General features: G+C 39.3%; 1 protein-coding gene across 3 annotated transcripts; it reads left to right on the top strand.

Annotated features, from left to right (window-relative positions):
• The first annotated feature begins 1557 nt into the window (after positions 1 to 1557).
• GABRG1 (gamma-aminobutyric acid type A receptor subunit gamma1) lies at positions 1558 to 68031 on the top strand. Of its 3 annotated transcripts, XM_030042640.1 has the most exons (9): positions 1567 to 1991; positions 19184 to 19332; positions 28579 to 28646; positions 45534 to 45754; positions 48608 to 48690; positions 49994 to 50131; positions 50253 to 50405; positions 54332 to 54543; positions 59505 to 68031. In XM_030042640.1, exons 1-9 carry the CDS (start codon positions 1687 to 1689, stop codon positions 59781 to 59783), a joined length of 1608 nt encoding a protein of 535 aa, XP_029898500.1. In that variant the 5' UTR covers positions 1567 to 1686; the 3' UTR covers positions 59784 to 68031. The 3 variants fall into 3 exon arrangements, with proteins under 3 accessions (XP_040978600.1, XP_029898500.1, XP_040978599.1); XM_041122666.1 differs by lacking the exon at positions 28579 to 28646 and having other exon boundaries at positions 1558 to 1991; XM_041122665.1 differs by lacking the exons at positions 1567 to 1991; positions 19184 to 19332; positions 28579 to 28646 and adding an exon at positions 43957 to 44616.
• The last annotated feature ends 53865 nt before the right edge of the window (positions 68032 to 121896 follow it).

The raw sequence follows: 121896 nt of genomic DNA, 5'->3' as shown, positions 1-121896 counted from the left end.
ATAAACCTAAGGACCATGGCTATTTTCAGGGCAAAAGGACTTCCCAGAGAGAAAGGGACTTGAGGACGGGCTGTGCTTATTTTCTTACTGAGGGGGACGGCGATCCTGCTCCTTGGAGCCAGTGCCACCAGCTGCAGAAGGGGAGCTGCTTTTGTACTTACTCTGTAATAAATGCATATTCTCTTCTCTGAGCTCATGCCTCTGCCATCATGCTAGGACGCTGCCTGCTGTGTTAATCCACCAATAAAGAGACCTCAGGTCAAACAATAATATGTGCCTTTACCTTCTGCCAGTACCCCCAGGACCGGCTATTAATTTTCAAGTCGTTGAATTTTCACTTAATGTACTGCAGCTGTCTGAAGCGTGGTGAGTTTCTTTGACATTAAAGCAGCTGTAAGCTGTATGCATAAAATAATAACCAGATGATGACGTGTAAAGAAGCAGGAGAACCCAAACCAAAACACTGCCTTTCATCAGGATAACCGCTGGATGGGGGATTATTTACATTTCTGTGCAGTTACATCTTGACTCAAAGGATGATGATGACGACTATAAAACGGTTTGCTCCTTACGCTGAGAATCATGTAGCGCAGGTTACTCCAGGAGTGAGTGCCCCGTAGAGACCTGCAAGCGGGGACATCTCCGGGGCCAGGGAATTAGGGTGGGCAGAGATTCAGGGGTCATCCAGCCCTGGAGCCGTGCAAAGAAATAACGCTTTATTTAAGCGCTACTCCGGCCGGGACGTTACCGCCTGTCCCCACGGCCGGCGGAGGGGGCTGCAAAGCGCGGAACCTCCGGCGCGTCTCCGCCACCGCGGTCGCTTTTCCTGCCTCGGGTTTGGTTTTTTTTTGGGGGGGGGGGGGGGGGGTGTGTGGCTATTTTCCCCCGCAGATCTCCCGCGAGAGGCAGGAGGAGGGAGCAGCAGAGGGGAGAAGGCAGGCGGGAGGGGGAAAAAAAAAAAAAAAAAAACAACAAACCAAAAAACCCCAAAGCCTTTTGCACGTCGTAGCAAGCCCCGGCGCATTTTATAGCGCAGCACCGCGCATCGCCCGCTTTCCTCCCCCTTCCCCCCCGGGGGCGCTCCGCGGCCGCGCAGAGCCGCCTGCAGCCTCCGGGCTTGCGCGACTCTCGTTTCTTGGGTGCGCGGAGTTCCCGCGGTTGCACTTGCGCGCCGAGCCTCCAGCACGGCTTTAGGGACCGTGCTTGGAGGGGTGGGCCCCTTCTCCTGGGGACGGACGAGGGGCCGAAGGACAGCCCCCCTTCCCCACGGCTCCCCAAAATCGCGGTCGTGCCGGACGCGGGGCCGCGCAGTCCCCGCGGGTGTCCGCGCACATCCGCCGGCGCTTCTGCTCCCGGCTGCGGGTCTCCGCTTGGCAGGGCCGAGGGGCTGCCTCTCACATTGCAAGCCGCCCTCTGAGTAGCTTTAAAAATAAAAAGATTTAAATGTATATGTATGTGTAGCTTTAAATATATAGTTAGCATTTTATATTTTATGTGTATATATGTGTTACGTGTATATATATATATATATATGTGTAAGACCTATTTTATTTCCCTCTTTGGAGAAAATAGCAAATCACTGCCACCCTTTCTCCCAAGCATGTTTCCCTTCTAGTAAAGGAGGCTCCACCTCTGCTAGGGATTGATTCGCCCAGCAGTTTTTAGGATAATTTATGGAGCAACCTGATGAGCCTATTGGGCGAGTTGCTCGGTCCTTGTAGAGTGGGTTCCTACCTGTTTGGGTGTTTTATTTTTTTTTTTCCCCTTTCCTTCCCTTCCCCTCCCCTCCCTCTGCCTGCCGGGTGCCGGGGGGGGGGGAAGCACGGTGGGATTGGCAGGGTCGCTATTCCCCTGCCTCTCCGGAGAAAACTCGGGGAAAGGGAGAGCGCCTTCACGCTCATGGATGCGTGGGGGGGACCCGCGCCCCGCTGGAGCCGACGCCGCGGGGCCCGCCTGCTGCTGCTGCTGCTGACCGTGCGGCTGGGGAGCGGGTGAGTACAGCGGGGACCCCCGCACCGGACCCGGCCGCCCGCACCCTCCCGGCGGGAGGGTGCGGGCGGCCGGGGGAGGGGAGCGGGGAAGGCGGCGTGCTACGCGCCGCGAAACTTAGAAAAAGAAAGAATAAAAAAAAAAAAAAAAAAAAAAAAAAAGGTAAGGTCCCGGTGCTGCGGCGGCGGCTCCCGCGGGGGGCTGCGGGGGAAACCGGCACCGGCAAAGTAAAACTTCGGCCGCATCCCACTTGTTCGCTGAGCGAGTTGGTGAGTCCGGGCTCAGCTCGGTGCTGGGAGAAGCGCGGCGTGCCCCCCACCTCCCACCCAGGAGGGCGGCGGGGCCGCTCCGCTCCGGCCCGGTCTGGTCCGGTCCGGTGCGGTGCGGTGCGGTCCGGTCCGGGGCAGCCCCGCGGCCCGAGGCGGGGCGGCGGTGGGGGCTGCCGCCCGGTGCGAGGAGCTCCCCCGCAGCGCCGACACCTCCCCGCCGCCGCGCCCGCCCGTCCCCGCTCGCTCGCCGGCTGCTGCTGGGAGAGGAGGCTGGAGTTTGGCTGGCGAGCGGCTAAGGCGCTGGTGGCTCCTGTGGAAGAGGCTGGTCCGGCGGTCGGCGGTACCGGAGGGGCACTGCTCGGCTGGCGGTGCCGGTATGTTTTTGACCGTGCTGCCCGCGCAGCGGGGCATCCTGCGCGGCACCGGCTTGTGCCTCGGCAGCCCTCGGGAGTGGGATTGGGCCCAGGCGTGGGATGATGCCCGGCAGCTGTTCAAGTCCCCGAAGTTGGAAACGTGCGTTTTAATGGAGAGTTATAAAATTGATCTGAAGGGCTCTGAAGAAACAACAGTTTGGTACTGCTGGGTAAATGTGTTATTAGTGCCCGGAACAACTTAACGAAAAGCAACCTGATCTTTCAGCTCCATTAATAATTCAGAGCTAATGCGAACCATTCCACAGGTTATACTCTCATAAAAATCACAAAGCAGTGCTGAAAGGGTGTTCAACTGCTGCCCAGTGTGTCTTTTTCATGATAGACCGAATTACCATTCTAAGAGGATATACCAAATGTGTAGTATAAAGGCTGGCACCCCCCCCCCCCCGCCCCCCAAACAACTGTTAGACATTTTTTTAAGTCTGTCAGACTCTAGACCCCTTCCCCATACTGAATGATGATTTATCAATCTGTGTGAAGCGTGTTGATCTCAGCTTATCTCTCATCTTCAGAAGGCTGCTGTGTTATCCTAGTCAGAAACACCCCTGGTTATACTTTTCTTAATCTGTGTCTTTTAAAACCTTGGTATATTATGGAAATATTTTTCAAAAGCGTTGATGGAAATTATACCAGTGCAGCTGTGCATCTTCAGAGTGTTTCTTAATGAACATATTGTACCTGAGGTATGAAAGAAATTATCAAGTGGTTTGAGAGAAAAGAATATGCATGCTAATTTATCAGTTCAAAGGCTTAGTTACAAAGGAGGAGGACTAGCTAAAAAAATGTATAATTTTTTTGTTTGTCAAAGTGTGGTTGTGATTACAGGACTGGGCGTAGATTATTACATATACATCTCATTAACAGTAGCATTTATAAAAATAAGTTGATAAGAAGTCTTCAGTGAGAAAAAGAGGTAACTTACATGCAGTAGTTTATTTTGTGTTCCAGAACATCTCAGATAAAATGGAACCTTTGGTATAAATATCCATGTATCTGAATCAACTATTTCCAGGCTTGCCTTTCATTCAGAGGCTACAAGGGAAAATTGTGATTGACAGATTTTTGTTTTTCTTTCTTTTTTTTTTTTTTAAGTGACTACAAATGGACATGTTTTTCAGATCGTGATTCTCTGGTATGTAGTGCATTACAACTCAGGGGTGTTTGCAGAGAGCTCAGGAGCTCTGGCGCCCTTTAGCAGCCTGCCGCAAAGTAGGATGGAAATACAGTTTTTCTGCTTCTTTGGATGCCTTTCTGTAGTTTCAGCCCAAGCTTTTCCTTGAAGTTCAAAGTCAAACACAGAAGTAATGCTTTTCTCAAGAATAGACCAGGTTGCACCAATTCTGGCTGTTTTTAGGAAAACATCTTGCAGGAGCCAACCTACATTTTCAACGCATACTTGTAGAAGATTGCAAATTGCATCACTTAGAGTATGCATTTATACACAAAGTACTTTGTGCTGAGTGTGAATAAAGTTACTTCAGGCGTAACAAATGGAGCTAAAGCCTAAACAAGGACATTGGAAGTTGAGTCCAACCAAGAGTTTATCCTTTCAATGTACTGCCCCAAAAGCTGTAGTGTGACATTAGACTGAACTTCCCTCACCAAAGGGATTCATTGCAGTTGAACTCTAACCCATAGAACAGTTGTTTTCCCCCAGTTCTGTACATGCGGCACAAAGAGACAAGAATGGTCAATGCACTTGATGTAGCTTCATGAGTCAGTATTTTGAAGGACTATTTTTGTCAACAGCTGACATCTCTTCTGTAGTAGAAATTGGGCTGCGAGCCTTTCTATAAGGTATGTGCAGGAAAAGATTAGTTACCCAGCAGTCACTGCAGTCCTAAATGTTCGGCAAACCCATTATTCTTGTTGAACTCAAATAAATAGATAATTCATAGGGAGAGCATAAGAGCTGACAATATAATTAATATTATTTCCTTTGTTCTAGCCATACAGGTGCAGCATAACTGTAACATTTCTTCTAATTTATACTGCTTTAAATGGTATGTGCTGGTCAGCATCCCTGACAGTATATTGTAAGCTTAACTTAATTTTGGCCATATCTTCCCTTCAGCTTTGTAACCTGATGTTCTAAAAAGCAGTTATAAATGCTCCATTGCAATGTAACTGTCAGCGGGTGCAAATGTCAACTAATCTTTTCTTTTCCATTTCAAAATATCTCTTAGGAAAACACTTATATAATACGGCCTACGTTTTCCTCTCATATAAATTCCTGGATCAGAGTTAAGCCCGTCATAACAACATGGGTTTCTTGATAATAGTGATTTACTGTTTCATTTGAACATCTGTGATGTTTATTCATTATTGTCCTCACTCTTATGTGCTTTGTTCATGATGTGACAGTGAAGAACTTGTTATTTAGCAGTCCCAGTGGTTTATTTTGTTAAAATGTGGGAAACGTTTTATTTTATGGTTAATTTTATTAAAAGTTTATTAATATTTTCTTTTGTTAGTATAAGTTTAATGAGACATAAATATTGAGAAATACTTGTATTCTTTGCACATCATTTTCTTACAATGGGTTTAAAGAAAACCTTCAAACTATGGCAATCCATTAAAAAAAAAAAAGGCTTTCCTAGTAAATTGAAGTACAATTTAAATTACTTTTAACTTTCGGTTTGTTAAATATGCCTGATGTTAAATAAGAGCACCCTTACTACCAATTCAAGCCTTTCTGAGCTTGATAGAAAAGGTTACAGGTAAGCACTTGTTGACCTTGGTCAACTTGTTTCTGAATCCATAAGTCTGGCCACAGAGTAAATTACAAGGGTGTCAGGGGACCTGTGGTTTTTATTTGAAGCTGTAGAGGAATTGTAATAATCTGGGTTCAATACAACACCTAGTTTCTATGGCCAGTAAGTAGGACTACTTAAATGGACTTGGCATATGCACTATTTGAAAGTGAGTTGCCTTGGTTTGTGCCATCATATATATATATACACTAAAAATGTCACGTATGTTGAACTCGCAGAAAAACAAAGGTGAGCATCTACCAAGATGGGTAAAGAGCCATTTTTGTAGTACCATTTATGAGAGAAGAGTACTAGGGCTTTTTTAATTACCTGCATAGCCCTTTCTTGCACTGCTTATTAAACTGAGTGTGTACTTAGGTGAAATAACAATATCATAACTTATTTGGTAAAGAGCGGCAGAGTGAAGTGATAATAATAAATGACAGTATGTAGCACACTGACAGGAACCTTTCAAAGAGTGGTGGATGACAGTGTCGTTAACTTTTATTTCTTAACAATTTCTCTGAATGGTAATAATTTGTAAGGAGTAATTCAGATGCAACTGAATTAACCTGGAGATGACATGGAAGCCCCGATGTTGCATTTTTACACAGGCGAACATTTTTAATAAGGCTGAAAATAGTGTGGTGAGTTCAGTGGCCTACCAGCCCATGTAAAAACTTGATTCTACATATCTAAACTTAAAATGGTAAATCATGCAACAACACCGAACTAATGGAGGTAACTGGAGAGGCTAGAAAGGTCATCAGGTGTTGACGTGAACAGAATTTACTTCAAAGAAGAGGGAAATCTCAGTGATATGGCAAAGATGGAAAGAAATAGTTTCCAAAATATGCTTTCACTGGTGGATGTTCAAGTCAGTAGGATCTGTTGTGATAATCCAGTCTGATATCAGAATAAACAAAACTGGAGAATCTAACCTGGCTTCTGCATCATGTTTGCTGCTTCAGTGTAACTGTTCTAAGTCCATGCATAAAGATTTGGTGAGGAGGAATCCAATGAAGTATTGTACAGTATTTCTAGTCTGAGGTTTCTCTGGCTGCCAGCCAGTGGATCTCTTGCCTTCTTCTGCCAGCTGAAAAAGCCTGATTTTTTCCCAGTACCACCTGCCACAGCTGGCTCAGCCACTGGATCCCACATCCATGTCTTTGTGGGGAAATCCAGGTCTTGGTTCATCCCTCCAGTTGTGCAGGGCAACCTCAGGGTGCAGACCCGTGGCTGCAGCTGCTCTTCAGAAACAGAGTGTGGTCTGCAGCCGTCTGCTCTTCAACAGGGAAACCAGATCTTCCTTACCCTGTGCGCCCAAGTTTTGCCTTGACAAGAACTCAGAGCACCTCAAATGAATCCTGAAAATTCTTAAAGGAATCAGCATTTTGGTCAGAAAACATCCTGCCGTCTTTCTCTTTCCAGCCTAGTCTTTCATGATATGTTGTAGATTATTTGCTGAGAGAAACCTCCTCACCTCTCGGAGATAAGAAGCTGCAGTGCAGTTATATGCCAAGCAGTTGTTGCAGGATGAAGGATCTAGTCCAAAATGAAAGTTTTACACAAATGTGTCGCAATCGGAGATACACTACGCAGAGTGGAAATTTCCATTGAATTGGATTTACCCATGCTACAGTCATACTAACTACTGTTAGAAGTATTTCCCTGGTATATGTAGTTTAAAAGACAACTTGATAGCAGCTTACATTTTCCTCTCAGATAAGTAAACTGAGCTACTTACATTTCTTCAGAAAATGTTAAATTGTTTGTTTAACCATTTTGTAAACCCTTTCCATTTTTTCTTTGAAGAACAGATCTCAAAAATGGGTAGATTATATAAATATTAGCCTCATTAATGGCAGATACACACAAACTACTTCATACAGCTGAGATACGCTATCCCAGGATTAGCTCCAGTACTGCTCCGGTGTACCTCATGTTCTTTTTGCTTTCTTCCTTGATCCTCAAATCCTTTTCCTGTGTCACTGCATTCATCTCTGATAACGTGTGAATGGCTAATTCTGTGTTTCTAAATTCATATGCAGTTACTTTTTTTATTTTCAGGAAGACAGACAGACATAGTGAATAGGAAAGACCTGAGGTAACATGAGATACATCCCCTTTGGATTAAATTATTTGGGGTTTTAAATAGATTGTTAGTCCTTTCATTTAATATGGTTTTCTTCTTATTTAAGGCAGTGTACCATGAGGGATTAAGTCTTATTATTATTAATGTAATATTATGGTCCAATTTATCTTTCAGAATAAAGTTCAGCTGGATGGAATTTATATTAGGAAAAAGTTGTACTATTAATTATTAATTTAGGTGGCTAACTCTGTCAGTGTAAGTCATGACAAGTTTTTTTTCTTCATTGTCTGATGCCATATTTACATGGCAGAATAAATTATGTAGATGTTTTTAAAAATGAAGTACCCTCAGTGTTTTCCCTGAGGGAGAAAGGTACTTGATCTCACCAGCATACAGCCATCGAATATGTAGTGGATTGTATCAGACCTGCTGCAGGTGAGCTATGGACCTGTACCTTAGGTTCTTGCTCTGTCAATGAGAGCCATCCAGCTGATGATGGCCTGCAGGTTGCATCCAGAAGGGGACAACTCTGACAGCCGTTAATTTTAGTCACCATCTGACAAGAGGTGTAATACTCCTGTTGTAAAAGATATGTGTTATATTCAATACACAGTAAATTACAGTGGAGAAGACATGATTTTGCTTGCAGAGAGAGAGTGCAAGCTTTTTATTACATGGTTTAGCTATTTACACTAGCCCTTATGGAGTATATTCACCTCTTTGTACATTTATTCATTAATTTCATTGACCTTTGGATTAGTCCATAATTGCCTAATGACAGTTACACTAAAATTTCAGTAGAACCCATTCACTGTATTTCTCTTGGGGACATGTTGTCATTGCCTAGTTATTGTAGTTGTATGGCTTTTTCTATGATGTTAAGCCAGATTCACCTACATGCCACAATTATGGTGCACAGTTCGGTGCAAGTCTCTGGTTCTGTTGCTACTTCAGTCTATACATATTTCTTTACCTCCTGTGGGAGGAGACTGGTAGCTGCTCACACGTGTACCAGAAGTTGGAAGTATTTCAAATAAGCTTGTTTTTTGTGAAGACTGTAGTAGATTCCTAGTTACCTCAAGATTTTGCAGGAAATATGCAATGAGTTGTGTTAGGACAAATGTTCACCTGAATATGTTGAAATATCAGCTCCTTAAGTGACTGAAAATGCCTTAAAAAGGAGAGCTCTTTTTATATATTTCTTAAGATGCTGGTGACATTTTAAAGTAGAAATCTAACAAAGTTGACTTTGCAATTTGATGAATGTTATAGTGGCTGTGTGATGGCATTTAATTAGGGTAACTGCTTCTTATTGAGGTTATGGTTCTCAGCATTCATTTATGTTAGGTTTGTTTTAAGTCTATTTTGACACTATGGAAAGTGTTTCTTGGATCAAGGCACTTAACCCATCAACAATATATCAGTTCATTCTGAACTTGATGACAATTAACCTTTCATCAGTCAAGCGTAGATAGATATCTGCAGTCTCTTGAACAGGGTGGTGACATGTGGCGCATGGATTTATTTGTGTCTGTCTTTGTGTGATGGTTCTAGCCTGAAACTCCCAGGAGATCTGATACTGCTGTGGTTAGTACACATTTCAGATATCCAAAGAGGTGATGCCTTTTCATCACCATGTCCTTCCTTAGCAGCCTGGGGATATTTTGTCCTTTATTTAACACTGTTTGTCCCTTTTCAGTTCTATCTGCTTAAGCTCTATAATTTACTATTGTTGTCCTTTTATTTTCTGTTCTCTGAATTTTCATTTATTCCCTGCTGTTTGGTCTGGATGAACAGTAGAATATGGCTGTTTACATTTTAATTATTTGATTGCATGATCTGGCCAAAACCCACAAAGAAGGTAAAACTTACCAACTGAGAAGATAAGACTTACCAATTTACATTTCTAGGTTTCATTCAAATCCATCTGAAATAAATGTCCCTAAGAATTTTAGTAGGTTTAGACTTCAGTTTCAGTCAACGCAGTACAGATTATCCTAAGGCCTACTTTATCTGCCTGATAAATTTTATGTTTTGTTGCATGCAATGGCTGGAAGGCTTTTCTTAGAAGACATTTTGTAGAGGAAGTTGAATATATATTTGTCTGAAAATTTTACAATGACAAAATGCTCTTGATCTCTTAAATTAAAATATAGTTGGCATAAGGGCCCCTACTAATTTTTCAGCTAGCATTAGAAATGTTTGTACTAGAAAAAAAGGAAGGACCTACTTGCTGAAGATAATGGGTACTTTCAAGTACTTTCCTAGGCAAAGAACAGCTTTAAGATATTGTAGTAATGATTTTCTCAGAACAGAGGAAGAGGTGTACTTACACTGCGAGTTGGGGTGTTACGATCAGTAAGTTACCCAGTTTTTGTAAGCCGAAACAAAACACAGAACAGATTCTGAAAGTCTGTAATAAGAATGTGGAATAATTGATGTGAGGAAAGAGAAGTGACCTTGCTTGTCTGGGGTGGAACAAGAACTGCTCAGAGCATCAGGAATGACGATATCAGCATAGCCTTTCCTGAAGATAATTTTTTTTTTCCTATGTTGAAAGATTGTTTTTACCAAATTCATATGTTTGGGGGCAGGGCTGCTGTTCAGAGGGAGCTGGAGAGGCTGGGAGAATGGGTTGACAGGAGCATTATAAAATTCATCAAGGATGAGTGCTAAGTCCTGCACCTGCGTGGGAAGCCCCCCTCAGCAGGACAGGCTGGGGACTGGCTGGCTGGGGAGCAGCTCTGCCAAAAAGGACCTGGAGTTCCTGGGGGACATCATGGCGCCTTGGCCGCAAAGAGGGCCAGCAGCCTCCTGGGCTGCTCAGGAGGTGGGGGGAAGTGATCGTCTCCCTCTGCTCAGCACTTGTGAAACCTCATCTAGATACTGCATCCAGTTTCGGGTTTAAACTGGAGGAAGCTCAGCAAAGGGATACCAACCTGGTCAGGCAGGAGCACTTGCCCTGTGAGGAGGGGGCTGTTCAGCCTGGAGAAGAGATGGCTTTGGGGGGACCCAACAGCAGCCCCCCAGCACTTATGGGGAGGTGATCAAGAAGACAGAGGTAGGCTCTTCACAGTGGTGCATGGTAAGAGGATGAGCACAATGGCAATGAATTGCAACAGGGGAAATCCCAACTAGGTATAAAGAAAAAAATTCACTGTGAGGATAATTAAACAGTGGAACTAGCTGTCCAGTGAGGTTGTGGGATCTCTGTCCATTGAATTTTCAAAGACCCGACTGGACAAAGTTCTAAGCATCATGGTCTGAATTCAGTATTTGCCCTTCTTTGAGTAGAAGTCAACTTCCAAAGATCCCTTCTAAATGACATGATTCTGTGGAAAATCGCAGGAATCGGCTTGGGTGGTTTTTTTGTTTGGTTGTTTTTGTTTTTTTTTTAGTATAGTTTGCTATCTTGTGCAAGGTTCTTGCTCTCTATTGTATACCATAAAAGGGAGGGATGCAGAAACAAGTAGTTGTTTCCATCAGGTCTACAAAACTGGGAAGACTATTTTTGTGACCAAATATGGAAGTAAAGAGCTATTTTTACTAAGATGGTAAAAGTGAGATCACTGTACTAATCAAGCTGAATATGTTTGAGAATCCTGCAGCTCTGAATTGGCACAGAGAATTACCTGTACTTGGATAGATAGATGTGAGGAAAATTTTCAAGTGATTTCTGGACTGCAACTTGATAGGAGTAGAGGTGGCAGTTATACTGGTCTGAGCATATCAATATTTGGATGACCTTTAAGGTGAGAAATTTAACTCTGTATTATGTGAGAAGACTGACGGATAAAGAATATCTGTGATGCTTTGAGTCCAGATGATAATTTTTTTGAGATCTTTAAAAGCCATTTGAATTAATAACAAATTTGACCAGTGTAATTTCAAGTAGTATGTAGCATTATCTGAAAAGTGATTTGGAGGAGAGCAATTTGTGTGGATCTCAGAACAAAATTGTTCTTCTGGAACACATCTTTAATAATACCTGTTGTTCTTAATGTTAAAAATTCACATTTCTATAAATGTTCTTTACAGTCAGATTGTGGCTTTATTAAGTGTTCAGAGTTAAGTCTGGTTGTATTGTTCAGTAATTTCTGTTTGGATTAGTTTTTGTTCTATTAGTATCACAGAGATGTTGAAGATCATTTTATAGAAATGTAATAATGCTTTTAAGTGAAGGTCTTGCTGGGACTAAAATTAATTGTACTGAAGTTATTGTGTGTGGGAGAAAATGTTTCATGTCTTTCAGAGATGTACTTCAAAGCTGTAATGACTCAAAAGAGCTTGATCATCTGATGCTTGTGATGTGTATTAAGATATCACAAGTTTGATAGTCTAAACACTCAAATATGTAGGCAACACTTTTCATTACAGGGAACGAACAGCAGAGGTACCTACTTTTATTCTGGTAGTGCTATGATTGTTCTTTTTCTTTTTAAAACAAAGCTTTACTCATTTAATATGAAGTGAACTTCTTTATGTAGCTTATCCTAAAAATCTAATGTTTTTTTCTGTATAATAATTTCTAATATTTTTTTCCCCACACTTTTCCATGATAATTTTACTGCTGACTTAAGGTCCATCCCCTCAGTAAAAACTCAGGAAGGAGAAGGGAAAGAAGAAACAGGGCAGGAAATTATAAATAGCCAGGCAAATGTGAGATTAGAGAAGGCGAAGAGCACAAGATAGTATGTGTACCCAGAAGAAGAATCAACTTAACAGTATGTGGTAGGTATACCGGAAAAAAGATGTAGGGAATAAGTAAAACGTACTTCAGTGGGAGAGATAAATACATTTTGACACACAAAAGAATATGCCAAAGTCTGACAAGGCAGGAGTGGGAAATAGATTGACAAAAGCTTCTGAAATGGAATGGATGGAGGGAAGAGAAAAGAGATTTTTGTCAAGAGAGTGTCTAAACCAGTTTAGGAAGGTTGAAGATGAAGGAATACAACATCAGTGACTATATCCCACAGGATTAACAAGAGCAAGTAAGGCTTTCTGTAGACGTATTTTCAGTAGCTGCATTTCTTTGCTTGCAGTTATGCTTATTTTCCCAGAAATTTTCTGTGATGAATAAAGCATATCAGTGAAGAAGCTGATGATGAAATGCAAAAGAGAGTTCATTTCTGCAGAAATGTGATAGAACTGATGAGTATGAAGCTGTTTCATACTCATCTTGAGAGATGTTTAAACCATCCACTACTGACAGCTAGCAGTGGAAGTAAGCTTTTAAGAAAATCTTTTGAAGAAAAATGTAATTGTGTCCTATTCTAGCAGTCATGACTATGTGGTTCTGCTGCTATTGCTGCTACTGAGAAGAAGTAATATTTGTGTATGTGTCGGAGTCCCAATCCTTTTTCAGCTTCTGAAGGATACTACAAGTCTGTCTGAGGCCCTTGTTTTATCTTAGGAAGATCCAACGAAATATGTAACTATGTATTTTAAATTGCTGACATAAGAGTAATTACTCATTCCTACCATGTTGAAGTTGCATTTTGCGCTCTCTGTCAGGAAGTTTCTTCTGTCTCAGGCACTGCTTAAAGTTATCATCCTTGTTCAGTTTTTTATCTATACCTGATCCTATGCTGTGGTCATTCATGTGACACATGCCTAAGTGCTTGCTTTTTTAGCTTCTGAATTAGAATCACCACCAGCCTCTGTAAAAATGTCTGACTCTGGATGTTGGGGTGCAGTGACCATGTTTTGTTTTTCAGCCATGTTTTAGGTCTTTTTTCATGTGTGGAATTTGGCTAGGTCAGATGCCCTCTGAACTCTCATTGATGAGGCCATGAAATATACTTCTTTGCTACATACAAGTATATCATGTTTGGTGTTCTGGAGTAAGATGGTGTCTGGTTAGATGTCTGATTGGTTGGAAACCTCCCCCAGAAACCTTGTCTGTCTTGACTGACTTCTTATGAAGCATTGTCTGGTTAAATGCAGTATTTTTACAAACTTCTGAAGCTGTATTGCTGCTAAGAAAGTAATCTCCCATGTTTACAATTTGGGAAACATTACCATTTTGTCTAAAAGTAGAGAGAAATAGTTGTTTGTGTTTTTTTAAAGTACTGGAAAATAAAGGTTAAATTGTATTATACTTAGACAAAGGACATAAATGTAATATGCTGGGAAGAACAGCCAGTGAATAACATCTGTCTTAAGGCATGTTTTGTGATTTACGTGTCACTGTGCCCTACCCCTGTATTGCTAAAACTCCTGAAGCAACTGCTTTTGGCTGCTGTTGGAGAAGATCCTCAGCTAAATGAACTGACAAACACAACTAGTCTTATTGGTTTCATTTGCATGTGTAAGGCAAAAAGAAAAATGGTATGTTCAGCACAGAAATTATCTGAAACACTGACTTTCCTTCTTATTTATTTATTAAATAATCATCAGAGTATTCCTTGTATGGAAGGATCATTTTATCTCCAGATAGACAAAGCCACTGCGCAGGGTTGTTTAAAACCTCATGGCCACTGAGGGCTTGATTGAGTTGCTTGCACATAGGCATGAAGTGTCAGCGGAGATAACTAAGGTTCCCTGCCCAGTCTCTCCTACTTCTCCAGAAGTCTACAGGTTCCCCATAAATCAACCCCGCTTGGAGGACTGGGCACCCTCGGGTGTCTTGGGTGGGAATAGGAGCCTGGGAATGGACAGCTAAATTGATCCTTAGCGGTGTTTAAATACTCCCACCTATGCTGTACATGTACTTCCATGTGTAATACTTTGATATGCATGATGCAAATAGCAGTAGGAACACTCTCACTTTATCAATTTTTTTCCAGTTCATTACATAAAGTGACAGATATTAATTGCAACTTAAAACTCATCTGATTGGTTTTTCTCATATTTAAAGGAGAACAAAGACCTATGGTATTAATGTCTGAAGATGAGCATGTTGCCTGATGTTGAAAAGACATATTTAGTCATTAGTCACTTGTGCTCAGGGATTTATTAGTCATGGTAATGTCTCCAATTAGTTGAAGGTCAGAGAGCATAATTAGGGCACTTTTTGCCTAATTACTGTTAACTATATACATGCAGTTTATGGTTGAGTTTATGAGGCTAGCTGAAGTGTTATAACAACAAGCACGTTAAGAAGTGAGGTCTCTTTCTTATTTATAAAATCATTAAAATCAGGATTAACACCCGCAGTAATAGATGTAAAATAGCATCTTGCCATGGAACAGAAATGTTTTAATGTCTGATGTCATATTTTTGTTCTAAATCATCGTCTCTCCAGACATTCTGAAAAAGATGAGCTGAGTGAACTTTGTTGGAAAAAAATATATTTTACAGTAAATGGAGAGGACCAAGTATTATGTTCTGTGTATAGCAAAATAACCTTTAGATGAACTCAGAAAGGAAGAGAATTCCTCTTTAATTAAGTTTGCCTTTCTTCCTGGGCTTGTGAGATAGAGGGGAAAGTGCTACCATTAAAGTGAGGGTGGAGTTAATTGACATTAATCTTCATGTGTTTCTTAGATTTATTTTAACTGCAGAGAAGTAAAAAGGTGTTCAGCCCAAGTTAACTGTTACTAAATATTTGAATGGCATACCTGAAATTTACATTTTATTTTCTGGTTTGGAATGAAGTTTGCTGTTTTCTGTCTTTCCTTCTACCCCATTCCAAACCCTGGAGGAAAAGTTGGACTTTGCAATGTGAGACACACAGAAACTTGTGTAAAAGGTCAACAGTTTTGACTGATCTTGTTTTCCAAAGTGAATGTTTCTTTAAAGAACATGGTTTAGCAGCCTCGGTTGGATCCTGGTAACACCATCTCAACTGATCCTGCTGACTGTGTAAATCTGAAGGGATTTCTACCTTTGAAACAGAGTAGTTCAAATCGATTTAGTATGACAAAGATCAGTAATTCAGATTCCTAGAAATGAATATGTACACACTGTCTGTCCTGTTGCCTTTGTGTGCCTAGTGCTCTTTTGGAACAGTTTTATGCAACTCCCCAAAACTGTCTGGATTGAGAATTCAAGTTGGCAGGTGTTGTGTGCTCTGCTTCACTGGAGGGCATACAGAAGACTTTCTATATATTCTGGTCACTTGCTTTTTCCAGCCAGCATCATTCCTTTCTTATCTCAGTCCTGTGGCTGTGCGTCAGTGGCTACAATTTAGGAATCAAAAGTGTAGAACTGGGTACCATCAGCACCCGGCATACTGCAGAGACATTATAGTCTTTATTGCATGCTCAGTGGTCTTGGGCACATTTTAAAGAAGAGTTAAAAAGGTGGTATTCTGGTAGCAAGATGGGTTAATCACAGTCAGTCATCTCTGAGAAGGCCAGTAAGATAGGAATAGAGAGAGTAAGAATAGCTCCTTTCACTGTGTAGAACAGTGATAGTCCAGTTCCTCCACATTTGGTTATATTAATTTCTGGTTTGTGTTGGTTCCTTTGCTGGTTTAGCTAATGGATTAGTGAGCCACAAGCTCTTGTTAACCTGGTGTATTGGTATGGAAGTCTAGTGTATTTCTTTGCTAGAAGTTGGCACTTTTTTCTAGATAATTCTAGATAATTTTTCTTTTGGGGGGGACGACGACACGGCATGATATTTTCTAGATAAATCCAGGTAGTTCCATGTAAATAGTAGGAAATACTCATTTTAAGCCAAGTCAGACACAAAGTAAAGAAATGTTACCTGTAATAAAAGTGCCTCCTTAAATGGATTTACTTAGTAGTGGCTGGAAAAGCTGTCAGATGTTGGGATGCAATTTTTCCCTCTCCCCCTGGAATTGCATTATTAATAGCTTTCTGTAAGCTGTCAGTGTCCTCATCTGTATACCTATTTGTAGTTCAGAGTTTTAAAATTGGAGGAGGACCAGAGGTCCTCCAATCAAGCAAGACAGAAAGTGAAAATCTGAAATGTATTTGTTTTTTTTTTTTCTTGTTAACTTTAAGTTTATTTAAATACAGTAAATAGCCAAAAAGAGAGAAGTGAAGAGCAGGTGGCTCAGAGAGGTTGTGCTGTTTCCATCCTTGGAGGTCTGCAAGACCCAATGTGATCAACCCCTGAGCAACCTACTGTGACCTCAGAGCTGGCCCTGCTTTGAGCAGGAACCTGGACTAGAGACCTCCCATGATCCCTTCCCACCTGCGTTGTCCCATGAATCTCTAAATAAAATTAAGAGCTATTCAAAATGTCAAGACATTTGAGTGAGTGCGAGGTATCATGGTTGTAACTCCTCTTGGGTTTAAGTGGGAATGGTATGACCTCTTGTACTTTTCATCTGGCTAAATCTATGCTGTTCTTAATAGCAATGTGGAAAGAACATTAAAGCAGGCCAAAATTGTGTCACCATCACTTCAAATTCTCTGCAAATAATTGGGCTGATCCTGAGAGTCAGGTGCCCTGGTCCGTACAGAGCTCTGGTAGTTTCAATGTACCTTCTGCTGTTTGTGGGATGGAGGACAAAAAGAGGAAGAAGAAAAGGTCAGTTTTGTAGTGGGCTTGTCTCTTACCTTAGAGAGCTGCTTATAAATTAAGTTTTACTCCTCATCATCTTAATGCCCCTGGGGAAAGGCTGGGATTGCCTCTGCACTCTTAGCAACCGTAAGCTAATTTATATAGTAATTAGATGACATAAAGTGCAAGCAGACCAAAAATATATATGTAAAAAAAAGCTGCCTGGTAACGAAACATGAAAGAGATGGCAATAGGTAGCTTTGAGGGAAAAAGAGTGTACATTTACAAAACTTAGCTTCCTACTTCTTTTAGTGCTCCCATTAGTGGGATCCTGCTAATGGGAAATGTTAAATATTTAATATCTGACATTTCTATAATGTCTATGTAGTGCAGTAAAGATTAAGTATTTTACGGTGCATTTCAATTTAAAAGAATGAAAGCACTTTTCAGACTGTTACAGGGGAAGCTGTCAGTGAACCTTGTATTTAGATTGCATATTACTTTCAGCTTTAATAGACTCTTGTGACTTGTTTGCAGCAAGCTAGGTATGAAAGTCCCGATATCTGAGCAGTGCCTTGTGTTCATCCTCTGGGAACCTACTGAGCTGTGGCAAGCTCTCTGTTGCACCTCCCAGATTAAGCAGGCATGCCAAAACCACCGAGCAGTTTCCACAGCCATGATAGTCTTGATATTCAGTGTGAATATCAAGTCTTGATCTTGAAGTCTTGATCTTCAGTGAGACTTGCTAGTGGCATCTGAGAGGTGATGCAAGGTCTTACGAATACGGACTGTTTTGGTGCATTGCCACAAAGGAATGCAATAAGTGCCAGGTGTGCCTACTCCATCTCTGTCCTTTCCTGACTTTTTCTGTCCTTTCCTCCTGAAGGTGTAGTGTTGTCTCCATATGGAACATGCTGGTGGTCTTCATTCCTGGAGGAAATTTACTGAAAAATTCCACCCTTAGTTTTGGGGGCAGTGTATGTTTGTGTAGTTTAGAAGCCCTTAAATCCTTTTCTGGTAATATAGCAGTAATATTTTCAGGTTTGGTGTACAATACAGATTGGTATGAGGACAGTAATTTAATTCCTTTCTTTTACTGGAATATCTGTGCTTATGTTAACATTGGAACTGATTTGTATGGATTGCATAGGTTCTGTAATAACTGCTAGCCAGTGTCCGTTTGTGAAGATACATTGTGTGACTGTCAGAGTTACTGCTGTCAGTCTGATGCACTTTGCTTGACTTGAAGCCCATAGCGGTTCCCTGAAATAAGCTGGATGAGTAATATAGATTGCAAGCTTTAGCACTGGAGGAATACTTAAGTCCACACTCATTTGATTCAAATGGAAAGAAAACTACTTCCAGGCATTCTTTGACCTTTTGGTGATATCTGAGTGAATCTGCAGATGCAACCAAGGTATTGTGATTTTTTTCTAACGACTTAGTGATTAACTATATATTTCTGCTTATCTAATTAAAAGAGAGGCAATAAATGAATGTGTGTTTTCTTTGTGCATTTGTTGCATCTTGATAAAACAGGTAGCTAACAAATGATCTTCTTAACTGAAAGGAATGGTACAGCATTTTAACTATACCATGTGTACATGCAGATACATAATTGACATATGACTGCAGCTTTTGTGAATGTTTAGTCATAGCACATGGATGTGATGTTTGTTTGCTTTCTTAAAATTTGAATGGAGTTGAATAAGTATACAAGTCTTATTTTTTATATCATAGCTAGAACAGAGGCTACTACAAAGGAGATTCTATTAACGTTCTTTACACCAAGATGTATCTATTACCATGATTAAGCATCTCTTAGAAATATTAGTACCATGACTTGAAAATTAAATACATGGGGGAAAAGCTTGGGAATTACATTTTGTGTTTTAAAACAGGAAAAGGCTGGCAGTAAGAAGGTGCCTACTGCTGCTTTTATGGGTTTGACTCATGGCTTGAGTTTTTCTGTATGGGTGATGTGTTAATGCCTCTCTTGACATGTTTATTAGCTTACACTCTCTACTGCCATAAACCAAAATGTTGGTGTTTTAAATAAGGGCCTGCCTCTTTCTGTTGGCACCAGAACACATTGGATTTTTATAAAGTACTCTAAATAGTGTTCAATATTTTATCAGTTTCTTCTTCACCTCTTGTGTATTTAGTTTCACTGTTTGGGGTTTTTTTTCCTAACCTTGTTTTTTTATTCATACACCATAGAGCTGATAAAGCAGATGATGAGGATGATGAAGATCTAACAGTGAATAAAACATGGGTCCTTGCACCAAAGATTCATGGTGGGGATGTAACTCACATACTGGACTCCTTACTTCAAGGATATGACAATAAGCTTCGGCCAGATATTGGGGGTAAGCCCATAAAATAATTCAGTGTCTAGAAGATATGAAACAGAGATGGCATGTGTGTTGTCAAAGATGGCAAAAATCCGCTTAATGCAATTTTAAAAATTTGATTTAGCAAGCTAAATATAACAGCAATAAAATGCAATGGTTTTCTGGAACTGGTGAAAATAATGTTCTATGCAAGAGTAGATTTTTTATGTTCTGTTTACATTCTCTCTTTCTTATGTAAAGTATTGCTTTTTGGGGACATCTATAATTTTTGGGGCAATCTATAATAAATCATTAAAAGGCAATTACAGTTTGCTTTGCTTAACTAGGATCTTCTGACAGAAAGAATTGTAGATATAAACCAGCCATGGTTATTTAAAAAATTGTTCTTGAGTCTGTAGGAGTTTATTAAAGAATTATTCCTTGATAGTGTTACTCTTACGGTAGAAAATGCATTTTAAATGTGTATTTTGAGCAAATTTAACTCAACACAGTTCTCTTCTTCCCTTAGTTCAGATTTTTAAAAGCTTCATAAGAATCTAAAAATATAATTTAGGACTACATCTTTTCTAGAGGAATATAGGAAGGAAGACTGCATTACTATAGATCAAACTTTGCAGCTAATAGGAAGGCAATTTTGTCTTTCAATAGTCAAAGCATCAATTTGCATATAACTGTTAAGTGTAAATATTTGGAAGAATCTTGTGTTGAAAACATGGAATACATGAAACCTTGCCAGCTCTTGTCTGCCACATGCATGCTGGATCAAACTAAGAATTTATTTTCTCTGAGGTTATTTTCTCTGAACTGTGAAGGGAGAGGTGGAGGACATAATTGTTTGTTAAATACTTGGCATTCCCTATCAAAGGAATGCCATGTAAGTCTGTAAGCTGCTTATACCATAAACAATACAACAATCTAGACTTGTTTCATTTATGTAGGAGAACAGAGAGATGCAATCTCAAACGAAGTATTTTCTTTTGAAAGCGTCTGACAAATTGTTTTCTTCCCCAAATTTCTTAGTTCTGTTTTATTGTTGACTGTTACCCTGAAGATGTTGAATGGCAATTTTTCTCTCACTGTCATAATATAATCACATGTGAATCTCATGAAGTTTGTTGTAAGTCTTTGCCTTCATGTTCATTTAATTGAATTCCTGCAAACATTTAGACAACAAGAAAGGTCTTCCAGCATATTTTTCCTTAAATTCTCAATGTGTGACAGATGTATAGCATTACTTTTTTTTTCCTCCAACTGCTTGATGCAACATACAGCAAAGGGATTATGAGGGAATAAACTGTCTCCACTAGGATTCCTTCTAATGATTAACTGGTAGATGGGGATGAAAGAAAAGAGAATTCTGTTTCTCTTCTCTCCCCATAAAACTTAGAAATAAATGGAGAAAAAATAGAGGAAGAGGAGTTTATTCTGACATGTCAAATGGATTTAGATGGGCATGGAAGAATTTTGGTGTAATCCTTACCTTCATTTTTCTGGTTATGTCCTGATCCTTGATAGGGTAAGAACTCTGACTTTTTGTGAGTAACTCAATGTACAACTTTTTGGATTCCAAATATCAGTTCCTGAAAGAAGATACTTGGTTCTACCTTCTCTCACATAAATGCTCCCTTTCTTTTTCTTCTTCACTTCTTGATGCAATACTTCTGTACCAATCTGACCTTTGCTACCTGGGACCTGCCTCCATCCAATACATTAAAACAATGTTCATGAATAATCAGCCAGAGTAATGAGAACAGGAGACATTTGGGAGTATTCACTTTGTTGCCAGGAGAACAAATGTTAAGACTGACTCTCTTATGGGTGGAGGGGAAGTTGCAGACTTCTGCCACAAGGCAGAAATTTTGGACAACATAAGGTAAAATTTCCAACTTTGGGTGAAGGCATCGCATTCTGTCCAGCTGCTTGGGAACTGCAGCAGATATGTAACAAATAGAAAAACAAAATCAGACTATAGTGCATTCATTTTAGTCTGCTTCAATTATGTGGATAAAATCTGGTGTCAGATTCCACATCTTCAGAGTATGTGTCAGTACTTGTACAACAAGGTTATTGAACTGGAATTCTAATTATCTTTCAAAGCAATAATATCCCACAGAACATTTTTGCTATTGAATTACGAAGCTCAGTTACAATAGCAACATTTTTTGTTTTGAACCTGGCCTTTTTGGGTTTGAATACCAGAGCAGATTTTTGTTTTCTTCCTGATGTTGACACAGAATTTCAGCATCTCAGAGTGAGATAAGGGGTTTCATTGTTAAACATGCAGTTAGTTGAGGGAGATGATAAAGGAGACCCAAATGAAAATTGAAACATCAGAGGCAATACTGAAATTTAATAGGAGAATACCACACTGTCATTTTCTGTTTGTCTCATTCAAATATCCACAAGTTGTAGTGATTTCTTAACTGCTACCCTTTGCTATGTTTATTAATCTTACTAGCCTTTAACTCAATTTATGTAATATACTTTGAGGTGTTTGGAGCATAAAGGAACTAGTATTAAAGTATCTTCTGCTCAGTATGAAGTAATAGTAGCTACCAGATGAAGTCTCTTATCTGTAATATAAATCCCTTTAATTACAGATACAACCTTGGAGTGTTGATAAAGTAATAAAGCAGTATTATTCTCAATGTAATGTTACCTTTTGGCTACTTGATTTTATAACCACACTGTTTTAGCTTCAATCCTGCATCAAACCAGCTGTTATTTTTCAACTTTCCTTTTTAAAGGAAAGAATTCTGACTGCATACTGTTCCATCTCTCACACCTTAGGGACACTGATATATTAATATTAGCCTATCAATGTACAGCACATTTTTTCCAGCTATGTCTCATGTCCAGTGTTGTGTATTATATTGGTGAAACACAACTGATCAATCTGAAAGTTTAATTAAAAATAGGGAATAATCGTCATGTATCTACAACTCTAATGGAGTGTTTTCAACCAACAGTTTGAGGAAAGTCATCACTGATAGAATTTTTAAGAATAGTGAGCATGATTGCTCATGGACATAGAGAAATTGGGTACCTAGAGAAATTTGGATAGTTGTAATTGCCCTATAAGCAGGGCATGGGTAAGTAATTGCGTCTCAGTGCACTAATGTGAAAAGCCATGTACTCAGGGATATAAAGGATACATGAACAAAAAGTGGGCTTTCAAGAGACTAATAGAAGCAGTAATTCTGAAAAGATAAGGATATTAGGGGGATATTCTGTTGAACAGGTGCTTTTAGTGTAGCATTGATGAAAGGATGATATAGGCAGGAAAGTAATAAGCCCAAATAAGCAGGAAAATATCAAGTAAAGGTAGAGAGCTATGTATTCTGAGATGAAGAATATTTTGCAAGAATTGAAGGAAATTGAAATACAAGAGCAAGATGTAGAAGAGCATATGCAGTGACTGTTAAAGGTACTGGATGTGTGCACTGCATAGAAAATGATGGAAATAATAAAACTGGTGGGGTAGGAGTATTTGCTAAAGATGGGTTTCTTTTAAATGAAAAGGTAAAAGAAGAAGTGTAGAGAACAGGGCTCTGCTTTCATCAAAATCACTTTGAAAAAATTCTTCAGAGATGGAGCTGGAAGCCTGCTGTAGACACTTGAGGATGAATTTTCAATATAGATAGCCATATAAGTAATACCCTTAGATAACTGGTAAGGAGAATTGTATTATTCCATTAAAAACTATTACAAATTGAAAGCCTCTGTTATTTCTGAATGTAGTAGTCACCTAATTTATTTGCTGAATAACTGCTTTATCACCAAGAAGAGACGCTTCTTTAGGCAATTAATGAGGAGTTAGAGAAAACATGCTCAAAGAAAATAAGCCTGGATGAAATTATCAAAAGTGGTCTTAGTTTAAATTAAATAGCATGATAAGTAATAATTAAAAAAGGTGATATATCTTAGACCTTCATTCCAAAATGGGGAATTGTGGTAAAGTATGGGAACTGGTTAGTAAATTCAAATGGACTAACACACCATTGGGTAATACTGAGGATTGGAGTAATGAAAATGGAGCAATATTAAGCAATAAAAAGTAAAAAGTGCAATGTTCTGCCCTTTTACAATAATGATAATAATTTCTGTCAGGAGATGGGCATTTATAAACTGAAAATAACTGATAAGGAGAGCTCTTCAGTGTAGCAGGCAGAGATATTTCAAATATCAAAAGCTGAAAATTGGGCCTGGATAAATACAGACTAAAAAGAGGCACTTTTGATAGTGAGAGCAATTACTAAAATAATTTTTCAGTGACTGAGGTAGATTTTTATCACTATGATTTTTCTAATGGAGAGTAAACAATTTTCAAAATACAGATTTTGAACTCAAACTGGGGTTCAGAATATGCTTGTGTATTGGGTTTGCGTGGCAAGGTTTTGGTAGTGGGAGGGCTACAGGGGTGGCTTCTGTGAGAAGCTGCTAGAAGCTTCCCCCATGTCTGACAGAACCAATGCCAGCCGGCTCCAAGACGGACCAGCCACTGGCCAAGGCCGAGCCCATCAGCGGCAGTGGTAGTGCCTCTGGGATAACAGATTTAAGAAGGAGGAAAAGTTGCTGCTCAACAGCAATTGCATCCAGAGAGAGGAGTGAGAATATGTGAGAGAAACAACCCTGCAGACCCCAAGGTCAGTGAAGGAGGGGGAGGAGGTGCTCCAGGCTCCAGAGCAGAGATTCCCCTGCAGCACGTGGGGAAGACTATGGTGAGGCAGGCCATCCACCTGCAGCCCACGGAGGTCTGCAGTGGAGCAGATATCCACCTGCAGCCCAGGGAGGACCCCACGCCGGAGCAGGTGGATGCCCGAAGGAGGCTGTGACCCTGTGGGAAGCCCACGCTGGAGCAGGCTCCTGGCAGGACCTGTGGACCTGTGGAGAGAGGAGCCCACGCTGGAGCAGGTTTGCTGGCAGGACTTGTGACCCCGTGGGAGACCCATGCTGGACCAGTCTGTGCCTGAAGGACTGCAGCCCGTGGAAGGGACCCATGCTGAAGTAGTTTGTGAAGAACTGCAGCCTGTGGGAAGGACCCACGTTGGAGAAGTTAATGGAGAACTGTCTCCCATGAGAGGGCCCCCACGCTGGAGCAGGGGAAGAGTGTGAGGACTCCTGCCCCTGAGGAGGAAGGAGCGGCAGAGACAACGTGTGATGAACTGACCAAAACCTCCATTCCCCATGCCCCTGCCTGCTGGCAGGGAGGAGGAAGAGAAAGTTGTGAGTGAAGTTGTGCCCAGGAAGAAGGGAGGGATGGGGGGGAAGGTGCTTTTAAGATTTGGTTTATATTTCTCATTATCCTACTCTGATTTGATTGGTAATAAATTAAATTAATTTTTTTCCCCAAGTTGAGTCTCTTTTGGCTGTGACGGTAATTGGTGAGTCATCTCTCCCTGTCCTTATCTCGACCCACGAGCCTGTTGTTATATTTTCTCTCTCCTGTCCAGCTGAGGAGGGGACTGATAGAGTGGCTTTGGTGGCCACCTGGCATCCAGCCAGCCAAGGTCAAGCTACCACAGCCTAGGGTTATGCAGCATCATCACTTACTAGAAAGGTAGAGGTCCCTGCCTGCTGAGAGTGACTTCTTTCCACGTCTTGTTGCTTGTCAGGAAGTTCATTCTTGCTCTTGAATTCCAGGCATAATTGTTGCTTATTTACTATATTTATTGCTTGGGACAAGCCTGTCCTTATCTATGTGCTTGTGTTAGATGATGTTCAATCCCAGTAAAAACTTTTAAACCAGAAGAAAAGTTTAATCTAGTGAAGAAAAGTTGTCAAAGCAGGACATCAGAAAGTGTGAGTAGATGTCTCTAGACCGGGCTTAGCAAACAGGTTCTCTGTGTGCTTCAGCTACATTAGGAGCTGATGAACTACCCCTTGGGGGCAGCTGCCCCTTGCTGCTGTTTTCTCTCTCTCTTTCTCTTGAGTGTGCAGTCTGCTGTCCTCTCACCTTCTTTCTTTACTGTAGCCTGGCTCATATTGTCTTCCAGTGTAAATATTTAAAGTGTACAAGTCCTTTCTCCCCTTCCTTAGAAGCTTCTTTAAGTTTACACTGTTGTTTTGCACTTCACGCAGGATGTGTTAAATAGCCCTCTTCCTACTCATAGTGTTTTCAAGGCTGATACCAAATTTTTGAAGTAAAATAAGAAGCATTCACAGAAAAGTCTTCTCAAACCATCTTTCACTGTTAGCTCTTTGTGGAGAGTGAATGAACAACAGTAATTATATGGATGTCAAATTAGTGTCAAGAATGTGTTTTCCTCCAGCATTTGTCATTTCCGTGGACTCGTATCACTTCTAGATCAAGAACACGAGAAGAATGAATTCTTTCTTCTAATTCACAGAAGTACTTTGTTCTGTACCATACAGAAGAACTAAGGTAACAAAACAGCTTCTTCCAGTCTTCTTGAATTGGATCTCTTTCTCTGGATCATTTGGGTCAATTAAAATAATTTCAACAGAGGCAGATTATCAGACTCTTCACTGGTTCTTAATAGCTCTAATAATCTTACTCAGAACAGTATGGAAAAGGCAAATTGAACTCCATGGCACATTACAGGAGAGCCCTTGTGGCAGATCAAGTACTGCTCGCTGCAAGCTGGAATTTCATAAAATTGACACAGCCCCCATTAAAAACTGGCTTGCTGACAGATCTCAAAATTTAGTTGTTAATAAGGAAATATCAGTGGCTGGGCTGTCCATAGTAGGGGTCTCATAGGAAAGTCTTGGTCAAGAATAATGATATTTTGAATGATTTCAGCAATGAATTTTTGTAGCAAAGTTGGCAGATGACACAAAGACTGTTGGAAAGGGAGAGGCTGTATCTGCAGAGTAATCAGCTCCTTCAGTAAAACTGGAGATACAGAAATGGAGAGGGGAAAAAAAGAAAAGGAGGTGGGGGGAAGGAAGCCCGTGGGTCATATTTCAAGGTGAGAGATTCTGCATAGTAAAGCAGTGATTTAGGGGAAAACTTAGATATTTTATGTAGTATAAGCTATGGATCCCCTGAGCATTGTCCTGAGGTAAGTCCCCTCTTGAAAAGGAATACAACAAGTAGAAATCTCAAAATGTTCAAGCAGCACTGATAGCACTGTTACAAAAATTTCCAGTTCCAGTGCCCACATTTCAAGATGGATCTGGAAACAATGGAGCAAGTTTAGAAGTTAAAGCTGAACAGATTATCTGTAGGTTGCATTTGGAGTATGTGGTGTACTGTTCAGCATACTGAAGGCAAGTTCGAGGTGACCTTAATCACTGTGTATAGGTACTTGTGTCTGAAGAAGAGGTTTGATATGTGGCTAGGCAGTGCTGAAACTTGGAGTCAAAGACTTGAACCTCAGAACAAAACAAGATTTTGTAACACTAAGGAGAATTAAACATTTCCTACTAATATGGGGAAAAATAGTGTATTCAGCATTGCTTGAGTAATGAGGCAAGATACACTTTTGATCCACCTCCTTGTCTTCTAGTATAGCATTGGGGTTGCTGCTATATAGATAAATAGGGTTGCAAAACTAAAGGAAGAAGATATCTGTTTGCGAGATGTGGTGTATGTAAAATACGTTACATTATACATATGTGTATATACACACATGCATTATATACTTTTTTTACTCTGCTTTTTCAGTCTGTATATATGAGTTCTTGTGTTGCCCCCCTTCCTCATGAGCCCTGCAGATACTGAAAACATTTGCAGCTCAGGAAGTACTTACTTTTTTTCCCCCAGGAAATAAATTGGTTTCCAGAATCTGCTTAAACTTTCTGTGAAGCATGCTGTGGACAGGATAGTGATCAAGTGACTCTGTGCTCTGTGGTCGTACAGAAAATCCTTTGTGCAGCCTCACTGGTGTGTCTTGCTGTCAGGCTCAGGGTCACACCAGTAATCGGATTTTGAATCAGGGAGAATTTCCTCCCAAGTGAGATTGGCAGGGAGAAGGTATCTGAGGATATGTAGGAAATGTATCTTGCCTGTCATTGTAGCTGGCAAGGCTGTTAATGATACTCTGTTTCTTTCTGTGTGTCTGTTCGAGTTTTAGATTTTTGAGATTTGAAAAATCCTCTTACTTAAGATTTTAGGTTTGTTATAGAGCACTTGGGCAATCTCTGATGGTTTGCAGTATAAAGAAATCAAATCTGATGACCTAGGGTCCCACTCCTATGAAATCAAATTGCCGTTTTGTTTGTACCTTCCCCCTTTTCCATCTGCAGATGGACAGAGATGCTTCATTTTAATGTGCCACATGAAAGAAATACCATCAGAGCTTTATTATTAACCCTCTTCATTCCACTGGGGACTAGGACATATGTCCTTGTGTCCACGTTCTGGCTCTCCAGTACAAGCTAGAAGAAAATGCTTGGTAAATTGATGAAGTTAAAATGCATCCTGACCTCTTCAGTTTGTACCTTTTTCCCCTACAAACCAGTTAGGGGGAAAAAAATGAATTATCAGTGCCACCTGTACTTCAGATGTGGCTTTCATGGGAAGTCACTTAGAGTTTGTGCCCTTCCGTAAGTGCACAAAGAGAGTATATTCTGTAAGATAATGTATTTTTAAAACAGTTAATTTTTGTCTGCCCGGTAAGAGTGGTTTCCCTGTGTTTTTAAAGAAAAATAATTTTTGAAATATTTAGCTTCTAAATGACTTTCGCTTGAGGAGCTTTCAATTTGGTGTTTGAAGCGGTATATTAATCAAGCTGATGAAAGGACATTAGTAATCCTTAGGTGTGCTATAGTTGCATGATTTGAAGAAATCTGTGATGGAAAATTATTTTATTTTTGTTATACATTTTCAGTAGGAATTGACAGAAAGCACTACATATTGATTCCTTACAGCTGATAAACACAGCTGCGCCCAGACCTTATGGTTTGTTGTACTAGCAATTTTTTCCAAAGCTTTTTTTTTCTGTTTATGATTAAATTTTTATGTTGGAAGGTTTTGGTTTTGATTTTTTTTCTTCCTTTACCTTTTTTACCTTTTATATCTATCTTATATCTGTTCACAAAGTACAGGTGGGGATTGCATTACGAAGTAAAAAATTCTAACAATTTGTTGTTGATAATTCTAACAATTCATATGGAATAAGGGAGCTGAATCATATATGATCCTTTGGAAAATGAACAAACCAGAGGTGTAATTATTCTGAATCTAATAAAAGAATATCAGGTTTGTTGTTGTTTTAGTAAATAGGTTAAATTACACTAACAATGTACAAAGTTAATTAAATATGTAATTATTATGGTTACTGTTTTGTTTAGTGAGAACTACGGTAATTGAAACAGATGTCTATGTTAACAGCATTGGCCCAGTTGACCCAATCAATATGGTAAGTTCTGATTATTGACAGAAAACATTGTCTGAATGATGCTATGGGTTAATATTATGAAATAATTCTAATCTCATTCCAATACGTTTCTTTATTTCTTACTGTGTATTCTTATGCTGTTGAATATTATTGTGATTATTGCAGAAACACATTTAGACTCTCTCTATTTTAAATTGTTGTAATTTTAAAAATACATTTCTTCTTTATAAAAAATGAGGCCACACAGAGGACATTGTATCAGATCCTTATTTTGGTTTGTGTTGAACATTTTCACTATGTTTGCTTATACCTGGTTTATCTCTGGCCCAGTATAATTTCCTGGTGCTACTCTTCAGAGGTTAAGAAAAATAACAGTTGACCCAGCATTTGTGAATAAAACTATTTTCAGTGCAGTGATTTATTATTATTTTTCAAATTCATAAAAAGAAAAATTTGAACTTAACTCTTTTGTCTTCCTTTTTCCATGTCTTATTTAGCCTTATGGGTCTTCTTCAGTGTGTGTGTGTGTGTACACATAGCTGGTTTCTTCAGAAGTTAAGCAATGAAGTTAAGCAATGCATCTTATCTAGGTTCCGGTAGACCTGTTGAGATCTGACCTATCTATTTGGTACCAACACTGAAGTAACAGCATTTATGAGGAATTTGAGTCTGTGGCCTTTTCTTAAATCACTTAGATTTTCTGTCACTATGTGTATGGTATGAAATGGTGTGTTGGAGGCCTTAGAAAGGCCTTGTCGCATGACTTCTCCTGGGGACCGCTGCCCAGGCCTAAGACTGGGACTGGCCCTGGGGCGAGTTTGAGCTCAGCCCCCTCCTTCCTTTTTCCTTTTCCTCCTCCCTACAGAATTGCTGACAGTGTTGAATTTGCATGGCAGAGAAGAGTTTTGTTCAAACTGAGGCTGGAGTATGCCAGTGCAGGGGGCTTCTGAGCATTTGGTGAAAGCACAGTAATTCTAGATTAAGTATCTTACGGTTTACGCGTATGTCATCATGCTTGGGTGGCGAATATTGACTTTCAGTGATGGGAGGCCAAGCAGGAAAAAACAGTGGTACTTAGATACTATGGATAGAGGTGCCAAAAGTAAATGATGGAGATGGATATTCATTCCAGCATAATGGTCTAACAAGCTTAGGGTTGTCGTTACCTGGGGCTGTGGCAGGGAAGTCCATGTCTCAGGCCGGGGCTGTATGTAAAGAAATGCGTGAAAGAGCAGAAGAGTGGTGGGGTGGGGGAAGCTTTTCAATTTCCATGTCCGGTATAAGTGGTGTCTTTGGTTTTGTCTGTCTTCCTACTGCAGTTGTTCTCTTTTGCTTCTCTCCATTCTATCCTCTTCTGAAGGAACTTATTGTGGGAGCAAAATGTGTGGACAGGCAACTACCTGTAAGGAGGATATAGCAAATGGTAGAGGCTTCTTTTTCCAGTAACCAATGTAAGTCCTTCAGCCTGTGGCCAGTAGGTATTGCATACACTGGAACTCAAAATGAGAAATGCTTACAGCTTCAGTTTTCCAGTTTTAAAGAACCAGCATGTGGCTGGCTTTGCAGGGTAGGCCTGCCCCATCTCCCCTGCCCTCTTTTTGTCTCTGCAGCCCCGGGCAATCTCCCCACTTCTATGTACCATGGCCTTTCTGGTGCCCACAGCTGCCTTCTGCTTGCTCAGCCCAGAGCCTGGGAGGCAGAATTATTACGTGCCACACTTGCAACAATGACAGTATCAGCCATGGGACTATTTCATGTCACTTGTTTAGAGGTCTCTCCACATCTGCTAGAGCTGTCCTAGAGCTGGGTGGTGATGCTTTTGCCATGGTGCTAATAAAAGCCAGTCATACTGGCTTTTAGTCCAAGGCGTAAGGATAGCACCGTATTGAAAAGGCATATTATTTCATTAGAGAGCAGGATCCTAATGGTTATAATGTATATCAACTGAATGTTTATCCCTCTCACCTTCTGATTTCTGTTAACAAAAAAAAGATAACAATGAAGCATGCCACCAAAGGGTAATAAGGTAAATATCATTAAGACATAGAACTTTAAAAACAATTTTATGGTTTTTAAAAATGGGCAGAGAACTACTTAACAATTTAAATTATACTCTAAGGGCACTATGGCCTTCATAGAAGAGCAATTTCTTTCACTGGGCTTGGACTCCAGGAACCTGGATCATATGAGCATCTAACATCACTACAAAAATCAAACGTTTGTGAAAGTAAATAAAACCGTATATATGCAAATAATTTGATTAAGGTTTCAAAAAAAGATGTTTTAAATCTGGGAAATGACATTCTCAGCAAAAAACCAAATAATTACAGATTTGACCCTGTAAGATCTCTTTATGTGAGCTGTTGGTTTCATTAGGAAGGCACTTTCCCTGGGGTCAATATTGTTTGAGATTGTTAACCAATAATCCAAAAATTGCTTCCATTTCAAGGGCTGTCCTTAGCCCTTCATTTCATCACTTAATGTGAGAACACATATCTGTGATTCCCCATTGGATTACTCATTTGCCAGATATGTTAATTCACTCTGGCAAATGATATCCTTTAACTATTTAGTTTGGATACAATATGGCATGATGTAGAGAGCATTTTTTCTAACAATGATGCTGAAGCAGCATATCAAGGGAATTTGTTTGTCTGAAAGCTTCAGAGGACACATATTATGAGAGGAAATGGATTTCTTTTTATAATTCAGTCTATTTTCCTCTTGCTATCTGATAGACTTTTACCTTCATAAAAAGGATGCTTTAAGTGTATGTATAACATTCATTAGAATTTGTTTTTGAAGGCTGTTGTGTTTTGACTTTCACTATTTAACAAAGATCTACACAAAATTCTAGACGGTATAGACAGTCCATGTTTAAGAGATGTTTTTCTACAGCATGTGATCTCTTTAGGCATCCACAACCTGAGTAAACATTTTTAACAAGTGTCTGTATCAGTGGAGTATTTAGGCTTCTAATACTCATTAAGTCTAAAGATTTTTGAATCTGTCTTTTAGAGCTAACCTGTGCTATGCATCATGCAACAATCATGTAAAATGCAGCTAAGTGCATTTTTATGGCCAAAGTCTTGATCCTCAATAGCTCTGCAATGGTTTAGGGATTTCTTAGCAGAATTTAGACATGCGTTGAATATTTAGAGCCTGGTTTTCCTCTGTATGAAAGCTCATTCAGTTGAGCACTTAATGTAGATGTACTAGGCTCTTACTACCTTTCTCTTCCCTTCCAAACTAGGGCCAAGATGAAAAAAAACCACTCTGGTGGTACAAGTAGCAGAGTCTGATAAATGGTCCCTGTGTAGAAATGCATGTTGATCGACGTTGCCTGCGGGCCTCATTAGCTTTCTCTGCCCTGTATTCATCCCCCAAACCCTATGTTTTCATAAATACATAACGTTTTGTGCTACTGGTGCCCCCAGGGTTCCAGGGCAGAACCACAGGCTTTTGTGGTTTGACAAGACCATGCAAGTGTGCAATGCAGTGGGTTGGGTGAGGCATGGCAGCCCTCCAAGACTTTTTTACCTTCCTTTAACTAAGAGAATATCTGATCTTGTAATTTCTGTTGGATGAAAACTCTCATGACAATACAAGACTGCTACCCCAAATGAGAGAATTTTTTGGAGAAGGAATAGAGGAGCAGTTCCTTAAGTAAGAAGCAGTATTGCATCGTTGTGTTAAAAATCAAGAGCAAGGAGAAAAGTTTATACTTTCCCTGTCCTTAATGTCTATTTAATCAAGTTTCATATAGTAAATAGCTGAGCAATACCCAAGTAACAAAATGGGGAAAGGGTTAGAAAGAGGGAGATAATGTCTATAGAGAAGCATAGAGATCATGACTGATAGATAAAAAACTATCCAAAAGAAAATGCTCTACCTATCTGTCTATATCTGTCTGTAAGTATATATATAAAAACAGGTGTGTTTACAGAAAAAAAATTATGTTTTAAAATTCCTTTGCTTTTTCATGTGTTTCTAAGTCATGATTTAATATTTTGAAACATTATGGTATCATTGCCCTTTTAGTATGTTTGAGGACTACATATTCCTTTCTTCCCTTGATGTGGATGCAGATGATGCTCTCTATTCAGCTTTTGTATTTATTAATGGAACTTACTATTAGAAGGTCCAGACTGAAAATGCCAGGATAAATTTCTAGGACTGCACTTCACTGAAGCAGTTCAGTTTCCTTGTTATTTTTCAACATTTCTGTCTCTTCTGTGGATGATTTAGCTTTTGTTGCATGATCTTTGCTAGTTATCCTTTGAAGGCTACTGTGACTGCAAGCTGAAGGCCATACTTTGAAGCCTAGCACTCTTATTTTTAACAAGACAGCTAAAACACTGAGCAAATCAGATATTCACAGAATATACAATGTACTACTTTGGTACACAGACTGCATGGCCTAGACACTGTTAGGATACAATTTTTTGTGTCATATTGTACCATTTATGACTTTGTGTAGAATGTGCTGATGGTGTATTTTAAGTATCCTTTGACTTCTGAATTCCATTTCATTCTCAAGTTGCAGTAAAAAGCAGCAGATTTTTTTTTTTTAAGGTATTCAAGTGTCAGTGTGATCAGTATCCTAATACAGATTGCTCAATGTTGTATTTGTGGAGGATGCTTTGTGGTCAGGTGTGTCACTGCATTTATTCTACTGGTCACTAGATTTGTATTGAAGGTTTGAAGGTTTTGTACTCTTACTTTACAGTGCCAGGTAATTTACATTAAGCACAATATAAGTAATTGTGACCCAAAGATACATTATCTGAAGCTACCTCGAAATCCAGTACTCAAATGTTCACATGCTTTGTGTGCATTATTCTGTAAATTGATGTATTTTTAATGCTGTTTTTGAATTATATTAAATGTTTTGTTACTGAATGAACAGTAACTACCATAAAGGAAAGATGAGGCTTAGAACGAGACAGAAATAGATACCGGAATTGGCAAGGGCCTGATCCTGCAGATACCTACGCATGTACTTCAGTTTACCTGTGTGAACCATGTCACGTTGACTTAAGAATTTAACAAACACAATAGGAAAAAAATCTAAAGTAAGAAGTATATAAAAGGAAAGATATGAACTCCCTCTCTCGCTCTCCCTTCCTCTCTGTCTGTTACAGAGAGCTGTGTGTCTAAGTGACCATGGTTCCGTACAAGAAGCGTAAACATTATAAGTCACAGTGCTATCCAAATGCTGCAGTGTATAGTAATAGTTCAGGACTGGGTGAACACTGCTTGATAGGGCATGTCGTGGTTTGCAAACTGCATTTGAAGTTTTTTCCTGGAGGTTGGAATTGCTTTCATGTTTGAAGAAGACTGTTTTGAGGACAACCATTGTCTCTATGAGTTTATGATGACAGACTGAAAGGAAGAGCATGAGGGATGCACTTCTGCCCATATCTGAGAATTTATGGGATTTCGTAAGGTTGTGTGGGTTCAGCGTGCAAGCACTGCAATTTTTTGGAGAGTCAAGTGTGTGGATTTTATGCAAACTGGTTCCATTCTCTTTCAAATATCAGATATAGTTGTTCATAAATCAGGACAGAAGTACCAAGAAGTCTTTGAATATTACCTGTTTCTTGTTGTACAGCATCTTCTTTGGAGTAAGCTAGAATAATAATTTTTTTTCCCAACTTACTCTTTTATTTTGATTAGGAAAGATAGATTCCAATCATTTTGGTGCCTGTCAGCACTGCAAGTGAACAGAGTTAATTGACTGTTACTCAGATGGGTGTTTGAGATTGATGGACACAGTGTTCATTTACAGCTGCTGAGTAAATATTCCTTCAGTAGGCTTGAGCGTTGTTTTTTCTTTGTTATGAAATACATTTAAGTGTCAAAACCCATATGTCTGTTAGTATTTCTTATTTTACCCACTCTAGGAACTTGAGTAATACTTCACAAATACAATTTCATGAAAGTTCTCTGTTTTTTTCTGAAAAAAATTAGCTTAAATTGATTAGTCCGGCTCTTGCAGGCAGCTAGAGCGCCTACTGCTTGCCCTGTTTGGTTTCAGGGGAATTGGCCAAGTACAGGCAATATTCTGCTCATAGTGGCTCAGCACAGCAGTTCCTGTATTGCTCCCAATTTCTGTGATCATTTTGAAGGGAGTGGCGAGGGGTAAGGGAAAAGGCAGCTGTTGTACAACAGACAAATATTGCAGTGGCTTTCTGAAACCAAATGAGAGTACAGGCATCTTTTCAGCTCCCACTTTAAACAGCATTCAGTACTTGTGCCATTTTCAGCTGCAGGTTACCAGTTGTCCCTTAATAGATATGAAGTCAGGACAGGTAATTAAGGTTTTACACGAGACACCAGAAAAATCTAAGCTCTTTGCTGTAAAATACAGCCTGATTTCTGTGTGCCGTTTAGCAATGCTATACTCCAAGGCTGCAGGCTTTTTGCACTGTGGTTTGTTCTTAAATCTTATGTTAGAATAGTTCATGCTTTAGGAAACACTGGTTTTGTATAGTGCTGTTGTATCACTTCTGCCACGATTGGCATGGTTTCAATAATATTATTATTATTATTAGTAGTAATAATAATAATAAAATTTACTTTGACTTAACTCCCCGACTTCAGTAGATTGTGCCAGCGTACTGGTTGGAAGTCCAGTTTATACCATCTCAGATTCTTAGCATCCACAGCCAGAGCAATAACTAAACTGCCTTTGAAGTATTTGAGATTTCAGATGTTAGTGCTCTGTATTTGCATAAGGCTAATTTGTTAAAGAAATAGCAGAAGTGCTGAGCTGTGGACATGGTTGGGGCTAGAAGACAATTCTGAAAAGCCTTCTTCCTTTTTATCTGTGGTCAGTCTGTCAATGTGTTGTGAGGAATTCCCTTAATTTCTTTTCTGTTCCTAGTACTTGATCTATTTAAGTGTTGATGTGAATGTACTTCTTAAAGCTCTTCCTTTGGTACTTCTGCGCAGGATGTCTTCCATGGTCACCTTCTCTTCTCCTGCTCTCAACTACTTCTTGGTAGTTCCATGCACAAATTCAGCAACCTTTCTGTGCTAGTTGCCTGCTGTTCTGTGTACATCCTGTTGTCCAATCTAAGGTATTGCCTTGTGTCCGTCAGATCTGTTCACAGGTGTTTAGTTAGCTCAATATGGCTAAATTGTAACTTTAAATCTTCCCACTTTTCACCACTTCCACACTCTCAGTTGCTGTACATAATGACTCTGTGTGTCATTGAGGCCTGAAATCTAAAAATCTTCTATGACATGATGGATCTTAGAACCAGGAGTAGGGTCTTAGTTGTAGTCTTTCAAATTCTGAGTGCAGAGGGGTTTTATTTTTCTTTATTTTTTAATATGTCACATGGAAACTCTTGTCCAGACTCCCATTGTTACGCTAACATATTTTTGTAATCTTTCCAGTTGCAGCCTTGCTCTATTCATACCTGTGGTGGGTTGACCTTGGCTGAACGTCAGGTGCCCACCAAAGCTGCTCTATCACTCCCCTCCTCAGCTGGACAGGGGAGAGAAAATATAACAAAGGGCTCGGAGGTCAAGATAAGGATAGGGAGAGATCACTTAGCAACTACCATCATGGGCAAAACAGACTTGATCTGGGGAAAAATTAATTTAATTTATTACCAATCAAATCAGAGTAGGATAATGAGAAATATAAACCAAGTCTTAAAAACACCTTCCCCCCACCCCTCCCTTCTTGGGCTCAACTCCACTCCCAATTTTCTCTACTTCCCCCCAGCAGCGCAGGGGGATGGGGAATGGGGGGTTGTGGTCAGTTCATCACACATTGTCTCTGCCACTCCTTTCTCCTCAGGGGCAGGAGTCCTCACACTCTTCCCCTGCTCCAGCATGGGGGCCCTCCCATGGGAGACAGTCCCCCATGAACTTTTCCCAACATGAGTCCTTCCCACGGTCTGTAGTTCTTCACGAACTGCTCCAGCGTGGGTCCCTTCCATGGGCTGCAGTCCTTCAGGCACAGACTGGTCCAGCATGGGTCTCCCACGGGGTCACAAGTCCTGCCAGCAAACCTGCTCCAGCGTGGGCTCCTCTCTCCACGGGTCCACAGGTCCTGCCAGGAGCCTGCTCCAGCGTGGGCTTCCCACAGGGTCACAGCCTCCTTCGGGCATCCACCTGCTCCGGCATGGGGTCCTCCCTGGGCTGCAGGTGGATATCTGCTCCACCGTGGACCTCCATGGGCTGCAGGTGGATGGCTTGCCTCACCATAGTCTTCCCCACGTGCTGCAGGGGAACCTCTGCTCCGGCGCCTGGAGCACCTCCTCTCCCTCCTTCACTGACCTTGGGGTCTGCAGGGTTGTTTCTCTCACATTCCAATCTCCTCCCCCACTGCAGGTTCCCCTTCTTAAATCTGTTATCCCAGAGGCACTACCACCGTTGTTAATGGGCTCGGCCTTGGCCAGCAGCGGGTCCGTCTCGGAGCCAGCTGGCATTGGTTCTGTCAGACACAGGGGAAGCTTCTAGCAGCTTCTCACAGAAGCCACCCCTGTAGCCCTCCCTGCTGCCAAAACCTTTCTATGGAAACCCTATACAAAACCTTCTAGAGATGTCCTACAGAGAGAATTTTCCACTGTTTCTACTGAGTCATTTCTTGCTCAGGTTCTTCCTCCATCTCCTCTTTCACTGGACATCACACATAAACAGTTTCCTTTCACTTTCAAGGCACTTCAAAGTCTATCCCCAGCCATTTTTTGTTGTTTTTTTTCCCCAAGAGGCCATTTTCTATCTCAGATCTCGCTAGTTTCTGCTCCCATCCTTTCAACTTTTCATACCACTTTCTCCCAAGCTGCCCCTTATGTTTGAAAAACTTTCTATAAATGTATCAAAGCTTCTTCATTGTTTCTCATCATGTTCCTGTTTAAACTTACTTTTCTTTTTTTTTCTTTTTTTTTTTTTTTCCCTTTTTTTCCTTCTTTCTGGGCTACAAAAGGAGGCTACAAAATAACACAAACAATTAAGCTTTTGTTGTGCTAAAATCACTCCCTGTAATTCTGACTGGTATTGGGTTCTTTGTTTTGTGTTACTTATGCCCCTGTTGTCTTTCCAAATCTTGTCTTTTATGTTAAATTCTAAACCGTAAGCTCCTTGCAGAGGATGTGTATCCTGTATAAGCAGTATTGAGTGCCTGCACAATTCAGTTCTGATCTGAGATAATCTAAACCAAGAATAATGGTAATATAAGTATCCACTGAGAAGGTAAAGGTACAGTGCTAAAGCTAACCCAAACAGTGCTTGACTCCTGCTTTTCCCCCCAAAACCGCACAGATTGCTTGGCTGCTCTGTTGTACAGTTTATTGTTACTTCTGATACCTTAATATCCTCTCCAAATACTTTTTGTCTGCTTCTGCTGTGATTGTCTCCCTTTTGTCTGCAGCTGAGACAAGCTACATTTAGTTCTTTGTCTTGTACCTCTTGTCTTTGTGTCAAATGGATGATAAATATTTTGAAGAACATTACACACCTGTTCTTTGTTATTAATTCCTAATCTGTCTGTCTGTCTGGAAATTTGTGATGCTGCATTCCAGTTGTGGGAATAATTCTGCTGGCCTAGATTTGAACTGCATTTCGGGAAAAAAGGCAGAGGATGTGCTTTGATTGTTATGATAGCTTGTAACAGCTTGTTGCAATAGAAACTGTCCTTGGCAGTGGCTCCTACCATACAGGTTTTCATTGCCTCCTTTGCTGCTGTGTTCCAGAGGAAAGCTGCTGTCATGCACTGGCCCCTACAACGGCCAGTGCCAGGATCTGTGCTGACACTACAAACCCTCATCCTCTGCTAAAAGCTGGGAAGCTACAGGAACAGGATTTTTCTCCTCATAGTGCATGCTATGGGAGGTTCGCTTTACAAAGCAGGGGAGTGCTCTGGCTGCCCTTTCCTGCAGCAGCACCTCCAAGCTGTTTACTGAGGAAGCAGACCCACTCCTGGAAAGAGTGCTGCCCTGCTTCCTTGTTACTAGGGGGGACAGCACTGACAAAGCAGCTCTTAAGAAATGCAATGATGTGGTTTAGTTAGTAGGTGAATGTAACTTCCCTGCCTGTTGATCTTGGCCTTCATTATTTTTATTCTGTTGTATAATTTAAATTTCATCAAGTCTTATACACTCTGGATGGTTATTTTGACCACCACAGAAAACGCACATCTAAAACACTTTTTGTTGGACTGTTTTGGAGTTTGTCATTCACTGGCATACAGTAAGTGCTACATGAGATTTCACCTTCTTCAATAACAGTAGTGTCTCTATTGTAGAGGGTTATCCCCACAAAGGGTTATGCCCTTGGGGCCAGTAAGTAAATAGAGGCTCTTTTAGGAAGTTCTTAACAGTTGTCCGTGCTCTTATATCTTCAGTGTAGCAAATGACTGATATTTGAAGTTGCATGACTGCCTCATCAGCCAGAAAGCTAAACTGATAGGAGTGCTGTATTGCATGTAGGATCCATGTATCTTACAGGAGTTGCAAGGTAGAAACCAGAGAAATGTCCTTGCCATATTGGGATTTTGAAGCATGGCAGGAAGACCATGGAAATAAAAGACCTAACAGTAACTGTGCAATTAATCTTGCTTTAAAAACAGCTGAATGGTGAAGTATGGTGTTTGAGACTTTATAGCTTATTAATAAAAGGAAACTGTAGTAAATCACGTATGCTTGAGTAACGTGCAGCTTTGTCGCTGAAGTTGTTTGTGGGACCAATTTTGACTGCTTGGTCTCTCTAGTTACAGGAAAGTAGATGTAGCTGCTGAATTTAGAAAGTACAGTTAATGGAGCTGATAAAACACTACCGACAACCTCAAAGCTGAACCCTTAATCCATACCAGCATCCACTCCTGGTTTTTTAATATATATGTATGTATTTATGTCTGGTTTTTGGTTTTTTTTTGTTGTTGTTCCAAGTTGTCTTCTCTGGTTCTTTCTATAGTTTAATGTTTGTTTATGGGTGGCAGTGGCTGAAATATTCAAGTTTCAATTGAAAAGAAAACCAAAACTTTTTGTATAATTTTCAGTGTGGGAATATATATAGATTGTATCATCTACTTCCTCTCCTTATACTCTCTTCAAATGGCCAAACTCTACAGTGATCAAATAAAAGCAGAGATTTTGCTGAAGTGCTTTAGTAACTTTTCTAGCTAATCTTTTGACTATTGGCAAGACTTTAGTCATAGTTTCTAATCTACAAAGCATTGAAACAAATCTTGCCTTTTATTCATATTGTTGTTTGCATCTGTCATTTTGCATGTTCGAAATAAGAACTGGATAAGCACAGATGCCAAATTATGATGTGAAGAGTGATAGATTTTTCCTGTATTGTGACTATGTAGGTCTTGCTGTACTCCCTCACCTTCTGTAGATATGATTTGCCATATTTCCACTTACCCTGTGCATATGTTTTCATAGCATCCTCCAGTGTGATTATCTGTACGGTTATAACAATCTGACTGGTTAAAAGACTCTGGGAGCAGATGCTGTGCACTTCTGTTCAGAGTATTTCCTGCAGCCCCCATGACTTCCACCGCTGCAGACTCATTAATGTAATATTACAGGTACATGTCAGAATCACTGTGATTTGTTGGATCTTTTAGATCTCACCCTAAGGTTACCAGCTTTAGATTTCTATAGTGAGCAAACTAAAATGGTTTACCAAAACAAGAAATTTTACTTTTACTTCAGTCCCAGCCATGGGAATCAAGCTCTGAAATCACTGTTGGCCCTGAAGCAGCTCAAAAATATTTTTAAAGGGTTTGTAAAGTAATGCACCAGGGAGAGCAGCCGCATTTTAGACCTTTTGTTAAGAGGAGTTATACATCAAAGATAGGTTAAGTATTTTAATAAATTACTTAATAGCCCCTTATTGATGTCCAGAGATATTTGGGTGAGGGAGACGGTAAAGGTTACAAGTGCTTATTGGCAGCACACTGACAAGATGAAGATAAATTGGCTCATGCTTGATGCTTTATTTGGTGCTTACCTCTTAGGAACGCATGTGGTTACCAGATTTGTCTATGACTTTCTTTGTTCTTTAAGCCTCTTAATCAGCATATTAAACTGAGTCTTTAATATTAAATCACATCTCTTAATGTTGAAACATATAGGTTGGTAGAATGCTTTCTTTAGTTTCCCCTTCTTAATTTTTTTTCTGAAAAATTCCCTGCCTCCTTCACATTGAGTTCCAATTTAAGGAATTAGAACGCTGGATAGAATGAAAAAACATGGGGAAAATACCTTGAAGATGAAGTCATGTCACACTTGGTAATGGAACTGAGTTCAGGGGCTCCCTATGAAACAGATTTCTGAATTAGCTTGTTGCACTCCAGAAAACTCCAGGTGCCCTTCAGGTGAAATTTTGAATCTGGGAGAAAAGCTGGGGTGGTTTTCTGAGCAAAGGTGAAATGACAGGAGTATGTTTTTATTCATTTTTCTCTGAAATTCATTAGTAATGAACTGTATTGCAGGCCTGTAGTTTGCTAACACATTTTTTCAGTTGTGAGTTTGGTTTTGGGACTTTTCATTGCTTTTGTGTTTGGCCCCCGAAAACTAGGCCTCAAACAAAATATGTTGCTGTTAACATAATGCAGCCAACGATTTAGCTACTCACTTCTTGACTTCTCCACGCTTTTTACTGTGGAATATCAAATCAGTTGCAAGACTGCCAGACAAAATATCCAAGAAAAATAGGGTTTTTTTTCTTTGTGAGATATTTTCCATCCTTACTGATATTATGTTGGAATTCATGGGATGCAGTTTGCACTGAGAAACAATCATGTAGGATGGTATCTGCCCCCTTTCTTTCACAGCTTTCCAATAAAAAACCCAATCCACTGGCCCATTTTCATGTCTGACAGTAATTGAACTGTGCATGACAATGAAACTGATGTTGAGGATTCCATTTATTCCCATACAGTAGCTGTTCCTACTTTATTTGAAGTAATTGCTTTTATTTATTTAATGATTTTCTCTCACACTATACACCTGCTTGTCAATATTCACAGTTTGTTCACTGGCTGGCCCCTTAATGGTAATCTCTGATTAGTCACTGTGTTCCCAGCCTTTGGAGTTTGTTATGATCTTTTAGAGAGGAAAGAGATGGAGGAGGATTGCACTTATCTGTAAATAATTAGGCAGGTGGGCTCTTTATGCCAGCTGTGCAAAAAAAAGTTCAGTGATCTAATCAAATGCCAAATATGAGCTAACGTGTGCCATGGTTGTTGAACTCTGTGAGGCTAAATATGAATAAGCATGCATTTTGCTATAGCTGTGACTAACGCAGCCATAGATTGATTCCATTTTATTTTGCATGGCTATTTTATCATTAGTTTCATTTCAAAGGGAGAGTAGTAAACCAATTTTTATGGGTACACAGTGGCATCAAATGGTGAGTTTTATGAAAGACTAATAGAAGTAGTGATAAGAGTGTTAACTTTTTGAAAGAACACAAGAAAAATAAAATAGTTGCTCAGAAAGATTTGTTGCACTAAAAGAATATTGTATAAATCTGGCTGGTGCTGTGCTTGCTCATTCAGTGTCTAAACAAAGATAGGGCTTTTATTCATCTAGTTTTGGAAACAAAGTACTCACAGAAAAGACAGCATAGTGATTTTTCTACCTCATTTTCAACAAATTTTGGGGACCCAGATTTCCCCATCTTAAAAGGAAATATGGAATATTTTTCAGGAGATGCAAATTTAAGGCAATCCATAAAATCTGAAAATTTCAAGCCCATTTCAAACCTAGATTTTGAGAAATAATCCAATTTTCTTGATAATCCCTGTAGCATAGTTTCCCTTTCAGATTATTGCTCTCAAGCGTCTATACTGTCACAGCTGCATGCTGCCAGTCTATTAGTTGTCTGATCATCCTATATGTTTGCCTGTGTTTGGTGTCTGCTTGGTGTCCGTTTGGACCTATGCCACCTGGCCTCTTCTGCAGGGAAGCTTGTGTTCAGAAAGGAGGCTAGTATACATTTGGGTCCCATTTTCACACGCCTTATTGCACATTACGCTAAAGTTCACTTGAGTGAAAGATAGTATAGATAGAATGGGTTGAAAATGTGATGCCACGTGAGATGTGTTATGTGAAGAATATATGCAGCCTCAGGATGTATTATGGACCCTCAAAGACAGAGAGGTCTCAGGGAGGCATAGGACAAATAGATATGCTAAAGAAGTAGGTAGTAATGTCCAACAAGGCAGATGTCAGAATTGGAATAAATGTTCTTGGGAGAAATCAGAAAGCACTGACTCGGGGTCCCTACTGAAGAGGGGGGTGAACTGCTGCTGCCACCCACCATGAAGCTGCAAGTCCACATCTTTCACATGGGATGAATAGTAAGATTATGCCTTTCGTTGGCTGACTCCTGAGGGAGATGTCTGTGTGCTGAAGTGTCAGCTTACAAATGGAGGACCACCCTCTGCAGGTATGTGACAAGAGGCTAGCAATTGGATCTCTAATTATACATTCAGCAAGATATGTGGAAACAAGTAGTTACTAATTTTGTGATATTAAACTATTCGTATTAGATTCTTTTTGAACAGTTATAATGTATCATGAAGGATTTTAAGAAAGTTTCTTCCTTTTTTTCCCCCAAAAAGTTCTTTAAACAACTCCTGTAATACATGGGTGTGATAAAAACTTGTACATTTAATACTGAAAGGTAAGAGAATACAAGCATCTGGGTCCACTGAGGCTGTTCCTTTGCTTTCTGTGTTCAAAATAATCTGTGAGCTCCTCTTCCTTTTTTATCTTAATTTGTTAGGGTGGTTGGTATTCTATGATAACCTGAGTTTTCTTGCTCTGGGTGGATTTGACTGTAATGACACTTTGATAAATTTCTTTTTCTCAGAAAATGCAGTGCTACTGTGAAGTGGCTGCTTAGAGTAGCACCTTCAAACTCAGACAGTCTGCTCTTTTCATACATTTGGTCGTGTCTGTTGATTTCGCTCACTGACTTCTTTTTTTCTCCTATTTGTACTGTAAAGGCAACACATAAATCTTTGTTCATTCTGTTCCATTTAAGCCCATTAAACCACTTCTCTGGTGCACTGCCTCGGGTTCTCATTTACACTACAACAAGGCAAGTTTCCTTTCCAGCTCTAACCACTATAGATGAGCACAGAAAGCTGAATTTTAAGGTTAAACAAGCCATTAAAACAGGGTTTTCACAGGTGTCTTGAACATTGTTTATAGAAAGAAAATAATCAAGGACTTGTTTTGACCTGCAGAATCTTCCCTTGACGGCTGAGCTTCTCAAGGAATAAGCAGAGTTTTAGAACAAAGTCACCTCTAAAATGCATTTTTGATTAGTCCTTTTGTTCCTTCTGTCCCTCCACTGTTTGCCTCACACACTAGTTATTCATAACCATTGAGAGTCACTGAGTTACCACAGTCCAGGTGGTAATTCATCTGCCATACATCACAGAGCAAGGGCAAGCCTCCCTCTTGCGTATCTATTTCCTGAACCTGTTCTTCTTCCACATGGAGAGGTGGGAAAATTGAGAGAGATTTAGGTAGTCCCAGAATATCTGCCTTGGCACTTCTCAAGGATTGAGTGCCAAATTTCACAAACTTTCCTGGGAGATGGGTGGTATCAGCTGAAGAAATGAGTGAGGAATCTGTAACTCGTACAGTTGGCTGCTGTAATTATTTAAAAGTAAAATGAACAAAACCCCCCACTTCAACCAGCAAAGCCTTCCACTTTTATTTTATTTAAAAACAGAATTGACTGTCAGCACTGTGCATTTTTATTGACCAGATAAACTAGTAGTGACCCCTTTGGCTCTAAGCAAGAGTTTGAACCACTGCCTCCTTCTGCCTTCCCCCTGCACACTCATCCCGTAACTGAGAGGTGAACAACCAGCACGAGGTGGTCTCCAGATCTTTTTCCCTGCAGAGGAGCTGCTGAGTTGCTCACTGGAGCCCTCATGGGGCAGCCATGCAGGAAAGATCACATCTGCCATCAAGTAGAGGGAGAGACTGCTCTTAAGGTTGGAGTCGTGGTCTGGAGCTATGACAAACACAACAGAGAAGAGGCTGCTGCTTTGCTCCTTTGGAGTGCAGTAACAACTGGCTGGATTCTTTGAAAAACAGTATTTCATTGCATCTGTAATGTTTATCTCCCTCAAATTTTACTGTGTCAAGAATTGTCTCGTTAAAAGGCTGTGGGTTTTCCTTTTGTTTGTTTGTTTGTTTATTTATTTATTTATTTTTCACCTTTCTTTTCTGGCCATAGGTCTACTGAGGAATTTGACTTTCTGTCACAAAAGGAGCTTTCTTGAGGCTTTAATAAGTAAAGTGGAATTGCTTTAGGGACATTTTCTTCCTGATTATGACTATGTATACTTTTGTGTGTATGTAGGTAGATATATGAGGCAGATGGTAACAGATAGTTCTGCAAACTGTGATGTTTACTTCCCGCATATTCATGAATTTTTCAAAATCTGAAATTTCTTGAAGGATCTTAAATTGCATATTCTAAAGTTTGGGGGAAAAACATAGAAAGTTTATTTGGTTTGCTGTTTAAGAGATGTAGAATCTTTGTCTTAACAAACATAGTCTAGCCCTGAAGTATTAAGGTTGCCCTTAAATTTCTGTGTGGGGCCCCCAGAGGTGGTCGCACTGTGTGGGAACCTCCAAGTTACAGCAAGCTCCCGTCACATCTCCTCCTCCTTAACTAACCAGTGTGTGTCAGGGGCAAGGAGTTAGGGACAGAAGGCTATGTGCATCTTTTGTCAGCCTGTAATTTCTCAGTTTGGGGTTACAGGCTGCTGAGTGCTATGCAAATGGTAGTACAAAAGAGAATAGAAGAATAGAAGGGGCCTTGGATTTATATATAAATTAAAAATTGTTGGCTTGCAGACTTTGATAAACGTATACATAGATATGGTTGTTTCTCTGTTTTTAGGAATACACTATAGATATAATTTTTGCCCAGACTTGGTATGACAGTCGTCTAAAATTTAACAGCTCAATGAAGGTGCTTATGCTTAATAGCAATATGGTTGGAAAAATTTGGATTCCAGACACTTTCTTCCGGAACTCAAGGAAATCTGATGCTCACTGGATTACAACTCCAAATCGTTTACTTCGAATCTGGAGTGATGGAAGAGTATTATACACTCTAAGGTGGGTTTTTATTAACTGGCTAGAAAAAAAAAAAAAGTTATGTCCAGGAATATGAAAATAATGAATGTGAATCAAATCCTTGGCATCTCTTTCGTTGTGGACCACAGGAATTTGCAAGGAGTTTACTAAAGGAGGAAAAAAAAAAAAAAAAAAAAAAGATTATTTGATCATGAAAAACATGAAATTAATAGTATTGAAATATATTGCCTAGATAATTGGGTAAAGACAATTGAAGGGGATAACAAATTTTAATCTCATTTAGGTACAGGCAAGATTAAAAAAAAAGGAGTTATATAGCATGTAGCGCCATGGTTGTTTCTCACTAACATATTGCAGATCCTGTCATAAATTGTTTTGCAGACTTTCTGTTCTAAACAGTTCAGTATCTAATTTCCACCAAAATATATTCTGTAAGTAAAATATTAAATGCTTCAGATAATAGAAATCATAAGAAGCTTGATTAAAGCTAAGGCCCCAGTCCTGCATGTACTTCTTAACATGTTTACCCTTGCAAGCTATTAAAATCAACGAATCCGTTCATCCAAATTAGGCATAAGCAAATATGTTGGTGATAGTTCTTCTTGGCAAATGGCGGATGCTTGGGCTGGTTTTAAGCTTACTATCTAGGCTATATGTACTGATCTTTGAGTCACTTTTCAAACAGTTCTTGAAAGACCGTGGTGTGGTCTACAGAAAGCGTTTTAGGGTCATCTCAGTTTTATTTTTTAAGTATGCCTAAAAAATCTTGCAATAAATTAGGAGCTGATCAAGAAGCAGTCCATGCAGAGGATGCCATAAATCTGATTCTACCTTTAAGAGTGTATTTATTTATTTATTTTAAAGAAAAAGTAGCACCTTTTAATTACTTTTTTTTCAGTCATTTATGCTGTTTTCACCTGCAAGGTAGTTGTGCTGGATGAACAATTTATAGAAGTCTTCTGTATCAGAAGTAAGAAGAATTAGAATGCTTTAAAAGGATTCTCTTCACTGAATTTTTTCTTAGTACGCTTCATTTGAGAGCACACAAATATCTCTGAAGAGTACTTTTTAAACAGTTTATTATGCTGGTGTTTATAAAAACCTCTAGAGATCCTCTTCTGCTGACATGCTAATATATTTTTTTTTTCTTTTTGTAGCTAACAATTCTAGAGTCATACTTGGACTTTACCCTTCCATTGCCCATTCAGTTTCAATGTCCAATTTTTTTTTTAAACAGGATCTAAGTAGCACAAAGAAACAAACGCATGCAACCAGTAAAACCATGTGAGCTCTCCCAGACCAATAGGTTAGAATTATTGTGCTAGAGTATGAGCTATGAAGTGCAATGAGCTAGTAATAAAACAGCAAAACAGGTATTCACCCAGCACTGCAACATGCAAACATCTGTATAGCTGAGGATATGGCCTGAATTTGGCCTAAGGTGGAATAACATTGAGAGGTTCATATGTTGGTTATCGAAGGAACAATAATAGGATCTGACAGTGCTCCAGGTTCATGGGCTCACCTGTACCACCACTCTTTGCCTGTTGGTAATTCAGGGAGAAGATGTGGTGATTCTGTTAGTCAGGCTTCCTGAGTCTCTTTCTGAGGATACTCCTTGGTCTGTCCATTGCACCCATCAGTGATTCCAGATAAAGTTGTATTGCCTTTAATAAGTTTTTTTTTCTTTTTCTTTAAGTGTTTGACTACCCAAAGGTTGAAAATGGAAAACAAAGGCAATAAACGTATATACCATAGTTGGCAAATTTGAGAAGCATCTTCAGAGGGATGCAAGTGGTTTACTTGGAAATGTGTGTGTGGGGTTTCTTTTTTTTTCACTCCATTATATGACAAGAAATATACTTTCCCTTATAAGCCTCTCTTGGTCAGGACAAATCTCCAGAAAGGTCGTAGTGACGCTTGGTGTAGAATAAATACTTTGTTTAAAGACTTACAGAGCTTTCTGGCAGCGTGTGGCAGAATCTTCCTTTCCCCATCCCTTTTTGTCTAGTACGTAAGTATTGCATAGAGTCAAGCATGTAAGCATTATGTTAATTTTCAAAGTTGATTTTAGAAGACATTCTGACTTTCTTCACAATGTTGCCAACAAAGGAGGAGGTATTTTAAATACAAAGAAGGCAGTTTGGAGTCTAACCCCTTACTCTAACTTCCTAGTGAAAGTTAGCAGAACTGAGTTTTGCATTGGTTGCTCGGAAGCTCTTTGGAAATCTGTGACAGTATTTTCAAAAGCAGCAAGTGATTCAGTTGATACCATTACGAGTCCTAAACTACTTCTAAAATGTATATTAGTTGCATGAATTACCTGAATGTCTTAGACATTTAATGAGTAGAAATATCAAGTCTGCTCTTTCCTACCCAAGCCGCTATCTTCACCAGAGCTGCTTCCATGAGTATACAGTAAGCCCAAGAGTGTCCCCACTTTCTCTCTTGTGTATGTAGCCACCAGATACAATCATGCCAAACGCAATTTGACTTGACAAATGCATTCTTCAGAAACTTCCTTTATTTGCTATCATAAACTCCCCTCCTTGCCCTGCCTTCAGTCCCTCCCTTTTATTCCCTATTTCTGGTAGAGAGCTGAGAGATCCCCCTAAATCAATTGAAATTTTTGAAATGGCTTGAAATGCCTATTGAAACAGTGCAGGTCCTCAGGTTCCATATGATCATAGTTTCTGGTCTTTGGCAGTGATGCTGGATGTTTTTTGCAGATACACAGTTGGCTATGTGTAACATCCATTAATTGGCAAAATTGATTTCTGTGCATGTTCTTTACTATCTAGTCTGAAGTGTTTGGATGCTTGAATATAATCTTTTTTCTTTTTTTATTTTTTTTTCCCTTCCTTTTCCAATTAGGCTGACAATTAATGCTGAATGTTATCTTCAGCTTCATAACTTTCCTATGGATGAACACTCCTGTCCACTGGAGTTTTCAAGCTGTAGGTGGTAAAATGCTTTTTTTTTTTTTTTCTCTTTACATTCAGGCTTTAAATTTCCTTAAATTCTGGCAGCAAGAGACCAAGTGTTTACTTTTTAAAGACTTGTACTGAAGGAAAGAACTGACCTGTTTATGTTTTGATTAGATTTATTGCATTATTTAATGCATTATTAAATGCAGTAATGAATGAGTTAAATTACATGCATTTCATTTAGGTGAGACTTCAAAAATAATCTTACTGCTTAGGATTCTGATACAATGCCCATTCCAGTTAATCGAAATCTATTGCCCTGGAAGAACTTTATTTTTTATGCCTGCCAGACTTGCCAGCTTTGAATTAGTTCCATGTGGTATACTTAAAAGGAAAAATAGGAACTGTCTTCTTCAACCTATTCCTGTAAATGCTTAATCAGTGTAAGAAGTCCTTCTCCTTTCAGTGGGACTTACTTATGTGAGCAAGAAACACAACTTTCAGGCTTCATTTCTTTATTATAAACTATATTTAAAAAAAATAAATATATATTCCTAAGGGAATTGTGCTATTACTGGCAAAAGAAACCCAAACCACCTGAACACAGCTGAATGACTTATTCCTAAATGTGAAACCTAATAGGCAATGAAATCAAACTTCAGTGACTCTTTTTAAATTAATGTTTTCATTTAATACTTCCTTCTTGAGCGCTTCCAGCTAAATGAGCTTTGGTAGCTCCATTGATGAAATAGTTGTGCCACACAAGCAAGTCTTGCTTAATTTCATTTCTGCCTTTCTGCAGTATAATATGGGGCAACATGTGAAGCACATGAAAATCAAGAAAGTTGCACTTCCTTTAAGTTGAAGTACTGGACAGTGAATCAGGCCACAAAAATCCATTCTGTGAATAATAGGCAAAGAAATTTTCAATAACCATCAATAGGAATTTTATCAAATTATGTACTAATAACTGTCTGTCCTTTTAAGCTCTTTGTGGTCTTTTAGTGATAACACATATCACATTTGTGTATTAACTCATAGTGATGGATCTGAGCCACTTTTTCATATCTGAGTTCCAGAATATTGCATAGGTTTTTCCTAAATGTTTGTATTTACATAGTTCTTGATCGATCATACATTTATCTAGGTTTAAAACTGAGGCTAGATATTTTGTGGTTAAATTTTAAGTGTATCAGGCGGACTATAGCTTGTCTTTCCCTCTGATCCACTTTATGTATAGCCCTAGTTTAGTTTATAAACAACTTCAGAGATCACAAAACCTGCTTTGGTATATACTGGAGCTGAACACTTGATTTTCTCTATTTTCTTCTAGATGGATATCCCAGAAATGAAATTGAATACAAATGGAAGAAAACCTCTGTTGAAGTGGCAGATCCAAAATACTGGAGATTGTATCAGTTTGCATTTGTAGGGTTACGAAATACAACTGAAATCTCTCATACCTTGTCTGGTAAGGCAAAGTGTCAAGTTTTATTTCATTTCATATCTATGCAGAAGACTAATAGATGAAAATACAACTGAAAACTGTTTTCAATGTTGTGTAAGTATTTTTTTCTTTTTTTAATTTGTAGGTGATTATATTATTATGACAATTTTCTTTGATCTCAGCAGACGTATGGGATATTTTACTATTCAGACATACATTCCTTGTATACTCACAGTTGTTCTTTCATGGGTGTCATTTTGGATCAATAAGGATGCAGTTCCTGCAAGGACTTCTCTGGGTAAGAATGTCTTTTTTCAATCTTGAAGGGTCTGGTACTCCCCAGGAATACCAATCTGCAACAGGGAGTAAATTAACCACAGTTTATTCCCCTTCAGATTGTGACCATTGGTCACCCTTTCTCTTGAACTGCAAGATTAAGAGCAGGAGGATCCTGCTGTGGTTACACAGCAGGGCTTATGGAGGGATTGTTGAGAATGGAAATCTGGAAATCCTGATCCAAGCCTTGAGAACCTGGTGTTGTTCACATAAATACTTTTTTTTTCTCCTTTATGTTCTTTTTGTCATATCCAGGGACAGCAATGTGGCAATCATTAGTCTGAAAGTATGATTAAACTTCACTTAGCGTCATGGAACATCTTGGCTGACCTGTTTAGCATGGTGTCAGTCTCCTGTGTTTGACAGTTTAGGTCTCATGTGCTGCCTTGCAGAAGAGCTGTAGTCCCCACATAAATCATGATAGACACGTGTGGTGGGTTGACCCTGGCTGGATGCCAGGTGCCCACCAAAGTGGCTCTATCACTCCCCTCCTCAGCTGGACAGGGGAGAGAAAATACAATAAAAGGCTTGTGGGTCGAGATAAGGACAGGGAGAGATCATTCACCAGCTACTGTCACAGGTAAAACAGACTCAGCTTGGGGAAAATAATTAATTTAATTTATTACCAATCAAATCAGAGTAGGATAATGAGAAATATAAACCCAATCTTAAAAACACCTTCCCCCACTCCTCCCTTCTTCTTCGGTTCAACTCCACTCCCGATTTTCTCTACCTTCTCCCCCCAGCAGCACAGGGGGACAGGGAATGGGGGTTGTGGTCAGTTCATCACACGTTGTCTCTGCTGCGCCTTCCTCCTCAGGGGCAGGAGTCCTCACACTCTTCCCCTGCTCCAGCGTGGGGGCCCTCCCACGGTCTGTAGTTCTTCACGAACTGCTCCAGCGTGGGTCCCTTCCATGGGCTGCAGTCCTTCAGGCACAGACTGCTCCAGCGTGGGTCTCCCACGGGGTCACAAGTCCTGCCAGCAAACCTGCTCCAGCGTGGGCTCCTCTCTCCACGGGTCCACAGGTCCTGCCAGGAGCCTGCTCCAGCGTGGGCTTCCCACAGGGTCACAGCCTCCTTCGGGCATCCACCTGCTCCGGCGTGGGGTCCTCCCTGGGCTGCAGGTGGATATCTGCTCCACTGCGGACCTCCGTGGGCTGCAGGTGGATGGCCTGCCTCACCATAGTCTTTCCCACGTGCTGCAGGGGAACCTCTGCTCTGGAGCCTGGAGCACCTCCTCCCCCTCCTTCACTGACCTTGGGGTCTGCAGGGCTTTTTCTCACATATTTTCACTTCCGTCTCTGGCTGCAGTTGCTGGTGCACAGCAACTTTTTCCCTTCTTAAATCTGTTATCCCAGAGGTGCTACCACCATCACTGATGGGCTCAGCCTTGGCCAGCAGTGGGTCCGTCTTGGAGCCGGCTGGCATTGGCTCCATTGAACACAGGGGAAGCTTCTAGCAGCTTCTCACAGAAGCCACCCCTGTAGCCGCCCCACTACCAAAACCTTGCCACACAAACCCAGTACAACAGGGATGTGTGGAGTGCATAGGATACAGACTAGCAACTTTGAGCTTAGCAGTGACAGATGCTTTTAGTAAAACCAGTGACAGCAGTATGACCTATTTTGGTGAAAGACCAAGAGCTGAGAGTGCATCTTAGGAAGAGAGAGATGCGAGTTAATTTTCCTCATCAGCTTATGGGATTGTGAACACACCATTCCCATGTTATAGGAGTGTTTCCTACCAGAAGGGTGAGTTCAGGCTTCAACTCCCTACCTTTCCCACTGAAACTGGACCACTGGGCAGTCAAGCCTGCAAGACTAATGAGTGAAGAGAGAAAGTAAGCAAAAATGAGCATGGCTCAGTAGCCTAATGAAAAGGTAATGGAAGAAAATCTGAATCTTGGATCTTAACTTTATGCTATTTAAAAGTACTGCAAAGTTTAGCGAAGAGAGCCTAAAATCTTGAATAAATAAGTGAAACTATCTCTCAGTAGTTTCAAATCTTGATTTAGAAATTTGTTATAAGATTTCTTTGGCTGACTAATCATTGGACATCATTGTGGGTACCATCTGGAAAGACACTAGCTATAACAGGAAAAACCGTTGTATTGGTATCCTGCTAGTTCTGTATCCAGTTTGTTCTTTTTACAGAGTACTTTTTCTGTGCCATAAACCTAGCAAATTTGGCTTTGATCTCATGGTTAAGCTAGAGTTTTCATGCTCCCACTTCAGCAGTACTAACCTTCACCTACTTGAGGTGTACTATAAATGTTTGCTATATCATACTTACAGCTCCCTGCAGTTAACTCTGAGCTCCTTTTGTATGAACATGCAGAAGCCATTGTTTGACAGATTGTAGGATGACTTTTCTCACATGCAGATGTTCCAGTGAAGAAGAAAGAGAATACCAGTCAAATAGACTGAATTTTATAGAAAAAAGACTGAGAAATTAAGACGAGAAAGCCAAAACTAAGCAAGGTCCATCGTGGCAAGCAGTCGGGATGCTGTGGAAGGTTTGCTCCTTGTGGCGGCCCCCTGTATGCCTTTCGCATAGTGGAGGGGACTGGGAAAGTCCACGTCTCCTTTTGTCCTCTCTGAACAGAAGTCAGTAGGGGGAATGGTGGGTGTGACTTCCCAACTGGAGGTTGTGCTGGGGTCTGGTACACTGAAAAGGCTTGGGCCTTCTTCTTCCTTATATGTTGAAAGAGCCTGGCAGATTGTGGTTTCCTAAAGCAAAAGGTTTGGATGATTAAAGTAATTTAGATATTTAACTATGCAGAGAAATGCCTAATTGATTTTCAAAAGCATCTAGTGGGAGCGAAGCACTTTTGAAAATATCTGTGGTTGTCTGTTTTCCCTTTTAGGCATGTAATTTCCTTGGGAAATCTGTTGTGAAATCACTGCTGCTTTCCTGCTTCAGGATCAGTCCATAGTGACCCTTGATTCCATGCTTTGGTTTAAAAGCCATAGACAGCCTTAGACTGGTGTAACACATTTTTTGCAATAAGCCTGTGCATGTAAATAACAAATTATTTGTGTGTTCAAGTATTGCTCTCCAAAGGAAAGGTCACATCTTAATTTTGGACTACTATGAAAAAGGCTTTGCATCTCCCTGAAGCATCAAATATAAGAAGAAAGTGTTAACACATTCTAAATGTTAAACCAGTGAAGAGTGGTATACTTGAGATTCTGAACACACCGCTATTAAGACCAGCTTGTTCTTTTAATTAACTTGTATGTAAGTGAATCAAGGGAGACATTTTCTATTACTTAAGACACAGTATTGAAAAAATACGTAGTAACTTAGAGAATGAGACCAGAAAGGCCATGAAGGTCATCTAGTTTGATCTGCTACATGTCAGAAGCAAACAATCGAAAACATTATTCCTTTTTCTTGTGTTTTCTGAAAGTTTGAAATCATTGATAAATAACACACCTTTTTTTCTGAATGTGTCCTTTTGTACATTTTAATCTTTCAAGAGCCAAAGGACTTTTTTTGTGTTTATAAAATTTTTGTGCTTATTTGTACCTGTTTGTCTATTGTATTTGTTTTATGTGTTCATTCTATAATAGATTTATGAAATTACACAAACCTTCTTGGTGTCATTGTTTATTCAGTGTGTGTTGAAAATGGGAGGGATTTAAACTGAAAGTGAAATGTGCTGCCTTCTGTATGGTCCCACAGTGTCCGCTGAAGCCATAGGGATGGCTTCTTGCAGTAGCACTGATGCGTGTGGGTGTGATCAGCGGTGAACCCTGCTGTGGCTCTGTTCTTGTATGCCTCATGAATGAAGGGCTAATTTGAGGATTTTTTTGTGACAATGTGATTGGGTTACTTACACACTTCCCTCTTCCTGTCTTTTTTCTTTCTTTCTTTCTCAAACAGGCATTACAACGGTGCTGACCATGACAACATTGAGTACAATTGCTAGGAAGTCACTCCCAAAGGTTTCCTACGTGACAGCAATGGACCTTTTTGTCTCAGTTTGCTTCATTTTTGTGTTTGCTGCCTTGATGGAATATGGCACCTTGCATTACTTTACCAGCAACAGAAAAGGGGACAAAGGAAAAGAAAAGAAGGCAAAATCTAAGCCATCAGTAAGTTTAGCCAACCAAGAAGAAAAAGAAATACAGAATGCTCTTTACTGTAGCATTAATTTCAAGAGACTGGTTCTTAAGTAGAAGGGCTAATGTTCTAAGATAATTAACACTAATAGTTACTTTATCATTTTTTTACAGCTGGGAGCTTGTACTAATTTTCTGTAAATACTACTAATGAACAAAGGTTTTAGATCATTTCACTCATCTGTGAATGAGAACACATGAGCCTAAGCTAGAGAGTGGTTTGGTATAATATTCCATGCTTACATGCCATGCCCAAGCCCTTGGTGCTTCTGGAGCTGCCCGTGGAGTGTGTGGCCATGGAGACAGTTCTGTCTGGGCACAGTGCTTCTGAAAACAGCACCTGGCAGAGAACCATAGATAAGACTGTAGCAGTAGAGATAATCTAAATGGACTGAAGGTATGAGGATTTGTTTGGATCTGCATAACCTAACTTGGGTCTTACCTTGCTAGCTTTGCAAAGGAAAAAGTGCTCATTATTTGTCAGTATTCCGACTCTCTTCAGAAATTTTACTTTAACTCTTTTTTTTCATTTACTTCCATATTTCTTTCTGGTAAAATGAACCTTCTGCTTTTACAAGTTGATGTTTGTTTGGTGTGAATCCCCACATATCCCAGGAACAAGTATTATTCAATTTTAAGAGGCTTTCTGCTCGTGTAATAAGAATACTGGAACTTCCAAAGAATCTATTGTTGGAAGCCAGTACAAATATTTAAAGGTAATCTTTAAACTAATAAAACATTGAGGTAAAGGCATTAAATAGCTTATTCATTCGAACAGTAGTCTTAATATCTGAGGTATATTGTAGTCATCTTTTGGAGAGAATAAGAGGAAGGACAACGTATAAAGCCCCCTTCCAGATCATTTTGTCAAAGGAAGCTGGAGCATAGCTGAATCATAACATCAGTTGTCTTTTCTGGGTGAAGGCTGAATACCACGTGTGTAAGATCAAACAGAAATTGAAATGAAATTACAGAAGCCCAGATATGGAAATGCAGAATTCCTGTTATGAACCACATCTGTTCTGCGACTAGTGTGGGAAAGCACTGACGCACCCATTTTGAGCAGAGCTGCTGTGGGAGACTGTCTTACGGGCGCACTGCGGAGCTGTTACGGCTTAATACCAGGGAGATGAAAGCCCTTACATTTCATATGGTGAGCTGGTCTGAGTGGATCAGCTGTGTATTTAGGACAAGGCTAATGGTGAAGGGTTAATACTGCCCTGTGCTGCCTTCGTTGGACATCACTGTGATCCTCAGGGAATCCAGCACAGCCAAGAGAACTGGAAAATGGATGCCTCAAACCTCTTTCCTGTTAGTGGTAGAAGCAAATGTAGGCACAATGGAAGGGATGGAAAACAGGCTTTGGCAAGGGCCACAACTGAGCAATGAGGGTAAAAGGTAACAGAGGCTGCAGAATTTGGGGGACTTCCCAGTGTTAGCATAGCAGATTCAATTTTAGGTTGTTGTTGCAATGAGGTCTCAACAACACTTAGGGAACAGAGAGCTGAAACAGGTCTGCTCTCAGCGTGCACCACAAGGAGAAAAGGAAGAGGGGAGGAAATACTGCTTATTCAAACCAGGGAGATATTGAAGATCAGCTGCTGGCAGATCAAAAGCCATTGAAGTGGTTTGCAAGTATACTCCATTGAATGGAGGAATGAGACTTTCCAGAATCTGTTCATACATCAGCCATTTGTGCAATAATCTGCCAAATGCTTTGAGATTTTCAGTGCATATGACAATTTAAAATGTACAATAACTGTGAGATAGAAATTATGACATTTATTGAATAAATACCTGGAGTTTGGACTAAGATTAAAATTAGCAATATAATGCTCAAAACACTGTTCGGTTGTGTTTTACTATGTTCTTAAAGCATGCTTTTTGTTTTTAAGTAGTTGAAAACCAACCATCTTTTCACACAGAATTCTTTAAACATGTTTCAGCATGTTATGGCTATAAGACCATACTAGATAAGAGATTACTCCAAAAAAAGGGGGATTAAATTTAATATACTTAGATGCAAGGATTCTAATTTGATAAAAAGGGTTTTTCTGGTGATGTTCTATAAAAAGCTATAAAATTTCTTGTCCCAAATAGAACAATTAAAGAAGCCATCTTATTAATTAATGGGAAGTTGTACAATTACAAATCCATATTTTATTTTATTTTTTCTCCTTTTATCTTTGTCAAAGACTTCATTCTGTTTCTCTTGTAGTTATATATATGTAACTCAAAAAACCAATTTAATTAAAATAGTCAGTTTAATTTCTTCTGAAAAGTTCTCATTTACAGGTGTTTATTCCTTGTAAAACTTGCTTTGCATAGGTCTTCTATTTCTATTGCAAAATGCAATAAAAGCTTATTATTCCAGGAACTAATGCCAACAAGATGCAATAAATGATCTTGTGAAAAAATGGTGAGATTTTACAAATGATTACGGCAGTTTTATCTTAAAAAATATGTGCTGGCATCATTCAAGAAGGGTAGTATGAATTGGCTAATGTAAATCCACATTAGTAAGGATAATGAGTTTGGGTAGGAAAGATTAAACTTAATTAGTTGTGGATCTTGTTCTGATCATTATTCCACCTGATCTAAATGCTTCACCTGTGCTATGATCTCCACAGATGATGGCTTTCTTTTGTACATGTATTAGTGTTAATGCAGAATAATTTGGTTTTGGTCCTATCAGAGTATATTATAAATGCTTCTCACTCTACATGGAGTTTTATCTACAATATCAGTAGACATGTACGTGAACAATCGGCACATACTCCTGTATGTACACGTTCCTTTTTTTTTTTTTTTTTTTTTTAAGTCTCTGCCAACTGATACAAGGTCATTTTCTTGTGAGGTGTTGGTCTTTTTTCCCCTTTTTCTTCATGTTGTCTCTTTCTTACACACATTTTATGCATTCCCTGTAGGTAGTTAGGCCTATAAGATGGCACTGTCTTTCTGCCTCTCCCAGGCCACCTCTTCAAACCTGTAATTCAGTAGCCAGCTTCAGTCTGTGCTGGTGACATGACCAGTGAAAAGCAGTACTGTTATTTTTTTCCTCCTCCCATGGTGTTTCTGAGTTGGGGATTCCTGTTTTACCCCACTAGTAGAAACGAATCATTCCATGAATCTTACATTGACAGAACCAACAGTCAGAAAATTCTTGTAAAACCAGATTAGTCATGAATCAGAAATAAGCATCTTTCCCTATGTATCTTCAACAAAATAATAATTTTGTAAGTTAAAAAAAAATTTGAACTTACTTTTTATGTTTCATAAAAATAAGCCCTGTTTGTAATGCCTCAAATTAGGGTAAGAAGCATGTAACTACTGTTTGTTAGTATTGCCAGTATATTATCATAGCTGGGAAGAATAATGAGGTCCTTTAGGATGATAATTAGCTCCCTAGGTCGTCACGTCTAAAAAGTATTGAAACAGCAGTCTGTGTGAAATTTCTTCTGGTAAAGACACTTATTAAATAAAGCTATTTGAAAACGTGGTGGATGCTGCACTGCTTTAACATCACCCCTTGGGACATTGGGTAAAATGTCTCTGCAGCAATAAGAGTGCCTCCTTAACGATGTATAGAGATCTGTGTACTGGCTAAAGTAATTCCCTGGAAGTGGGACAGAAGGACTCTAAAACATAACAAGAATCTAAATGATGTGGCTTCCTGCTTTTCATATTTTTTTCATATTTTTTCATTGCCTATCATGTATAATTGTTTAAGAGAGATTCTGCTCTACACTTCCAATTAGTTCCTCTGACTGCATCCTTTCCTGCTGTATTTATTCCTTACATGACAAATTACGGAGAAGGTAGAAAAAAGAGAAGACAATGTAAGAGTAGTATTGGTATAACCCCTATCTTCAGTCTGAAGATTTTAGAGGAGATGCTAAAGCGGGGGGGGCTGTTGAAAGAAAGAGGGTTGTGGAGTAGTTTAAAAAGGCTATGAGATTTAGAAAGAGAAAAAAGGACAGATAGAGAAAGAGACTGTCTTTTGAAATATTCAGGAAAACAAGGATGAAGAGTGAAGAACTGCTTGGAAACAGAATAATAAAAGGGGGAAAGACGGGGTGTGGTAGCACAAGTAACAGGAAGGCGAAAAGGCAAAAGTGGCAAGAAAGGGACCAGCAAACAGTATATGTACTAGGCAATAAGGCACCCAGATTTTTTCTATGAAAATTATTTATGAACCTTAACATCTGTTACACTGAGTTTTTACCAGATTGCAAAGGGTTGAGTTATGCCCATGGAAAGTAAAAGTAAGAATTAAGAGCTGAATTAATCAGTTTCACTGGCTTGAATGGCATTGTCCTAGAGAGTCTTGTGTCTTGGTTTCTAAAGGCAGGGCATATTGTGTAGGGATTGAACATCAGAAGGTTAGATGACGTAGCCTGGCCCTATGTGTCTCAGTCTTTTAAACTTCACCAGTGACACTGTGCTAATCCCATTAGCTCTTTTTTTGGTGAAAATGTAGCTTCCAGAAACACGTCCGGTCTTGTTCTAAAGACTCCAAATGGTGGGAGAACCATCATTCCCTTGGTAGTCATGCTCATAGCCTGCTTGTGGACTTGCTTGTGACCCAGTTGTCAAGCTGTGACTGACTTCAAAATGTTCGTTTGTGTTGTGTAGATGGGATCAGCTAACCCTGTCTGTGTAACTAATTATCCACTATTCCCAAATCCCAGCACAGCCCAGTTTTCACTGTGGCAGGTGAAAATAATTCATGATCTTTTGCCTGCATGAGCTAATTATATGCATCAGTTCATAATTCACAAAGCTCCCCAAACTGTTTTCTTTAATATTAGAATTTCTGTATATTGTACTGAAGGTGCTAATACTGGCCTTTGCTAAGGAAAGCCTGTGGAATTGTTTAACATGAGGATAAAAAACCCCACAAATCTATATTTTTCTTTTTTGTTTTTCTTAAGAAACCACCTGCCATTGCTGTTCGGCCTGGATCAACACTAATTCCAATTAATAACATTAATCATCTCCCTGAACGTGATGATGATTATGGATATGAGTGCCTAGAAGGGAAAGACTGTGCTAGCTTCTTTTGTTGTTTTGAAGACTGCCGCACAGGATCTTGGAGAGAAGGAAGAATACACATCCGCATTGCAAAAATTGACTCCTATTCTCGAATCTTCTTTCCAACTGCCTTTGCATTGTTCAATCTTGTTTACTGGATTGGCTATCTTTATCTATAAATTTCAGAGATTTGACAAACTCAGAAAAAAATGCTAATTGAACAGTCATTAACACTTTTCAGTGAGCAGTCAAAGATTAGAGCTGGTCCAAAATGACTCATATTGTTTGGATGCTTTGAAAATTTGAAACAATGAGAGGAAATATGGTGATGTAGTCTCCCTCTTGTGATCAACTATAGAACTGATATTGGTATTTCAAAAGAAATTTTAAAAATAAGTATCCCTAACATTTAACTTGCCTGAATATACACTTTTTTTGTCCAGCTCTAACAAAATGCAGAGTCAAGAGGCTATGTTATTTAACTGGACAGTTCTACATAAGCTTTCAATTTTAATCCTAAAGATAATGCAGATTAATTTTGTAGCATCTCTTACACCTTTACAAAGAAAGCCTTAATAAAATGGGATTAGTTATTCTCATCCATTTCATCCATAAGGTGATGATTTTATTAATCCCTGATTTAAAAAAGTTGAAATGGAACATTTCTATTTTTCAACCAGCCATTTGTTCTCTGCAGTATGTTAAAAAGAGTGATTAAGTCATAATTAATCACATTCAGATTCATACAGAATGTAGAGATTAGAGCAGCAAGAAATGGATATATCACAAAAAACCCAAGGGTAATTCTGAGCTTGTCTTATCCTGACCGTTGATACAGACTTTTGGCTTTCAACCTTAGATTACATTTATGTCTGTGCTCTATCTGCTGTTACTTCACTGTTGTGAGTTCCCCAAAGTTCTCCAAGAGGGCTACAACTTTCAAAAATTCCTACCCAGCTGCCATTGCTTGCTCATTTCATGGAAACCAGACTGATGTTGGCTGAGATTCTGGCCACTAAGCTTACTGCTCTTCACATCCTCCCCATTCCCCTGTCCTTTGTCTGATTCATACTCAGGGCCACAGAAAAAGTTGTAACTCTACGTTCGGTAGAATTTGTACCATCAGAGTTTGGAAAACCTGTAACAGTGCTATAGTCATTGTATTCAAAGCCACTATGTTAAATCTCCAGCCCTAAGAGCGTAGTGTGTGACCTGCTCCACTCTGCATACAGTACGATTTTGTAGATTCTGCTTGTTACTGCATATGCTACTCACTGAGCCAGAGCCAAATGGTATGAATTTACTGAACCTGTGTTATGGATTGCTGTGTAATTACCACCTTGATATTTATTTGTTTCTAATGGAAAAGCCCTGTTATGAGGGGGGAAGGGAATTAAAATAATCCTTATGCATTGCAGATCCCTCTCCAAGATGGGATGTGTCACCACAAAAATCATAGGACCAGTTGTCCAGCCTTTCTGTGGTCAGAGCTTCTGTTCACTTTGGTAGCAATTCTTCAGTAGTAGCCTTTCTGGACTGACTTCTCTGTGTTGACTATTGCTGGCTGGCAGCATTTAGTATCTCATTTCTATTTTTAAATCCATTGTCTTCATTATGGAAAAGTGCAGTCTTTCCTCCTTTCTTAAAAGGAAACTGGTCTCAAGTGAGCTTGCAAAAATCACTGTAAAATTAAGATATGCATTAAGTAAAAGTCAGAATTACTCAGAAGACCTTACAGATCTTTAAAGAGGATTAATGGGATTAGTATTTGGCTGTAGGTAAGGATGTTCAGTACTGGAGATAAAGACATGATTAATAGCTAATAATAGAAAATGATACATGACGGACGCCCCCAATATTTCTGTTGTATGTGCTCCCTCCTCTGAGTTTCTCAGAAAAGATTAATGTATTTTTATATTCTAGTTGGTACCAGACATAATAAGATATGATATGCAATACACATTTCAGATGAAATGTTACTGCAGTGTTCAGCCCTGAAGTTTAATAGAGAATGCAAGACTATGTGCAGTGATTCTGGAAGAAAGCGTGACAGAGAAGATCCCATTTTAATGCAAACTTTATTTCAGTATTTAGCTGACAAAATACGAAAGTGGTTGAGAGAATCTGAAAGCCTGCTGTTGAGGTTGGCTGACATTATTTGTTGCATGACCTTTCTGAGCACCACCTTCTTCTGACTGTCGGACTGAGCATAGAAGGGCAGCATCATTAACAACACTGATCTACTATAATTTATTGTTTCTTTAGAGTCTCATTTTCAGAAAATGTTCAGTACAATGGAAATGTGTCAGTTTTAATTCCATAGTGCAGTTTGATGCTTTTTGACAGCACACGAAACACATTCCTCTGTAGGAGGGATGAAGGTGGCTTCAGCAGCAATGTGTTGGATGTGTACTTGAAAAGATGTCTACTCGCTATACAAGGCCCAGATTTTGTGAGCTCCTGAGTTTCATTAATTCACCTTTAAACAAAAGGAACTTGAAAGAACTTGGCACTTCACAAGAGGAAATACAAATTTCACAGCCTGCTCTCCTCTGGCACATCTAGTTAGCTTTTTCTATTCATGTGGTTGTCAGTTGCCAGTCAGCCTCCAGTGACTGAATTGGAGAACAGAAAACATCCAGAATTGGCAAGGGATGGATAAGAAGTCTTTCATCTCTAATTTCTATGAAACAATGTAATGGAGTATTAAACCTATTGAATGTTATGGCTGTTTGGCTTATGGATACACTTGCTTCTGTCTGTTGACAAACTTTTCTGTGTACTTCATTTGTTTCTGATGAAATAATTTTAGTTTCCCATAGTACTGTGAGTGCAAATAGAAATGGGAATGCAGTGAACTGTAACATGGCATGTAATAAATGTGTTATTTTAGTGCTATGTGTTTTCTTTCTAATCTGCATGTAAACAGTTGATTCCCAGAAATCTAAGTGATACTAAAAAAAATGACAAGAAACAGAGACTGTAATTACTTGGACTTAGATGCTGCAATCATTTTTCAAATCTACCTGGATAAAAGTTCATTTACTGATAGCTGGGAGCACAGTATTTGGAGTCATATTATTCTGACCATTACTGCTTAAGCACATGCTTAAACCTATTCCTAATCAATACTGTAATTAGACCAGAATTCAGAAAAGCATGTGCTTATGTACTGTCATAAAGAGTGATGCTATCCTGAATTGATGCCATTAACACATGCTTAATTTGCACTAATTTCAGTAATGAGTGTTCAGTAGCTCAAATGATTGAACATCAAGGGTGTAAGCCAGACCCTCTTCCATAAGAAGTTTTCTCACTGAAAGAGAGGGATGTAAGAGGAGAAATTGCCATAAACGCGGAGAGGTGAAAAAGTCTAGGCAAACGGTTTTATACTGCACATATCTTAGACATCTCCTGAAATGTATTCAAAAAAAGATACTTTTCCTTGATATTTCTGTATTAGTGTTCACCACTTGTCTGTTTTAGTAGTGAGTACTGCTCAGTGTGTTATTTTTTGGTAAGGTTTTTTCTATGACTGTACCTCACTGATCTTCAGTGCATGTCTTCTGTGTCTGAATGAATCTGTTTTATGTAGTGTCAGTGCAACCAAAGCATGAGCTCTGGGTAACGTATTTTATATTCACATGTTGATGTGCTTCAAAGGCTTTAACCTTATCCGGTTTTCTGACATTCAGAGACATAGGATTGTGTAAGACTTTGAAGGAGAATCACCTCCAGCATGGTTTTTATAATTTTCTGTTGCTTATTTGCTATGGTAGTGAAAGAATTGTTTAGAATTGATATATGACCTGTGCTTTGTAATTTGTGAACACCTTTGACCTTTCAATTGAAAGCCCAACAGGAAGAGTTTGGATTTAAATATCTATCTGCCTAAAGTGAGATATGTTTTCTTTAATTACATCATTCATCATTTCAGTTTACTGTTTCCAAATACCTGAGAATTAGAATGCATTCAATCATTGAGTCCGTCTCTCCTTCAGGGAGTGGGAAAGGTAGATTTCGATCATGCCAGACATGAACTAGGGTAGCCGGTGTACTCCAGGGAAGTTGGTAAGAGTTTCTGGTTAAACGCAAGGGTGATTTCTGCCTGTGGGACTATAATTTGAAACAGGGTGCATGCTTTCTTTCAGAAAGTGGATGTGTGCTGTGACTTCCAGAACGATGGAAAAGCATCCCTGCACTTCATGTTTATCTTTGCACAGGAGGGGTTTCATTGAGTTGACTGTCCTGTTATGAGGCACTGAGGTATCCTCCGTGTGGTATAGGGGGAGAGTTTTGATTGCACTCCTGGACAAGGTGTCTAAATCTTGTCACAGGGCTCAGTATTGTGGGTTCTGAGTTGTCTTTTGGATCTGTTATGATGCTGATGAAAAGGCAGTGAGTACTATACTTTTGATTCTGATTCCTATTAAATCTCACTGAGAAAGCCAGAACGTTAATGAAGGTGTTAGAGGAAATCTCAGACAGCCCATGGAGATAGGAGATTAGCTGATACTGTAATAGACTAAAGGATCTAGCCCTTTTTTCCATAGGTGGGTCTTGTTGCCTGCTAGCAATATATTGTTTCTAAAAAAATTTTAAAAGTCTCATGTTATTTTAAGGGCAAAAAAAAAATCTGTAAAATTTCTGGGCAATCTCATTCCCCTTCCCAGTGACAAATCTTGCTTTGCCTGCAAATTTTGCTTAGGGTAGATCAACATTACTTGAGCTGTGTGAGGAGAGCCACGGGGGATGTAAGACAGAAGACCTGTAAACTGTTCTACCTTGTTCTTCCTCTCAGTTCCTTTTCTTAGTCAAGAAAAGACTTTCAGAAGAGTAGGTGTATGGCATGTGTAAATGAGGACAATTTTGCTACTGACAACAGGGCCTGAGTCCCACTAGCTGACAGGATCAAGAGAGACGGGAGTCTGCTTGCAGTAATAAGGCTTCTCTTTTGTAATTCTTTGTAGTAGCTGCTTTTCCATACATCTCTGCATGTACCTGAGACTCAAACATTTTTCAGGTTGGAAGCAATTCTTTTGTGTGTTTCTGGCTTCACAAAATGATCTCTATCATCAGGGTCTGAGCCTTGCTGAATTCAAAAGAAAAGGTTTCCTCTTGAAGTTTCCCTGTCCAGGCATTGCAGGTAGGAGACGTCTTGCCACCAAATATTGGGCAAGTGATTTTCAGTTCATCCTTCTGAAGAGGCAGACTGGCTCTGTAGGGTGGCATTAAGATTGCTTTGTCGTTTAGAATTGAAAAGGTTGAAGACTGTTAACAGCAGTGACCAGTACTGCCCCCACAGAGGATATATTTTGCCAATTCAATATTTAAAAACAAAAACCAAAACCAGCTACTGCGGGTGGGAAGTGAGGATGAGTCATTATTTCACTGCAGATGTCTATTTCCCCTTGAATTGTTTTTCCTCCTTAGGAAGACGGTAAATAGGAATCTTTTGGCTTGTGAAATCTTCAGAAAAAAGGTCATGGTCATTTTAAACAGGTAAAGTCCTGTTTGTCCCTCTGCATCGGAGCAGGAACAATGAAGGCACTTGCACTATGGCTCAGATTTTCCAAGATAGGTAAATGTGGATATTTAGATATTCATAGGCCCAGTGTAAATATACAATCTGTGTTCATGCTTTAGTCACTGAAAACTTAATGGTTTGTGCGTCTTCACAGTATCTTTTGTATTTCCAACTGTTGTCCACTGTGAATGCTTAGACTTTTTGTGTGAACAAGAAGGGTTGCATTATGATACCTCTCTTTACAGTTTAAATTGCTATAGAATACAAATACTTCCTTAAATGAAACGGAAGGATCAGAATCTGGCAATCTCATGGTGATTCCTATCTTGAAAAATCTAATATTTGTTCTTAATTGCTGTTTCCAATTAAATAAACAATAATGCTATAATTTGTATGCCACTTCATTGAAGTTTTATAAGCAGTTACAATGTATGGTCTAAAACCTAAATTTACAGAAATATCCTTCAAAAATAACACTTGTTGATTTATTATGTGTCTCAGTATTTATTATATTGAGGTTCCATTATTCAAATACACTCTTAATGCAAGTCTCTGTCTCGGCATCTATAGCTGACATAGTGTTTCAGTGATTCACAGTTTGACCTTTACTAGTGCATCCTTTTTTTTAATTCTGTTTTTAAAAAATGCTGGTATTTTTAACTACCCAAGTGAACATTCATACCATGCATTTAATTTGATAGTGTTTTGGCACCAGTGGACAATGTTGCAATATTAAGCATCAGTGTTCCTTTAAAAATTATTCATTAAAGCCCTTGTGGTTAGCTTACTGAAAAAAATATGGAACATTAAGATAAATTTTGTAACTCTCAATGCTGCTACTAAGGATTATATATAAAATACATGTTATCGATGCAAATTTATTCTTCCATTTCAGTTTTCTGTCCAGAAGCCTTGTCAGTTGGGCTAATATTATTATTACAAGTGTGCTGATATTTAGAGTCCTACTCAGTTATTTGGTACTTTTCCAATAGCCTTGGTATGCATTCATCCATTATTATATTCAATTACCTAGAAACATCAAGGTATCTTCACAGGCTTTTAATGTGATTAAGCCATGACCTCTTCAGCCTCTCTTAAAATACCATAATCTTTCATGTGCAATGCCAAAACTAAAGCATTTGCAGGTATTAAATTGATTGTTTCTTGCTTCTCCATTTTGATAAAGTCTGTCTGCCAGGTTAGAGTGAAACATTGATATTATCATTTTAATATTTGACAACATTATTAATGAGCATGGCTGAACCAGAAGCCTTCAGAGATGATAAACTGGTGATGCTCTTGGCTAAATCCCACACAACTAAGACTTTGTGAGTGTGGTGGAAATTATATTGGCAATGGCAAAGACATATGTATATATATCCATATGTAGACTGGAAAGAAAGATAAGAAAATTTTTACATATACATCAAGTTCTGTTTGTCATTTTAACAAGCTTTCCCCCCTGCCCCTAAAATTTATGTTCTAAATGTGACCAGAAAGGTCCTGAAAAAAACCATATAGGTTTGCACAGTTAGAATGTAGAAGTGGTTCAGAAGCTTTTAAAATAATTATGGCTCCATTTGATCGGTCTTGTGGACTCATTTTTAATTTAACTCCTTTTCACTAAAGAAGAAACGGAGAACACATATGTTCTGGTTGAAGATAGGCATTGATATCACTGAAGGTAAACATGAAAATTCCCTCTTTGTTGAAAAGTTGATTTATAGATATAGGTAGAAGCAAATTTCTTCAGTGCTGAGGAAGTTGCTGTGATTGCATTTGTGGAGTAGATGGATTCTGGTCTTTATTTTGAGAACTCTATTGCTACCATGGTAAAAGATCAACTCAAGAGTTTTACATATCTTAGTATACCGTTAGTTTTGGGATGCCTCATTTTCTGATGTGCAGTTTAAGACATATGAAAAAAGACCTGCTTTTGAGATCATCAATGTTCAGCCCTTTCTAAAAATCATCCTTTAAACTTTCAGTTTAAAGCACTCCAAAAGTGAGTAACTAGGCATCACTGATACTGTTTTAAATAAATATAAAGTTTAGATTGCTATAGAATATTGCAGAAAGTTCAAATATGGTTCAAGGCTAGAATTTTCTAGCCTTTTGTTCTCTCTTGCCTGTGGGATTTTTTTTTTGTTGTTTTAAATTTTCTTGAGGTCTGGGGAGACATGAAAGCAAATGGAGGGATTTCACCCTATGGGTTTTTTTTGACAACAGTATACCTCATGCAGAATAGTACGTCAGCTGCTAAAAGCTGATTTTATTTGAGGACTGATGAGACTTTGAGACTGATGACAGGAATAATACTAACAAGCTCAGAAAGGAGATGCTTATGGCCCTCTATCAGAAGGGGCTTGGCTGCTCAAGGCTTTGAAAACAGAATTTCTGAAGTAAGATTATGGGAGAGAGGTGGCTTATAAGGACTTCTAGAAAAAACAAAATCTCAGAAACCTCTTGCCAGGAGAAGACTGACAGTGGTCTGAAGGAGAGGATTTATAGCTCATGACTCTACTGTGAATGTTAATGTCTATTGAATTTTCATATAAATGTTGCACTAGTCCTTGTGCATTGAGTGGAAATGTGCTTGCACCCTGGTGCATGGTTCATACAGATGTTTCTGAGATGTAGCCTGTAATCTTCTAAATGTAAAACTCTGAAAGCCATAGTCTTAAAAATAAAATAAATAAAAAACCCACCATTGAATACCATGTGTTCTGTGCAAAATGAACAGATTAGATGTTTGTGCTCTGATGTCTCTTAAACTGATAAGAATCAAGAAAGTTTCAACACTGAACTTTGTAGAGCAGTTGTAATGCATTGTTTTTACTGTATCTGCTGTGAAGTTGATTGGTTACACTGTGAAAAAATAAATAGTGCCTGGCTACTTACTTTGTGACGTTATTTATTTTCTACATGACATACGTTCTTTTCTCTTTAGGACCATGATGATAATAGTCATTTTGGTGAAAACAGTCTCATATACTGCTCTGACTGAGAACAATGCCTTTACTTGCTTTAAAATTTTTCCATCCTTCCTCCCTCCTTTCCTCTCCTCTTTCCCTCTCTTTCCTTCCTGAAATAATAATGTAAATAGAACAGCAGTCATCTCACAGAAGTAAAGGTCTGGAGCTAAAATTCCACTTTATCAGGCATTTTGGTTGGGACCGGTTTTATAGTTAATGAAAGATGTTTTGCTTGTTACTGACAAGAGGATTGGTCCTGCTCTCTCCCACAACCCCTTCGCTTCTGTGAGCGCTGGTACTTGGCTAGTCCCGCTCTCCTTCCCCTTCCAGGATCTCTCATGGCCACGATGTGTGGCTCCCTCTTCTTTGTCTTGTCTGTCATTTTAGAAGAAGTTGTAACTTTCTATTAGATGTGCCATGGGGCAAGGAGCAGAGCTCACGCTGAAAGAAATATCCAGGGGAAAATCACTCCTCATTATTTTCCTCAAATACATTTTGTTCTCTGGCCTTGCTGGCCCACTGGAGGATCTGCCTGTAAGCATCAGCTTCCTTGTGTGGTCAGTCCCAGAAAATGTTTTTAATTCATTCTAAACAGAGGTAGGAAGGTGATGAAAGAGGGATGCAGTCAACATAAAAACTCTGTGAAAGGAGTCGAAGATGCTTTAAGCATGTCAGAGTTCTGGAAGAAGCCACAGATATCTGCCGCCTCGTATACATCCTTTCCAGATTAGTCAGGCATCCCATCAATACCTGCATTCCCTTTAGCATTGTATGTTCTTTTTTCCCTGGTAACTGCCTCCGGTATTCTGTCTTGCCAGCTGTTACTTAAATTATTAAGGTTACTTACAGTATAATAGAATCTATTTATCTTTTTCTTTTAGATTGTTGATGTCCTCCATTGTACGAACAGTACAATGAACGGTGGTATTTCATAACACCAAACCTGTGAGAGCATAATGTTTTGAATGGCTTTTTAGCTCAAAACAATACAACCTCTAGCTTCCACAGTATTGAAGTAGCTGATGAATGAGGGAATTAGGCAAAGCCTTTATATACAGACTTCAAAGTAAAATCTGTCATCTATATTTTTAAGGTAAACATTTTTCATTATTACTGTCAATAGGGTGAATTTCAGCAATACATGCCTGCAAGGAGCTAAAATGAATTCATTTCTCATTGACAGGCCAAAGTATATTATTCTTTACAAAACTGAGACTGCTAAGACTTGGGGTGGGCACAAGCCTTGCTGGCTGAAGTTACTAAATATCAGTGCAGACCCAGAATAAGGCAGTAAATTTTTAAGAGTACCCAACTACTCTATCTTAGTAATATCTAATATTAGATTTTACATTTTAATAAATTCATAATAAATATAAAAAATCATAATATTTCTTAGTAATATCCAATATTATTTTTTGCTAATAATATCTGCAGTAGAAATTGAAGAGCTCTTTTAAAATGTGGAATAGGAGCTCAAAGTGTGCAAGGGAAACCTGTGGGTATTTAAAATTCCTAGTCAAAAAGAAGCAGCTGCTACCTTCCATAGTAGGTAAAGCTGTCTCTGCACTCCTTCTCATGCCCCAGTGTCCTGCACTGTGGCATGTTGTGAAGGAGTTACCCAGTCCGCGTGCCCTGAGACTGCCATCAGAGCTGCCCTTGGTAAGGGTGGCTTCTGTGATGCTCTCGCCTCTCTTTTGGGAAGCGGACCATGAGCACTGAAATCATTCCACACAGGCCAGTGAGCAGCCAGCATATGGTAACAGCTTTCAGACCCAACTAGCTAATGTTAGGTACATATTAGAAACTGAAAATTTTCATAATCAGTTACCAGTCCCTGATGGATTGTGTCAGGTTAGCTGCTGCTCTTCTGTTTTCTCGTGTGTTCCCTCCTGTGAGAAGCATCACCTCAGGTTTCTCCACCCCTTCTCCTTGTTTAGAACTATTGGCTACCTCTTGTCATAACTTTCCTCAGCAAATTTGACACCTGGTTCTTTTCCTTGCATTAGAAATCACTGTGTCTACCTAAACTTCCCCTGTACTGTCCATCCTTTTACCTGTTTCTGCACCTTTGTTTTCTCATTTTCTGTTTAGCCCTGGGTTAATTCACACATTCACAGATGAGAACTATGGAAGGTGAGAGATGATCGCTGCGAAAGTGATGCTGACATAAGAAATGAGACCTTTCCTCCTCACACACCCCCAGCAGTCTGATGATGCAGTATATTAGCCTCCTGCTGTCTGAAGAACCCCTCAGAGACCTCTGTCTGTTGTGAAGTCATCTGACAAGAAATGGTAAATAAGCAGCTCTTTCCTAGCACTCTCTTAAGGATGTCAGAAGACAAAAAGGACAAAATGTCCTTGAGAATGATTTTTGTTTGGGATGTTCTTCCATGGCCCTGCTGTTGAGGTCAGTGAGTTCTCGGCAGCGATGTCTTCAAAGCTGGTTGGGTTCTTGAATGCATTTTCCCTATAGCATGTTAAGATGGATAACCTGGCAAAAGTTCAGATACTTTACGAAGCTTCCTACCAGCAATGGATAAACAAATAGGGACACTGATACCTCAATACCGACCTTATTTCCCTGCTCCTAACTGTTATTTACCATAGAGACCACTACGAGAAGCCCTAGCTTAAGATTGAGCTAGGGGCTATGCTCAGAGCATGAATCAAAGGTTAGATAAGAGCCTTAAGAGTTGGCCTTTTAAGGTTCTCCTTTTCCTATACTACCACTGAACCTGCATCACTCAAACATTTTCTGGTTTATTTGAGATAAGTAGTTTCCCTGTGCCTCAGTTTCTATCCATAAGTTGTCAATAATGCTACTCATGGAGCTGTTAAAATTAACACTGTATTAATTAATGCAAAGTACTCAGCTTTTCTTGTAAAGAAGGACCTGCCAGAGAACTAGAACAAATGACATTGTTGACCTTCAATTCTGAGAAGGAAAATGTATGCATCTCTTTAGTGGGAACTATACTGAGTAAGGAGACAGGTGATAGCTGTGTGCCTGGAACTTCCCTACTAATACAAATATTTTTGATGCAAGTATTAAAAGGTAAATAAAACAGTCATTAGTGAAGATAGATCCCCAGGAGAACTTAGTGATCAGGGTTCACCTCAAAAAGTAACCAGGAGCAGAGCTACCTGGCCAGTATCCTCTGAATATGAAAACTCTCTGAAGAGGTGTGAAACTAAGTAGAGTGATATCTTCCTGTTTTTATTAATGATAATACACAAAAGCAATTTTATCCTGCTTATCTGTTGCCTGTTTTGGGTCTGTTGCTGATAACAAAGCACACTATCTTAATACTGGTTTTATTTGTAGTTTGTCCTACAGGCAGTATTGGAAGACTCTAAGACCTTCATAGTTGCAGTAAATTAAATTGTAGTCACAAGTGCAGCTCAGGACTGCCTAAGGTCTGAACGAGTGGGGGAAAAAAAGAAAAATCTGTCAGAGAATAAATAAAGTGATTAAGAAAGTTTAGTCTGTGTAGCAAGACTGCTGATCTAATTTTATTTAAAAGTTGACAGGACCAGAGTCTCAGGGTAAGGCAATATTGCTTCTCTGAAATCAATAAAATTACACTGATTTACAGCTGCAACTGCATGACAAAATTATTTTATAACTAAGAGCTGTATGTTCTGACATGGGTGAGAAGTATCACCAGTGTTTTGCATCAAAGAAGTATTGGGTTTGGAATTACAGCCTTCCCAGCACATCGTAAACTCATAGTGAGAACACACTGTCTTGTTCAGACTGTCAATGAGCGTTCAGCAGTGTTCTCATCAGTAGCTGCTACTTAATCCATGCAGTCAGTTGCACTGAGTATGTATGTTCATGACTTAACAGTAGAGTCATCTCTACTGAGAAGTGGGTTTGATTCCCTGTATTTGGAGTTCTACAGCAATGTGCAGAAGGGCTTTGAAATATTATTTGCTAAAATATCTTCATCCATGTACCATTTGTTAAATTAGAGATTTGTTGCTGCCTTGTGATAACACAGGGTGCTTTAAAATCCTTATATAATTATTTAATTAAATGGGAAAATCTTGTTACAGAAAACCTTCAAATTTCCTAGCAGCAACAATGAATATAAATGTGCATGTATTGTTGTCACAGTATGCCAAAACCATGTTAAGGGAAGTTATACGTCAAAACTGACTTGTCCTCCAGACTACTGGGTATTAGTGGTCAATAACTGGGCAGCAGAGTCAGGAGCATGCAGACAACCTTTAATGGTGCACTTGCTACCAGCCAGAGTGTCCTGTGATACAAGCAGCAGTCATGAACTTGCAAAAGCTTGAATGTTGGGAAGATATGTAGAAATAAATGGTATTTGACTATGTGGACCACCTAGTATGTGATTCAATCAGTGGGAATTAGGAAGTCCTCAGTGTATGATTGCCTTTGAGATGTATCAGCTTTCTGTATGCTCTGCAAGCCCTTGTGTCCTGAAGCATTTCATTTTGCTCCTCTCCAGCAGCAAACCTTTTAGTATCTCTGTTAGCATAGAGCCAGTACCATCCTATTGCTGCCTTAGGAAAGAGGACAGGAGACATTTTCCCAGACATTATTCTCTGAACTTGATCAAGAGCATCATTGTAATTTCCACAGAGAGACTGATTTAACTGCAGTGGAGGGAACACACAACAGAAATATCTTTAGCTACGTCCTAGATTTTAAGACAGGTTTGCTAATGCTGAATGCATATTTGCCCATGAACTCTGCACCAGAGGCATGTTTATTCTGTTACAAACCTGTTTTAGAGAATGATATTTTATACCACTGTGCAGAACTAGCATGGATTGTCTTTGTTCATTGAAACAGTTCCCTTTTTTCTAAAGAAGTTTCAATGCCAGGTAGGGAGTTAAACAACTAGAAGATGTACAACAATTAATAAGTTTGAAAGAGATGCAAGTGAATGAAAATCACCACTATCGTAGAATAGCCAATATGGCTAAACCACGTTAGAGATTAGGGGCACCTGCTACAATTAAATTTCTAATCCTTAGTTAAAAATGAGTAAAATCTTGTAATATATTCACATTATTTTTTAGTAGGTTTTTTTCCCCAGTAGTTTGTTGTCGTGGTTTAACCCCAGCCAGCAACTAAGCACCATGCAGCCGCTCACTCACTCCCCCCCCACCCAGTGGGATGGGGGAGAAAATCGGGAAAAAGAAGCAAAACCCACAGGTTGAGATAAGAACGGTTTAATAGAACAGAAAAGAAGAAACGAATAATGATAATGATAACACTAATAAAATGACAACAGCAATAATAAAAGGATTGGAATGTACAAATGATGCGCAGTGCAATTGCTCACCACCCGCCGACCGGCACCCAGCTAGTCCCCGAGCGGCGATTCCCCGCCCCCACTTCCCAGTTCCTATACTGGATGGGACGTCACACGGTATGGAATACCCTGTTGGCCACTTTGGGTCAGGTGCCCTGGCTGTGTCCTGTGCCAACTTCTTGTGCCCCTCCAGCTTTCTCACTGGCTGGGCATGAGAAGCTGAAAAATCCTTGACATTAGTCTAAACACTACTAGCAGCAGCTGAAAACATCAGTGTTATCAACATTCTTCTCATACTGAACTCAAAACTTAGCACTGTACCAGCTACTAGGAAGACAGTTAACTCTATCCCAGCTGAAACTAGGACATTTGTATTTTGACTTTGTAAATGTTTTTCTTGCTTCTCAACAATCCCTTCAGTTCCTTATCCCAGCAAGGTCTAGCATCTGGTGAGACCATTGCTTCCTGTCTCTCACTTGCATTAGAGATTTTCATGATTTTGTTCTTTCTTGTCTCCTCTGCCCCTCCCCACCACCGCTTCCCCCTCAGGGAAACTCAGCTGCATCAGCAGAACTAATACGCAAAAAAACCATCAAACTATAAAGTGATGCTTCGATGGCATTTTGAGCTATCAGCCAGGCAGATGAACAGCTCAATATTTCAGGCACCCAAGTGAAGTTCAAAGATAGAAAAACAGGCAGGACTGGACCGAGTAGTTATGACCTACCACTAAAATAAAATTAAAATCCTGGAATTCTTGTTTTGTAATGGACTAAAAAGGCAGCTGCATAATTTCCTTTGATCCTTGCTTGGCAAAGCATGGCAATGAAGGACAAAAAGGTTGACTTCAAAAGAAAATTTTGGAGGGGTGCGAAGAGCTGATGTGGGTTCCTGAGGACCCCTTGGCATTATGAAGAGTGCTATGCCATGCTCCACCGAGATGTGTTTTCCTGAGTGCCACGATCCTTGGTACAGCTATGCTAGTACATTTTCTTTCCCAGAGCAGGGTGTAGTTGCATCCTGACTCAGTACTGGGATCAGACAGGCAAGAGGGACTGTGACAGGACCCAAATGAACCCTGCTGCTTGTCCAGTGATTTCTGTGAGCAGGAGGCCCAAGTGGACCATCAGCATGCTCTGTGCAGCTCGCCAGGTGTCCAGGCAGAGGCTAGTGGGGTGCTGCAGGCACATCTGTCCTGCGTTGCACACGTAACCTTAGTGAGCAGCTGCTCTACTTAGCATGAGTCTTTCCAGCATCTCTGCTTAACGCAATGGGGAAACAGGAATTTTTGAACCCAACAGGCAGAATTCCCGGCATCACTCCAGCCTTCTGCCTTCTGGGAAAAAGGCAGCAGTGCCTTCTGCTCAGAGACTGATGGCTCACAGGGAGGGAGGCGACTACTATCTTTCTCCCCCCACACCAACCCCACAGTCCATATTGGCCTTTCTTCAGGGCTGGTTGGTGCAGTACTTCAGAATGAAACCAGAAATGAATATCTGAGAGAATACCTATATTCTTCTTGCTTGGTGAAAAATACCAGAATAACTTCATTAGAAGTTATTAATTCATGTAGAATTAATTCTGCAGAATATCTCCTGACCAGTGCTATCAGCTGACCCCAAAATCATGTATTTTACTGTTCTCCTGGGCAAGTTGTTTTTCCTCATGAGTTTGTCTCAGTTTTACCAGCACTGCTGTTTCTCTTTCTGTTTTACCTTGCCTGTCACCATTTTGCTTTCATACTGCTGCCCTTAAAATACCAATCAGTCAGGTTCACAACTGTACATTTTAAATGGATTATAGCAGAGGGGTAAATGAAAATCTCTGTATTCGAGGGCTTTCCAACCACTTGAGGCTCTGGACTGCTTAGAGAAAGGAGAAAGCTTGCACCAAGATGAGATTAACCTTTCTTTGCTTTGTATTTCTAAGCTCTCTGTTCTCGACTGAAAATATTCCCTTTGAAGGCTTTCCCTCATGAAAGGGATTATTGCTTGCCTGAGAAATAATAATTAGCTGATAATTTAGACTGGAAATAAACCACTAGTTCACGACTCATAGTCCAGCAGAGAAATTATAGTCTTCTGTGTGGTAAACCAAAGCTACATTCTAATAGTCATTATTCCCTTGGGAAAGGCCATATGAAGGCGACATTTTACCTGATGACACCTTCACTGGAAGATGGAAACTGAGGATGCCTCCTTGCCTCTTTTTGCTACTCAGATAAAGCTTTCCAAGAATAGTCTCTTCACAGTCTCTTGCTACAGGGGCATTTCCTTAGAAAGAGGAAACATTAGAAAGCAGAAAGATCCAAGCAGTGAAGGAGCTAAACAAAACTTTAAATGTCAGTGGAAGACGCTATACCTTTCAATGCATCACCAGATGTTTTAGTCTTCAAGGCATAAAAGTTTAAGAACAATATGATTAGCTGCTGGGGAATCTATCTACAGGGACTAATGTCAAAGAATGTTAGGATCAGGGAAATACTAGTTGAAGCCGATTCAAACTGTCTGAGATAAACTGCATCTTGACAATCATAAATATTATGGGAAAAAGAATTACAGTCTACAACCCTTTTTCTTTTCCTGATTTAGCATGAAACTCAAATGATCTGAAATACTGCAATATCTCTAATGTGGAACCTTTGTTACCAGAAAACTATATTCTGAACGTTTTACTTTTAGATTTTTTTGTTGATCCCTTTGTGATCTGTATAGCCAGCAGAGTCTTAGTGCAAGGGACTACTCACAAAAGTATGTTTGGTGTAGTAGTTCTCATCATGAAGGCTGGGAAAGCATATAAGCTGCATGAGATGTGAACAGTTTTATTACAGAAAGTAAGGGAAAGAGGGAATGAGACAGTTTCCTGCTCTTCCTGTTTAAAGCACCTGAAGAGTGACAGGAAAAGGTATAGACTGGTGTCTACACCTTCTCATTCCCAGATATGAGTTCCTCAACACGAAGAGTAGAGGCAGAAATTAGTTTTGTGTCTCCCTGCATGGACTTGAGAAAAAGCTAAAGCAGTATAACCAGAAGGTTATATGAAGAAGCCTGTGAAAGTTTACAAATAGGGTCGGACGGTTTTCTGAGACTATGCCAAAGGGGAACAGAGAAAGCTGTGCTAAGAGAGATATGAAGTAAGAAGTGGTTGTAGGAGAGAATGAGTATTTCAGGATCCAAAGGTTGGAACTTATGGAATACATTTCCTATACCTTAAAGGACTGTGAGTAGTTGCTTTAAATTGTTGGATAAAGGATTTAAATGAAACCTGACAGCTGAACTGTTCAGATCTTCTCTGGGGAGAGGGGAAGGATTTTGCAGAGAAATTTCATGGGAAATGTTTCGAATGTTTGCTTTCAACTGCTGGGGAAGGAAGGGAAGGAAAGGGAGGAAAGGAAGGAAGAGAAGGAAGGGAGGGAGAGGGGGGGGGGAGAGAGGAAGGAAGGAAGGAAGGAAGGAAGGAAGTCAGTCAAAATATCTTCAGAGCTACCTCATTAAAAATAAACTAGCCTCAAAAATTTCATTGTTGATGAATTTTAGTTATTTTGAATATAGGTCTGTCTTTCTGTCTTGTTTAGAGATGTCATATAAAGTAAAAAAAACCATCATATATGTCTTTTTATTATTTGTCAGTTTTGATCTCAGTGTTTGATAAGAATCTCACTCATTTCAGTTATAGGTGGTGCTAGTTGGTCTACACAGCACACAGATGCTCAAATTACTGCTGAGATAGCAAACACCAGAACTGGAAGTAGGATTCTTGCTCTACGTTAAAGCTAATCAGACTGTAGCTCTGTGGCAATGTGAATGTGAAGTTCCCGGGACAGCAGCTGTTTACTTTGCGCAGAGAAGTGGTACCCACTCATACAGTCACTTGAGGGATCTCTACTCCCACAGTCCTGTGCACTATGTGAAGGTGCACAGAGGTCCACGGAAAGGGTCATCTGAAGAAAGTGATGCAAGGCCAAGATTTGGATTTGACTGAAAACACCAGTAGCAATAGCTTTCACTACTAAGAAGGTTTTTCTGTCAATGATGTAAGTGAGGAGTCAGCCCTTCAGTAATGAAGGGGAACGAGATGTTCAGAGCCTGTAATTTATACCAATTTTCTTAATAAACAGGGAATACATTAGAAGATCAATTGTGTAAGAACTTCTGTTTAAAAAGTTACTTGGTCTCACTGTTTAAAAATGTTTTCCTTTATTTATAGTGTGTACAAAGTAGCAATTATCAACAAGGTTCTATGTAGGCTCCTGAAAGTGATGGAGTTAAATGACTGCCTAACCATAAACTTGGAACTCAGAAAGTGGAAGCCATATCCAGTATCTTCTACTTCAATGCTGTGAAGAGTCGTGAGGAAATGTTCTGACCTGACTTGAAGCAGAGAGATATTTGAGGTACAGGAAAGAAGGTTGTACAGTTCCCAGTGATTTGTCTTTGCTAACAATCTGTTCTTAAGGCAGAACTGCTGGCTGAAGGTAAGTCATGATGTTTGGCCCTGAAATAGGACTCTTCCTGCATTGCTCTGTGTGTGTATCTTCTTATACCCCTTCTAGGGATGAGGTAGATGTGAAATGGATAAATCACGCTTTTATCAGAGATTTCTCCTTAGTAGGAAGTTATTGAAGCCTGACAACTCCTCCTGCTTTATAGATAGCTGATAACAGTTGTGTTAACATCTTTCAGTGACATTTCTACATGAAATGTAGGAATCTCACAGAGATTTTCAGAAATGTTTGTGAAACTTGAGAGCTCAGGGATCTGTCTTCATGGATCATGTTGTAGAATTTACTACAGGGATAAGTTGGAAGTGATTTAGTTGAATCAGCTTTAAAATGACAACTTATTCTCCCCCACATCTCACCTTCAAACACCATAACCTTGGAGGATGTATACTGTTGGCTGCTGAGAAATGCCTTGTGCCTCTGTGGAGAGCTAAGCTCATCCAAAATTACCAGCTCGTGTTTGGAGCTGCGCTTCTAGGCACTAATTTAGCCTAAGGCTGGTGCAGGGACATCTGTAGAACTAATTAGAAAGCCACAAACCATTGTGTAGGACCTGAATGAAAGCATCGGCTGGGTTAGACCTTTGGCTTGAACAGAAGATGATAAATAGTGGAGTCAGGGAGAACTGCTTTGGATCTTACAGAGTTTGCTTTGAACTTAAATTGAATTGCAGTCTCTTTGTAGGTGCTAGATAACTTTTTTTTTTTTTTTAATTCTGCAGTTCACAGAGTAAATAGACAAATGAAAATATGGAAATATAATAGAAATATTAAGCAAGTCTTCCATTGCAATTGAAACTGTGGGGTTTGGATAACCTTGTGTACAGTCCTGCTGGGTATTACCAAGTAGTTTAAACTGAGTCTTGATCACGTTATGGATTTTTTTCTGATTTGATAGTTTAAACCTTTGGGAAAGTAAAGAAGTTCATGAAAGACACACCTGAAAGGAAAGAATCTCAACTGCTGTTGAGGCTTCTCTTTGGCAAGCTAGTTTAAGAAATTTTACTGAAACGCCTTCTTAACAAATAATTATTTAATTCCAATAATAGAAGATCTGTTTGTCCGAGACAAAGCAGATTACAGCTGCTTGGGACTGCTTCTAGTTAGTTGCCAGGATGGCTGAGTCATACTTTTGCTGAATTACCCTCTGGTCAGCAAAAGATGTTTCTAAGCCGGAGTGCCATCCAGAGGGGATTTGCTATGTGTACTATCCTGTTCTTTGGGCTGTGCTGGAATAACAATCTTGCTCTTTCTGAGGTAGAAAGAAGAACATTCTGTACATCTGGAAACTGGAACTTTAGAGAATTGCTGCAATCTTATTATGGAGACATCTGACATTAGCAGATTGTTCCCATATCTCTGTCAGGAGATTTTATAAGACTGAAGCAAGGAAACAAAACAAAACACAGAAATTTAGGCCTGATGACATTTACACAAGTGAATCAAGCTGTGAGGATATTGCTTTGGAAAGCGCTGGCTCTTGTCATTGCAGCATGGTCAGCCTTTGTTATTGATCTGCAGAACAGCCTTCCTGACATGATATTTCTGGTACTTGCATTGTGGAAATGCTACTAAGCCCCTTTGAAATGTTTTTCTTTTGTTATGGTGAATTATTTGGTTATTCTTGGATGGCAGGTAAAATGCCCCTCTCTGTTTCTAGTGCCTCTGAAAAAAGGATTGTGTCTATAGTGGGTTAACCTTGGCCAGCAGCTGAAATCCCACCCAGCTGCTTGTTCACTTGCCCCTCCTCAGCAAGCTGAGCGGGGAGAAAATAGGAAGAAAATGGGTGAGAAAACTCATGGGCCAAGGTAAAGACAAGTAGATCCCTTGCCAATTACCATCACAGGCAAAACAGACTAGACTTGGGAAAATTAATTTATTGCAAATTAAAATAAATATTTAATTACTGATTTGGATGGGGCGGGGGGGAAGACAAACATTAAACCAACACCTTTCCTCACCCCTTTCCCAGGCTCAACCTCACTCCTTCACTTCAGACTCTTCCGCTCCCCCGTCAATTGGTGCAGGAGGGTGGAGAGTGGGTGGTTGCCATCGGGAAACAGTGGTTCCTCTCTGCTGCTCCTTCCTCCTCACATTTTTCCTCTGCTCTGGCTTGTGCTCTGCAAAGACCGCAGCTCTTCAGGAGTATCTGCTCTGCCATGGACCTCCTCTTCCTTCTCCTTCTCTTCTGGCCTTCGTGTTCCCACTGCTGTTTCTTACTCTTTTATTCCCTCCTCCACTGCCTGTGTGGTGTTTTCTGCCCCTTTAAAAGTACGTTTCCACAGAGATGCTACCAGCTTTTCTGATGGGCTCAGCTTTGCCCTGTGGTGGGTTTGTCAGACCCTGGTCTCTTCCTAATGGGCAGTCTTGCACAAATTCCTAGCTATGCCTGAAATTTACTTTGAGAGGTAAGCTTTGTGAAACTGTTTTGAAACTTGAAACATTTTATTTTGTACTTTGAAACAGTCATGGGAGAAATATGATATGGCATGACTGTACTGAGAAGACCACTCTCCATCTTGAAGTCCTCCAGGACCCAAGAATGGTTGTAGAAACCATACATTCCTTATCACAGGAGGTTAAAATTCAGTCATTCATCTTCATGAATGAGAGTTGCAGTCTAAAAACATAGTTGTTCATCACAATATAGCTCATCTTCACTGAGTCTCAGTGTACTACCATTGATCTAAATCAGTGATGAATTACAAATTCTGTAAGTAAATCTCAAAGTTTAGAGGTAATTTCTGACAGTCAGTAAGCTACATTCCTCTGGTCAATTTATGTATTTTTTTCATACTATTAAATTATTCTAACTGCTTGAGTGATGTTAAGAATGTCCAAGTTAAAGTAAAGCTACTGCTAACAAAACATTGCAATGAAGTCAGTAACTAAATTTTCCTTTGGCAAGAAGAATAATGTTTATATCACCTAAATAGTTTTTCAGACCACATTGTTTTGATTTGTCCCTGTAGATGCATGGTTCTCATCCTGTTTTATCCAAGGATAACATCTTTCATGAGACTGAATATTTATCATTTCAAAGTCCTAGCCCCCTTGATAATGTTTGCTACTATAATTAAAACGTGAAAGCAAAATTGCTGCTGTTCAGAGTACACCAGCAGGGAAAGGCCAGACTGGTGATCAGCCTGATGTAGAGATATGCTGACAGCAGAATATTTATTTACCATTTCTAATTCCTAGGCTGCCCCAAAAAGTGTCATTTGTTTTTAGCAGTGATTCAAGCTGACATTTGCATCACATCACATTACATTAAGCAGTGTTATGATCTGGAGGAATACTAAGCTATGTAGGTAAACTAGACAACTTAAAACAGCAGCTCCAAATGAAAGACATGGCTAAGAAACAGCCTTTGACGTTTAGCACAGCTGCTGCAGGAGGGTTGAATGGAATTTGGTCTATAAAGACTGAAATACACCATTTCAGAAAGATAAGTGGTCTCATCAACTTAACCAGGGCCCAGAGCTACTTCCTGAGGTGCTTAGGTTGATTAAATCTGCCTGAGAGCTTTTTGCATGCATGCAAAATGGTTATTTCCTAAAACACCCTTTAACTGCAGTTATAAAAAAAGGTCTAAAGTGAACCAGCACCCTTTTTTTGTAGTTCATTATGCCTTTTTCTCAGCTGTAAAACTGATCTAAACCAAAAATACTACCTGCTGAGCTCCCAGCTGGCCTCTAACCAGACTTCCATATTCTGATTTCTGTTAGTCTCAACAATCTAGTAGAAGGTGAAAATCTAATTTTTTTCCTCCAATGTCTTGTTCTTTTCTTTCTAGGGAAGCTTGCCATCTTCCAGCTAGCTTTTAATGGGCAAGTCTCCTTTTTTTTATTTGCCCCTGTGTTTACTCTTGGAAAGGTATTTAAGAGCCTCTGGCATGAGCTATGAGGACTCCAGCATAATGCTGTGTAGCAGTTCATGTTACTCAATGGTAGAAATATGCTTAGATGCTCATAAATATGTGGAAGTTTGGTGAGTTGTTCTAGGAAACAACAAATTTGTCTATTAGCTCAATAGACAAATGTTAGTATTCAGCAACAGTTTAAAGATGGAATAAATCTGCCCATTCAGAGGTTTGTATTTAGGATTATGTCAGACGAGCAAGAACTACACATACATGTATCAAAACTCTTGTGACAAACTGAGGAACAAAATAATAGGCTTTCTACCTCTTGTAGACCTTCACTTGATGGTGATGCTACACAGATGGGTGACCCGAAGACAGTGAATTTTGCCTTTCTAGCTGCTACTCTCACCATCTCTGATCATCACAACACCAGTAGACCTTCATCAATCTCATTCCAAAAGATGTCCTGACCAAAATAAGTAAAAAAGAGAGGTAATTCCACAGCTGAACTTAACAACACTAGATTTGAATGTATAATATGGATTCTTTCTTTTCTCTTCCTCTCTTGTGTCTCCTTTTCCTTCCCCAGACACATTTATTTTCTATCTCTGTCTCCATTTGCATTCTGCTGACTATTTGGCTGGCAGACTAAGACAGACTTTCTTTAACAAAAATGCTTTACTCGTCTGATTAGAAAGGTGGCAAAAAGAACTATCCCAAATATCCTTACACTGGCACAAGTTCGCCAGTCTTGGCAAGGCTAATAGGATCAGGGACCAGACATTGTAAAGGATTAAGATTCCTGAAGCAGGATTCATGCAGACATTTAGTGCTGAAATCCAAAATTGTGACCTCAGATTGTATCTCCTTAATCTTGAAGCTGTCTGAAATCACCAAGACTTAATTTCTGTCAGTACAAAATCAATTCTTAGACTGATGATGTATGTCTGTAGCTCCACAAATCTTGTTCCCAGATATATTTTCAAAACCCAGAATGTCAGAGGACCACAGTATTTTAGCACAGCAAAAAGGTGCTGTTGTGGTTTAAGACCAGCTGGCAACAAAACACCACGAGGCTGCTCGCTCACTCCTCCCCCCCACGATGGGATGGGGAGGAGAAGATATAACAAAAGGCTCCTGGGTTGAGACAAGGACAGGAAGGGATCACTCACCAGTTATGCTCACGGGCAAAACCCAGAATTGACTTGGGGAAAAAACCAAAATCAATTTAATTTGCTACCAATCAAATCAAAACAGGATAATAAGAAGTAAAACCAAATCTTAAAACACCTTCCCCCTACCCCTCCCTTCTTCATGTGTTCAAGTCCACTCCCAATTTTCTCTCCCTCCTCCCCCAAGCAGCACAGGAGGACGGGGAATGGGGGTTGGGGTCAGTTCATCACACGTTGTCTCTGTCACTGCTACCTCCTCAGGCAGAGGACTCCTCACTCGTCCCCTGCTCCAGTGGGGTCCCTCCCATGGGAGACAGTCCTCCACAAACTTCTCCAGCGTGGCTCCTTTCCGTGGACTGCAGTCCTTCAGTCACAGCCTGCTCCAGCGCGGGCTTTCCCATGGAGTCACGGCCATCTTGGGGGGCATCCCCCTGCTCCAGCGTGGGCTCCTCTCTCCCCAGGTGGAGATCTGCAGGTGGGCATCTGCTCCCCCGCTCCCCTCCACGGGCTGTGGGGGGACAGCCTGCCGTCTCACCACGGGCTGCAGGGGCATCCCCTCCTCCGGCCCACCTCCTCCCCCGCCTTCCTCACTGACCTCGGTGTCTGCAGAGGGGTTCCTCTCACATTCCCATCCCCCTACTCACTGGGGGTTCCCCTTCTTAAATCTGTTCTCCCAGAGGCGCTACCACCATCACTGATGGGCTCAGCCTTGGCCAGAGGCGGGTCCAACTTGGAGCTGGGGAAGCTTCTGGCAGCTTCTCACAGCAGCCACACCTGCGGCCCCTCCGCCGCTATGAAAACCCCACTGCACAAACCTAATACAGGTGCCTTTTCTCTTTTTCACCTCTGGTTCTGTTGCTCTGACCTGTTTATGAAATGCCATCAGATAATACTGGCCACTCCTATTTAAGAAAGTAGTGTCAGGGGAGACTTGATAATAATGCAGACTCCTAAAACTACATTTCTTTTTCAGGAGGTTTAGTTTATGCTGATGCGAGAGTCCTAGGGATTATAAGAGAGCAAGAATAGAGGAAGGACTCAAAAACAGTGATGAAAGTCAGCCCATTTTAAATGCCTTGACCCAGGTCAGCATACTGGGCTTGAAACCTGCTCTGTTCTTAATTTTTTTTTTCTTTTCAGTTATCTCTGCCACTCCCCATAGTGCCCACTCTGTTGCTGACTTGGGACTGCAAAGCAAGTCTTCAAACTGCAACTGCAATAACTGAGCTTTTATTCTGGGATATAGTCACCTGAAACTTACTGGTATGGTAAAGCTCAGTCAGGCAGTTTAGAAGAGAGTGTTTCTGACTGAGATAAGAAGAGCTGCATTTAGCTCCCCTCAGCTGTGAATTCCCTTTGCCTGTCACAAGTTTAGGAGGGCAAAACAATTCTCTCTCTGATTATGCAGGAGTATCTTTGCTGCATCTGAGCATCAGTCAAGGACCAATTGCTTCCACACAGACTCATTTATAAGTGTCTATGTACCAGCATACAGATAAAGACAACTGATAGAGAAAACAGACGCCATTTAAATGCACATTTCTGTGTGCCTGCTTGTTTTCAATGATTAAAAATAATGATTAGAAGATGATAACTGCTAGAATTACAATGGTATTGGTAAATAATACTCCCAGTGATCTTATGGCAGTAAAATTCCTCTTGTGATAATTAGGTACCATGAAAAAAAATGGAAAAGAAGAATGATTAACAGCATGATACAAGTAAAAAAATGCCTTCTTAGACATTGTTAGCTCAAACTAAAACCTGACTGAAAGAGGAAAAAGGATATCTATTTGGCAAATGACAATAGAAAAGAATTAACTTGTCATTAAAGAAGAGACTGCAGTCAAAACTTGGACCTTGATTTCAAATTATCTGGCAAATTATTGCCAGCAGTTCATTGTAGGAACAGACAATGGTAAAGTGCTAATGAAAACTTTTAAAACACCCTATTAATTAAAAAATTTGGAAAAGCAGTAGGAAAAGTTGTAAATCCTGTATTAGAGTTCAGATTAAAGGAAATGGATCAATGTTTTTTGGTTTGTGGTTTTTTTTTTTAAATAGACTTGCATTTCCTGCAAAGAAACTCATTCTTTGTGCAAATTGTGTGTCTTAAGTGAAAGTATATTTTCACCAATAGAGCCAGCATTTCAGACCCTTAGTGAAATGGTCAACACTTTGACATTGTCTCTTGATGGGGTTAAAATCAGTAAGTGGGCAATAAATATTGCCTCTTCACCGAATCTGGTGATGGAGGACCAGACTGTGTTCAAAGCTGATTAGGGATTTGGCCAGCTGACTCTGTCCTGTAATGAATAATGTGATTTGTCATGGCTCCATGTGACTGTTAGTACTTCTATTTGGAATGTCTTCATCAGAGAGGTATGGGCCTTTCTACACTATAGCTTTGATTTCTTTCTAATGAGTGCTTTTTTATTGCTACCTATTTAGAACTTCTCCTCTGTACTTTGTATATGTGTAACCTGGGTAACAAAGTGGCAATGGAGGGGGAAAAAAAAAAAGAAAGAAAGAAAGAAAGAAAGAAAGAAAGAAAGAAAGAAAGAAAGAAAGAAAGAAAGGAAAGTCCTGTAAAATTGTGTATACTTCATTGGTAGCTTAAGAATAAAGAAATAAAACTGTAAGATGATTTTGTGATTTTTAGTATCTACTAGTTAATATACAAATGTGCCTTCTAAATTTATTTTAAAACAAGAATAGAGGTTTTGCTTTTTAGTAAGGCAAATACTTCGTCTGCAAATGTTTCTAAGATCAGTACCTTATTTTTTTTTCCCCATGACATTTGCAAGGAGCAAGTGGTAGATTTAGTAATAAGCTCTAATAATTCATCATAGTTGAAATTACATGATTTAACACCTTGACACTAAGAAATCTAGTTAAAAAAAAGCTTTTCAGTATTTTTATAACATTATCCTGAAGAAATAGATAGAAAAAAAAAAGAATGAGCAAAATGCATTTGGTATGTGGCAAGTATTATGCTATGGTAGTTACACGTGAAATTAAATCAGCTCTTATTCTACATAATCTTCCTTGAAATTCAGATGCTTAGCAAGATGATCAGGAGAAACAGAGTAGCACAGATTAATACCTTTTACTCTATACATGTTCCATAAACAGTGGTTACTGGGCAGCCGAGTGAGCAGTAGAGTAAAACCACTTTCTTCAGAAATACCACTAGGTAGATGTCTTTAAAGCTCTATCCATATTACTGCAACACCACTGAAACTGAAAGCTGTCTTTAGATCTTATTACAGCATTTTATAAAGTGGACTTCTGGTGGAAGAAGCTCCTCAGCTGCACTGGCAAACTGTTGTGATAGGTGTAAGTAAGCAAATTATGGGCACAGGGGGAGAGGTTACCCTGATGAGTATGCAGGACAGGCTCATCAGCACAACAGAGCAAAGGTAATCTCCATCAGCAGGCATCAGCTGGAATTCAACAGGGATGTTCAAGAAGAAAATGTTATGTTCTTTCCAAAATAATTATGACCGCTGCACGAAGCTCTTTTACAGAGCACACATTCATGTTTTGAGACAGTGGTGGGAAAAGTCAAATAGCTAATATAGCTAATAAAAAGAAAGTTTTTAAAATTCAAGTCACACAGTTTAACTTGCTTCCTACACAATCAGTTCTTTTCCTTTTGATTGCTTACTTCTGCATCAATGGCTTGTATCAACTAAATTTAAATCTTCAGTGTCATTCCAGAGTACTATTGCCCATGAAATTACTGATGTATTGCTCAAAGAAAGTGCTGTGGATTGGAGTGGAGGGAGAAAAAGGTATATTGTTCAGGTTCTGCATATGAAGAACAGTGACCAGGAACTGTACCTCCAGTGCGCAGCCTCCCAGCTGTGGAATCGGTGTCAGTTCTCTCCATCCCTTTCCAGAATTCATATACAGCCACTAGCTGAGATGGGCAGATGGTGCAGGCTGGGTGGCACATGGTCATTCTTAGCTTGCATCACGTGTGAATCCACACTTGCTAGCAAAATGGCCTAGAGCACATAAACGGTCAACTCATAGATGAAAAACAGCTGGCTAAAGCTGAACCCAGATGAACTTGGATCTGTTGTAAATTCATACCCTATTTTTGTTTTCTACTTGGATTCTTCATCAATACAAAGCTTTCCCTCAGCAAATACCACAGTAATGCTCAGTTGTCTTTGTTCTCTGTAGGAAAGTAATCCTCAAGCTGGTTGGACTGCAGCAATAAGCTATGTCTGAATCCCTGTGTGCTTACAAAATTCTAGTGCAGAGCACTGAAATAAATATTCTCGGAAACAAAAGTCCTAGGCTATTTTTCCACACTACTTCCTGTGTTTCTCATTTATTGACAAAATAGTTTCTCAGGCACAAAGACCAATATCAAATCTAGTCTACCTGCAAGAAGATGGACTCTTCTCAGAAGTGGTGGAACAGAAAGAAAGTGGTAAAGGAAGGCTCCTTGGGGGGCAAGAGGAGGGAATAGACAACTGCAGAGACCATATATAATTTTGGATCCAGGCAGAGTTTTGTCATCAAAACAAAGTTGCAAATAGGCAAATCTCATTTGGTTTGTAGGTTTGTTAAGGTTAATTAAAAATCACCATTTTGCTATGAATAATCTTTACAACTATATTATTTTCTGAAACATCACTGAAAAGAAACATGGAACATCATAAAATCAGAAGAAATAATTACTTTAGAAAAATGAACAAACCACCAAAAGCAAATGATCGAAACTACTTTGTCAGAAGCTAGAAAGAAAAACAGTAGGAAAATCTTGGCCACAGTTACAGATTAATGAAAATAATGCTTTTCATTAAGTCCTCTGAAAGGCATAAGAACATCCAAAATATCCAATATCTCATTATCCAGCAGATATATTATTAATGAGACTGGACACCAGAAAGAGACACTGTGATTTTTACCTCTACTGTTCTTTTCTCTCCCTTCTTGGGTATTTTTGTCTTGTTTCATCTTCAGGAAAATAGGATTAAACTCCACTACAAAAGCTCAAAATATGCTCTCATCATTTCTTGAACAACTCATTTTTCCTTAACCAAGAGTGATTATTACCTTCTTCAGTGCTGTCTACAAAAAACACCCCCAAAAAACAAGAGAAAAGAGTTTGGAAGAGAAAACTTTACAGTTAAAGGTAAAAGTTATACATTATTTATCTTTTTTTCTTTCTGTTGTATCTATAATAAAGATTTTAAGTGTATTTTTTGTTAATAGTGATAGTTTTCTAGTAGCTAACCACATTAAAGTGTCTACAATTGATATATATACCCAAAGTTGCTTACTATTGGATCCTGTATATGCTTGTTGATTATTTGGGTGCCATTTTCATTAAAATTTTCATAGTGTCTGTAACTTGTAGCATTTTCTTATCTAGAATACCACATTTTCCACTGTAGTTCCCCTATAGCCTTTGTTAGAGCAAACCATTGTGTCATAGTGAGAGGATTTCAGCTGTAATCCTACTGAGTTTTAAAGATTGTAACTGTTGCTTTTATTATATAAAGTTCATATCCCAGTGTTCACAAGCTCTCAGGAATTAAAACCCTCTGTTTTTAAGAGTGTGGGAATGTATGTATGGTACACACACGCACATCTGTAATTACATAATTATAAATAATTATATATAGATAGCTTCATAACACCTGTTACATACGTATGTATATATAATCATGAAACAAAGAGAGATCTAAGTCTTAAACCCTTTACAACAAAATTGCTTATTAAACCCAAATTCTATTTCATGTAGTTCTTCCTATGGAGCAAATGTACTCCTATGGAGTGAGAAACAGCATTTGACTTCCAATTTCTGTCTGTCAGATGGCATTATAAACATATAGTCAGTTTGGCAATAACTGTAATAGCTTTCCCTTGGGACATTGCGGCAAATCGGATCTGCGTGTATAATTGTGATTATTCTGCAAAAAGGTTAACTATCAAACTCCAATTACACCTACACAACTGTATATATATTTCTGTTTGCCCAATTGTAAATGAATTGTTGCAATCAGGGTATTTTGTGTCACCTTAAATTAGTCTGTGCTCATTATCTAAAATGTTGGGGCTATAGCTTTATGACACAAACCATCCTCTGTTTTGCCTTGGCAGCCCAGTTCACTAAAACAGTGTTATCACCATGATCTATTCAAGTCAATAAGCCTTGGTACCAATAAAACACTGTATTCATATATTACCCACAGCAGTACTGCAATGCTCATTTATGACTAATCAGACTACTCTGCAGAAGGTATATTCATGCCAATTACATGCTGCCCAATGCATGAAATGCCTAATTAAAGTTTTCTCTATAAATATTAGCCTGACTGAAGTCAGCTTGCTAGCAGCCACATAGTCAGAGTAGTGCCAAGACCTATGTAAGTCCTGGAAGGTTACTGAAAAATATTTGTTTCTGACTCAGTTTGCATTAAGGCATTCTGTATGCCATGAATTCAAAGAGAAAATGTAGGCCTAAAATCCCTCATATGTAGTAAACAGAATTTTAAAGGACTTGTAGGTAGTGCAGCATAATCTCTGGCTTTCTTGGAGTTTGTTGCTAGGTCTCCTGGGTTTCCCTATAATTTTGGAATTCCATGTTTGTTGTTGTTAATATTATGACTTGGCTGATAGAAAAGCTATTGGCAATTTGCATTCAATTACGCTAACAATTGTGATCAATATAAGTGTAAATATGATTGGTCTTGTACCTATGAAAAGGTCAGGAGTGACCCTGTGCAAGTGAAACTGAATCTCTGTTGTAATGTGCTCTAGAAGTGGACAGCATTTGTGATGGTGGGCTAATCCAGATTGTACAGTGGAGATCATCTCTTCTGCAACTCCCTAGGAAACAGTCCTTTCAAGTGGAAGGACTACATTGTAAGTTGCATCCTGCCTGTTCACCACAATCTTAAATTAAATGAGAATGTGCACCTTTTAAATTTTATTTTGTATTTCTGAGTAAATGATATAAGAATAATCCAGTAGATAGGACAAGGCCTGAAAATGTGATGTTTCCTTTCAAATTATCTGCTTTGTTATTGTTTTCCTATGCAGAGTTTCAGGTAGGTCCTTTTGTTTAACTTTTTCTATCTTTTTTCTCCATTCCAATAATATTGGTATGAGTACTTAGAGCTCTTAAGGGGACTGATGCTGATTCAGGTGCTTTTGGGTGCTTGGATACATCCAATAATGGAAGTCATCTGAGCATGTAAGGTAGTTGATTTTACCAGTCTAATCTATAATCCTTTAAGTGCCCGTGAGGCAATATTGATCTCACTAAATATGCATGAGAGACCAACATCAGTGCACATCACACCCAAGCCAACAGGTCTTTTTTCTTTAGTTTAAACTTTTCATTAAGGTTACAGTAAGTGATAAATTGAGACAAATTTTTATTTCTCTATATTTTATTAAGGATAAAGAGTCATTTTTAAAAAGCATTTATTGTTTTAAACTTCAATATTACACTTTAAAATATAGCTTATAGCGCTGTCTAGAGGTGTAGATCAGCCTCATAAGGCTAGAAGAACCTCAAGTGAAATAATTTGCCTTTGTTAAGTGAGCATATCCCATTGATTACAACACCAACAGTTATGTAATACAAGCAGGGACAATTAAACTAGGTAGATTTAAACTATTTCATTATATTGAACTATATTATGTGGTTTGTGGAAAGAACATGACACATTTAGTGTAGTAATAATAATTTTCCAACACACAAGTCATTTAAATGGAGATAGATCTAATAATAGTCAGCAAAAGTAGCTTTCCTAAAACTCATACTCCCTTTCAGTTTCACTGCCTGGAGCTTATGAGGGATGACATTTCAACATCCTTTTTCACGGCCTTTGGCAGGAATAAGGTGGCATCTCATTAAGATAAGTAGAATATGCAGCAGTGAGTAGATTATGGTCATTTCTGGGAAGCTGCAGGTATGGACAAGATATTCTAAGCTTTCCTATGCTTCTTACTATTGAGAAGCTGAAAGGACTGGAGCTTGGTTTTTTCATCATTCACCTCCACCCCAGCAAAAAAGCACATCTGTCTTCATTATGTGCAAATATTACTGGCAATTTTTATAATGTTTTGAATAATCTTTTACAATAACAGGAAAAAGCAAAGATTAAACATGAAGACAGCTGAAGGAATTAGGTATCTGAAAACAACACATGGAGACAGACATTCATTGTCTTTCTATTGTGAGGTCTGGAATAGCTGTTCTCCCAGGTTTTTACATGACATTGTTTATATAACAAAGTAAGGAAAAGAACTGGAGTGTTGTCCTGGCCATTGAAAATCAATAGAAATCTGAAGTTGGGGGTAAACAGATCAGAACTTCTAAGGAATGGGCATCAAATATTCTAGTGTCAAATTAAAGTTTCAGTTGTGTTTAGACCTATTTGACTTGTGAGCAGTGAGGTAATTGTTTGCAGTATGGTAATTTTTACAAGGGAAACAAAACCAGGATTCATTTTTATGCAGAACAAAACCAGGGAATGGAGGAATTGTTTCCTACTGTCCTCTCTTCAAGGCTTATAAAGGAAGGGACACTTGCAAATAATAAATTTGACCTCTTTTTATCCTTCTATAGGGAGAAACCAAGAACTTCTGAATGCTTGCTGTTTGGTACCCGCAGAGACACTGAACTGTCTTGTTCAGGTTATTGTAGCAACAGCATGGATTGTCGTTAAGTACAAAATATGAAGCACTTTTTCATCCTTATCCTCCCCCTTCACAAATATATATATATTTAAATATTGTGCATTCACAAGATATCTTTTAGAGATGTTGTCTTGAAAAGAATGGAAATCACAGATAAAGCAAAACCTCTTTATAAAAGCAAATGCAAATTTTTCTTCATAATACTTAAGAATGTTCTTCTCTTGCTGAAAAATATGAGGCCTGTGAATACAAAATGACCTTTTCTTTATGAACCTCTACAATGGGGATTTGAAACCTAAGATAAAAATGGTTCATTCAGTATCTTCATGTTAGAGCTAATCTTCACAGAGCTATAGTTTACTTTTCACTTCTGAGGTAGAAGCTGTACACTTCCCCTTGAAAAAAAATTATAACACCCACTTAGTAGTTTCCAATTACTCCACTCTAAAAATGTGGATCTTTCTCAAACAATTAATATTTTTCCCAGAAGCAACCATGACAGGAGTTGCTCTAGGTAAAAAACATATACTATCTTGTTCTATTCATTACGAAGGGAAAAACAAGGCATGATAAATATTGCTGACCTGCTTTTCCAGAAAGCAGCTGTCCCTAGAAAGGTAAAACACCCATGCTGATTGCAATAATTAATTTCATCATGATAGATCCAGTATTTGAATTTCATTAGACTATGCATTATGTATGGTCCAGAATACTGTAAAAATTAAATGGGCAGAGAATATGATTTTTTGAAATAAATGTGTATATATACCTATTTATGTTAAGAAGTCATACAGGAAACAAAATGATAAAATTGTTTTCCAGCGTGAGTTCAAAGAAAATGCGTTAGTGTTTTTTCTTGTAAGATTTTTTAAAATTTTTGCTGAGTGAAAACTTATTCCATGCTGATGGTAGGTATTCCTGATTTACCCTTTTGATATTAAGTTGAAAAAATGATACATTTTGAGATGAAACACTGCAGTGGAACAGAATAGTTTGGTACCTAACAGCAAATGATTAGAATTTAGCTTGCAAAATTTTTTGATGCATCTTTGCCTAAATTTGTAATTAAAAAAACACACAAACAGTTGCAAAAGCCAGCTAGCCAAGCATCCATGCCAGTGGTATTTTTGTCTGCAGATTTTTACAAGCTATTATAGTATCAGAAACACTTTTACTTGGCTCTGACAAGTGCTTTAATAGCAGCTGTAGTTCTTAATATCAGGCAGAAGAGGTGACAGTTCAATTCAAGGGAGTTACGAGAGTAAGAGATCTCTCCCTGTGATAAAATAATGTATATAGGGGAAAAGAAGGTTTTTTAAGGCTATGTCTCCATTAGCAAGTAGTGTAGCTTAATAGAGGTGGTCTGTAGAGAGAAACAGTTGGCCCTGAGGGCCTGTCAGCTGTATTATAATCATCTTAGAGGTGATCTGAAATAACTCTAGTCTGGTATGCTCCTGGACTCTATTTCCCAGTTTAATTTTATACAAAAGGAGTGTGGTGAGGGCACTTTCAGGCCACTCCCCTATGCCAACCAAAGTGCAGTAGGTGGTGGTAAGCACAAAGTTTACTCCCAAAGTGCAGTCCTTAGCTTCTCTAAAATGCTAGTATAGATGTACCTTCTGTTTAAGTTTTTAGACTGTACTGGCTAGATCTGGCTATTGATGCTCTGTAAAACTGGGACATGTAGGTGCTAATTCACCAGAAGAAGCTGCTAATCCTTTTATAATTTTATGAGAAGGCAAAGAAAACCCAATAAAATTAAAGGTTCAGTTTTTCTCTAGAAAAGGTGACTTTTTTGGGTAACTGCCAAGAAAATAAAATAAATGGAAGAAATTAACTCTGCTATAAAAAAAAATCTCAAATTGTGATTATCTTAAGTTTACGTATTTAATTTCAGTATGCAGTCATTCAGGTCTTTGCCTATACTTGTGTATCTAATTAGGATCTATGGGTCCAGACAAAAGGATGTAAAAGAGTCTTACACTGTGGTCGATACTGTATCTTTCAAAGTAGATGGTATGGCTGTTCAACACACAAGACTATATTTGAGAATTTGCCTTCTTTCAGAAGGTTTTCTGGATGACATCTCACCTGGACTTCATGAAGTCTGTGGGATCAAGTTTTCATTTTCTGTACCTACAGCAAAATAAGAAAATCAATAGGTCTTGCAGGTATGACTGTATCATGGTTCGTACTCCATTGTTTCTCTTTATTCACTAGCAGGTTTAATGTGGACACTGAAGGATTCTATATGGTATGGTTGCCTGTATGTGCACCAACCAGCAGCGCATAAAGAGATTTCTTTCTGCTGGGGTAGACAGAACTAGGTCTTGATCAAACCCCAGAGCATTTTTACTATATGCAGATGTAGCCTTTAAGCTAAAATCTGTAGCAGAGACACAAGTTTCACTGGCTTTGAATTTAGAAAAATGTAATCATAGGTATGCTTAGGCCTCTGGACTCTCAGGATATTGTAAAACTCTTAAAGGTCTTCTGCAGATAAGACACACACATTTCTAAGGCTGATTTTTGTCTCTTTTCTCCTACTAGTAGAAAGCCCCCCAAAACTTCCATCTTGAATTTTCTACTTCACTCTAGGCAAAGTGGCATGCCTTCTTAAAGACTCAGGCAAATGCCAAAAGTTGATTTCTAGATGTGGGATTATGAACAATGAAGTTCTCAAAATGAAAGTCTTCCAATTTTTTTGAAAGAGCTAGGTCTTTCCGAATGAAATACAACCTTGGGCTCAGCATGCTTGAGTCATTGCCAGTCCCATTTAGTATGGTGCCTCCAGAGGCCTTGTCTACACCCAGAAGGATCAGCTGGCAATTGAAAACAAACAAACCAACCAGCCCAAACCAAGACTATGCATTTCATACTCAGAGGATGAAAATGGTTATACAGAAACTTTAATCTTTAATTGAAAACTGTTTTAAACTTCATTTTTTCACATATGCTGTTTTGGCAAGTAGACTCAGTAAAAGGTATGTTAATGAGCTATATTCATTGTTTTCAAGCAGAAGTCCACAGATACACGGTGTTGCATCCACAGAACTGATATGTTTTTCTTGTTGCTAATTTGTAAGTTAGTGAAATATTCTCAAGAGATAGCAGGCAAGAGCTTCATAAATACTTATGTGTGCGACAGATGCACTCAACTCCCCTAAACAAACTAGCAATATTTTGGTATGGGCTCCAAAGGAGATAAAGGCCTGAGCCATAGCCAGGCCAAGAACTCCTCTAGGAAACCCACAAAGGAACAGAGTGACCCAGTGAACATCAATGGATATGAGCTTGGATCACCAGTCATGCGATTAACACATGAATAACGGGTGGCTTTTCCAAGACTTATTTATCAAGGAACAAAGAAAGTTGTGGATACAAGGAGTCTCATGCATACCTTTCCCGTTGTATGTAATTTGACTACGAGACAACCACTTTATCCCATAAATATGACAGCTTAAGTGAACCTTCTTTAAGCTCTCCCTGCTAGGTAGTGTGGCTGCATGGCGGTGATCTCCCCTTGAGCTGGGAAGCCACTCAACTATGAACTAGGCATTTCTTCAAAAGAAAGCTAAATTTGGTGTATTTCCAATTTACACTAAATGCCAGCAAACTAACTAATCTGGCTTAGTTGCTTTGTGTGTTGTGGAAATTTTAAGGTTTATGATATCTTTGGGGTATGGCTGATATCACTAGGGACTGGAGCATCTCTTCTATGAGGAGAGGCTGGGAGAGATGGGAAACTGTTTAGCCTGGAGAAGAGAAGGATCAGGAGAGATGTTATCTATGTATAAATACCTTATGAGAGGCTGTAAAGAGGAGGGAACTAGGCTCTTCTCAGTGGTATCCAGAAAAAAGACGAGAATGAATGAACACAAACTGAAACACAGCTGAACAGAAGAAAACATGTTTATACTGTGAAGGTGGCACAGGTTGCCCAGAAAGGTCCATCCATCAAAACATGACTGGACATGGCCCTGTGCAACCTGCTGTAGGTGATCCTGCTTGCACAGGAGGTTGGACTAGAAGATTTCCAGAGGTCCCTGCCCACCTCAGCAATCCTGTGATTCTATGATCTCTGGTGCATGATTATATATATGATGGATAGGGACCAACTATAGAAATGACCTACAATTTAGGTAAACTTAATACCTCCCCTGGTTATTGCTGGGAGGCACTCAAATTTTCTGAAGAAGTCGGTTAGTATGATAATGATACGGCTATATGAAGGCTGGAAAGTCATGACACGTAAGAGCTGGGAACTGCCCAAGGACACGTCAGACGTGCGAGGTTTGTATGCTGCCCCTATGTCACCAGTTGTGATGTGGTAGAAATCCCCGCATGCTCAGGCAGAAGCTGCTGCCTGTGGCTTAAAGACAGGTCACCAGAATGCCAGAACTGATATGCAGAGCTCTATGAAGGTCATAGTTCTGCTTTTACTACATCAGGGCAGTCACAGACATAAGCATCCTAAACACTCTCCTATCTTTTCTGTTTGCCCTGTTGGCTGGAATGATTCTCATTTTTGGCTTTATTGTTGTGTTCTGCATCCTGCTTTTCATCATCAGACTTCTGCTTATTCTTGGTGCCAAGATAGTCACCGAGTTCAGTAAAGCAGGGAAGATAACTGAATATTACATCTATAGTCACCAAACCAAATGCAACTCAAGTAGATGTTGAATTTGATAAAGCTGATTTACTAGCCAAACTGGCCAAGGAGATTGCTCCTGATTACAATAGGGTGGGTACCGTAGTAGTAGTAGTAGTAGTAGTAGTAGTAGTAGTAGTATCGTTACTAATAGTAACGCTACTACTACTACGACTACTACTAGTACTTTATTATTATCATCATCATCATCATCTCATTATCATCATCACCATTATCATTATCAGTTTTTGTTTTGTTGTTGTTTTTGTTCCATGGTCAATTTAAAGTGGAATTTAATTCATCTTAATAGGTAGAACAAAGGGGTAGCTCTACTGAAAGCAGAGGAAATTAAAAATATGACTTAATATAAGTTGTCTTAACATTTATAAGCTGATTTCTGGAAGTACTTAAAAATACCATACACTGGTTATAGATCAGGTCGTTGCAAATAGTTCACCAGCTTTGAGAAGAAAGGGAATTGGAAGATTTCAGACATACATCTTGAAGGACATTAGCCAGTTCTAAGTTGTGTAAAAGATGTTTTATGGTTTTTTGAATGTAGCAGTGTCAAAGGATGGTAAAAAAAGAATAAACATAAGGGTAACATGAATTGCTTCCACTTACAAGTCCTTTTTTTGTTGCTTTTTGTTGATTTGTTATTTTTGTTCTTTTTTATCTTAGTGGTGTAAAATATTTTTTTAAATTTTATGACTCTATAAATAAAATGGGAGGTCTGAGGTATTCTGCAGGTATTTGATACAGTGTTGACTTGAAAACTCTGCATACCTTTATAGAAATAACTTATTTCCCTATTAGTATTTCTACCTTTGGTGACATTCAAAAGGGAAATAATTTTGAAAACAAGACAATATTGTTTTGTCTGCGAGCTGTGACTTAGTCCTATAGCAATCAGGAGAAGTTTATGGCTTGCCTATGCATTGCAGAAGATAATTAGAATGGTGAAATTTGAATTTAAAGTTGGTGTTTCTATGTCTCTGAATGTGGAGGCGGGCCTGACAAGGTAGAGTCAGTCTATGGATGAAAATACTCTAGGCTAATCTCATGTTATGTATTTTTATGTGTACATATACATACATATGTATATCATGTACGTGTATATATATCTTGGAACAGGGCTTTTTCAGATGACAGGCTAATCTATCCTGTTCAATTCAGCTCTAGAATTTTCTCTTTTTTTTTAATTTTAGTTTTTACAAAGCAGATGTTTATCTGCTTCTTCTAATCATCCTTCCATATGTCTGCTGTATGTTTCTTTCTTTTATTTTGGTTGTTCTCTGTATGTTACTAGTTTCTGGGTGAAAAAAAAAGTGTGGTGATGTTTGTATTGTCAATATTTTTGTCCAAATTTGTACTGTCAGGAGTACAACTGTTACAAACAATTGTATTGTTTATGTTTATCGAAAAGTTAAAATGAGGTCTACAGCTCTTTGTAATATAAATTTAGTTGGACTTCATCCATCTGGCTTCATAGGTCATTTTATATCATCTGTTGATGTGGTTCCTCTGTGCTCAGAGATCCAGATCAGGGAAAAAATGCAAATCTGTAAATATATACATACACACATACATATGCATATATGCACATACATATATATATGAGAAGAACAGTTATTGCTTTTAGGTTTAATATCTCTCAGCAGTGTACTTTGGCTGCTAAAACTCAATAGCAGGGGAAAAACTCATCTTTGGAGAGTTCCAGAAAATTTCAAACAAGTTTACACAGTTCCTTCATTAGTGTTCGTAATATGAAACAAATCAGTCAGTCCAATGGGATCTAATAGTTATTTAAAACATTAGCAAGGTTGACTACTGGAGGAGGAGATAACAGATAGTGTTTTTAATTCAATGATGCCAAAGCATTTAACTCAAAACAAATACAATGAGGAAATCCAAGCACAAAATGTTTGTCACAAAGCTAGCTAATAGTACAGCTAATATTACAGTCAATAAACCCAATGCTCACTTACCAGAAGGAGAAAGTAATAGGTTATTTCTTCCATTGGGAGGCCTGTAAAACCAGCTCCTGTCTGTTTAATATAGCTGTATATTTCCATTGGTTTTTCATTTTCTTTATAGCTTCTATCTACTGATTCAGGATGTACTAACACAGAACATTGCTTATTGCACAGAAGCCACTATTTCATACTGTGTTCCAGAGATGGTAGTTGCACTCCATGCGTGTAACAAAGCTGTCTTATCTCAAAGGTCTTGCAGTTTGTAAACTCTGAATAGCTATCATTTGAAGGTACCAATGTTTTCTATAATAATGCATTGTAAAAGAAAATGATGAAGTTAAATCTTTTCACTTTTAGAACCATTAGGGGTAATATAAGACCCTTAGAAAAATAATAGAAATACTGTTTCTGGTCCATTTAAAACTCCTGAGTACCTTATGAAAATGAATAGGAGAAAATAAATCTGCAACAGTAGGTGGTAACTTTGCAAAGTAATCTGACTTTTCTGTGTTGCTTCTGTTGCACAGAGCTGTGTAGATAAAAGGAAGAGGAAAATTACTTGGCATAATAGAAGTGGGAATAGGTCATGAATTTGTTTCATTTGTTTGCTCGGTACACACTATCTAAATATTAAGCTGACAACTGCAGAGCCTGCAAGAGCTCTTTCTGGTCTTGATGTTTTTTGTGTGCGCCAAAACATATATGAGAGAAATCCAGTTGTGGATTGGACTTTGAAGTGCTAGCACAGTATTAATTATAGTAAGTAGGAGAACCATAAAGTAGTGATCAATCTGACATCTTTTGGGTGAAATTAATTGAGGTAGGGAATATAACTACTGTTACCAGTACTTATCAGGCAGTTGTCCGCCCTTATAGGAATGGATGCTAGTACTTCCTTTTGATTAGAACTGGAAACATAACTATGTTGTGAGAATGAATATTGAATTTCACTAGTACAGGTAAATGCTCTTCTCTCGGGTCATTACTATCAGAATACTGAGACCAACCTGTTCTTTATTAAGACCTTAGACTTTATTAACTTAAGTTCCTTTGTTTCCACTTATAAAGTACCTGAAGATCTCAGAAGAAACAGATCTTGACTGCCATCTCACTGAAAGTAGATCCTTGTGCCAATGTATGGCACGCCAGTGCTAAAGTTCAAATCAGGGATGATGCCCTGGAGGACATCATTTTAGATAGGCAAAGTTACATTTTGACTTGTAAACAGCTGAATGATAGCTGCATCTTAATGACATACACTAAACAAAATGAGCCGACTGTCCAGAACTTGCTGCTGAGCAATGTTGTGTGGATCCTCCTAGAGGCATTTTCTGGCACTTCCCAGAAGGCGGATGATGTGGGATCCACTGACATCAGTGAAGACAGAAAGACCAAGGATAAGGCAAAACCTACCCAAGCCAAGAAGAGTGAGCCTACCCTGTTGTCATCTTGGAAACTTGCCCTTCTACAATATTCAGCCCAAAGAAACTGCTCTTCATTGTCACCTAAGCAGGACACAAGGACTAAACTTGCTGGTGCATTTCTCACTGCTTCATTAAACATTCACTGTGATTAACACTCATATAAGGTGTTTGGTTTTTTTTTACAGGTCTTTATGATTAAAAATAGTACACTCACATTGTTGGTGTAAATGACAACCAAATTCAGTGTTTTAACTACAGTGCAGTGGAAGCTATGGGGAAGTAAATGCTTTTATTTTTACTTTTGCTTTGGAAAACTAGAAATACTGATGAAAAAAGGATTTTTTAAATGTTAACACATTTAAGTCTCATGCTAATTGGTGCCTGGACAAACTTTCCCACTGCCTCCTGTCAAAATGGAGACAATCAAGTAACAGGTGTCTTGGAGAAAAAGCTGACAATTATTTTTAAGCCTACATTTATTGTTCTAACATTAAGATAGCATGCACCTGTTATTATCTACTGGGTACATTAATTCTGTGTCTGAGGGTAAGTTTAATTTTTGTGTGTCCTGTGTTAGCTATGGAGAAGCTTAAGAGACAAAGTGGCAAATATTCCGGTTTATATTCTGGAAGAGGGATGTGCAGGGGCTGAACTGCATTCCAGTGATTTGCAGATGGTTTGGCATGAGTTCTATTCTTGCTGGTTGTCCAAAGCCTGGTTTTAAGCACAAGAGTATAAATTTTATTTACTCAATTCATTGTTTAGAACATTTCAGCAAAACAGTGAATTATGGGCCAGATCTGCAGATGGTGGTAAATGGACACAGTCCACTAACTTCAGCGAAGATACATTTGTCCATATTGTCTGAAGCTGTGTTACAATGCATTTATAGCACAAATAGACAAAGGCTTGAAATGAAGTCAAAAAAGAAATATTGTAATTCTCATGGTCCTACTTTTCAACTTACCTATATGAAATTGCCATTCAAATCCCCTGTTAAGTGACTGAGTGCTAATTTGAAGTTCTAAATGCCTGAGTAAATGAATAAATATAGTTTTTATCCTTTAACTTCATAAATTTGGGCTTCTGTTATGTTTTTCATTCTAGTTGTGTGCAGAATGAAATTGGAATAAAGAAACCTACTACACTCGGTGTTTGTGATGAACTAGAGACAGATAACAGGAAATTTATGTCTAGAGGCTTCACTTTCTCCTAGACTTGTGTGGAGGAGTCAGTAATTCCCTCAGATATGTGCAGCTGAAATTTTTCCAGGTAGGCTTGAATAATTCACACTTCATTGCCTCATTCAAAGTAAGACTTTTCCTGCAAAAAATCCATTTTCTTTCTTTGGATCCTATGATAAACTTAAGGTTCCACAGTGAGGCTCATAGCAGTGTGCTTTTGATGTAGCAGTTTTACCATCTAACCAATTCCAATTTAGAAATATTCTGATAGTACCTTGGGAATTTCAGGAGTAGTCTACAGTCTGCGAAATGACAGTTTGCTATTTGTGTAACTTTAAAACTGCTTTTGATAATGCAGAGTGCCTCCCATTAACTCAAACATTCATGAGGAGGAGGAGGCCTTTCAGTGCAGGGAGTCTGACGTTAGGTGAGACTTCATCAATGTTTGTCTTCTTCCTGGCTGGGATTTTAGTTGTTAAGTATCTTTTGAGCAATTCCCTCTTCAGAATACAGGGCTACATGTACACAGTCCAGAGTTGAGAAAAAAAAAATCAGTTCCAGACAATAAAGGAGATGCTCCCATTGCACAGAAATATGGCCAAGGACTGCCACAGTCTGGCATATATTCGATGCAGTAGAGTTTGCACTATGTAAACAACATTGTATGTGGAAATTCAAAAATATCAGCTTGGAGCTTTGCTGCTGCCCAAGCTCTTGAACTTCTTGTACATTTAACGTGTGCTTGGGCAGTTCCCAGTTCTTACAGGATATGACATGGCTTGCTGATAAAATTGAACATCTTTTTTTAAAGAAATACAAGTTTCCTTTTGGAGAGTTCCTTCATCAGGTTTTTCACCCTAAATATCTTGTCATGAGAATGTATATTGCCCTTAAAAATTAATGAGGATCTCATGTAAGATACACTTATGTTATCTGTAGTTTTTTCCTGATATAGCAGGATTACATATTTTTTTTTTTTGTGACAGATAGAGGTCCAAGGAGGATATGAATGCTGTTTTCTGTGGAGTGACACAATCTTGCTTCCATTCCATTACCAAGACCTGTCAAAATGTTATAAAACTACCTTTCAATGTATCTAAAAGAATCTGTGGTGTTTTTTTTTTTTAATTGCTCTTTGTCTTTTTTGGCCTTTTAAATATCATTGAAGGCTTTTTGCATCATTTAAAAGACTCTTGTATGAGCTCTCAAATTCTAACTTGTGAAAAGAAAAATGAGTGCTGGTAAAGCAATAGGATTCTTGATTAAAAATCTCATTTTAACACTAAAGGTCTTCTCAGATTTCTGGGAAAGATGCTATTCCAGGTTTTTTGCTTTCTGTAATGCTTGGAAAAAATGGTACTTCAGATTGATTGCTAGGTTATTTAAGTTTCTGAGCAATTAAATTAGTGTAGAATAGATGCTACTCTGCAATTATATTCACATTTGCTTCCTGTTAATTTTCAAACATTTTGTAGTATTAAGATGAATTACTTTGGTCCTCCATAAACATTTTGGAACTCAATGAAGACCATGTATGCAAAACTTTAAACAAGTACTTAAAACCATTGAAGTACAGACCAATTTTTTTGATGATTTGGTTCACTGTCAGGGAGAAATTAAATGAGGAATCTCATGTTGCGGTCTTTCACATTTATGGTTGATCTAACCTATCAAACCTTCTTAGATCCCTGGTGACTACCTTATCAACACTTGTCACATTCCAATTTCTCAGGATGATGACTCAGGTTTGCTGATTCCCAGGTCACGATTAAGGTGAAACAGCACCAGGGATCTTTTAACTCACAAAACTCAATTTGTATTTGCTCACAACAAGAATTGGCATACTCACCACCAAAACTGGTATGCTCACAACAAAAATTGGCATGAAACTATGTCAGTAAACTGTGTAATGTGCTAACCATACATCACCAAACATGTACTACAGGCTTTGCTTATTTGGGAATCAGTTCAGGGAAGACAATAAGGAGAGCCCTCCCATTGAGTCACGAGGTTCAGAGTGGACCCCCTTGCTTTCTAGACTCCTCCTCAGTGAGGAGCCTAGGGGTGGCTGAAACCACTCCTAGTCCCCGACTTGGTCAACGGTTTATGTCTCAAAGGGATGAGGTGTAGGGATTATGGAAAAAGGAAAAGGGAAAGAGAGAGAGAAAAGAGAAAGATTTCACCAGTCCTGGATCCAGCATTGGTTCAGTCAGCCAAGGGGTCCAGTTCCAGTGGGCTTGCACGCATGGGGCTTCAGTTTGTGTCCTTTTATCATCCTTGCCCCTCCTTCGGGCAGGCACTCGAACTCATTAGGCTAATTAGGTAGCCTTTGGGCCATGGGCTTGGGGTCATTTGGGAGGTAGCTTCACCTTCCCTGCCGACGTGATCTTTGGCCATCCATGGTGAGCTGCCCTGCTCAGCACATCAGACCAGGGAGCTGTGCACCCTCCTGCACGCCCTCCCCCTCCTCTTGCTGATGGGCTTCTTTTCACCTGTGGTTCCTTGCTAGGCTGAGTTCGTTGTTATGCAAAGTTAGTCGTTAAGCAGAACTTGCCCCACCACAATGTTTGAGACATTAACTCCTTCAGTCTTTCACAACACTTAACCACATCACTTTTCTGTAGCTGGAGAAAGACTGCTTTGCATGTCTTCCCCCCACTGCGCTAACCTACTCACTCACAGTCATTCACATCTCTTCCAGCAACCTTTAGATTCCTGCCAGGTGTCTTGGTATCTCATTATCTTTAGATTCCTCCTTTTACATTTCCTCCTTTTACAATTCCTCCTCTTTGCCAGAAACTGTCAGGGAAGATAAAGTCTTTAATGGTCCTACTTTTCCAGCAGTGGGAAATGTGTTACTCCCATTGCTCTGTGGTGGCTACAACTGATGTACAGAGCTATGTCTGAAATCTCTTCCTGATATTGAAATGGTGCATAGCTAACTGTTCAAAGCATTGCTGTTTTGAGAATATATAAAAAAAGTTTGTTCTTACAACGTCCTAAACTGTTACATGTTGAATTGTGCTAAAACATAGCATTGAACTGAATTGTTTCTAGCATATTTCCATGTCAGAACTCTCTCATGGTACTATCACCCTCAACTGTTTTGGTGGGAAGAAGAGAGCCCTGTCTGGTGGCTGTAGAGACAGCTCTACTGATCTCTTTGTTATAAGCATCACTATCACAGGGTGCATGGTAGTGCTTCATGCATCATCTGATCTGTGAGAGCTGTTGCATTCTTTTCCTTCCATTTGCACTTCTGTTTTAGGTCTCTTTTAACAGGCTTGCTGTGTCCTGTGATTTCTCCAAACATGGAACTTGACTTTTATATTTGAAAAGGAGCAGAGGGAACAACTAAATAATTAAAGGGTGTTGCTGAACATCTGGGGAGTGATGTCTCCTTCTCTTGCCAGTCTCTGCCTGTGACCTTACCTGTCTTCAGTGTTCCCTCGCTGCCAGTGGTAAAGAGCTTAAAAGATTTACTGCAAATTTGCATTTCTTTGTTTTCAAATTTTCTTTTTTTCACACTCAAGTTCACCAAATAGAAGTAAATTCTGTACTTGCACAGCATTGTTCCAATCCATTTTTCCAGTTTATGGCAGTCCCATTATTAGTGTCATGACAGTAACGCACTCAGCATGCTGCAAAAGCTCATAATTTGTTTAGGGTTTTCTTTTTTTTTGTTTTGTGGTTTGTCTGGGTTTTTTTTGGGGGGGTGGGGGGTGTGGTTGTTTTTTGTTTTGTTTTGTTTTGTTTTGTTTTTTTCACAAGATACCTTTACTTAGGTATGCAAAAGTGTCTGTTTTGAAACTTCCTCAGCTGTGGATAGACTTCAGTACAACATCCATCTCAGAAGTGTACAATATAATAGGCAGAACAGCTTCTTACATCCTTTTATGTGAAGAACTGAATCCCATGCTGACTCCATAATTGCTTTGTAAACTTAAAGTATTTTTGAGGGGAGGGGAGCGGAAATGTGGAGAGCTGAGAGGTGGTTGTCAGTGCTGGCAAGGAATGATCAAAACTTCTGTTCCACTGAAAGATAAGGAAGAGGTGCTACAATCTCCTTCGGTGTGCCCTCTGACATACTAACCTGGTTTGCTCCTGACTGATACTTACTGCAGCAGCAGAAAATTAATCACTGGCTGCTGAATATCTTGTTCATTCATCAGGATGTGGTATGCAGGGATAACTACTCTGGACTGTTCACTGTCTATGAATAACAGATATAATAATAAGATCTTTTTTAGAAAAAATCAGTAGCTTGCTTTTACTCCAATGATAATATAGTCACCCAGTGTTTAAAAAAAATAATCGTATTTGGTGGTTAGCAACACTTCAAAATGGCCCCAAGGAAAATAAAGGCTAGTTCTTAATGACTTCTTTCAAGAACAAAGATTAGTCCCTTTCTTAGGGCAGTCTACTTTGCTCTGGTAGAATAACTGTCAACGTTTCCCTCAGTGACTTCAGGCTCTATTTTGCTTTCCTTCTCATTCATTCAATACATGTAGGTATGAACCCGTAATGTATCATAAAAAACCTTTCATAAAAAGCTGAAAAAACCTCAATGTAGGTCATTTTAATAATTTTATGAAAGTTATACCTCTTTCCTGACTATCTCAGTGATCATTTTTGTTGTTACAATATATTAAAAGATTGAGGAGGTTAATATAGGGGGAAAAAAAAAAGTTGTTTACTGAAAGAATAATTGAAATCCAGACGGTATCTGATACTTTAAATAAGAGAGGACTAATTCATAATGTCTAAGACCAACATGCTAGTAAAAGAAAGAGCAAGCATTGAATAATAACTAACCTGTGGTAAGACAGCAAAACTGTGGCTATCGCTTTACCATCTTCTTGGAACTGGCACATCCTAATTTAACATCATTTACTATATCTGATCCACAGAAAAAGATTCCTAAACCTACCTACTATATAATTAGAATCAAATAGTTTCAGACAGGTTTTCAGCTTTGCCAATTTGCAGAATATAGGGCTTAGACTTTTGCTGATATCATGGAATAAAAAACCTTAGCTCTAACTTGGCTCAGTCATATACAATGCAAAAACTACCCCCTTTCCCAGCTGTCCCTTCCTCACTGCCCTCATGCTTGACAGTTGATACTTTGTCAGGATACTGACAATCCATGCAGCTCTAAAGGGAAGAGTAAGAATATTTCCAGCCTAAATGGCAAGCTTCGGCAGGACAAAACCACTATTAGAGCTGTTAGGACTTGTCAGCTTTGGTTTGGTGTGTATCTCATACTGTTACAGAGATATCTTTCTCTGATGAATATTTTGCCTGATTCTCAAAGAATTTAAAAATGGAGCAAAGGTGTTTTTTTTAAAATTTTTATCATCATTGTGATTTTAGTATTTTAATAATTTTAATCTTTATTATTTTTAATTAAGTTTTTTTTTTAGTTTGCCTTCTTAGGGAAAAAAAAATCTTGTAACAGATGACTTTTTAAACATTGACCTTTGTCATTTCTTCTCAGGGCTTAAAGATGCCACAGAAAGATGCATATTAGCCAGATTAACCCCTGGTACAGTGCATTATCTCTTCTATTAGACAGCTGAAGGATGACTCAGTGAATTTAGCTTGCGGCAAATTACACAGTAACTGTTCGGGCAGTTAAAGCATTTTAGGAGGGTCGCTTCACAGACTTTTTCTCACAATGCATCTATAGTTTTGCACAATTCATGAAATATCATGTAATTTTACTCTTTGATGGACAAATCATTAGACCTGAATGTTCATTTATTAATGTGTTGCCTGTCAAATGAGTTGAAAAATGCGTGTAATTTTACTGTGTAATCTCTGGCATTAGTAAATCTCTAATGGATCTTAAAGGTGCCAGTGAATGCTTTTATAATGCAGTAACAGTACTGATTTTACTGTTATCACCTTTTCTTTGTCCTACTCAGGATCATTATTCCATTTCTCTACGTCTTTGAATCTGACAGGGTAAGATGGTAGGAGGTGTAAATGCTTAGCATGCATGTCTCTGAAACATTCAGCCAGCCAGTCTTCTCTCCCATCATGGCTCTTCTGGACTAAATGAAGTGAGTTTATGGCTTATTCTGTATTAGTTCACTTCTAGGGTGATTTGGTAATCTACTACTCTTCTACCCTAGGTACCTTTCTGTCTTTCACTTTCTTTTCCTGATGCAACTTAGATAAACTTGACCTTAATGTATTACCTGAAAGAACTGAAAAAAATTTCTCAGTTTTTAAATTCACATTTAGGAAAAAGCAGATGCTGTATTCTACTGCCATTTAAAGACTATAGAGATAATCTAAAACGCTTGAGCTGTTTTGTCTTCAACAGTCTCTTTTCTCTAATAGTGATTTTAAGGGTAGGTCACATTTAACTACCTGTCTACAAATCCAGAAGTTTACATCAATGACAATCTTTGGGTCTTATGCTCCAAAGAGAGCCATAGGGACCCAGGGGGAGAATACTACAAAAGTCATCTTCTTTCACCTGTTTCTGAATAAGGAGATGATTACTAGAAAGGTGCTTCAGCTGAGTAGACTATGTCAGACTTCACTGGTGACTTTGAAAGTCACAGCAACTCCACACAAAGTCAGAGTTGAGTAGGAAAATGGGCTGTTAAAAGAGGTTTATATTCTTGAGGAGAAAAAGTGATACTTTTCCACGATAGGTGTTGCGGGTTAACCCCAGTGGGCAGCTCCGCCCCACACTGCTGCTTGCTCACTCCTTGCCCAGTGCAAAGGGGGAGATAATGAGAAGAGTAAAAGTGAGAAAACCTGTGGGTTGAGATAAAGGCAGTTTAATAGGTAAAGCAAAGGCTGTGTGCACAAGCACAACTCTGAACATCTCCCCTTCCTCCTTTCCCCCAGATTTTATTGCTGAGCATGACATCATGCAGTGTGGGATATCGCTTTGGTCAGTTGAGGGCAGCTGTCCTGGCTGTGTCACCTCCCAACTTGCACACTCCAAACTACTTGTGTGGTGGGGCAGCATAAGAAACAGAAAAGCCTTGATGCTGTCCAAGCACTGCTCAGCAACAGCTAAAACATTAGTGTGTTACCAACACTGTTTCGATCACAAACCTGAAACATATCGCCATACCAGCTACTATGACGAAAATAAACTCTGTCCCAGCCAAAATCAATACAACAGGGTAGTGATTATCTTGCCCCCAGAATCCATTGCTCTTGGGAGAACTTGATGTGAAACAGAACTCAGATGTGATTTTACACTTGGTAAGTCAAAGCTAGAGAAGAAGAAACCTGGAATGGAGATTGTCACTGAAATTGTTATTATTGGATTAAGTGTTGGGACTCCTATGCAAAACTGGGCAATACTTCCTGGGGCAGGAAGGATGTTGGCGAAGTACCCTTCAGGATTTCAGGACTTCCTACCCGATAATACCAAGGCATGACTGGAGATTAGCATACGGGAAAGTAATACCTCACAGAAATGTTTGTCGTTATGATGCTCCTAACAGAGACCGCCAGCTAAAATGTTGGTGTCAATAATTACCCCGAAACAAAACTTTAGGGTGTAAGAAGAGTGGCATTCTGAAGAGAGTATTGTTCCCAGCTGATGGTGTCAGAGTTGCTTATGCACTGAGTGCACTGTTCATAGGGTTTAAAGAACATAATTATTCCAATTATTTTGTGTGTACTGCTGAGAAGCATCCAGAGCTGTAAGCTATAATTTCACTTTGAGATTTGAGTAACAAAGTCTGAGGTCTGAACTTTTTATTTCTGTGAACTAAAGTTGGTAAATTGCATTGTAATTTAGATGAGCTTTTGTTGTTATTTATACACTGGGTAATGATCAAGTCAGATTATTTTTAGACAAAAACTGTAATATAACTGTCTAGTTTTTCAATTTTAACAAACCCATAAGAACTAGGTTGCATTAACAGTCATGTAAACCAGAAATTTCCTAATGCTACTTAAATTTATTGAATGGAATTATCCTTTGATTGAAAAAAATATTTTGGATGAAAAACACACAACAGCTCTCCCCATGGACATGATTTTGGCCAGTGGCTTCTCTTTTTCAATTATACAGCAGAGTCTGCCTCAGGGTTTGAGTAACAACGAGTTATAACAGTCTGCAAGGTGAAAAGAAGATTCTTTCACTTACTGAGCCTAATGGAAACTTATTGCCCAGAGTTACAGTATTTCTTCTTAAAACATCTTTTATTCTGTAGAGTTTTAATTGTTTCTGTCCACAACCCAAGTCTTTGGCTGAACGACATAAATTATGCAGTAAGGTACCACTGGTTATATGGTTCTTTACAATGGTATTTGTATTTGGATAATTCAAACTAAGAGAAGAGGTATTTTTATTCAAATATCTTCTGTCAGTGTGTCACGCTATTATAAATAACATTAATATTTAAACATAATGAATTATATTTAATTTTAATACAGGGATAAGTCATCATAAAGACTGAGTTCCTTAAATGTATGAAGGCAGTTAAAAGGGTTGCCACTTGTACTGCTTAGTGCTACCATGAGTGTGTTTTCAAGTACATGTCTATGCAGTAACCCACACATCCTTGCGTGTGTTTACAGGGTTTCCAGTCAGGGAAATTATCTTTACATTGCAATTGGGGAAATTGAGCTGGAAAGCATTGTGAGATAATGAATATGGAACAGCAGAATTTCATTTTGAAAGCCATTCTGAACTTTGTTGCATTCAAATTAAACAAAACAAAACAAAACAAAACAAAACCCCCAAGCCCCCCCAAACTCCCCAAAACCACCGGGAGCTGTCCCCATCAAAATAGGACAGACTGTGGACACTATCGGCCACCATGGGAAACAACTGAAAGCAGCCAGTTCAATGGGATACTAGAAGAGCTGTGCCCCATTTCTGTGCTTAAATCTACAAGTAGTTTTGGGCTACAGTCTCATCCATCTTGATTTTGAACGTATTTTGGAGAGAAAGGAAAGGTTATTTTGTTAAACCTGGCAGCTCTCACTGAGCTCATGTGTGACTGCTGGCTGATCTGAGGATGATAATAATTTGTAGGCATGGAATATTACTAGGAATGACAGTGACTCAGTGTGTAAACTCCAGCTTCTGGCTGCTTAAGATTTGAGGCAGAAATATAACACCTCCCAGAAAACATAATTTATCATCATTATTTTTTTTTTCATAAAATAAATATAAGCAAACAGTTCATTGTTAGGAACATGCCAGTTTGGAACTTGGAATTTTTAAACAGATACGACTGTGTGATAAAAACCAAGTTAAATTAAGCAGAAAATGCTGCTGATAATCAGGGGCCATGTACACTTTACAAAATGAAATAATCTGAAATAATCTGAAAACCTTTAGATTCTGAGCAGAAGCTTTATTTTCCCCATGAGAAGCCAGCATTTCCTTTAAATGCAACTTATCTTACCAGGTCACTGTTGGTTTCAGTGCAGTTACACCACTGATAACATTGGCTTGTGAACATCTGGAACAATTATTGCTTCTTCTTGACTGAGCAGTGAGTAGCACAAATCTCAGGGAGGTATTACTAAGGACATCAAGCAGTATTGATTGTACACTCTCCACACATGACTCCAGAAGCATGTGGGAGGACTTGATTGCCATAGTGCTCTAATGGAGTAAGCAAACAGAATTTAGATTTCATTGCTGGCAAGGGAATTAGCTGGAAGTTTAAAACCTACTGGGCTGTAAGCTGGCCACTAGTACTCTGAAGTGAAATCTTGGGCTTTTAGTGAAAATATTTTATCTTATTGTGTAAATCTGAGGTACTCCTGTATCTTGGATGATATACATTGTTCTGAACATCTGCCTCTCCTACACTCCTCCCTTCTCAAAAAGACTATGGTAAAGCTAGAAAAAGTTCAGATAGGGGCAACAAGGATGATCAAAGATAGGGAATAATTTTCTACAAGGAACAGGTGGGAAAACCAGGATTCCTTGCTTAGAAAAGAAACAGTGGAGCAAACATGGTAATAATCTGTAAAAAGATAAACATCTTGGAAAAGATGCAGTTCGCTCTTTCTTCCAGTACAAGAGCAAGGGGCCAGATGAAACTATCAGTAGGTTTATGCAAAAGAAACTTAAGGAAGTGCACCTGTCCATGATAGCTGAGCTATGGAGCTCCATGACATGACATGCTGTGGTTGTTAAATGCTTACATGAGTTCAAAAAGCCATTAGGCAAATCTGTGGAATCCACAGACTATTAAATACAAGCATACTACTTTTGGCAAAATAAATCCTTGAGCTGTAGAATATTGGAGGCTGGGAGAGTGCTGGGAAAGCATTGCTGCCCAATTGCTCTGTTCTAGCATTCTTACCTCAGCATCTGCTCTTGACCACCACTGGGGATAAGACATGTTAAGCAGAGAGACCTTTGTTTGGGCCCAGGACAGTCATTCATATGTAAAGAGGTTAATCTTGTTGCAAGAAGGCTTTTTGGGATAAGAAAACTGTAAAAAAATACTAGGATAACAGAAGCCCTGGGAACATTGCCTCAGTATCCCTACAAGGTTGCCAAATTACTATATGCTTCATTACCTACCTACAGAGCCACTTGCACTTCTGAAAGGAAGGAGAAAATAGGCCATCAGACTAGAAATGCTAATCCAACAGCTCTCTTAAGTTCCTAATTACAACTGAGGAGCAATTATTAATAATTTAGTACTTCAGGTAAATTATAGGACTGTGAACTGAGTCAGTGGCACACAATTTTTGTGGCTTATCAGTAATGAGGAGCACGTTTAAATCAAATGTATAAGGCTAAAAATACAGCATTGCTTTCTGTGATATATCAGTTTAGGAACATCACTGGAAAAAGAACTGGTGAGGGAAGTTGTCTTTTCATTATTACTGAAGAACCAAAACCTCTGTTTCATGTAACAACCAGACACTTTTTTCCCACCTCTTCCATATGCAGTCATTGAGAGTTTAAAAGACAAATTTCCTTTTCAGAAGGTCAGTGCGTACTGAATGCTCTCTGACTCAGAGATGGCCTGCTAGGTCACATAAGTAGTCTGGATAATACGCTGAAAGAAGTGTTTTTCCCTCTGAAAGCTTCACAGAATTCCAGGACATAGAGCATGATTCATTCTTCACTTTTTGCAAATTTTAATTAGAGAGTCCCTTACTATCTAATGATGGGTGTTACCCTTCCTGCTACAATTCATCCTTGCTGATGCCTTGCATTCACAGAAACCCAATTATTCTGGATTAGCACCCTTCTATCAGTTTCACATCTGGTTATCTCAAAGCAACAAGTTAAAAATTCACTTTTGGGTGTTCTTCCAAATTCTGAAAATTTGGATATGTTTGGAAGTAATGTCATTTCAAATGAGAGTATGCAGATCAACACCTCACTACAACAAAAAGTGTCTTCTTGAGAATGTGAGTTGATTTCAGAAATGAAGATTTTGGTAGTAAGAGTCATTCATTTCAGGCTGACTACAAGAAATTAGTTCAGAATGGGCATTTATTACTTTTGGGAATAGAGAGTACTTTGTATTTATTTTATGTAAGGCCTGGACAAATGCTTGCTCCTTCCTGAAGACACACAGCAGCAAAGGAAAAAGAAAAAAAAGTTTAAAGCTGTCTGAAGGCGAAAAACTCACTGCTCTTTTTTTGCCAAGGATTCTTGGCTGATTACAAGTAATACCTTGTTTCCCACCCTCTTGCAGCCTAGAATGCCTTCCAGGACGAAGCAGGTACATGCAAGAAGAAACAGAGTGCATAATGTGCCAATCATTCTGGCTGACACAGCAGCTTTATGGGAACTTACTTTTCCCACTGCAGTTTCCATCTCAAGTATTTGGAAATGCAAAGGAAAGTTATTCAAGCACTGTGCAAATGAGAGCATTAGGGAGTCCTATGATTCTAGTTCACTCTAAGTTTTGTGTGCATTTCTACTCCCAAGTAGCAGCCTAACTACCCTTTAGCATATTATTCTAATGTAAATTAATTTTTCACCCATTAAAAGGTTGATATAATATTGAAAGGATGACAATTCAGAAGGCTGTATAAATCCTGTTTTCCCTCAACAATCTCCTGAGTAATAATTTTCATTTCTTGCTCTTTTCATGATTAACAATTATACATCTATATTTTAGGGTATAATCTCCCAGGAAAAGGAAGAGGTATAAATAGTAGGAGACATTTAGGCAAATTGCAAAAAAGTTCTGGTAATCTAGAATAAAGAGAAAATGTAACTGTCATGCATTGCTACATATAGTGTATACAGAAATAGGATTACATTTGTTACTGTGTGAACCAACACAGGCAGGACGCAGGAACAACCACAAAACCACGGATGAAATGTAAAGAGTAAATTTATTTCCGTTACTTTGCCAGCTGGGGGATCCCCGAAGCAGCACCCGGGCAGAGGCACACAAGCGGGAACGCAGGCACCGTGGAGCTCACTCCTTGCTCGAGGATCGCCAAACCTGCTGTGTGTGCCCATTTTTCAGGGATTCGCGCAGGCGTAGTTTACCACTGTGCTTTGATCTTCCCCACAGTGTGGCAGGAATCTCAAGCATGTTCGATAGGGTGCCTCTAAGTCTGTCACAGGCCTGTGTCGCCTAAACACAGATGTTCTACTTGTAAAACACACAACGATAGTCAACAATTGGAATGATATATGTATTTTTCTACACCCCAGCTGCAAGTCACTTGAGCGTGTTTACAATCCTCCTCACCATTCTTCCATTATTTTCCCACATTCCACCTGCTTGCTCAAGAGTCCACTTCCACTGGGGCTGGCAAAGCTGGATGTGTCCATCTGGGCTTGCGGAGTGTAGCACAGAGTAATTTACAGAGGCACACAATAAACATAAATAGAAAAAGGAATAAACATATTTCTACAATAATGGTTTGAATCAGGTGTCCCATTCATTCTGTCAGGGAATTAAACTTCTCAGCCAGCCAGGCACCACTAACAGATTGTTTCATTTGATGCATTAAGTCCTGGAGATGTTGAATGTTGTCCTCTACGCTGGCTGATTCATCAGTTATGTTGAAGCAACACATGCCTTCGAAATGGAAGCAGTGTTTATGGTGTCAAAGGACGAAATAGTCCACCGCCAATTGATTTTGTAATGTTCATTGGCGTACAGCCGTTACCTACTCAGAAAAAATAACAATGAGAAACACTAATATCACAATCACTTAGCATAGTATAATTCTGTAATACAGCTTCTGGGTTTGGCACGCCAATGAAGCATGTTGTCAAAAGATCTGCAGCTGTTAATCTTCCCTTAAAACAAAAGGCAGATGAGTTAGTTACAGTAGAGGCTAACCAAATCCAAGTATTTACATGTTGACCTTGAGGAAATGTATACAGGGCATGTGCTTGTAGTACAAGACTACAAAGTACAATGAGCCAACCTGTGATAAGGGAGGAAAACAGGAGTATCATCTCCTTCCAGTAATACATATGCTGTTGCTGCAGCTCCTTCAGCTAATATCACTCTGGATTTCATAACCTGATGTGGGATAATTGCCCACACAGATTGTAGAGCTATGGCTTGTGCTTTTTCAGATTGAACTTCAGTTCGATGTTGAGTTCACGTCATGCTCTAAGCCCAGCCAGCAACAAAGCACCACAAAGCCGCTCACTCACTCCTCCCTGTGCTGGTGGGATGGGGAGGAGAAAATATAAAGAAAAGCTTGTGGGTTGACACAAGGACAGGGAAGGATCACTCACCAATTATGGTCACGGGAAAAAACAGACTTGGGGAAAAAACAAAATCAATTTAATTTGCTACCAATCAAATCAAAACAGGATAATGAGAAGTAAACCCAAATCTTAAAACACCTTCCCCTACCCCTCCCTCCTTCCTGGGCTATCCTGGTTTTGGCTGGGGTAGAATTACTTTTCTTTCTAGTAGCTGGTATAGTATTATGTTTTGGGTTCAGTATGAGAAGAATGCTGATAACACACTGATGTTTTCAGTTGTTGCTAAGTAATGTTTAGACTAAGTCAAGGATTTTTCAGCTTTTCATGCCCAGCCAGCAGGAAGGCTGGGGGGGCACAAGAAGTCAGGAGGGGACACAGCCAAGACAGCTGACCCAAACTGGCCAAAGGGGTATTCCATACCATGTGATGTCATGCCCAGTATATAAACTGGGGGCAGTTGGCCTGGTGGGGGATCGCTGCTTAGGAACGAACTGGGCATTGGTCGGTGAGTAGTGAGTAATTGCATTGTGCATCACTTGTTTTATATACTCCAGTTCTTTTATTTTTATTATTATTGTCATTTTATTATTATTATCATTATTATTTTCTTCCTTTCTGTTCTATTAAACTGTTCTTATCTCAACCCATGAGTTTTACTTTTTTTTCCTCTCCTGATTCTCTCCCACATCCCACTGGGTGGGAGTGAAGTGAGTGAGTGACTGTGTGGTGCTTGGTTGCTGGATGGGGTTAAACCATGACACGGGCTCAACTTCACTCCTGATTTTCTCTACCTCCTCCCCCCAGCAGAACAGGGGGATGGGGAATGGGGGTTGGGGTCAGTTCACAACACCTTGTCTCTGCTGCTCCTTCCTCCTCTGGGGGAGGAGTCCTCACTCTTCCCCTGCTCCATCATGGGGTCCCTCCCACAGGAGACAGTTCTCCACAAACTTCTCCAACATGAATCTTTCCTACAGGCTGCAGTTTTTAATGCACTGCTCCAGCGTGGGTCCTTTCTGCGGGCCGATCCTTCAGTCACAGCCTGCTCCAGCGTGGGCTTTCCCATGGAGTCACGGCCATCTTGGGGGGCATCCACCCGCTCTGGCGTGGGGTCCTCCCAGGGCTGCAGGTGGGCATCTGCTCCCCCGCTCCCCTCCATGGGCTGGGGGGCACAGCCTGCCGTCTCACCACGGGCTGCAGGGGCATCCCCTCCTCCAGCCCACCTCCTCCCCCGCCTTCCTCACTGACCTCGGTGTCTGCAGAGGGGTTCCTCTCACATTCCCATCCCCCTACTCACTGCAGGTTCCCCTTCTTAAATCTGTTCTCTCAGAGGTGCTACCACCGTCACTGATGGGCTCAGCCTTGGCCAGAGGCGGGTTCTACTTGGAGCCGGAGAAGCTTCTGGCAGCTTCTCACAGGAGCCACATCTGCAGCCCCCTCCCCCAATGCCAAAACCCCGCCACACAAATCCAGTTCATGATACCAATAACCCTGTTCCAATGCTATCTCCTTTACATAAGATGCAGGTATTCATTGAAGATACCTGAAATACAAGAACTCGAGAATCTGATATCAAGAGAAGATGTAAAATAAGAGCAGAAGTTGGGGTACAGAACCATATGGCATTCTCAGGGTTTATTATATGAATCTTCAAGTCTAGGCTGAAAGGTCACAGTCCCACCACACAATCCTTTGGTGTAAACAATTCCATTTCAGCTGTAGTTAGTATTTTGGGAGAGAATAAGTTGTTCTAATGCTTCAATAGTGCTAAGTTGATTAGCATATTTGGTAAGTTTAGTAAAAACCAGTCCTGACACTGTATCCACAGAAGCGAATACATATCACCACCTCCTCCACAGGGGCAGGGGGCCCATGTAATCAACCTGCCAGGTATTCAAGGCCCGCTGACCCCATTTTATCTTTTCCCATGGCCTACATAATGCCCTTAAATGTAACTGTGTACAAATAGTACAATTATGTGCAGATGCTTTATAAATATGTAATGGTTATTGAAAAGAAAGCCATAGGAAGATGTATCACCACCTTCCAAGGCTGTAATTTTTGCTGATTTTTTCTATAAGAGTAACCATGTCTGGTACCACAACTGCAAGTGGGGGGGTGACTTTATTAAATTCTCTATAATCTACAGTCATTCTCCAAGTGCTGTCTTGTTTTAGAACAGGCCAAGTAGGATTCGGCAATTTTGGGGGACCTGCCAAACCTTCATTTCTGCTGTTTTGGCATTTGCCAGGTAGTCTGTTTTCTTGAGGTGGCAGGCAGGGGTAGAGGGTTGGTGTGGAGTTGGCAGTGGAGCCAGCAGCAGTTGGCTTTTTTTGCATAGACTTTAACTTTTTCCATCGGCAAAGCATTTCTATGTTGTGATCCTGTCTATTTCTGATCATTGGATACCAACTTGTACAAGATCATTCCACATTTGTTTCCTCGTCACCTGTGATATAATATCTTCCAGTTTTGTCGGCTTTCCTTTATCCACCACCCAAACAGATGGTCCTGAAGTTACAGCCCCAATTTTCATCAAGGTATTTGCTAGGGTGCCTACATTACCAGTAGCATTTGTGACTGCTGGTTTAATCAAAGGTTTTAGTGAGGCAGGCACTCCTCTCAAAAGCTGCATTTTGGTACTTCTTGATACTACTACCCTGTCCGGATTGAATCCCGTAATCAACTCATGAGCCATTGCTCAATTGTTACATTGCTGTTCTCAGAATGTTCCCAGGTACAGTAGAGTAAGATGATAATCAGTACAGCAAGCAGCAAAAGCAAAAAGCAGCCACTGATGAGCACTAGACTAACATAGAGTAAGGCAGGCAAGCCCCATGGCAAGAACAGAAATCTGCTGATTAACAGCAAACAGCAATAACACCTATAAATGTAATCTAGCACGTTCCAATAAAATCTGTCATTATCTTGAACCCTTCATGCCCGATGTTGGGTGCCAAAAAGGACTGTCACGGTTTAACCCCAGCTGGCAACTAAGTGCCACACAGCCGCTCGCTGACTCTACCCCTTCTGTTTATTAGCACTATCAACTGTTCTACAGTATCTTGCAACCCATGGCACTGCTCTGCTTGACTAGTAATTACGTCTTGCGTGATCACCTCTGCGTCTTGTAAAGTCCCGACTTCCTTTTTCAATTCTCTCATTTTACTCTGTAATGCAACAGCTTCACTGTCAAAAGCTCTAAGACTAGTAACTAATAACCATCCCAATCTCCCCGCTAACTTATGAGAAGAATCTGATGCCACCTTCCACGGCAATACATGCATAGACATTTCAGTTGTCTGGGGGATAATGACCGCCCTGTTATATATTTCAGGCCATGCTTTCAGCAGAGCCAATGTAGCCAGGGAAGTGGCCACGGGTGTCCAGCACTCAGAACTGAGCCATACCAGAATACAGGGAGTCACCGTCATGGCCTCCTCAATCCTCGATGTTTTTGCCAGCCATGGCATGCTTGTTCCTGGATCCTGCTGACTACAACAAATGTGTGAGCTGATACAGGCAGGGCACAGGAACAACCACAAAACCGCGGATGAAATGTAAAGAGTAAATTTATTTCCGTTACTTTGCCAGCTGGGGGATCCCCGAAGCAGCACCCGGGCAGAGGCACACAAGCGGGAACGCAGGCACCGTGGAGCTCACTCCTTGCTCGAGGATCGCCAAACCTGCTGTGTGTGCCCATTTTTCAGGGATTCGCGCAGGCGTAGTTTACCACTGTGCTTTGATCTTCCCCACAGTGTGGCAGGAATCTCAAGCATGTTCGATAGGGTGCCTCTAAGTCTGTCACAGGCCTGTGTCGCCTAAACACAGATGTTCTACTTGTAAAACACACAACGATAGTCAACAATTGGAATGATATATGTATTTTTCTACACCCCAGCTGCAAGTCACTTGAGCGTGTTTACAATCCTCCTCACCATTCTGTTATTTTCACACTGTTACTTTTGAGTAACTGCAAACAGAAATTAGAAATGCTGTCCTGTGAGTCCAGTTGCTGTGAAGGCAGCAAATATTGAGGTATCTAAATTATGAGTTGAAGTAGTTTGTGACAAATAATACTGAAAATTTTACCTAGCAAATTCAGTGTGCATATGTACATAAAGGTATCCTTATGTAGCAGCCCCTAGAATGGGTGGAAAGTATGTTGGCTTTACACTCCAAATGAGAAAATGTATTGGAATTTTCAGTATTGCTTGTGGATTACTTGTAATTAAAATATTTAGATCTGTTATTTTAGGTTGTTAAATTTTTAATACAAAGCATCAGTTACCAAAGATTTTATACCATTTCAGTTGTGACTGAACGTTACTTGAGATGATAATCTCTCACTGGGAGGCAGACATGAAGTAAATATTTCTGTAGTAGTTCACTTCATATGAACTACTAAAGAGGAGGTAGCACTGTTGGTTTTTTAAAAATAGAAACTTTGCTGCAGTCTTAACTAACACAACATTAGTAACGTTGCTATGGTAATGGTTTAAGAATTGCATTTGCTTTTATCTTACACATGATAATTCAGAAGTCAGCAGGGATATCTCTAGGCTTATGAAGTTTTCTAAACATCAGACCTGGAGCTATAAGTTTGATGGAAAGAAACCACCTGCCACATAATAACCATAATGTGTGGGTCACTTTATTTTCTTCTGCTTTCTCTCTCCTTCATCCCTTTACAGATTTCATGGAAAGTTTTTATAAGGCTAGTACACTTAGAATTATCACATAACAAATCTGTGACGTATACATTAGCCTGAATAGCAGCTATATAGTTCAAACTATCCCTCCCCTTCTCAAAGAAAATTCTATATTTAGAACAAATCCTTATATATAATGAATTAGAATTACATTCATTTTCCTTAGCCTGGAAAGCAATGTTAAAACAGCTTTAAAAATGAAATGCTGGAGTTTATTGATTTGGCTAACCAATCTGATTGCTCATAGAATTTCTTGCTAATAAATATTGCTAAAGATAAGTAGAAATTCAAATAAGATGTATAGATCTCTAGGCTAAGATGCAAAACGCATTGCACAAACTGTTTGAAAAGTTCTGATAGAATTTGTCAAACATTCTGCACACTTCCACAGAAAAAATTTCAAGATCACATCTTTAGCTGGCAGTACTGCTATTTACCTATATCAGGGAAAGGCACAAAACAAAAATAGAAAACAATAATGTTACTTTAATTTTTCTAGTCGAAGGATGTCCTGGAAATCAACATCAACTGCTTCAAGTGTCTCTTAGATGCCTGCTTTCCCAGATGCCTATTCCCAGAAAGTCCACTTTGCTCATATGCATCAGAACAGAAAAACATGTATTGAAACCCAGGATCCCTGCTGTCTTAGTTCACGTTACATTTAGTTGACCAGTAAAAATGCCTCACAAAATGCAGTACTGTGTAGTGCTGTAAATACGTGCCATGAACTACTAGGTGTCTTTTTGTGATTACTGCCTCTGTAGCTAGCACTAGAAATCAACCAGGAACCTATAGGGGTTTCTTAGAAAGGAAACTGCTCCAAAACCTGATTTTCTGCCTTCGAGTATTTCTAAAGATTGATTTTGAGTAACTGTTGCTTCCTAGATCCTGGTCAAGGTCAAGACTTTGATTGTTATGTCTGAGTATGACAAGAAAGTGGTTGTTCTGTGAAGCTAAAAATGTGAGTATAAATTTCAAAGGTATCCAGGTGACTTACGTTTTGTCTTCACAGACCAGTTAATCCACAGTAAATGAGGGAAATAATTTATAGCACCACTTTCTTCCTGGGTAGCTACTAAATTACAACACATAAGCACTTGTAGATTAAACTCACAAAGGTTAGCTTTAACCTAGTAAGGTTAATGTTCCTGAGGCTCCTCTACACTTACAGAAAGCAGGTAACTTTATCTAGAGGGGGACTCAGCATAGGATCCCTTAGTGCAGAGTGAGGTGTTCCAGGCGTGGAGTTAGTGTGGAGGAATCACTGTGGTGTAATCATGCTGCACTAACTATTCCATGCAGACAAGCATTTACAAGCCTATGCTTTATTTTCATCCAAAAATGCAAATTCATATTTAAAACTGCCTGTTGAAATTCAAATTGACGTATTTTTCACTGATTGTGCCGGAGGTTTCATATGTTGTTTGTTGAGAAACTCTTGACAGATGACTTTCACCTTTACTCCTTGGATATCACTCAATTATTTGTAAAAGGTAGTTGCTCCAGTTTCTGCTCTTCAGTAGTGTATCTCTTATTCTAGGAAGAGTTTACTCTTCCTACTATAACAAGTTCAATCATTATTTTGTCTGAAATAAAACAAATAAACAGACAAAAAGAAACATGGGTATCATCCTGTAAGAAAGAGACACGGTTACCTGTCACATCTGCAAAACCACAGAAATCTTGCAGCTTGGAAACATACAGATGAATAAATGACTAGGGATAATTACACTGCCAGCAGCTGAATTTATCGTGAACTTTGTCAGCTAAAATGTCATTCATGTCTCAAATGGCATAGTCAATTAAATCAGTTATAGAATATGTAGCAGCTGTTAAAAAGCTTCATTTTTACCGTTTTGGGTTAAGTACATTGTTAAAAATCAACATTTCAAACCCATGAAGTCCATTACAAGGGTGGGTGCCTTCTATCACTAATTCTGCCACAAAAGTTTCTTTTTCCTTCCTTTGAAAATGTCCATCCACACAGTTCCATAGTGCACAATCACTAGCATGATTAGTAAACAAAACATTTTTGAAATTATGTGTTCTGTTCTTTCTGACAGCATAAATGGCTGCAGCTACATTTACAGGTAATACAAAGTAAAATGGTGGCAAAACCACCATTCACATATGTCTTCTTCTCAGAGCAAGCGAAACAGGCCCAGAACATCTTATATCCCAAGTAAGCCCAAACTGGATGACAGTTATCACTTTGACAAACCATATGTAGAACAAAAGAGACAAAACCTCATTACCTACCTTCTGTAAGAAAAAGCTACAGCTATGTGATTAGAGGTTGTAACAACAAATACCTGTGGACAATTGACATTGAGAGACACTTCTTAACAAACACTTAACAGCATATTAAAGCTGCCTCAATGGATAAAAGCAAAGGTATTCATAATTAAAGCAACTGTTGTCTTTAATTATTCTCTAGCTGCTTGTGTGCTAGATTTCCTGAGGGACAAGAACCTGGAGATGGTTCATGTCAGACAGGCACATTACTCAAAAGAATACATGCTTTCTGTAATTCATGCGTTCCATACCTTTGTACAAAATAAAGGACATTCCAGTCTGGGCTAACTCTAGAAGAAAGATATGTAGGGACACCTTTTGCTTCTGCTGCAGCAATGTAAAGTACAGGTCAGTAAGAAATGGGCTTCTCCCTCCACTGTC

The sequence above is a fragment of the Aquila chrysaetos genome, chromosome 1 (genome assembly GCF_900496995.4).
Source record: "Aquila chrysaetos chrysaetos chromosome 1, bAquChr1.4, whole genome shotgun sequence".
Taxonomy (NCBI): domain Eukaryota; kingdom Metazoa; phylum Chordata; class Aves; order Accipitriformes; family Accipitridae; genus Aquila; species Aquila chrysaetos.
Note: the sequence above shows the minus strand (reverse complement) of the source record. Positions and strands in the feature narration are given on the sequence as shown.

Excerpts from the sequence above, each read along its gene's own strand:
- GABRG1 (XM_030042640.1), top strand. The coding sequence starts at position 1,687 with ATGAGCCTATTGGGCGAGTTGCTCGGTCCTTGTAGAGTGGGTTCCTAC. Across the intron at positions 50,132-50,252 it reads AATCTCTCATACCTTGTCTG|GTGATTATATTATTATGACA; the intron begins GTAAGGCAAAGT and ends TTTAATTTGTAG. Across the intron at positions 54,544-59,504 it reads AGGCAAAATCTAAGCCATCA|AAACCACCTGCCATTGCTGT; the intron begins GTAAGTTTAGCC and ends GTTTTTCTTAAG.